Genomic DNA, 144,179 nt, shown 5'->3' with positions numbered 1-144,179 from the left:
TCCTTGTGAGTAACTCCTTATTTTTTCTCACACTTTTGAGCCCGTTTTGTTGTAGATCGACAAGGTTTTTTTTTAGCGTATCTAGACTTTTTCCCCTCAGTTTTGCTTCTATTAACAAGCGCAAAAGTCAAACTGATAGTCAGTTTCCTTTCCCATTCTTTTGTGTATTATTCCCATACCTATCTGTTCTTGCTATTTGCAGAATAGTGTAGATATATTTTTTGCAGCAGTCCGATGATACATCACCATCTCCTCCAGAATGATTTTTTTAGATATTCCAGTACATCTGGGAATATAAGGACAGTTTGTAGAGTTATGTATATTAGAGACACAGGGCTCGATGACGTGTGAGAAGTGATATGTGAAGATACAGAAGACCTAGTAGACGTGGTAGATGAATGAGGACCCGGGAGCTTCCTGAGATATATCGAGATGGATAGAAAAAAGGCGATTTATGTAAGCCTTTTTCCCCTTGCTCAGATATCTGCATGCAATTAGAACTTTCTGCCATAAATTTTTTATTGAGTTGGAAAAACTTGTAACGTTGTATCTCTGGTTCGTGTACTTGTTATCCGTAATTTTGCAGGTATGCATCTGTCTATTAGAAGCAGCCTTTTTATTTTTTTCGCATTATTGTATATTTTTGATGGAATAAATAGAGCTTCATTAATATTATTATTGTTATTATGGTACTGTTGATAAAATAAACAGAAATAAAGCACTGTTGTTACAGGCTATTATTCTTTTTGTTTTCCTGCAAAGAACGGTGTATTTAGTCTGTATCAGATTGTTATGTGCAAAGTAAATGCAGTTAAAATAGAAACGCTTTTTTTGGAGTAATCGTGCAACGCAGATCTATTTCTGTCACGATTATTTAATTATTTATCGTGTCAAAAGTACAGAAATATCAAAAAAATATGTAAATGTTGACGTAATTTTACAGAAAAGAAGTCCAAAAATTGGACACTTCAAGTGCACTTGATGTAGCCCTCATAAGGTCTTGCATGGTGCAGGTAGTTGGTGATGAGGAACACTAAAGGAAATGGCTGTTAGTCTGCTCAACGTCACACTGGCAAAGAGCTGAGTCAACAGAGAAGCTCCAAGTCCGCAGATTGGTCTTGTATCTCGTTGTGTTTGATTGTAATCTATTGAGAGATATTGACCACTTCTCCGTATGTCCAGTTAGAACTTCTTCCTTTGGAGCCATCCCATTCTCCCAAACACCGACATTTCTCCCGCCATTGCGAGATTCTTGCCGCATGTGGATTCCCGATGAGAGCCTCAGTAGTTGTCAAGAAGCTCTTTCTTGATTTCAGCCTAGGATGTGCGGACTGACGACTATATAGGTGGATGGGCTTCCTTCGTTGTGGCCTTACTTTTCTCATATGTCGCAGCTACCTCACCTGTGATTTCAGGGGGAGCTATGCCAGCGAGACAGTGGAGTTTGTCCACAGGAGTAGGTCTCAAGCAACCCGTGATAATCCGGCAAGACTCATTTACAGCCACAACTACGTTCCTGGCATGACTGGAATTGTACCGGCAGTGGAATAACATAGAGCAAGCGCGCTTGAGCGCACAGTGCATGGGTTAGCATCCCATGATGTACCTGTCAGTTTTCGCACTATGTTATTTCTGGCTGCCACTTTCTGTCTGGTGTTTAGGCAATGCTTTTTATATGTTAGCGCGCGATCCAGAGCTACTCCAAGATATTTTGGAGTAGGAATATGTTCGCGTACGATGCCTCCCCAGGATATACTTAAGGATCTATTTGCCGGTTTATTTTTAGGTGGAAAGCGCAGATCTGAGTCTTAGTAGGATTAGGTTTCAAGTAACTCCCATGATAGTAACAGTGAATTTTTCCAAACATTTTGATAGCATATCTTCTACAGTCTCCAAACAGTCAGCCTGAGTAGTCATCAGCATAAATAAAGCTTCGAGTGCCTTCAGGGATAGGTTGATCGTTGGTATAGATGTTGAATAATAGCGGCGCAAGCACGCTGCCTTGTGGTAGCCCATTTTTACGAATTCTCCATCTAATTTTATTACGCTGAAATTCCACAAAAAATATGCGGCTCTGGAGAAGGTTTCTAATATTGCACATGAGTTTGAAGTCTTTAGTTATATCATAAACTTTATTCAGAAGGAGCCAATGGTTGATCGCATCGTAAGCCGCGGATAGATCGTTAAAGAAAGTACCTGCATTGAGCCATTTCTCATATCCATCTTCAATATATAGTGTTATGTTTAATATTTGAGACGTGCCACTTTTCCCTTCTCTGAAACCTGCTTTCTATGGTATTAGAAGAGACTCTAACTTTCTAATCATACTCTGAAGAATGAGCCTCTCCAGTATTTTGTAAAGGTGACAGAGTGAAGAGTTCGGTCTACAATTTTTGGGACCTGTCCTATCCTTTCCTGGTTTAGGTATGGAAATTACACTTGCTTTTCGTCATAATTTAGGGATCTTGTATTCTCGAATACATTTGTTCATAAACTCCAGTACCCAAAACATTGTAGAAGGACCAAAATTCTTGATTTTTTCAGCTGTAATGTCATCCAATCCTGCTGCTTTTCGCAATTTACATTTATTCAGGACTGAATTCAATTCTTCAAGAGAGAAAGAAGGAGATAAGACACTATTCCCTTAATCCGTTTGCCTGAATAATTGTTTCCTCTCTATATCTCTGGGTTTGGTTGATTAATGAGGAGTTGGTGAGCATTTTAGTATGGCTTAATGTGTTATCACGTAATAGCCTCCAGACCTTTAGGCTACTTTTACTCATGTCACAGTCAGCCATATTGTATCCATTATTCTCTCTTAACCTCAGATATTGAAGAGGGGACATTCTGTGCAAGGCTTGATGTGGCTTCACTGAAAGGATCTTCATAAAACTTCCTGTAGTATTCTTCAAGAAGAGCGGCCGTTTCAAGTGTTATACCCTTGATACAGTTCATTCTGCATCCCCTTGGAATCAATGCTCGCGAGGAGGCATTAACGATGTTAACAATATTCTCATATTGATCTATCACAGGATCTAAAGTTAAAATTTTCTCATCTAGTAATTTTGAAAATTTCCGCCAATCAGCCTTTTTGAAGTTGTACCTTTGTCTGAAAGCGATTTCTTGAGGTCTTACTTGTGTTAGAACTTGACACATAATGGATCGATGTTGTGTATTCGGTATGGGCTCACAGACGGATTTAGTGCTGGTATGAAAAATGCTTTCACTTACACAAAGAAGATCCGGATTATAGCCACGTTCCCAGCGTCCACTGTAGAAAGAATAAGGTAGTTTGTGGTCTTGAAGGAGGGAGAGTTTAAGCCCACAGAAGGACAGCCTCACCATTTTGATCCTCTTGAGTGCACACCCAAACATGGCTGTGACTGTTTAAATCACCTATCACAATAGAATCTTTCCTTGTAATGAAATTTTCAGGTGGAGTGAAGGAAAAATCTGTTGCTGGAGGCTTATATACTGATGTGACTGTACAGTAATAATTTCAATATTGTTATCGTCTGGCTGACGAACACTACAGACTTCAAGGTCAGGTCTTATAAAAAAAATGGTTCAAATGGCTCTGAGCACTATGGGACTTAACTGCAGTGGTCATCAGTCTCCTAGAACTTAGAACTACTTAAACCTGACTAACCTAAGGACATCACACACATCCATGCTCGAGGCAGGATTCGAACCTGCGACCGTAGCGGTCACGCGGTTCCAGATTGTAGCCCCTAGAACCGCTCGGCCACTCGGCCGGCTCAGGTCTTATAAAGATGGCGCATCCATACTGTGCATGTGGTCCTTCAGCAACCAGTTTGATTCCAGGAACAGCAGGACGTCTCTGCTGGGTATCCCTATGTACTTCTTGAACACACAAAACATCACAGTGCTTAGTGTGGCACATGTATTGTAAGCGTTGTTGCTTGCAGGGAGGAATTTCTTCAATATTCACGGATATTATAGTCAACACTGGTCCTAAAAAGGATCCTTGATTCGATGTCTTTGATACTTCTGGTGTGAAAGGATCAGCCGCCAGGTCATTCTGAGTTGGACTCTAACGTGGCCCAGGGTACGCCCAGTTGCATTTCATGTCTCTGCACTTAACATCAAACGTTGCAATCTTCGGGGAAGCTCCTTTCGTTCATTTAGCTTGAGCTTTCCTACTCATTTATTTAATAAGGTGATGGACAGTGGTGTATTATACATAACATTTCAGGCTGGAATTCAGAGACAGAGCATGAAGGGAGAATAAAATTGTTTTGATTATGGATTATGCAGTACCTGTGGGTTTGTTAGTTGGATGTTATAACTAAGTAAATGTTGGTTTTTGCACGGATCTACTGAGTCAGACCAGTCAATTGTTTATTTAGAAACAGGCAAATATGTAAAATTAAATCATGGTGAATATGAAGGAGAGCATGGAGGCATTGTGTTTGTAGGGAATCAGTTATAGTGGCTTAAAGCGGGGCAATTTAGTTAATATTACACCTGATACATGTTATGACCAAGCAACTACTGAAGTATTACACTGGTTATGCCTTAAAACATTATCCAGATAGGTAAAATACTTACAGTATAAACCGGTACGTTCATATTCTTAGAGAGACACTGTTCAAACTTCTTAAAAACCGTGTCTTAACGTAATGGAGAAACTAATATATTATGCAAAAAAGATCATTTATATTCCTTATTCTGATGCCATGCACAAACTTGGGGAGTGATATAGCAAGCTTATAAACAAGTTGACAATTTAGTTACGGGTGTAGTTACTTTACCTGTTTTTGTATGTACTGTGACAAAATAAGTCATGAAAAGTAGCTTACGTGATTAGAATACACGCGGTCATCTTGAATGTTTTAGGAGATATATAACGAACATAGGAAATCTGCAGTGAAATTGTATCGAGAATGTAGATATGTCCCCATACACGTCCTGAATCAGTGCCAATGTGTAATTCAACGTATGAAGTGCGAGGCGTTGGGGTTATCAAAAACATTCTGTAACGCTAATTTGAAAATTTTCTAAATTATATATCAAGAAAATTTTTTAAATTTTTTCCTTATATATATATATATATATATATATATATATATATATATATACACTAAGGTTCCTTTTATGGATTCTTTGTCGCTCATTAGCAGTAAGTTCACGGCCGACATAACAGCACTTTTTCGTCACGTCCTTTCCTCAACCTAATTTTTATTTAACAACGAATATTTTGAACACACTGACGGTGTTGCCATGGGAAGTCCTCTCTCGCCTTTCGTAGCAAACTTTTTCATGGAAGACTTTGAGGATAGGGCACTAGATTCGGCAGAACTTAAACTGAGAGTTTTCTGGCGATATGTAGATGACACTTTTGTAGTGTGGCCCCATGGTGAAGAAGAACTGTCAAGGTTCTTGCAACATCTGAATGCAATCCACAAGAGCATCCAGTTTACGATGGAAATAGAGAAGAATGGTTGGCTGCCGTTTTTGGACGTCTTGGTTACTAAGAGAGGGCATTCTGTCTACCTTAAACCAACACATACGGACCTTTATCTGTGAGCGTCGAGTTGTCAACGTCCTGCGCAAACTACCGGCGTCCTTAGAACGTTGGTGCACCGGGCTCATGTTGTTTCTGATGGAGACAGCACTAAAAAGGAGCTGGAGCATTTAGTGTCGGTGTTCAGACGTAATGGTTACTCTCCACATCAGATTAGAACAGCGCTAAGAAGGATGAAACGCGACCACCCACAACATCAGGAAGATAAGGAGCTATTCAAGTCCAGGGCGTTCCTTCCTTACGTCCGCAACCTTTCGTCTAAAATGAGGCAGGATCATAAGGAAACATCAAGTTAAGATAATCTTCCAGCCACCGGCGAAGATTAGTGCCCTTCTGGGTTCAGTAAAGGACGATCTGGGTCTACGGAAAGCCGGGATCTATAAAATTCCTTGCCAGTGTGGCAAAGTTTACATCGGTCACACGACACGCACACTACAAGAAAGGTGCGTTGAACACCAACGCCGCACTCACCTTTCGCAGTCCAGTAAGTCGGCCGTAGCTGAGCACTGTATTACCACATGACACGCTATGGATTTTTCTACCACGAAAATCTTGGTCTCAGCGAAAAATTTATGGGATTCAGTAATTAAATAATCTGTGAAGATAGGCCCAGCGCGAAATCTTATAAATCGTGATGGCGGTTTTCAGCTGGACAAGGCTAGGGACCCGGTGATCTAATTTCCTCTAAGAGATGACAGTTTATTCATAATGACACGTCTGGCGACGTCTGAGGTCTGTTTTTAAGGACGCGGGCGCGCATTCCGACAGAGGGCGGACATGTAGTTTTCACCTTTACGCTTCACATTTAGAACAGTAGCTGCAGAGGGCGTGCATTTCGATAGCGGACGCTCCTGTGACGGAGGCCAATGCGCATGCGTTTTCGCGTCCATTTTTTCCTATAAAGTTGACTCCGAAAACTTACAGTCTCCAGTGACGGACACTCACCTGAAGATGGTTGGACGACTGACAGCCGACATATTGTGGCAAGAAGTCAACGTGATCAGGCTACAATCTTGAAATCTCATCGAACGTATATTTTTGTATTTTGCATACAGAAGTGTGATATGTAAATAAATATTAAGAAAGCGGCCGTTTCCTTAACTTTGCTAGAGAGATTTTTGTTTTAATGGCACACTAGGCTAATGAGGTAATTGTTTCCGATTATTTAGTGAACACTAACAGTAGAGTCGGTAGTCAATAGTACAGTATAGAGGAGAAAGGGTAGTGGGTGTTGCAGGCAGCAAAACCATACCCGAATTTTTGCACCGAGTTGTTGTACTGATATTACACCATATGTCATCACATGATCCAATAGTTTAACTGTCGTGCTGCTGAAAACGCTTTCTACAGAGGTATCAAGACACTCACTGCTGGAGAGAATATTGATGTCGATCGAGTCTGGCTTGAAGTCGTTGGCTCTCAATGTACAGGAAGCTGTCACACAAACAAAACCATCATACTTGTATGAGCTCAATTTTCCTATGATGTAACACGTCCTGTATTTGAACTACCGCCACAAACTCAGCGTCAGATGAGTTACCGAGATTGACGGGCTACAAATCACACTCAGTCAAACAAAACGTTCACGTGAACAAGAGCATTGCACTAATGATGGTGGGTTTATACGAATGAGCGTGGGATCGTTCTCTACTGCAAACGCATTTTTTGTCTAGGACACTAAAAAGAATTTACATGAGACGTAACTAGACATTATTACAGTGTGTGTGTGTGTGTGTTTTGTTGGTGTGTGTGTGTTTTGTTTCTTTGTGTGCGTGCGTGCGTGTGTGTGTGTGTGTGTGTGTGTGTGTGTGTGTGTGTGTGTGTCCACCATATCCACTGCCGCACGTCTTCAGTTGTCTGTGATGCACTGTACAGTGGCCTGAGGGTCTATTTGGTTCTATGTAGGACATTTTTCCACATAACCGTGGTCGTAACATTGTGTGTATTTCTTTGAGCCCTATTAAGGGTAGAATTACTCTGATCTTTTTCCCTGGAATACATATCGGTTCGTCTCCACAATACAGTGAGGTGACAAAAGTCATGCGATAGCAATATGCACATGTATAAATGGCGGTAGTATTCCGTACACAAGGTATAAAATAACAATACATTAGCAAAGCTGTCATTTATACTCGGGTGATTTATGGGAAAAGATTTTCGATGTGATTATGGCCGCACAAAAAGAATTAACAGGCTTCGGACGCGGAATGGTATTTGGAGCTAGACGCATGGGACATTCTATTTCGTAAATCATTAGAAAATTAAATATTTCGAAATTCACAGTGGTAAGAGAGTGCCGAGTATCGAATATCAGGCATCACTGCCAATGCAGTTGCCGTCTGTCTTGACTTAACGACCAAGAGCAGCGTCGGTTGCGTAGAGTTGTCAGTGCTAACAAGAAAAGGAAAACTGTGTGAAATAACCGCAGAAATGAATGTGGGACGTACGATGGACGTATCCGTTAAGACAGTCCGGCGAAATTTGGCGTTAACGGGCTACGGTGGCAGACGACCGACGTGAGGGCCATTGCTAACAGCATGACACTACCTGCAGTGCCTCTCCTGGGGTCATGACGGTATCGGCCTTCCCCTAGACAAATGGAAAACCGTGACCTGGCCAGATGAGCCCAGATTTCAGTTGGTAAGAACTGACGCTAGAGAACGAGTGTTGTGTAGACCCGACGAAGTCATGGACCCAAGCTGTCAACGACTCGCCGTGCAAGCTGGTGGTGGCTGCATAACGATGTCGTCTGTTTTTACGTGGAATATACTCGGTTCTCTGGTCCAACGGAACTGATCGTTGACTGGAAATGGTTATGTTATGCTACTTGGAGACCATTTGCAGCCATTCACAGACTTCATTTCCCCAAACTACGATGAGATTTTACTAGAGGATAGTGCGCCATGTCACCGGACCACAACTGTTCGCGATTTGTTTGAAGAACATTCTGGGCGTTTACAGTAAATGATTTTGCCAGCCAGATCGCCCGAAATGAACCCCATTAAACTTTTATGGGACATAATAGAAAGGTGAGTTCGTTCAGACAATTCTGCATTGGTATCACTCTCGCAATTATGGACAGATTTACCGGTAGCATGGATGACAATTTCTGCAGTAGACTTCCGACGACTTGGTGAGCCCAGCTACATCCAGATGTTAAATTGCGCTCGGGAGAAGGACCTTTGACACTATATTAGAGGCCGGCGTATAGTAGTGTGATTATGAATCTCTAATCGCTAATATAGTGTTAGCAGTATGGTAGTTAACGAATGATCCTTGTAGGCCTGTTACATCTATACCATAAAGCAAGTGATGAATCCTGTGGAGCAGATCTGATGTTGTAAAACAGCGTGCAAGATGAAGAAGCGTCATATTGCTGCAAAAATTTAATCGCTTAATGTGGGACGTACGTTGGCTACCACTTCTGTTGTTCGATACACGAGGAAATGTTTTTCTCGTAGATAGTGAGCTTTGACTAAGTTAACGCTACAAGTATATGATACACTATGTAATCAAAAGTAGCCGGTCACCTGACTGAAAATGACTTAGAAGTTGATGGCGCCCTCCATCAGTAATGATGGAATTGAATATGGTGTTGGCCCACCCTTAGTCTCGATGACAGCTTTCATTCTCGCAGGTGCTGGAAGGTTTCTTGGGGAATGGCAGCCCATCCTTCACGGAGTGCTGCACTGAGGAAAGGTATCGATGTCGGTCGGTGACGCCTAGCACGAAGTCGGCAGATGTTCTATAGGATTCAGGTCAGGACTCTGTGCATGCCAGTCTATTACAGGGATGTTACTGTCGTGTAACCAAGCCACCACAGACTCTTCATTGTGAACAGGTACTCGATCGCATTGAAAGATGCAGTCGCCATCCCCGAATTGCTCTTTATAATGGGAAGCAAGAAGGTGCTTAAGACATCAACATAGGCCTGTGCTGTGATAGTGCCACGCAAAACAACAAGGGGTGCAAGCAAGCCCCCTTCATAAAAACAGGGCAACACCATGACGCCACTGATGTGTTCACAACGAGGTAATAGAACTTATGTCCTCTGGTTCAAAGACTATGTAAGCAAGTCAGTATCAATTTTGTGTCACGCTGGCTGGTTATATAGCGCATGTCCGGGGCAAGCTGGGGGGCCGACGGAACTGAGCGACTAGGAGGCGCAACTGTAGTGCACTGCAGCTGGAGCTCAGTGTACGAGAGAGGCGAGTGACGGCTGGTCTGCCTTGGTGTTAACACCGGACGTTGATCTGCTCTCCGGCCCTAAGACGTTGGTTATGGGGCTCCGTTTCCATCTGCTGGAGTTTCAGTCTTACCGATAATCTTTCTAGCGAGCATCATTCCAACGAAAACTGTGGGTATCGCTAAAAATTAAAGAATTGCGCAGGCTCGTTCGTCGTATAAAAACTTTCTCAGTTCAGAGTCAGATAATGATACTGGTGCTGCTCATTACTTTCTCTACTTCACGCCGACGGATCTGCTTTGCCAAATCAAATTAATCTGAGTAGCGAAAAACTACAGGGTGGTTCGGAGGAATAGTATATATACATGAAAAGGTTTAGCATTTAAATAATGGATAGTTGCTTCTTCATGCTCCACACCCAATATTCAGTATCTCATATCCTAGAAGGTGCACATCAACAAGAGATAAAATGAAACAATTGTACTCATCAAATCATTTTTCCTAATCCACTAGCGTCAACTTTTTCGAAGTGGAATATATGCTCTCGTCTGCTATATACCCAAAACTTGCACACTACCAGTTACTGCAAAACGAGGCAAAAATGAAAAAGGTATGATAAAGAGTAAATACGAATTTTACATGGAGGACTTAACATAATTTTAATTCATGTACACACATCTCCTCGTTCAGCCTATCTGAAAAGAGATATATACAGTTAGACACTTATGACCTTCTCCCATTACATCAGCACCATTAGTTATGTACTCTTTCACTTCATCAAGCATATAAGTACATTGTCATGCAGAAACAGGATACCCTTCAAATGACCTTAGGTGTTATATTGTTTCTGCTGGCAATATCATGTTGAAGGTTACTGGTGACAGTTCACCCTCCAGAGAGGGAGAGAGGCGGAGGAGAGCAGGAGAAGATTTGGGGGGGGGGGGGGGGGGAAGGAGTGCGAAGTCGGCCGATCAGAATCAACATCCAGATTATTTTTTTATCTTTTATAATTCGGTTGTGCAGTAATGATAATTCATTCAATGTTCATATGCGAGCGTAGGTCTCATGTGCTCAATTGATGAGACCCTTGTGTGGATAGGAGAAGACTAGACAAATGTTTTTCCTTTAGGCACTCATCAGAGGAATGTATTCACAGTCGTCTACAGCAGGATTACAAAAATATAATAACGTAAGGGCGCATGGCAGTTTATTTTGATTACTCAGAGATCAAGAGACGTAAAAGCAGGAATATTGTTCAGCAACAAACAGTGATTGCAGGAGAATGGTATGAAGATGCATTAACTGACTGGCTTTCCTGACACAACGAGCATTATTTGCTGGAAATCTGCACCGAGTCCACATTTTCCACAATCCAAGAAACGGCAGAGAGAACACAGAGGATGCATGGAGACGCATGGGCTTTTCTAGACAATGAGTTGCTTCTGCGTTTTGCAGTAAGTGAGTTGTGCAGCCTAGACTGTGGCTGCCAGCCAAATACGAAAAATGTTTGTCTCTATCTATTATTATCAGCGTTACTAACAAATTTGCTTATACTTATCGTTTCTTTTTTCCAGCAACAGATTGAAACAATCGCGATGTGCCAGCAACACAACTGATCCTGCCGTCATCACTCGTCAGTGAAGAAATACTCAGTGAATGTACTTTGAAGATCATAAATTACTGGACCCAATGTATGGTTTTAACGAAGTAAGAACGAAAAGTATTTGCATAAAATTTGTCTTACATCCCTCAGCCCCAGCACATGAAACGTAGTTCTGTGCAGGAAGTGTAATAATAACAAAATAGCTAATTGTTTATTAATGATGACTTGCAAACAGCAGTGAAACAGAGCAGTTGCATGAAACTAGAGAGAGAGAGAGAGAGAAAGAGGATTGGGACAATCAGTAGGAGACCATAATCACATTGGTTACAAAACTGGCGGAATGGACGAAAAGGCAAATACGTGTCAGCCCTCCAATATTAATTAACAACAAGTAACATTTAAACACGAGTGTGATAGATATGGCCCACCCCCTGTGGGCAACGTACACGTTACCCCATCCATACCTCTATGATACCTGCCACCGCTTGCTCCATCAGCAAGTCGTCAGTCTTCCGATTGGTTTCATGCGGTCCGCTACGAATTTCTGTCACCTGTTAAACTCTTCATCTCAGAATAGTACTTGCTACCTACGTCCTCAATTTATTTGCTAGATGTATTCCTTCTTCTGTCTTCCTCTACAGTTTTACCCTCTACAGCTCCTTCTACTACCACGGAAGTTATTTCCTGGTGTTCTAACACGAGTCCCATCATTCAGTTTCTTCTTCTTGTCAGTGTTTCGCATGTATTCCTTTCCTCGCCGATTCTGCGGAGAATCTCCTTATTCCTTGCGTAATCATTCCACCTAAGTTCAACATTTTTCTGTAGCTATTCGTTTCTCTTCTGTCCAGGTTTTTTCACAGTCCGTATTTTTCTACCATACGATACCGTGCTCCAAACGTAAATTCTCAGAAATATCTTCTTGAAATTCAGGCCTATTTTTGATAACACTAGATTTTTACTGACTAGAAATTCCCGTTTCGCCACTGATAGTCTGCATTTTATGTCCTCCTCGCTCTGTCTGCCATTTGTTATTTTTCTGCACCGGTAGCAGAATTCCTACTTCGTGACCACCAATACCGATGTTAAGTCTCTTGCTGTTTTCACTTTTGCTACTTTTCACTAATTTCGTCTTTTTTCGATTTACTCTGTAATTTTCTGTACAAATTAGACAGTTCTCACTATTCAACAGCCGGCCGAAGTGGCCGTGCGGTTAAAGGCGCTGCAGTCTGGAACCGCAAGACCGCTACGGTCGCAGGTTCGAATCCTGCCTCGGGCATGGATGTTTGTGATGTCCTTAGGTTAGTTAGGTTTAACTAGTTCTAAGTGCTAGGGGACTAATGACCTCAGCAGTTGAGTCCCATAGTGCTCAGAGCCATTTGAACTATTCAACAGATCCTGTTGTTCTTCTTCACTTTCAGTCAGGATAGCAATGTCATCAGTGGATATTTTCATTGATACCCCTTCAACATGAATTCCAATCCCACTCTTGAAAATTTCTATTATTTCTGTAGAGATTAAACAAAAGAGGTCAAAGACGACATCCCTGCCTTACACCCTTTTTAATCCAAGCACTTCGTTCTTGGTCTTCCACTCTTATTGTTCCCCCTAAATGATCAATCTCATGAGGATGCAGACGGCAATGGAAAGCACTGCATTAAAAACACACAATGTGTACCCGCAGGACATGTAGCATGTAAAAGAAAAGTGTCTCGATAATCTCTCACGGAAAAAAGATTTCGGCATACTCGAGCATTCGGATACCCGGGTGCGGTCTGCGAAGAGGGAAGTGCCAATGAGAAAGAGACAAGCTATATATGGAAGATAAAATATAATTCTCGATAATTTTATGCAAGCATTTTTGTTCTTCCTTCTGAATTACGACACAAATAAGCAGCGTGATGCCGAAGGAAGGAGGTGGAAGTAATTGCTTCAGTTCTGCGACGTCGAGCGGTGACGTCGATCAGTCAGTGAGTGGGGCGTACGTCATCTCGTTATACGGTCTGAGGGAATCCAATCACTAGCTGCTAATGAAGGGATGTGGTCAAACCGCCTGGGGCGGATCCATTATTAATGAGGGCACCACACGCAGGACGTCCACGCAGGAAGCCCCTTAGCATCTCTCCTACTCGTAAACCAGTATTGCGTCAGCATTATGTAAATATATCTGAAAGAACAGTGATGAACTATTCACTAACGTCGAATGCACCAGACTCATTTCTGTCGGCCTCTTCGAAATTGTACTACTAGTAAAAGGCGTGAAACTGACCTGAATGGGCATGTGACCAGATTAGCAATCGAAATATTGAGCGAGGAAAGTTCAGTTTATCTGAGATATCTCTGTCGGTGACAAATGATGTAACTAACACGCGGGGTCTAAGTACCAAGGAGTGTGCGAATCATGTCCTTTCCTGCGAGCAGAAGGCACCATCTGTAACGCAGCTACTTTTATTGTAGCCTGTGGAATGACTGCATTAGATATCCCTCGGACACTCATTAGTAGAATTGCCGCTAGATCAGCCTTGTCCAAAAGAGAAAACTAATGGCTTCTCTGTTCCGTTAATGAGTGGTCAACTAACGTTAGATGGTTGCGGGCACAATGTTCCTGATAACTCTCTTATAACTGGACCGCTGTAGTCGATTACACTACATACCATATAGCAATTTTCTTTTTTAATACTGCTTTCCTAAAAGATAATACCCAGGTGTTTGAGGAAAACCATATAGTGTGTGACTCACAGGAAAGATGAGAAAATGAGGACAGTAGTACGAGGTGCATTCAAGTTCTAAGGCCTCCGATTTTTTTTCTAATTAACTACTCACCCGAAATCGATGAAACTGGCGTTACGTCTCGACGTAATCGCCCTGCAGACGTACACATTTTTCACAACGCTGACGCCATGATTCCATGGCAGCGGTGAAGGCTTCTTTAGGAGTCTGTTTTGACCACTGGAAAATCACTGAGGCAATAGCAGCACGGCTGGTGAATGTGCAGCGACGGAGAGTGTCTTTCATTGTTGGAAAAAAGCCAAAAGTCACTAGGAGCCAGGTCAGTTGATTAGGGAGCATGAGTAATCAAATGGTTCAAATGGCTCTGAGCACTATGGGACTCAACTTCTGAGGTCATCAGTCACCTAGAACTTAGAACTACTTAAACCTAACCAACCTAAGGACATCACACACAGCCATGCCCAAGGCAGGATTCGAACCAGCGACCGTAGCAGACGCGCGGTTCCGGACTGAAGCGCCTAGAACCGCTCGGCCACAATGGCCGGCCATGAGGAATTACTTCAATGTTGTTATCACGAAGAAACTCTTGTGTAACGTTAGCTCGATGTGTGGGAGCATTGTCTTGGTTAAACAGCACACGCGCAGCCCTTCCCGGACATTTGGGTAGGAGGCACCTCTTACCGTAGTGCCCTTTGGAACGCAATGGGTAAGAATTACGCTCTTGCTGTCCCAGAACATGGACACCATCAATTTTTCAGCACTGGCGGTTACCCGAAATTTTTTTGGTTGCGGTGAATCTGTGTGCTTCCATTGAGCTGACTGGCGCTTTGTTTCTGGACTGAAAAATGGCATCCACGTCTCATCCATTGTCACAACCGATGAAAAGAAAGTCCCATTCATGCTGCCGTTGCGCGTCAACATTGCTTGGCAAAATGCCACACGGGCAGCCATGTGGTCGTCCGTCAGCATTCGTGGCACCCAACTGGATGACACTTCTCGCATTTTCAGGTCGTCATGCAAGATTGTGTGCACAGAACCCACACAAATGTCAATTCTGGAGGCGATCTGTTCAACAGTCATTCGGCGATCCCCCAAAACAATTCTCTCCACTTTCTCGATCATGTCGTCAGACCGGCTTGTGCGAACCTGAGGTTGTTTCGGTTTGTTGTCACACGTTGTTCTGCCTTCATTAAACTGTCGCAGCCAAGAACGCACTTTCGACACATCCATAACTCCATCACCACATGTGTCCTTCAACTGTCGATGAATTTCAATTGGTTTCTCACCACGCAAATTCAGAAAATGCACGCTGTTCGAGTAAGGAAAACGTCGCCATTTTAAGTATTTAAAACAGTTCTCATTCTCGCCGCTGATGGTAACATTCCATCTGCCGTACGGTGCTGCCATCTCTGGGATGTATTGACTGTGGTGTCACCGCCAGACATCACACTTGCTAGGTGGTAGCTTAAATCGGCCGCGGTCCATTTAGTACATGTCGGACCCGCGTGTCGCCACTGTGTGATCGCAGACCGAGCGCCACCACAAGGTAGGTCTCGAGATACGGAATAGCACTCGCCCCAGTTGTACGACTTTGCTAGCGACTACACTGACGAAGATTTTCTCTCATTTGCCGAGAGACAGTTAGAATAGCCTTCAGCTAAGTAAATGGCTACGACCTAGCAAGGCGCCATTAACCATTTTAAGATGGAGTCTCACTTGTATCATCAAGGAACGATGTATACAACAAGGATAAATTAAAAGTTAAGTATTATAGCAGCTACGTACTTTTCTTGCTACCATTCATTACGTATCCTGTTTCAGATCTCTCTCTAGCCTACGTAAGATTACGCGTGCCTTTCGGCTACTTCAGTGTGGCGTAGCTGTCTTGTTACGCCACAACATTGACAATGAACGCGGCCTCATTTTAAAACAATGCACATGTTTCTACCTCATTCCAGTCCGGAGGAAAAAAATCGGAGGCCTTAGAACTTGAATGCACCTCGTTATAAATGTAGATGAACGTAATTCTAAAAATGTAAACTTGGTGTCTGGTCAAGGCTGGTTAACACTTGTACCTCACGTAACCTTTACAATAGCTGCTGCATTCCTTCTGACCTGTTACACTTCTCAAATATAGTTCTGTTAAGCATCATTCCGTCGAATGTCAGAAGCATATAATCTTATCGTTTCACCACTGCTACTATATTTTTGCTGTCCTGACAGCAAGTGTTCTTTATCACATCTTGCTGAAGTGTACACCATATCTCTTTCTCCCCCATTTCACGTTTTACAGACGGTATGGTATAAAGTGGCACGGAAATTTTCTACACGCTCATCCGTGTTCATTTCTATTTGTTTCACTTGGATGTTTCTAGTCCCTTCATACTGTTCACATTTGTTGGAAATTTACTCCGTAAATTGTGTTCCTGTGTCTCTAATCGCGCGTTTATCCTTTGTAACTCCCCTCGGTTTATCTTCCCTGAGTTGTTCATCTTTATGTCTGATCTGTCCGGGGATTTCGTCTCTTTCCGTGGGTTGTTGGCATAAACTATCAACTCTCAGACTCAGATTTGCTAAAAATGCCTCAGCGTCTCCCAGGCTAATATCTGATACGTGATCCAATCGGTTACTTGAAACCTCAGACGTTGTAACTTCAAACATCGTATCTCTTTGACGTCTTACGTTTCTTAAAACGTTTACAGGAACAATTTTGTAAGACAAGACTGTGTGATGGTATCTTCTCGAAGACTATTCCTCAGGGATCGGATTCTAAGTCAGCCCCCACTACTTGTTTCCATCACTCCGTTTTGTATTCCATAACTCTTCCTTAAAACGTTGTTTAACGTGGCTATATCTATGCAGCCTTCGGAATCTTTCTCCTTGGGTCACGCTGCTCTGAAATCACTTCCTGGCCCTTCTCGTTTCACATCTTCGGTTTTGAAGTGCCTCGGTGCTGATGCAAGGTACTTCAGTAGAATTACCCCTCCTGACAGGTATCGACGCCTCCATTGCAGTTTGCCCGGCCGCTGCCAGTTCTTGCGCCTGAACGTCTACATCATCACCCAGCAATGCACTTGCTGGACACTGAAACACTCTTCTGAGTTCTTCCAAGTTAGCCTCCTTGATGCTGCATTTGGGCCATATGCTCACATTTCCTGCAGTATCTTCGATTTCCCTTCCAGTGCGATATTATCAATCCCTCGTTGTCATTCCAGTCTCAATCATCCAGCCTTGCGCAACGCGCTGCAGCCATGTTTGCTAGAGCGACGACTATGTTTGACGTTGCTCCGATCCTCCAGTCATATTTTGGGAGCTGGAGAGCTGTATACAATGCCTGTGGGTTCAGCTCCATCACAGATTCTTCTGGTCGTCTTCCATGGTTGTCAGCCAGGTAGCTATGTAACAATATTGACTTCGACTTTGTGTCAATTATGTACAAAAGAGGCTTACTTCAGCAGATCCTTCCCAATCTCATTAAATACAAAATACAGGGTTTACATAAAGCCTGGGAACACTTTCAGTTATTTATTGCAGAAGAACCAAAAATTTTACAGATATCATACATATGTCATTTTGGAGAGAAACCCTGAAAGGTTTTTCTTTCTTTATGTATACCGCCACAGCGTGATTTCGTAATTTGCCGATAGTCAGCGCTAGTCGCAAACATGGCGGTGCGGAGCGAGCTTTCTTTGTGTTGGAGTTCGACAAAAACAAGTGTGCTACAGCTGCACAGCACATGTTTAGAATCAAGTACGGTAAGAAGCCACCAACAAGGAAGGCCATTTACCACTGGTACAATAAATTCGTTACAACGGGTTGCTTGTGCCCGGCAAAGAGGAGCGGACGTCCCAGTGTGAGAGAAGTGAATGTAGAGCGCGTAAGAGGGCCATAAGGAGTGCAAAGAAATCGGTGCGTCGTGCATCCCCTGAACTCGAAATGGCTCCAATGACAGTATGGAATGTCCTCTAACAGAAGCCGCCCATGAAACCATTCAAATAGGAGCTAGAGCAAAAATTCAATGGCGACGACAAAGACTAGCGTTCAGTGTTTTGTTCGCAGTTGCAACAATTGATTGACGATGAGGATGGCATTGTTGATCGCTTAATTTTCAGCGACGAAGCCACTTTTCACAATAATGGGAAAGCAAACAGGCATAATTGCCTAATCTGGGGTACAAAGCATCCACCGAATGCATTGAATTTTAGCATGATTGCCCAAAGGTAAATGTTTTTCGTGCCTTGTCACGTCGAAAACGGTACAGGCCATTCTTCTTCGCCGAGAGAACTGTCACTGGATATTCTTACTTGGACATGGTGAAGCAATGGCTGATGCCTCAAACGGAATCGGACTTTCCATTCATTTTCCACCTCATTTTTATCATGAAGTTCGAGGATACCTGAATACAGAGCTTCTTCCGCATCGATGGATCGACCATGCTACAAAAGGGTATGGCTGTCTCATGAAATGGCCTCCACGATCACCAGATATCACTCTGTGTGACTTTTTTCTGTGGGGACACATTAAAGACTGGTGTATGTACCGTCTCTACCACGTGATTTAGCAGAGCTCCAGGAGAGAATACGGAAAGCGACTGACACAGTCGACAATGCCATGCTGGGACAAGTATGCAAGAATTCGATTACCGTATTCACGGTACCCCATGAACCATGGACCTTGCCATTGGTAGGGAGCCTTGCGTGCCTCAGCGATACACATGAGCGTACTGCAGGTGCAACCACAACGGAGAGATATCTGTTGAGAGGTCAGACAAATGTGTGGATACTGAAGAGGGGCAGAGCCTTTTCAGTAGTGGCAGGGGCAACAGTCTGGATGATTGACTGATCTGGCCTTGCAACACTAACCAAAACGGCCTTGCTGTGCTGGTACTGCGAACAGCTGAAAGCAAGGGGAAATTACAGCCGTAATTTTTCCCGAGGGCATGCAGCTTTACTGTATGGTTAAATGATGATGGCATCCTCTTGGGTAAAATATTCCGGAGGTAAAATAGTCCCCCATTCGGATCTCCGGGCGGGGACTACTCAAGAGGACGTCGTTATCAAGAGAAAGAAAACTGGCATTCAATCGATCGGAGCGTGGAATGTCAGATCCCTTAATCAGGCAGGTAGGTTAGAAAATTTAAAAAGGGAAATGGATAGGTTAAAGTTAGATATAGTGGGAATTAGTGAAGTTCGATGGCAGGAGGAACCAGACTTTTGGTCAGGTGAATACAGGGTTATAAATACAAAATCAAATAGGGGTAATGCAGGAGTAGGTTTAATAATAAATAAAAAAATAGGAGCGCGGGTAAGCTACTACAAACAGAATAGTGAACGCATTATTGTGGCCAAGATAGATACGAAGCCCATGCCTACTGCAGTCGTACAAGTTTATATGCCAACCAGCTCTGCAGATGACGAAGAAATTGAAGAATTGTGTGATGAGATAAAAGAAATTATTCAGGTAGTGAAGGGAGACGAAAATTTAATAGTCATGGGTGACTGGAATTCGATGGTAGGAAAAGGAAGATAAGGAAACGTAGTAGGTGAACATGGATTGGAGGTAAGAAATGAAAGAGGAAGCCGCCTCGTGTAATTTTGCACACAGGACAACTTAATCATAGCTAACACTTGGTTCAAGAATCATAAAAGAAGGTTGTATACATGGAAGAAGCCTGGAGATACTGACAGGTTTCAGATAGATTATATAATAATAACACAGAGATTTAGGTTCAAATTGCTCTGAGCACTATGGGACTCAACTTCTCAGGTCATCGGTCCCCTAGAACTTAGAACTACTTAAACCTAACTAACCTAAGACACCACACACATCCATGCCAGAGGCAGGATTCGAAGCTCCGACCGTAGCGGTCGTACGGTTCCAGACAGAAGCGCCTAGATTAGAACCGCTCGGCAGAGATTTAGGGACCAGGTTTTAAATTGTAAGACATTTCCAGTGACAGATGTGGACTCTGACCACAATCTATTGGTTATGAACTGTAGATTAAAACTGAGGAAATTGCAAAAAGGTGGCAATTTAAGGAGATGGGTTCTGGGTAAACTGACTAAGCCAGAGGTTTTACAGAGTTTCAGGGAGAGCATAAGGGAACAATTGACAGGAATGGGGGAAATAAATACAGTAGAAGAAGAATGGGTAGCTCTGAGGGATGAAGTAGTGAAGGCAGCAGAGGATCAAGTAGGTAAAAAGACGAGGGCTAATAGAAATCCTTGGGTAACAGAAGAAATATTGAATTTAATTGATGAAAGGAGAAAATATAAAAATGCAGTAAATGAAGCAGGCCAAAAGGAATACAAATGTCTCAAAAATGAGATCGACAGGAAGTGCAAAATGGCTAATCAGGGATGGCTAGAGGACAAATGTAAGGATGTAGAGGCTTATCTCATTAGGGGTGAGATGGATACTGCCTACAGGAAAATTAAAGAGACCTTTGGAGGAAAGAGAGCCACTTGTATGAATATCAAGAGCTCAGATGTAAACTCAGTTCAAAGCAAAGGAGGGAAAGCAGAAAGATGGAAGGAGTATAAAGGGGGTCTATACAAGGGCGATGTTCTTGAGGACAATATTATGGAAATTGAAGAGAATATAGATGAAGATGAAATGAGAGATACGATTCTGCGTGTAGAGTTTGACAGAGCACTGAAAGACCTGAGTCTGAAAAAGGCCCCGGGAGTAGACAACATTCCATTAGAACTACTAACGGCCTTGGGAAAGCCAGTCCTGACAAAACTCTACCATCTGGCGAGCAATATGTACGAGACAGGCGAAATACCCACAGACTTCAAGAAAAATATAATAATTCCAATCCCAAAGAAAGAATGTGTTGACAGATGTGAAAATTACTGAGCAATCAGTTTAATAAGTCACGGATGCGAAATAAAAAAATGGTTCAAATGGCTCTGAGCACTATGGGACTCAACTGCTGAGGTCATTAGTCCCCTAGAACTTAGAACTAGTTAAACCTAACTAACCTAAGGACATCACAAACATCCATGCCCGAGGCAGGATTCGAACCTGCGACCGTAGCGGTCTTGCGGTTCCAGACTGCAGCGCCTTTAACCCCACGGCGATGCGAAATACTAACGCGAATTCTTTACAGATGAATGGAAAAACTGGTAGAAGCTGACCTCGGGGAAGATCATTTTGAATTCCGTAGAAATGTTGGACCACGTGAGGCAATACTGACCTTACGACTTAACTTAGAAGAAAGATTAAGAAAAGGTAAACCTATGTTTCTAGCATTTGTAGACTTAGAGAAAGCTTTTGACAATGTTGACTGGAATATACTGTTTCAAATTCTGAAGGTGGCAGGGGTAAAATACAGGGAGCGAAAGGCTATTTACAATTTGTACAGAAACCAGATCGCAGTTATAGGAGTCGAGGTATATGAAAGGGAAGCAGCGGTTGGGAAGGGAGTGAGACAGGGTTGTAGCCTATACGCGATGTTATTGAATCTGTATATTGAGTAAGCAATAAAGGAAACGAAAGAAAAATTCGGAGTAGGTATTAAAGTCCATGGAGAAGAAATAAAAACGTTGAGGTTCGCCGTTGACATTGTAATTCTGTCAGAGACAGCAAGGACTTGGAAGAGCAGCTGAACGGAACGGACAGTGTCTTGAAAGGAGGATATAAGATGAACCTCAACAAAAGCAAAACAAAGATAATGGAATGTAGTCGAATTAAATCTGGTGACGCTTAGGCTATTAGATTAGGAAATGAGACGCTTAAAGTAGTAAAGGAGTTTGCTATTTGGGGAGCAAAATAACTGATGATGGTCGAAGTAGAGAGGATATAAAATGTAGACTGGCAATCGGAAGGAAATCGTTTCTGAAGAAGAGAAATTTGGTAACATCGAGTATAGATTTAAGTGTCAGGAAGTCGTTTCTAGAAGTATTTGTATGGAGTGTAGCCATGTACGAAGTGAAACATGGGCGATAAATAGTTTGGACAAGAAGAGAATAGAAGCTATCGATGTGTGATGCTACAGAAGAAGGCTGAAGATTAGATGGGTAGTACACGTAACTTAAGTCTCAGGACTGAAGACAACAACAACAACAACATTCACGTCTGCCGGGTCACTCAACGTTCACATATCGAATGCGTTTTTTTTTTAAAGCAAACTTTTAGGGTATCTCTTCGAAATGAAATATGTATGACATCTGTACACTGTTTAGTTCTTGCGCTAAATACAATTGAAAGTCTTCCAGGATTCCGCGGCTCGTGGTCTTGCGGTAGCGTTCTCGCTTCCCGATCACGGTGTCCCGGGTTCGATTCCCGGCGGGGTCAGGGATTTTCTCTGCTTCGAGATGACTGGGTGTTGTGTGCCTTTCATCATCATTTCATCCTCATTCACTCGCAAGTCGCCGTAGTGGCGTTAAAGAACTTGTGAAGTGGCGCCCGAACCGCTCCGCGACGGGTCTCCCGGGCACCAATGCCATAGGATCATTACTATTATTAGTGTTATCGGACTTTATGTATACACTGGTCATACAGACCAGGATGTAACTCTCCTTTGGACACTGTGGGCTGGAGCGCATTCGAATCATTCCAAAAGTCTTCCATCTAAGTGACGTCAGGAATCTGAGCAGGCTGTTTCGACTTCAGAATTGCTATTTTCCACAAACTATTGTTTTCTTGACAGATGCTGCATTATTACAGGGCGCATTGTCATATTGATACAATCAATCATTGTCAGGGAACCGTTCCGCTACTGTGCACACTACGCCATGCTATACAATGTGTTCGTAAGCTTCTGAACTTAGCGTTTTCTTAAGCATACTCTAATTGCGAAATACAGTCTCATACTGTTGTGAATTGGCAGGAGCCAATTCACGGAGTTTGGAGGAAGCCGAAATGCACGCGTTTAAGCTCACGCAGACTGGCGTGAGGTCTGGAACAGTTAAAGGAGTTATTCTATCAAGAAAAGAACGTAAATGCTGGAATACTTAACTTTAATCCACAATTGGAGAACATAGCTCTTGTTTATACATGAAGTACAATCTCAATATACACTGGTAATGGCGCCTTGCTAGGTCGTAGCAAATGACGTAGCTGAAGGCTATGCTAACTATCGTCTCGGCAAATGAGAGCGCAGTTTGTCAGTGTAGCATCGCTAGCAAAGTCGTCTGTACAACTGGGGTCGAGTGCTAGGAACTCTCTCTAGACCTGCCGTGTGGTGGCGCTCGGTCTGCAATCACTGACAGTGGCGACACGCGGGTCCGGCGTATACTAATGGACCGCGGCCGATTTAAAGGCTACCACCTAGCAAGTGTGGTGTCTGGCGGTGACACCACACGTACTGTAACACCTCCCGTAAATATTACAACCGGTTGTAGGTTACGTTCTATATGCATTCGTGAAACTCAAACCCTTGCATCGTGCTGACAGTGGGTACAGCGTGACTCTTTCAACCCACATCACTCCTTTGCAGCCATCAACTATTTAATGACGTCGCTCTTCCCACTACCTGAAGCGTCGCTTAGCACTGACTGCGGAAATGTGTGGCTTATAAGAAGTAGCTCGACTAGTGTGCCAAACTATTCTTAATTCCCCATTCACATTGGGCTAGCAGGGCCGCTAGTATCACGCAGGAAGACGCGAGTGAATCGTTCCGATGACGTCATTCGTTTTTACAACTACCCTCCACCACGCTCGGCGTTCCCTGTCCGTTGGGATATGACGTCTTCTTTGTTCTCGTTTAGCTGTGGCTGATTTTTCCGTCTTCAGAACACTGTCACGTCATCAAACGGCGACGACTAGCTTCGGAAAAGAGAAATGTCGGTAACGGATTTCCTTTTCAGATGACATAGAGTGACTAGTTCACATCCCAAGTCACTAAGCTCTCCTGACTGCTGTTCCTGCTTCTCTAATGACACCGCAAGACGCCCCCTTCCTTTTCCAACGATTGCCCCCCTCTTTTGACTTCTAGTGGTCAATCTCGCATTAATTAAAGGCGCCCTGAAAGTTTTGGTTCAAATGGTTCAAATGGCTCTGAGCACTTTGGGACTTAACAGCTACGGTCATCAATCCCCTAGAACTTAGAACTAGTTAAACCTAACTAACCTAAGGACAGCACACAACACCCAGTCATCACGAGGCAGAGAAAATCCCTGACCCCGCCGGGAATCGAACCCGGGCGCGGGAAGCGAGAACGCTACCGCACGACCACGAGCTGCGGACTGAAAGTTTTGTTCGGGTAGTATAAGAAGAAACAAAAATCAGTGAAAAAGAGAATAGCCCTATATTTGAAATATGTCCCCAAAATGTGTGCCATAAATAAGCTATTTCTCGTCACTCTTGCATTTGCATCTCATCCACAAAGTTGCTGCGAGTGCGGTGCTGTAGCTTCACCACAGGGCAGAAGCACAGGTGCACAAGCATATGGGCTTTCCGCTGGATTGTCAGGAGATGAGGAGTGCAGGTGAGGTGGCGGTCGAGTGTGAGGCCAAGGTATCTCAGGGTAGGCGTGAGCTGGATGGGACGACCATGAATGGTCAGGCAGAAACTGTCTTCCCTAAATTCTATGTTATTGTATCTGGAGTTAAGTCTTTTGTAAAATTGAGCATGAACTCCTACTTCGTTTTTTTGCTTACACATGTTCGCGGGTAATCTAAATTACATATTATTCATGAAGTTATTTTACATTTGATTAAGACTTGTGATGACCTCAACCCACAGGAAAAATAATTATCAAAATCGGAACTGTGAAGTCATCCAAAATTCTAGATGGAAAAACCACACTCTTTGTTATACTTCTCAATTGGTCACGATCCCACTTTGGTTATGAACTGAAAACTCTAATATTCACGAGAAACTGCTCTGAAATTGACCTGAAGCGACAAAATTGTGTATATATTCTCTGAAACTTCAAAGGAATTAGAAAAAGTGACAAAATGTCGTGAGTCACACACAATACCGTTAACAATCGCATGAACACTGGGGGGTTTCACCATACATCTACCCACTTTTGAGTATAACCAGTGTCTCTTAATACTACGACTCGTAGGAATACAATATCAAAAAACTTTTGTTACTGGGTAAAGAGTCACTACGTGATTTGACAGCTGACATTTATAATTCCCGCTCACGTCAGGAAAAGCACCAATACGGGAATAGCAGCTTTTACATTATTGGTCAGAACGCAAGCAACTATGGCAGTCACCGTAAGTTTCGCGCGAAGCCTTATTTCGCGACAAAATACTCTTATTAGTTACTGTCATACATATAGTCTCATAACAATACATAAAACTACATGAAATAACTACAATAATTTGGCATGCAAGGAGAATTAGTCCTAATGAGAGGAAGAAGTTTATATTTACTGGTGTTTCAACAATGACTACCAGGCAACTTTTAATTCACTGATTGTAATTTTATTTTCGTTAGCAGAAAGCAAACAAACTAAACAAAGAATTTAATTAAACAGAGTCTGTAATTCTTATACTTTTAATAGAGAAAGAAAGTTTCTAGGTCAGGGGATAGCGTTCAGCGAAATCCCTTAACTTTTTGTAGCATACGAAGCGTTGCGTTAGGTAGCACGATGTCGGCGGGTTATGATGATGAGAGCAGGATACAGACAGTTCCGCTGGTTAATCTTCTCCGGTGAAACGCAAATAAAGTTCCGGCATAGCTGTATCATTAACCCCGTGGTGATAACAAACCGCTAGACGCCAGTATACGAACGTTGTTGATATGTCCTCTCTGTCAAAGTACATGACATAGACATCGCTCGTTTTTACACTTTATACACTGTGCGTGACGCTATCGTCCATAATTACACGGTTCGTCGCATTCATATAGTCTTAGCCACAGATACACAGTTCATAGAACTGTTGTTGTGGGTGGAGCACACCGTAAACAATGTCCACTCTGTTCTCGCATTTCAAACTTCGACAACGTCACTGAAAGCCAATTATGTTGCACAGTTAATTAGTCTTCACTTTCACGGCTTGATAGAATGTGATATACAACTGTTCTACCACCCAAGACCAATACCAGCAAAGTTCATTCGCATAAAAGCACAGTTCGTGTCGGCCACAACAAAGTAATGTTAGCGGCACTTTCACGGTCCGGTTTATTTGCTTTTAAAGTTCTCTGGCGATGGCATTACATACCACAGTGGTAAAGAGAATTAACAATCTGATAGTTCGGTATCACTGTCCATACAATTACGTATGCTTTTCATGAAACACAGTACTATTTTTCCCACGCACGCTTTCCCTCTATTACGCAACAACCTTTCAACTCTCGATAACACTATCGCTGTCCCCTGTCTATAGACGTTATATCGTTATCGTAAATTACATAAACCTTTATAAACGTTATTGACTGCATTTTTCACAATTAATAATATTCCAAAAGGGAACTTTAGAAACTTTACCACAAATACAAAGCAAAAAACACATTTATCCATTGGTAAACGAAATAATCACAATTACATCTCTACATTTAAAAACCACAGTAGAATGTTACATAATCACAATTAGAAATGCCCACATGAACAAAAGAAAAAGAACACCAATCCAAAGAAAATCATGAAAAAAAATTTTATATGCGTAATTAGCAATGCCTTCACAGACTCCATACTTGCACAACCTCCAGTCAAACTGCACTTTAGCCGAAAACTTACGCCACACGTTGTTTGTACAGTGGTGAACATTTTCTCATTCACTACGCCCCCTTACTTACTGCTTCCCGTCACGAACCAAATAAATTAAGAAAATGCGATTGACGATTCCCACATTAACTGTCTTGACCTGCCAGAACGCTATGAGTAGTCCGCGACAGTCTTTTTCACCTGATACAGCACGTCATGACTTCATGTTTACTTTTTCATCAGTCCCATGTCCTTTTATCATGGAATTACTCATTCATTTACCTAGTGGTGAATCCTCATTTCATCTACATCAATACTCTGCCAACGTCCCGGCGGTGTGTATAGATGAGGGGGACCTGTGATACCACTAACATATTCCCCTTTCCTTGTTCCACTCGCGAATGGTACGTGGCATGGATGATTGCCAGTAAGCCTCTGTATTAGCTCTAGTTTCAAAAATTCTCTCGCGGTGATAGCCAGAAATTCGTCGTCACTATAGTTCAATTCTTTTATCTTGGCGGCTCGCGCATGCCCGCCCCGACGCGGTAGATTGCTGCGTTGCCAGTTGCACACGACTCACGCGCCAAGAGAAGCAGCACCACAGTATAGCATAGTTCTCAAGCTTACGTTTAGGGGGTAGCAAGCAGTTCATGAAGTAAAGTCACCACTGCCGCATGAACCCTTTCGCTGCTACAGAGACGTGCTCCCCGCATTCCGCGCTTTGCGGGATTTTGTCACTGCACTGCCTGCCTGTGCTGACACATGGTGTTCCGACTGCTTTGACACTCTTGTCATTCGATTCCACAAAAACTATTTGGCCCAAAAATTAGATTTTTACACATCTTCTTGACTGATACCTTCCCCCCATAAATGACTTAATTTTGTTTCGATGTTCAACGCAGTTATTATTCAGCATTAAATATAGTAAACCATTGCACGAAATTTTGAAGAGTTTGCAGAGGTAAAAGTCCATAGAGTATACTTTCCGTATGGTCGATTTTAGTTGCCACAATGATGAGAATGAAATGTGGACAAGACACCTAAATTTCATATAAAGTTTACTGTATAATAATATCTCATTTAAGTACCACATAGGGGTCTTATGTAATATTGAGAAATATTCCGTCTTTCGCGACTGTAACAAAAGTTTTTTTTACACCAGGCACGTTTGGATTTATTTTAAAGCACTTCAATCAACCAAAAGGAAGTAGACAAAATACATTAAACAAAGCTGTGGACTTACAAAAACATTAGGACTTGAATATATCGTCCATCAGTGAAGTGCTCTGAGCTATGTCAAATATAATTTTTGTGTGTGGCACACACAAACAGCATTTATTTGCTAGAATACTGATCAGCCGACACAAACGTTGAATATTGTGTTATCGCAGCACAAAACTACGAAAGGTGACTTGGCAATGGAGGAGACAAAATACTGTCCACTCAAGATGCTTCAAAAGAGAGAAATGTGTCTGGTCTAAATACGTCGCTTATTACAGTTGCAGAAGAGGAATATATTTCAATACCATTGGTAAAACTGCGACTGTGGAACAAAAACAAGAAAGAGAACATGAGTACCATTGTGTGTGTGCCATACCTTTCATTGATTGAAGTGCTTTAAAATAAAGCCAAACGCGCCCGGTGTAAATAAAACTTTTATTACAGTCGCGAAAGACGGAATATTTCTCAATATTACATACGACACCTATGTGGTACTTAAATTAAATGAGATATTGCTATACAGTAAATTTTATGGGAAACTTAGGTACCTTGTCCACATTTCATTCTCAACATTGTGGCAACTAAAATCGACCATACGGAAAATATACGCTATGGACTTTTACCTCTGCAATCTCTTCAAAATTTCGTGCAATGGTTTACTATATTTAATCCTGCACAATAACTGGACTGAAAATCGAAACAAAATTAAGTCATTTATGGGGGGAAGGTATCCGTCAAGAAGATGTGTGAAAATCTAATTTTTGGGCCAAATAGTTTTTGTGAAATCGAATGATAAGTGTGTCAAAGCAGTGGGAAGCAGTGATGACAAAATCGCGCACAGCGCGGAATGCGGGGAGCACGTGTCTGCAGCAGCGAAAGGGTTAATGAAGAGACAAAGCACTAGAAATTTCAAAAAATTGTATTCAAACGAATAAAATTCGTGAAGTAAGACACTTCGATATTGTTTTTAAATGAAGAAAATAATAAGCACCGCACAAGGTTTGAACCCAACACCTTAACCGTTACACTACCACAACTCGTCCTACAGTGTAACACCACGAGGCGTCTACAATTACTCACACTTCATCGAAGTAGGATAGGTAATAAACAATTACCGCTGTTCTTTATTGCGAAAAAGCGGTTCGTGAGATTGATACAAACACTTTTACTTGCTATCGCCTGAATTAGGAGTCTTATTGCTTATTTGGTTTAATTAATTAATAGAATATGAAGCAATTGGTATAAAGAATGCTTTTTCCAATGTTTCTATAAAATAATATCTGCTATCAAGACACTACTTTTGTTCTATTACTTTATTTATGACTGAATGTTTCTAAAACTGAAGACTCTCGTCCGTGCTCTGCTCTGCAGTCGAGATCTGGCAACGTCGTTCTCTGTTCATTGGCTGACTGTGTTTTGTGACGTCAGATGCGCAGAACGAACCTAAACTCGGCCGTCAACATATATGACGCGCACCTTAGTGTAGGAGTCAAGTATTGGTTTCCTTGTCTACGTATGCGCAATACAGGGCTATTACAAATGATTGAAGCGATTTCATAAATTCACTGTAGCTCCATTCATTGACATATGGTCACGACACACTACAGATACGTAGAAAAACTCATAAAGGTTTGTTCGGCTGAAGCCACACTTCAGGTTTTGCCGCCAGAGCGCTCGAGAACGCAGTGAGACAAAATGGCGACAGGAGCCGAGAAAGTGTATGTCGTGCTTGAAATGCACTCACATCAGTCAGTCATAACAGTGCAACGACACTTCAGGACGAAGTTCAACAAAGATCCACCAACTGCTAACTCCATTCGGCGATGGTATGCGCAGTTTAAAGCTTCTGGATGCCTCTGTAAGGGGAAATCAACCGGTCGGCCTGCAGTGAGCGAAGAAACGGTTGAACGCGTGCGGGCAAGTTTCACGCGTAGCCCGCGGAAGTCGACGAATAAAGCAAGCAGGGAGCTAAACGTACCACAGCCGACGGTTTGGAAAATCTTACGGAAAAGGCTAAAGCAGAAGCCTTACCGTTTACAATTGCTACAAGCCCTGACACCCGATGACAAAGTCAAACGCTTTGAATTTTCGGCGCGGTTGCAACAGCTCATGGAAGAGGATGCGTTCAGTGCGGAACTTGTTTTCAGTGATGAAGCAACATTTTTTCTTAATGGTGAAGTGAACAGACACAATGTGCGAATCTGGGCGGTAGAGAATCCTCACGCATTCGTGCAGCAAATTCGCAATTCACCAAAAGTTAACGTGTTTTGTGCAATCTCACGGTTTAAAGTTTACGGCCCCTTTTTCTTCTGCGAAAAAAACGTTACAGGACACGTGTATCTGGACATCCTGTAAAATTGGCTCATGCCACAACTGGAGACCGACAGCGCCGACTTCATCTTTCAACAGGATGGTGCTCCACCGCACTTCCATCATGATGTTCGGCATTTCTTAAACAGGAGATTGGAAAACCGATGGATCGGTCGTGGTGGAGATCATGATCAGCAATTCATGTCATGGCCTCCACGCTCTCCCGACTTAATCCCATGCGATTTCTTTCTGTGGGGTTATGTGAAAGATTCAGTGTTTAAACCTCCTCTACCAAGAAACGTGCCAGAACTGCGAGCTCGCATCAATGATGCTTTGGAACTCATTGATGGGGACATGCTGCGCCGAGTGTGGGAGGAACTTGATTATCGGCTTGATGTCTGCTGAATCACTAAAGGGGCACATATCGAACATTTGTGAATGCCTAAAAAAACTTTTTGAGTTTTTGTATGTGTGTGCAAAGCTTTGTGAAAATATCTCAAATAATAAAGTTATTGTAGAGCTGTGAAATCGCTTCAATCATTTGTAATAACCCTGAATGTAAAATTTACTGACGTACAGCGTCAACTGCCGTAGCGCACACCATTCAATAGTCGTCTTCTGGTCATTCTGCAGTACGATAATGTCTTCTGGCTTCGCTGTTTTCTTATGAACAACTGCATCATCTGCGAACCGTCTTAAAGAGCTTCTGCTGTCATCTATATACACTGTAAACAGTAACAATCCCATCTTTTAGGTACTCCGGAAATTACCTTTACATCTGCCCGTTTTGCTCCGTTTACAACAACTTGTCGAGTTCTACAGGCAAAGAAGTCTTGAATCCAGTCGCAGTATTCGGTGAGCAATGGAGGATGGTGTCAAATGCCTCCCTGAAATCAAGGAACACGGCATCAACTTAAGTGCCTTATACACCACTATGGACCTCATGGAGGAATCTGTCTTCCGCAAGATCTCTGTTTGCAGAATCTATCTTGATTTTCATAGAAGAGATTTCCGTTCTCCAAAAACATCATAACTCTTGAGCAAAAAACACGTTCCGCAACTCTGCAACAGATTGACGTTAACGATATGGACCTATAATTATATGCATCGGTCCAACGACTCTTCTTGTAAACGGAAGCGACCTGAGTTTTTTTCCAGTCGCTAGGTACACTTTCGATTCTACAGCGAACTACGATAAACTGCAGCTAGAAAAGGAGAAAGTTCTTTCGCACAATCTTACTGGTATCTCACTTGGTCCTGATGCCTATCCACAAATATGCCATTGTATTTGCTCTTCTATAACGTGATGGACTTTCTCAATATCTGCCAATTCCCTGTTCTTACGATGATCGAATGGTAAGACCGTATTACGATCTTCCATGGTGAAACAATTTCGGAAGATCGAATTCAGTATTTGGCTCTTCACTGCCCTCTTTTTCGGTGCGAATATTGTCGCTGAGTGACTGAAGAGCTGCTTTCAAACCGCTTACTGATTTTACTTAAGGCAAAAAGTCTTCGGGTTTTTATTCAGATCGGTTCATAAAATTTTCCTTTCAAAGCGACTGAACGCTTCTCCCATTGCTCTCCTTACGTTCATTTTCGTACAGCTTTTGTTCGTCAACTGGATATTGACTTATCTTGAACGTGTGATGGAGCTTTCTTTGTTTACGTAGAAATTCTCTTTCGGGCCTATTAAACCACGGAGGGTACTTTCCATCCATCCAGACCTTGTTCGGAACATATGTCTAATTCATTATATATTCCCATTCAGGAGACAAATTTTAATTGAAAGTCGCTTACCCAGTTTCAGCGGATAAATACGATACTGTAGTATCTGTACTGTTCAGAAATATGATTCTAAATTCCTCATCCTTATCCTCATCCCTGAATATTTGATGATGACTACTCATATACTCCGCATGTTCCATCTTTTCACTCTTGCTCAACCAAAATGTTTACCTTTCTTAACCCTTCTTGTAATACCTGTATTCATGTTTGTTACATCAGTTAACATCAGTGATACGTTCCTCTATGTTAACTTCGACAACTTTGAATCTGTTTGTTGCTAGGGGGTATAAGGACTTTTTCTTCAAGCGTTTGTTCTCTAATTATCTACCCTAAGTACTTTTCGGACAAGTCATTCACAACAATGTCACTCAAATACCTGGCACCAGTTTTGATATCGTGAGTCCCCCATTCCATACTTGGAAAGTTGAAGCCACTCCCTATTATAATAGCATGATCAGGGAACCTATAAATGAAATTCCGCAAGTTCTCGCTGACATGCTATCGCACTAGGGTTACTGATCCAGGCGATCTATAAACGCATCTGAAATCTCGTTTCGCAGGAAAGAGCGGAAGAAGTTATGGTTGTGGAGGGGGCCGTAACCAGTCACCGTTAGTTGCAAAAAACACACAAACTTTTATTTGGCTAAGAACCACTTAATTACGCATTGCCTTGAAAGGATATAATTAAAACTAAACGGTTGAAGGCCTAGTTAAGAAAACTTGCAATACCTCATGAGCTGAAGGCCCAAAACCACACCAAAAACAAGAACAGCTGAAGGCCTGAACACAAGTTATAAAAATTACTTTAACGAATGCAGGCGGCTGAAGGCATTACTTGAAAAAGTTATTTCACATGAATACTCAGCTGAAGGCCACACACACAAGACATTGATCAACTCAGGGCTTAGGGCCTGCATAACCAGAATTTAAGATAGAGCAAATTTTAAAAAAAATTGTTTTAAACAAATTAACTTTCAAAATTTTTATTTAAGGCGGCTGAAGGCTCTAACTTAAAAACATTTCACATAAAAGCTCGGCAGAAGGCCACACGCTGGACATTGAACAACTCAGTACTTAAGGCCTGGATAACAAGAATTTCAGATAGAACGAACTTCCAAATTTTAGTTATTAAACTAGTCAATTTTCAAATTCTTAATTTAAGTTATCTGAAGGCCTTATTTAAAATTAAACAAACGAAATTAATAGAAAGCTGAAGGCCTCGCACAGTACATCAGACTAAAGTGAAAATCACAACCTAAAATCAACAGAACAGTGATGCTCAGAAGTGTTCTGAGGGTCGGTCTAAGAAGGTAGCTCTAACATAAGGTGGGGTGAAACAGGCAGCCAAGAGTAAGGTTAAATAATAGTATGGCAACCTGACCCAGAGACGGCTGAAGGACCGACCAACAACCTAATCAATTTCCTCCCGCCCGACCAGTGGTACGACAACAGAAAATATGAGCCGAGGACGAAGATACCAGCAGCACTATATCTTCCAAATTGGCGTCTAAGAACAGCCAAAGCGCAATAACCACTCTTAAGAAATAAATATGAGCAAACAACTAAATGCTGTCAAACTGCACTCCATGGCGGACAACATCAACACGGCGAGGAAAAACACTCTGCCGGAAAACCACGTTAACGACCATGGCAGGTAACTGGGGGGTTACGGCCACAAGGCACAAAATACCACTGGGGCACTTCACTGATAAGTAACAACCAATTTAATAGTTCAAGACCATACAGGAAGATGGCTGCCAAATTTTGCGGACTCCAACACACCATACATTGCTGCTAGCCGGAACGGCCCCGGAAGCAACAACCAGCAACTAACGAAGAGAGGTCACAGCAGTTGAGGTTTCATAACAGGTTAACTGATCACTCAACTTCAGAGTCCAGGTTCAGTGGGCAACCAACTTTGTAGCTCTTGCAGCTAGCGCCTCACAATCCAACCGCACATGCATGTCGCCAGCAATCCCAGCCTGACCTCGCACCACAGAGGCTTCCTCGCTGCTGTGTCCCAACCGACCGACTATATGGAGCATGCAGAGAGCATCAGAGTAGCTGCACAGTCAAATCCACGCAAGCTACACACTGTTCCACGAAGACACTTCCGCAAACAACTCCAACTATACTAAAACCACTGACTATGGAACAACAAGAACGAATCACATGTCGACACACACGGAAAACCCAGAAGTGGTCGGTGACCAAATACATGTTGTCCTATGAGACGACCAACGGAACGACCAACCAATGTGGTCCCAAGTCGAGTCATGTGTGTCGGCAACGATCAGGCGAGTCATAGCTGTCGGAACGTCACTGCTGTTCCATCCCTAATGAACTCCCAGATACACAACAACCCAGAAATAATAGCGGACGCTCCAAAGATAGCACGACAGTGCTCTTATTGATGACAGCTGCTGCTGCCACTCATGGTCAGTCAAGCCAGCAAATTAGTGACGCCAGTAAATCGAATAAGAAACGAGACGGCAGTACCGCTAAGACAAGATGTGAAGCAATAATGGCACGAACACGGCCCGCGCATGGCTCAGCATTCAATTATCATTTTGGCTGACCACCAAGATTAATTTACATTCAGAATCCGTTATATTACCGATTACTTTGCTGCAATCAAAAAAAGTATTGCATCACCCCAGTTCCCAGAAATCCTGAAGATAGACGTTGACTACGAACATTGTATTACAGACACAGTCCCTTTGACTGTTCAGAGATGTCACTAAACACGCCCAAAGATGTAAACAACCATGCATGAACAGCGCCTATTAAATGGAGGGGATCCGGCAGCCAGTCAGTTCCTGTCATTCCAGCAGGAAGGAGGTACACGGCTCGTGTTGTCGGTAGTTTAGCCACGTCTAGACAGTCAATACTTGGTTTGATCGCATCTTAATTGTTACTTTGTGTCAGAAAGGGCTCTCAGCAAGGGAAGTATCCAGGCATCTCAGAGTGAACCAAAGTGATATTATACGGACATGGTGAAGATACAGAGAGACAGGAACTGTCGATGACATACCTTGCTAGGGCTGCCCAAGGGCTACTACTGCAGTGGATGACCACTACCTACGGATTATGGCTCGGAAGGAACCTGACAGCAACGCCAACATGTTGAATAATGCTTTTTGTGCAGCTACAGGACGCCGTGTTATGACTCAAACTGTGCGCATTAGATTGCATGATGCGCAGCTTCACTCCCTACGTCCATGGCGAGGACCATCATTGCATCCACGACACCATGGAGAGCGATACAGATGGGCTCAACAACATGCCGAAGGACCACTCAGAATTCTCATCACTTTCTCTTCACCAACGTGTGTCACATATGCCTTCAAGCAGACGATCGTCTGAACCGTGTTGGGAAGCAACAGACTGAACGCCTTAGACACACTGTCCAGCGAGTGCAGCAAGGTGGAGGAGCCCTGCTGTTTTGGGGTGGCAGTATGTGGGTCCAACGTACGCCACTGGTGGTCATGGAAGGCTCCGTAACAGCTGTCCGATACGCGAATGCCATTCTCCAACCGATATTGCAACCATATGGGCAGCATATTGGTGAGGCATTCGTCTCCATGGACAACACTTCGCGCACCCATCATGCACATCTTCTGAATGAATTCCTTCAGGATAGCGACATCGCTCGACTACAGTGGCCATCATGTTCTCCAAACATAAACCCTATCGAACATGCCTGGGATAGATTGAAAATGGCTGTTTACGGACGACGTGACCCATCAACCACTCTGAGGAATCTACGCCGAATCGCCGTTGAGGAATGGGATAATCTGGACCAACAGTGCCTTGATGAACTTGTGGATAGCATGTAGAGAGGAATGCATGCATCAGTGAATGAGGACGTGCTACTGAGTATTAGAGGTACCAGTGTGTACAGCACTCAAAACCACCACCTCTTAAGGTCTCGCTGTATGGTGGTACAACATGCAATGTGTGGTTTTCATGAACAATAAAAATGGCGAAAAATTATGTTTATTTTGACCTCTATTCCTGTATTCTGTAGAGGTTCCGGAACTATCGGAACCGAGGTGACGCAAACCTTTTTTATGTGTGTATATGCCGTTACCATTGGCGGGTAACCTGTCCTTACGATAAGTATTCCACTCTAATCTAGGATTTCGTTTGAATTCACTACCGATTTTAGCAACATTCTGTTCGTAATAGTATGTGGGGGACCTTCAGTGAGCAATATTATACTGGGGCCTTCCCTTAGATGTACCTGTGGTGTACTAATATCATAATAACCTTTTCTACATCCGATCTGCGAGGATGAGCACTCCCTGAAGAAGTTTATAGCTGATGTAGCTTCCATTTTCTCAAATAATTCCTCTCCGTTCCCAAGGGAGACTGGAGGGTTCCCCTTACCTAGAGTCCCATGTGCATCCCTCATGTGCTCCATTACCCTAGTAGCCACTTCCTGCTTGTAGTGCGCACATGAACTTTCAAGGGAAACCTTACAATTCTCCAACCGAAAGCGAAGGTTGAAAAATTCGCGCCTGATAGCGTCGCTGAATCGTCTGTGGCTCTGATTTAGAGCTTCCACACTACTTCAAACCAGAGAACCACAATCGAGTCCAGGTATGAAACTACGCATGACAAGCTTATCCTGCACGTCACGTACTATGGTAGTTGTCCTCAGAAAATCATCAGTCCATCGACAGGCACCGAGGATGGCCTCGGAACCAAGCGGCAGGCATCATTCGTGCCGACATGAGCCACGATTTGCAACCATTGTAAACAGTCGGTCGACAGCTGCCAGAAGATGGACAGACGTTACCCATGTTTCGGACGAGACACTCCGGCAAACATAACAAGTGTACACTGGCATTCTTTCCTATACTATATCTCATTTCCCTGAGGGACACCGTTACCATGTTGGAGGTCCCATTGACTAGCATTCCAGCTCCTGAGTGCTATATATGTTGTGCTTGGGATTAATGGGGGATATTGAGCCGTGCTGCCACATAACCGTCCACAACTGCAAAAATGTCACCGGTGCAAGATTTTGTGCACGAAATTTGGAAATTTGTGGTAAGTTTCTATGAGACCAAACTGGTGAGGTAATCTGACCCTAGGCTTACACACTACTTAATCAACCTAACTTGCGCCAAGGGCAACAAACACACCCATGTCCCACGTAGGACTCGAACCTCCGACTGTGGGAACCATGAAAACCGTGACAAGGCGCTTCGACTACGCGGCTACTCCGCGCGGCTCTCTCTCGACTAAGTCGCATGAGTGTTCGATGGGATTCATATCGGGCGATCTGGTTTGCCAAATCATTCTCTCAAATTGTCTACAACGTTCTTTAAACCAACCGCGAACAAGAGTGGCCCTTAAAAAATCCATTGCTGTGTTGGAACCTGAAGTCTATGAATGAATGGAAATGTATCTGAGAATCAGAACATAAACATTTCCAGACACTGATCGGTCAAGAAGCCTGTTAACACGGCCTACACCACTACGGAGCTTTCCAGAGTGCCTTACAGGTAACTTGCGTCCATGGCCTCGTGGGGTCTGCGCCGCATTGAAGCACATCCATGAGGTCTTACCAACTCACATCGGGACTCATCTGAACAGGCCACGGTTTTCCAGTCGTCTACAGTCAAATCGATATGGTCACGAGAGCAGGAGTGGCGCTGCTGGTGGTGTCGCGCTGTTGGCAAAGACACTGGTGTCGGCCCTCTGCTACCATAGCACTTCAACACCAAATTTCACCGCACTGTCCTAACGGAGCCGTTCGTCGTGCTTCCCACATATTAAGTTATTTGTGGCTTGTCTGTTTGCACTGACAACTCTACGCAATCGCATCTGCTATCCTTCGTTAAGTTAAGGTCGTCGGCCACTGAGTTGTCAGTGGTGAGAGATAATTTGGTCTTCTCGGCCCACTGTGGATACTGGAATATTGGATTCCTTAAGAATTTAAGAAATGGAATGTCCCATGGGTGAATATCTAACTACATTCCGCGTTTAAAGTCTGTTAATTCCCGTTGTCCGACAACAATCACGTCGGAAACCTTTTCACGTGAATCACCTAGTTATAAGAACAAATCGACCAATCCACTGCCCTTTTATACCTCGATACTACCGCCATCTGTATACGTACATGTCGGTATCCAATGATTTCTGTCATATCAGAGTAGATCGTTCGATTTGGCAGTAGTGAGAAGAGACGGAATGTATAACGATTTCTACTAACATTTCCCGTGTGCAAATTGGGTGCTTTAGCTCAATATGAAGTTCGGAATACTCATTATATCGACATAATTATGGAAGATCCTTTATCTCGTGTTTTTCTATGTTATGACAATAAGCACCTACACTGTCAGATGTCATACGCTGACACTGCTGTTGTTGTGGTCTTCAGTCCAGCGACTGGTTTGATGCAGTCCTCCAAGCTACTATATGCTGTGCAAGCTTCTTCATCTCCAGTACCCACTGCAACCTAAATCCTTCTGAATCTGCTTGGTGTATTCATCTCTTGGTCTCCCTCTACGATTTTTACCCTCCACGCTGCCCTACAGTACTAAATTGATGATCCCTTGATGCCTCAGAACATGTCCTACCAACGGATCCCTTCTTATAGTCAAGGTGTGCCACAAATTTCTCTTCTCCCTAACCCTATTCAGTACCGTCTCATTAGTTATGTGATCTACCCATCTAATCTTCAGCATTCTTCTGTAGCACCACATTTCGAAAGCTTCTATTCTCTTCTTGTCCAAACTATTTATCGTCCACGTTTCACTTCCATACATGTCCATACTGCATAGAAATACTTTCAGAAACGACTTCGTGACACTTAAATCTATACTCGATGTTAACAAATTTCTCTTCTTCAGAAACGCTTTCATTGCCATTGCCAGTCTACGTTTTATATCCTCTCTACTTCGACCTTCATCAGTTATTTTGCTCCCCAAATAGAGAAACTCATTTACTACTTTAAGCGTCTCATTTCCTAATGTAATAGCCTCAGCGTCACCCGATTTAATTCGACTACATTCCATTGTCCTCGTTTTGCTTTTGTTGATGTTCATCTTATATCCTCCTTTCAAGACACTGTCCATTCCGTTCACCTGCTCTTCCTGGTCGTTTGCTGTCTCTGACAGAATTACAATGTCATCGGCGAACCTCAACGTTTTTATTTCTTCTCCATGGACTTTAATACCTACTCCGAATTTTTCTTTCGTTTTCTTTACTGCTTGCTCCATATACAGATTGAATAACATCGGGGATAGGCTAAAAACCTGTCTCACTCCCTTCCCAACCACTGCTTACCTTTCAAGCCTCTCGACTCTTATGACTGCCATCTGGTTTCTGTACAAATTGTAAGTAGCCTTTCGCTCAATGTATTTGACCACTGCCACCTTCATAATTTGATAGACAGTATTCCTGTCAACGTTGTCAAGAGCTTTCTCTAAGTCTACAAAAGCTAGAAATGTAGGTTTACCTTTCCTTAATCTATTTTCTAAGATAATCGTAGGGTCAGTATTGCCTCACGTGTTCCCACATTTCTACGGACTCAAAACTGATCTTCCCCGAGGTCGGCTTCCACCAGTTTTTCCATTCGATGCTGATCTGTCTTTTGCTCTCTTTGTCTCATTACACTTTACCAAAATCACTAAATGAAAAAAAATGGAAAAAAACTAAACTCCATCCGAACATGCCTCGGAATGCCCAGCGGTACTAGCCGACTACCGTGTAATTCTCCGCCGAAGGTGTTTCAGGATGTGGATCTGTAGAGGCACGTGGTCAGAGCATCGCACTCCCGGGCGTTGTCAGTTTTCGTGACCAGAGAGGGCCCGATAACGCTTAACTTCGGTGTTCTGGCTGGAACCGCTGATACTATCGCGGCAATGTTGTTGCCATCAATATCACTGAATTGCAGCTAGTTTTACTACTCGTATACTTCCGCACAATAACTTCAGCACTACGCAATTCGACAAGAGAATTAAGTTAGTCAAATAGTGTAAAGGGCGTAGCTGTGTCGTTATCAAACGACGCACTAAACACAATGCAGAAATGGAACAAGAGCGTACCGTAAAACGTCGTCCAACTACAGGTCAGAATCAAGCAACCAGTAATACGTCGTTCACAGCGCACTGAGTATGAAATTCCCTCACGGCCCACAAGCAGTTTTTCTGAGAAGAGGTTGTACTGAGTCAGTTTCTTCTTCGTGCTTTTTAAATTTTCCACGGGAAACGTAATAAGATTTCAAGGAAGCTAATCCAATCAACAAAATTATACACTACTGGCCATTAAAATTGCTACACAACGAAGATGTCGTGCTACAGACGCGAAATTTAACAGACAGGAAGAAGATGCTGTGATACGCAAATGATTAGCTTTTCAGAGCATTCACACAAGGTTGGCGCCGGTGACGACACCTACAACGTGCTGACATGAATCAAGTTTCCAACCGATTTCTCATACACAATCAGCAGTTGACGCTGCATCACAGACAGAAGCGTCTGCGAAGGTGTACTCAACGACTAACCTGGGTGCACGAATGGCATAACGTAATTTTTTCGGATGAATCCAGGTTCTGTTTACAGCATCATGATGCTCACATCCGTGTTTGGCGACATCGCGGTGAACGCACAGTGGAAGCGCGTATTCGTCATCGCCATACTGGGGTATCACGATGCGTGATGGTAAGGGGGGCCATTGGTTACACGTCTCGGTCACCTCTCGTTCGCATTGACGGCACTTTCAACAATGCACGTTACATTTCAGATGTGTTACGACCCGTGGCTCTACCCTTCATTCGATCCCTGCGAAAACCTACATTTCAGCAGGATAATGCACGACCGCATGCTGCAGGTCCTGTACGGGCCTTTCTGGATACAGAAAATGTTTGACTGCCGCCCTGGCCAGCACATTCTCCAAATCTCTCAGCAATTGAAAACGTCTGGTCAATGGTGGCCGAGCAACTGGCTCGTCGCAATATGCCAGTAACTTCTCTTGATGAACTGTGGTATCGTGTTGAAGCTGCATGGGCAGCTGTACCTGTTCACGCCATCCCAGCTCTGTCTGACTCAATGCCCAGGCGTATGAAGGCCGTTATTACAGCCAGAGGTGGCTGTTCTGGGTACTGATTTCTCAGGATCTATGCACCCAAATTGCGTGAAAATGTAATCATATGTCAGTTGTGGTATAATATATTTGTCTAATGAATACCCGTTTATCATCGGCATTTCTTCTTGGTGTAGCAATTTTAATGGCCAGTAGTGTACATAATTGTCTTTCTAGTAACAATGTCTATCATGAAAAACCTTTATATCTGATGTGCTGATAAATGTCGTCAAAGCAGTTGTAAAGTATATGGTGACTTCGAGTAACGGTCGAAGGAAGTTTGATTCTTCCTCGAAAAAAAATTATTCAATGAGCTTGACTGATCGTGCGTCAGGAAAGTTCTCCATCAGTTAATAATAGTGTTTGATTATTTGTATATTCGACTAGCTTTTACTCGCGGTTTTGTCTGCGTGTCAGTAGTATTGTAAACATTGGAGAAGCAAAACTCGTTATGTGACCGTCCCCTGCGCTGGCACGAAGTCAGGATTTACATGTGTAGCATCTTTCTATTTGTATGGCATCATAGCCTACAAAGAATGCATCGATTTGAATGCAGTTGTTTTGTTTATTTATAGGCTAGTTTAATCAGAATTGCCGAGACGTATGTTTGATGAAAGTTTGTTCAAGCTTTTTCCCCAGCAACACGCTGCCTAGCAATAAGTGGTTCATAATTGCATGTCATACTAAAACATAGATCTCAGAAATATCTATAAAAAAGTCCGCGAGTAGATTATGTTTATCTTTCATTGTTTACCAACTATCACAATTTTTGTTTTTCTAATTTGTTGCACCAGGAGGAAATAATGATTATGGGTGAACAGTAAAAGATAAGGATTTGCTCCCGGAGACTTTTCTGTAGATCTTTTTGAGGTCTACAATCTAGTACTTCCCAATTTGACTTAGTTCTTATTGCAGAATAATGCATTGCCAACAAACATTTTGATGTCTCCGTGCACTATTGAAGACTATTATCAACTGTGCGTACTGATTTAATTTTTTTAAGTACTCTGTAATCCTCCTCAAGGTTCAAGTTATCTCCATAAGGAACTCCATCAAGTTCGATTCAGTAGTTCATCCGTGAAAAGGTTACAGACAGAACCACTATCACATTTACAGTATTGCTACCTTATGGACCACTCACTGTGTCTTTCTTCAACAACTGAAGTGCTAGATCACGACTGAAATACGCTGCCTCCTGACAAAAAGACCAAATAAGACACAAGGTACTACTTGCCAACAAGAAGACTTTGGTGAAATGTCAAGGCGCATAGAAGAACGGATGTACTAACAGTAATAAGCCTGACGATGATGGAAAATCGAAACGTGTGGTTTCAGATAAAGCGTTTTTAGTAACTTGTGGGAGCACTGTTTCTTACTGTTCAGCAAAAGAATCCAGAGAGGTCAAATATTCACTGAAAATATATGACTGTTGAGCCTGAACGTCGCCATAAAAATTTACAAATTTTTCACAGAAAAAAGGATTTAATTTCACTTGCATAGTGAGTAAAATAGACACAATAGCTCATTTGTCTAATAAGCTGTCACGAAATGATAAGAATGTCTTGTTTTATTGTACTTTCATTGTAAATTCTGTGAAACATAGAAACAAGAAGTCATGAAATGAAGGCATAACACAACAAGTCACACTGAGTTACGTTAATTCCAGGCTATTTTACATTTTTTAAACACACAATTACCTTCTGTCCGTAAGTAAAACCAAGCGATGTGGGGCATTCGGGAGGACGACGGTTCAAATGCGAGTCCGGCCATCCTGATTTAGGTTCCCCGTGATTGCCCTAAATCGCTTCAAGAAAATGCCGGGATGGTTCCTTTGAAACGGCATGGCCGTCTTCCCTCGCTATTCTTCCGTAATCCGATGGGACCGATAACCTTGCTGTTTGGTCCCCTCACCCAAATCAGCCAACCAACCGTAAATCAAATTTCTGATTCTCTCTCTCTCTCTCTCTCTCTCTCTCTCTCTCTCTCTCTCTCTCTCACACACACACACACACACACACACACACACACACACACACACATCCTGTTGTTTTTGGGGCAGATACATTCCCCTGTGCCCGTGCCCCCCTCCACCCTCCCACTGAATGCTCCCTTGCTCACATCCCTTAACTGCACTTCTCATGTGCTCATTGCTGCTCAGTCTTTGTTTCGCATTGACAGATATAAAACTAATTACATGAAAAAAACTTAACGCTATTCTATCACTTTATTCTGCTCAGCCCGTTAGTTACTGAAACATGACATACTTAAGTGTTCTACATAACATCAGTGTGACGCTGTATGCTGCGGAGTCTTCTTTTATCTGGGCTTAATACAGAATATTTACAACAGCATCACTCGTCTGTAGTGCCAGCACTCGTCATCTTGACATACTGTTCTCATTCTCATTCATATTGGAAAATTCTGACTGTTACTGTTACTTCAGTTAGAAACTACTTTTCTTTCTGACTCTTTACCGTTGATCTCTTTGAATTAACCACCAAAACTACTGTTCACACGTAAATATTTCGGAGCATTTTGCTCAGCTGCCTGAGACTGCAGTTAAGTGTGTGTGGGTTGCTTTTGCATGGGTGTAAGAGTGTGTGTGTGCCGGCCGAAGTGGCCGTGCGGTTCTAGCCGCTGCAGTCTGGAACCACGAGACCGCTCTGGTCGCAGGTTCCAATCCTGCCTCGGGCGTGGATGTGTGTGATGTCCTTAGGTTAGTTAGGCTTAACTAGTTCTAAGTTCTAGGGGACTAATCACCTCAGAAGTTGAGTCCCATAGTGCTCAGAGCCATTTGTTTGACATAGGTCATATTGGCCCACATCTTTATTTGCGACTGTCTCTTTGTTGTGCCTATCTGCGAGTCAAGTTCTCTGCTATATGGTGAGTGGCAACTTTCCTTCTCATAATATTGTTATTCAAATCTCGTTGCTGTCCTTATATTTCAGAACTTTATTTTCTTGGCTCTACCTCTTCTACTCTATGTTTCTCCAGCGACAAAACCTTTTGTAATCTCCTCACCTTTGTTTGCATTATTTCTTGCCACTTCTACCATTTCTCTGACCATGGCTTCTAGAAAATTATGTGCTATGAAGACTCTCCCTAAAATTACAGATAAAGTAGGAGAGGAAGAGAACAGAACAGGGAAACGAGGAACTATTCTACATAGCTCACACGCGCACAGTTTTATAAAGCATGGGAAAGCCCTTACCATTTTGCTTGAGATCGTCTTCCTAAATATACCTTTACAAGTCCAGAATATTTCTTAATCCTAAAACTTTTTTTCATTTCGGATAGAGCAAGTGTTATCCATTTCAATTTGGTGAAGCTAAAACCAAGAAAGGTCCATGATGCACCAATGGAGTCTTCCTAATATCTTACGACTCTTCCTTCGGCCTCTCTTTAGATTTTAACAAGACTAAGCACCCAGACTGAGAACCTGTCGGCTTGGCGCACTCCAGATTCCAGCTACATTCATTTGAACCATGGCGCGTCCTTCCACTGCTGCCAAAAGTGGGGAATCATGACGTCAGACCATTATCTTTAAGAACTGTTAATGTCTCTGGTACCAATCGCCTGTCGGCAGCCTCAAGTCATATCCTTTGAGAATGATATCTGCCAGAATTTTGCATCCCTCCTAATATCAACGGTAAATTTATCATGCCCTAGAATGAAATTTTCACTCTACAGCCGAGTGGGCGTTGATATGAAACTTCCTGGAAGATTAAAACTGTGTGCCATACCGAAACTCGAACTCGAGACCTTTGCCTTTCGCGGGCAAGTGCTTTACCAACTGAGCTATCCAAGCACGACTCACGCCTCGTCCTCACAGCTTCATTTCCGCCAGTACCTCGTCTCCTACCTTCCAAACTTTACAGAAGCTCTCCTGCGGACCTTGCAGAACTAGCACTCCTGGAAGAAAGGATATTGCGGAGACATGGCTTAGCCACAGCCTGGGGGTTATTTTTAGAATGAAATTTTCACTCTACAGCCGAGTGTGCGCTCACATGAGCTTCTGTGAAGTTTGGAAGGTAGGAGACGAGGTACTGGCGGAAGTCAAGCTGTGAGGACGTGGCGTGAATCGTGCTTCGGCAGCTCAGTTGGTAGAGCACTTGCCCGCGAAAGGCAAAGGTCCCGAGTTCGAGTCTCGGTCCGGCACACAGTTTTAATCTGCCAGGAAGTTTCTTATCATGCCCTACTTGTCCTCTGACTTTTTACATCACCTTGGACTCTCCAATCCATTCAGTAAGAAGGAGTGTGCGCTTCTGTTAACTACTAGTACACGGTATTTTCGCTTAGGGCGCAATTTGTACCCGACTGTCAGCCTTCGAACTCTCCGGACTTCATCCATGTCCCAGTGACTTGCATTATATTAGCCAACACCTCACCACTTAACCCACTCGTGACTTTCACTCGTGAATTTAGTTCAATCATTTGAATCAACAATTGAATATCTAGTGATTCGCTACTTGTATCGTATTGCGAGTTTAACCACAATTACTCTCCTATTGTCTATACGGCACGATGTGCGTGTACTTGCTCAGTTTTAACTAATCCAAATATGAACGAGGAGTACAATGAGCATGGCCAGTTGACCGCCATACCACCTCAGATCACCTATAGTCACTCTTCCAGACTAGGCCTATGCGTGAGCCAGTATCATGCGAAACGTGTGCACCTAGGACCCTATTCTTCCTATATCTGTTAGTGATAAACAACAGTAGCGTAGTCATGTAGTCATGGGTCAAGATGCTCCTAAACGTTTTCGGTGTCTCGCGGTGCCAATGACCTGACATTTTGAAAAATTGCTAAGGGAAAAAGAGTACACATTTAGTTAAAGAAACCATTGCTGCCTGGTATCTCATGAGTAAACTGGCTCGGTACAACATATTTACATGTATGTTTTTATAGAAGCTAACTCTTAGAGTCAGCATGCTTGATGCATCGGCGTAAATACATCTGCTTTTTCTGAACTCTAGCTCGTCCTTCGACCGTACTCCGCCGCCATTGCTGTCAGCAAGTAAACTACCAGTTTAGAGATAAGTTCACTGCACAAAAACATAGTTGGACCGAGGGAACATGATGCTCACACTGTATAACACGTCGTCTAACCTTGATAATGGTCCGGTTTCATGTGGAAGAGAGCCCACTAGATTCTTGAAGTAGAGTGGAGCGTGGTACATAGATGATAGTGTACTTGGGAGAACATGAAGTTATTTGGTCGATATTTCAGACTAGTGACTGATTTCAGAATAACATGCGCGAATGAGCACTAGAGACAGCCATAAGCAGTTTCCTTCATTTTCTACAGTTTTTGTTGTTAGACCCAAGGTTGTGTTTTGAACAGCAGATGTAAACATGTGAGTTCTACACATTAAAGTGCTCTGAAATACACTGGTGTCCAGAACTTCAGACGTAAGTACCTTTCGTATGATAGATCACTGTCAAATAATATACCTAAATAAAATTAGGACCATACATAGAAACAACTGCTACAGTATACTAAAGAAGATAACTGAAAGAAACACGCAGTGAGACGGACAGATATGAACTTCCATTCAACGACAATAATTCTATTGATATCACAGCGATTTATGCTGGTCCAGTAGACATTTTACAAGAGGATGGACTAGGTTCCTGATTGTATGTGTGATCACAATGTTCTGATAGGCCATGCACTGCAACGTGCCCCCCTGCTGGCCTTCAAGGTTGGTACGGAGATCTTGTGATCGGACGGTCCTCCAAGAGCACGGTCTATTACTTCTGGATGGTCGTTGGTGCAAATGAACGTCCTACAATACGTCTCCCACACTTGCTCGATGGTATTTATGTGGAGGGGGGGGGGGGGGGGGGGACCAAGCAGGCCAGTCCATTCGCCGAATATCCCCTCCATCTAAGAGCTCCTCCAAATGCGCTGTTCGAAGCGGTCGCGCATTGATATCTACAGAAATGAAGTCAGGGCTGAAAAGACGCACAAAAGGAAGGTGTGCAGTGTCACGATAACGCTGAGTGGCAATTGTAGAGCATTCTGCAGGGAAGCAGCCTACTCACGCCACACAGAATTAATATGCTGTTGGGTTGGGTTGTTTGGGGAAGGAGACCAGACAGCGAGGTCATCGGTCTCATCAGATTAGGGAAGGATGGGGAAGGAAGTCGGCCGTGCCCTTTCAGAGGAACCATTCCGGCATTTGCCTGGAGTGATTGAGGGAAATCACGGAAAACCTAAATCAAGATGGCCGGACGCGGGATTGAACCGTCGTCCTCCTGAATGCGAGTCCAGTGTCTAACCACTGCGCCACCTCGCTCGGTATTAATATGCTGTCCATTGTGTGCCAGCCTAGTCCGCTGTAACTATCTATGACGTCACGAATATTGCGTAATACCTTAAAAGTAAAGTAAATAATCTGAAAATTTAATAGCATGTCAGGAGTGATGCTAAAATAATAATGTGTTAAGTTTGAGTTTAGTAACTTAAACAGTAACCAGCTACTGTTCAGTTGCTGCGTGGTTGGGTCACGGAGGAGTGTGACTTCATGTGTTGCTGTGGGGTGTGGGGCAGAGGGTAAAACGTTATAATATGGTGCTTCGCTGTCTTTTACAAGAGCCTGGAAACTATTTTTGTGGTCAGCCATACAGTGATGGAGAACATACTGACCATGGTTTCCAATGTGTGTGCCCACTTCCTTCTTGTGCTCCCTGAAAGAAATGTTTCTACACTCTGTTTAATCAGCGGCATCACGAACTATGATTATAAATAAAAGTTTTGATTGTAACGGATTCATACATTCAATAAAAGTTCACAAGCACAATCATAGTTATATTCCTGATAATAATAATAGTAATTATTATTATTATTATTATTATTATGTCCCTATTGTAAACAGCCCTATGAGCAATTCAGAGGCGACCTCTACGTTAAGTTGCAATTAAATGGTCCTTCGCCCTGATTACTAATCATCAAAGTTAACTGCTCACCACTAAAGTGGAAAATAATCTCAAGAGCTCTTTCTTACGTGAAAGCTAAGCGATTCAGGACGATGTACAGTCCTCGAGAGTTCACTTCCTATTTTTACCGAAAAGATGCGCTTAGACGCAGACTGGCTGTGACTTCATCCAAGGCAGCGCGTAAGCCGGCGTTTGACTGACGCGGACAGAGTGATAGCTGTGTGCGAAGTGTGTCTCTCAGGTCGTTTATGTACGTGGGCGCAGCGGAAGGCCGAACGGGACATCTGCCGTTATCTACTCTATGCCCAGGTAGCAGTATCTAAATCTCCCTTTCTTAGACACGTGTTATTTAATAACTCAGTCACAAAATCTTCGTGATTCTCATATGAATGAAGTTAAGCTAGCTTTCATTACAGAAACAGTTGTAGCTTGATTGGATTTAAACTTTTCTGGCTAGAATTATTAGAATGGAACCGACAGTAGTCCTGGTATTGATTGTTATTTACATAACAGTACTAAAATTTATCCTTGGTTATGGTGCAAAACTTGCATGTTATGCAGAGGCGCGTTATGGTGACGTGGCGATAGCAGCATTGAACTGAGGTACGTCCCGGCACACTCGCTCGCTTCTGTCTCTCAAATGATACAGCGCTTGTTTGGCCACAGGGCAAGTGTTCCTTTGAAAAGTATTCGACTTCAAATTTCAGTTGCATGCAATTTCGTTCGCAATGCTCACTTGGAAGCTGGCTGAAATAGACGTACATTCGCCCACAACAGCAATTTCTGCCAGGTTTAGTAACGACTCTTATAAACAAGGAGTGACACTTGTCACCCAGTATTTTAAGTAAGAGGAAAGACTCAGCAATGCTGCTTAGTTGTCTGAAAAGTCCAAAAACCAAAACGACACCCACTGCATAAACACCAGCCAAATTAGAGACGAATGGTCAAGCTATCAATCTCTGTCAGCGGATTATTGATCATTAAATACAAGATACAGTGCCTTAGTCTTGTCTATACCCGAGTAATGCAACCCTTGACGTAAGGATTTATTTACTGGTCTTATGTGACATGACTGATGGCAGTAATAAACTTTCATTAAAAATCCATTAAAAGGTGAAAGGCCAAAACGTTGACAGAACTATTAATCATGCCGAGTAATCTCTGGTGAGTGAAAACGCCGTCTCGGTCGAGAGACGGGCGCAATATTTCTTATCGCAGACACCGAATACCTCCATTTAGAAAACCAGTATCACAGTGTGCACTTATTTTATGCTCTTCTCCCTGCTCCTTGCATTCCATAAAATTCATCTGCTCTGTCAAGCAGGTCTTACTTGTATTTTCCTTCTTCACAGAGTCAATGTCTTCCCGACTGTCAGATTTTTAACGTTCTAGCCGCAACAGAGGCCACAATCAGTACAAATTTTACTGAATAATTATATTCTGGCACGATATTGTCATTAGGTGGGTTAATGTAACCTTCTATTTTATGTTCATTACTGCCAAGTTTCTGGTTTGCATATATTTTCAAATGCTCGTCTGAAATACATCCAAGGATTATCCTAGATAAGACACGAAATATAATGCAACGGCGCAAGGTCTGTAAACATATACTTCCAAAAATTTTATCTGTTGCTCCCGCCCATTCCCTGATGTCATCAAGCAAACTGGCGCAGTGGTTAGCACATTGGACTCGCATTCGTGAAGACGACAATTCAAATCGCCAGATTTAGGTTTCCCGTGGTGTCGCTAATTGGCTCCAGGAAAATGCTGGGATGGTCCTTTGAAAGGGTATGGCCGATTTCCGTCTCTATCTTTTGCTAGTCCGAGCTTGACTCTGCCTCTAACGACATCAATTGTCGTCGGAGAGTTACCAAAGTCAACAGGGTACACGCGTGATAACCAACAGTGTCGGTTCCTACACATTTGGTCACTGTTTCTGATAACATACAACATCTGCACCTGCTTTCTGACCATACTAGAACCACACGTACACCCGAGTCCGACTTTCATCATACCAGCAGTATTAACAACGGGGAACATTATCACCGGGAACAGTGCACTTGACCGCTGTTTCATCCATGTGTACCATACCCCAGTTCACAACGTTAACGAATTCTCTTTCGAAACACATCCTAATGAAAAGTTGACAACCTAAAACGCCTGAATGGACTGGACACTTCTCGCCTCCTGGACCGAGAATTAGCTGCCAAGAATATGAGTAATTCAGTGGAGTAGCTCTTTTGATCTATAAGGCGTTATCACGCAGAGCATCAGCATTAGTAACATTAATATCTCGTACAACAGCAGTATTCCAAGTCTTTATCATCTATCGCTACCTCATGTGTACAGGCACCCACACACTGCCTTTACCGTCCTTCCAATGCTAGCAGCGACGGCACACACAGTGAGGTAGCATAGCCGCTGGAAAATTAGTATAGTGCTGCTATAATGCAAACCAAAGACTTACTGAAAATGTGTCTCAAACGAACTTTTTAACGACGAAATTACTTGCAGGTTCAGCCACAGAGAGTAATTTGGAATGCCTAATTCTCCAAAGTGCGGAAGAGAGTGGCAGTGGGGACCTGTCCAAGCACTCGTGGCAGCAATCGCGCTGCTTGCTGTTATCATCCGGCACAGTTTTCCGGTGCCACGTCCATCTATGAACACCATCATTACCGAACAATTAATTAAAAAGAGTAATAACGAAACCTGAGAAAATTCAGAAGCGTTGTGGCGAATGTAGTACGAGGTGCATTCAAGTTCTAAGGCCTCCGATTTTTTTTCTCCGGACTGGAAAGAGATAGAAACATGCGCATAGTTTTAAAATGAGGCCGCGTTCATTGTCAATACGCCCCAGAGATGGCAGCACCGTACGGCAGATGGAATTTTACCGCCAGCAGCGGGAATGAGAACTGTTTTAAATACTTAAAATGGCGACGTTTTCCTTGCTTGAACAGCGTGCAATCATTCGTTTTCTGAATTTTCGTGGTGTGAAACCAATTGAAATTCATCGACAGTTGAAGGAGACATGTGGTGATGGAGTTATGGATGTGTCGAAAGTGCGTTCGTGGGTGCGACAGTTTAATGAAGGCAGAACAACGTGTGACAACAAACCGAAACAACCTCGGGCTCGCACAAGCCGGTCTGACGACATGATCGAGAAAGTGGAGAGAATTGTTTTAGGGGATCGCCGAATGACTGTTGAACAGATCGCCTCCAGAGTTGGCATTTGTGTGGGTTCTGTGCACACAATCTTGCATGACGACCTGAAAATGCGAGAAGTGTCATCCAGGTGGGTGCCACGAATGCTGACGGACGACCACATGGCTGCCCGTGTGGCATGTTGCCAAGCAATGTTGACGCGCAACGACAGCATGAATGGGACATTCTTTTCGTCGGTTGTGACAATGGATGAGACGTGGATGCCATTTTTCAATCCAGAAACAAGGCCCCAGTCAGCTCAATGGAAGCACACAGATTCACCGCCACCAAAAAAATTTTGGGTAACCGCTAGTGCTGAAAAAATGATGGTGTCCATGTTCTGGGACAGTGAGGGCGTAATCCCAACCAATTGCGTTCCAAAGGACACTACGGTAAAAGGTGCATCCTACGAAAATATTTTGAAGAACAAATTCCTTCCTGCACTGCAACAAGAACGTCCGGGACGGGCTGCGCGTGTGCTGTTTCACCAAGGCAACGCACCCGCACATCGAGCTAACGTTACGCAAGAGTTTTTTCGTGATAACAACTTAGAAGCGATTCCTCATGCTCCCTACTCACCTGACCTGGCTCCTAGTGACTTTTCGCTTTTTCCAACAATGAAAGACACTCTCCGTGGCCGCACATACACCAGCCGTGCTGCTATTGCCTCATCGATTTTCCAGTGGTCAAAACAGACTTCTAAAGAGGCCCTCGCCGCTGCCATGGAATCATGGCGTCAGCGTTGTGAAAAATGTGTACGTCTGTAGGGCGATTACGTCGAGAAGTAACGCAAGTTTCATCTATTTCGGGTGAGTAGTTAATTAAAAAAAAAAATCGGAGGCCTTAGAACTTGAATGCACCTTGTATATGACACCTGGGAGCGTCTGCCCACCAACCGGCCGGCCCTGCCTTTTATAAGTACTGGCTATCCGTCTAGCAAGCACCATCGAAGCAGCAACCACTGCAGACTAAACTACCTTCTGCACCATCCGAAATTTTGTGCCGATTAATATCCGCTGATATATTGTAATATATTGCTAATTGTTAATCTGTAAGCTTTATTACAGAAAGTACTAGGGCTACAACTTTGCTTCCGCCGTTTTGCAATAGACGGCAGTAGCGGCAAGTGGGCGAAAATGGCTCTGAGCACTATGGGACTTAACATCTGTGGTCATCAGTCCCCTAGAACTTAGAACTACTTAAACCTAACTAACCTAAGGACATCACACACATCCATGCCCGAGGCAGGATTCGAACCTGCGACCGTAGCAGTCGCGCGGTTCCGGACTGAGCGCCTAGAACCGCTAGACCACTGCGGCCGGCAGCGGCAAGTGGGGTTCAGGCGGTTCGTTATGTGTAATGCAATAAGCTTAAGCTTCTGTAAACATAAAGCCATAAAAATATTTGTCGATTTTTGATTGCATCATAAGTTTATTCTCGATTAAGTACAACTTACGTACTCATTTCTCTCCATTTGGGGGAAGATTTAATTTTCAGCTTTAACATGAAGAAATCCGCGGCTGTGACTCTTAAAATGCTGCGTAAGACCAATAGTGAGCGAACTGTTAGTGGAAGAACGTACATAGGATGTTTTCAAAGAGTTAAGAACGGTGATTTTGATGTCGAAGACTGGCATGGCGGTGGAAGACAGAACGGATTCGTAAAAACTGAAACAGACGAAGACAGTCACAGGACATCATTATCGAAAGCAACTGATGCGTTCGAGCCCAGCACTGAAACACAAACGGGCATAATACAGCGATAGACACGTAAAGGTAATTTTGCAGCAAGTCAGTGTTCGACCCCATGTCACAAAACCCGTCAAAATATACATGGAAACCTTGAAATGAAAAGTCCTGTTCCTCCCGCCGTATTCTCCATACGTTGCTCTCTCTGAGTACCATTTATTTCGAGAAGTGGCATACAGTCTGTCTTACCAGCACTTCCGATCATATGAACAAGTGCAAAACTAAATTGATTCATGGATTCCCACAAAAGTCGCCCAGTTCTTCCGCCACGGGATTCGTATGCTACCGGAAATGTGGGAGATTGTAGTGGCCAGCGATGGGCAGTACTATGAATCATAATTTTTTTGGAAGTTTTTCATAATAAAGCCCCCAACTTCAAGAATAAACGGCGGATGCAAAATTGCAGGCCTAGTATATTTAATACATAATCGATATAGTAGTTTATTTGTTTCTGAACAAATACAATTGATTGTACACTACTGGCTATTAAAATTGCTACACCACGAAGATGACGCGCTACATATACGAAATTAAACCGACAGGAGGAAGATGCTGTAATATGCCATTGATTAGTTTTTCAGAGCACTCACACAAGGTTGGCGCCGGAAGCGACACCTACAACGTGCTGACATGACAAAAGTTTCCAACCGATTTCTCGTACACAAACAGCATTTGACCGGCGTTGCCTGGTGAAACGTTGTTGAGATGCCTCGTGTAAGGAGGAAAACTGCATACAGTCACGTTTCCGACTTTGATAAAGCTCGGATTGTAGGCTATCGCGCTTGCGGTTTATTGTAACGCGACATTGTTCAAAATGGCTCAGTGGCTCTGAGCACTATGGGACTTAACATCAGTGGTCATCAGTCCCCTACAACTTCGAACTACTTAAAGCTAACCAACCTAAGGACATCACACACATCCATGCCCGAGGAAAAATTCGAACCTGCGACCGTAGCGGTCGCGCGATTCCAGACTGAAGCGCCTAGAACCTCTCGGCCACATACGCCGGCGCGACATTGCTGCTCGCGTTTTCTCGAGATCCAATGACTGTTAGCATAATATGAAATCGGTGGGTTCAGAAGGGTAATACGAAACGCAGTGCTGGATGCCAACGGCCTCGTATCATTAGCAGTCGAGATGACAGGCATCTTATCCGCATAGCTGTAACGGATCGTGCAGTCACGTCTCGTTCTCTGAGTCAACAGATGGGGACGTTTGCAAGACAACAACCATCTACACGTATAGTTCGACGACGTTTGCAGCAGCATGGACTATCAGCTCGGAGACCATGGCTGCGGTTACCCTTGACGCTGCATCAAGGACAGGAGCGCCTGCGTTGGTGTACTCAACGACGAACTTGAGTGCACGAATGGCACAACGTAATTTTTTCTGATGAATCCAGGTTCTGTTTACAGCATCATGATGGTCGCATCCGTGTTTGGCGACATCGCGGTGAATGCACATTGGAAGCGCGTATTCGTCATCGCCATACTGGGGTATCACGCGGCTTGATGGTAAGGGGGGCCATTGGTTACACATCTCGGTCACCTCTTGTTCGCATTGACGGCACTTTGAACAATGCACGTTACATTTCAGATGTGTTACGACCCGTGGCTCTACCCTTCATTCGATCCCTTTGAAACCCTACATTTCAGCTGGATAATGCACGACCACATGTTGCAGGTCCTGTACGTGTCTTTCTGGATACAGAAAATGTTCCACTGCTGCCCTGGCCAGCACATTCTCCAGTTCTCTCACCAATTGAAAACCTCTGGTCAATGGTGGCTGAGCAACTGGCTCGTCACAATACGCCAGTCACTACTTTTGATGAACTGTGATATCGTGTTGAAGTTGCATGGGCAGCTGTACCTGTACACGCCATCCAAGCTCTGTTTGACTCAATGCCCAGGCGTATCATGGCCGTTATTACGGTCAGAGGTGGTTGTCCTTTGTACTGATTTCTCAGGATCTATGCACCCAAATTGCATGAAAATGTAATCACATGTCAGGTCTAGTACAATATATTTGTCCAATGAATACCCATTTATCATCTGCATTTCTTCATAGTGTAGCAATTTTAATGGCCAGTACTTAATTGTAATGCAAATATTGTAAACTGCTGGGAAGTCGACAAGGGAACGGTGTTGAAATGTATCGATAATAACGGCGAAATAGCAGTAGCTGTGTCGTTGTTTATCTATGAGTATGGAGCCCCTCTTGCCCGTCGCGAGCAGAGTGGAAGCGGAGCGGTCTTGAACGAGTGTTGGCCGCTCCCGCAGACGCTTTGTGCAGTAACGATCGCGCCAATGTGGGCACAACTACTTTATTAACCAGCAAGTATTGTGAACACTGTCGGAGTGGACAGGAGGAGGAAAGCTGCAATTCGAACTGTTGCCTGGCCCATGATTATCCCTGGCTCTGCAGACGACTCGTGTCTCTCAGCCAGCAGCAGCAGTTCAGCATTGTTGTCGGCTACGTTCTTCTCCGTCCGCACAGCTACAACACAGTAACACTGTTAACTGACAGAGTATAACTAATATAGTGCACACATTACCCATTGGTATTTCTTTCCGAATCCTTAATCACTAATTTTCTTGAACAATAGTCTGCAATAGTTAACACTTGTGGCCACCTGTGTCGTCTTTGCCCTCTCACATTATTACCAAGCAGGGCCCCTTTCCGTTCCGTGCGATGGTAAAAATACGAAATTTCAATAACTATTTACTGTCAGTTTTGTTCGTTTGTTAATGACCAGATCGAGTCTAAATTTTGCTGCCCCAGTAAGTCTTCACTCTTGCCTCACGTAATAGGGGCCTAACTAAATGGCAATTTTGAGTATTAACTTTACTCATTTAAAGTAACGTAAAATTTCACTGGTAAAGCTAATAACTAAAGATAGAGCACAATTATTCTGTATTTATATTAGCGGGTGACTTCTGATACCTTGGTAAGTATTTTATCGGGCTTATGTTAAAAGTAAACCACTTGCTCGTTTGCTTAAAGTAAATTCAATTCAATCTTTCCAAATTTTGCATTACGTTACGTTGAGGGGTCTGAAAAAGAATTTTTTTACTTAACAGAAATTCAGTTACAGTCGGACATTTATTTAAGCAGCAACATCATTTAACATCGTTTTCAAAATTTAGTATTTCTGATTCATTTACTTTCTCCTGAACTCTTGTGTTGTGGAAAAGCGCGACAACCTTCTGCTGACACACCAGTGATTATTTGGTTAATTTTCTTTGCCATTATCCTCCTTAGGGTTCTGGATATTCATTGTCGTGATGGGCTGGCGACCATTTAATCATCCCTTTTTTGCTAATCCGTATTTTCTAGTATTAAATATTACGTGGTACCCTTTTCCCCCCTGTGTGGTTCGTGTGCGATGGTACTATATTCCACCCATTTAAAATTGTCAGAGTTTACCTTATGTTTAGAACAGATTCTTCCTTCAGGCTTTTCTGAAGAAGAGAAATTTGTTAACATCCAGTATAGATTTAAGTGTCAGGAAATCTTTTCTGAAAGTATATGTGTGGAGTGTAGTCATGTATGGAAGTGAAACATGGACGATAAAGAGTGTAGACAGGAAGAGAATAGAAGCTATCGAAATGTGGTGCTAAAGAAGAATGCTGAAGATTAGATGGGTAGATCATGTAACTAATGAGGAGGTGGTGAATAGAATTGGGAACAAGAGAAATCTGTGGTACAACCTGGCTAAAAGAATGATTTGGTTTGTAGCACACGTTCTGAGACATCAAGGGATCATCAATTTAGTATTGGAGAGAAGTGTGGAGGGTACAAATCTTAGAGGGAGACCAAGAGATGAATACATTAAGCATATTGAGAATGATGTAAGTTGCATTAGTTACACGGAGATGAAGAGGCTTGCACCGGGCAGGGTGGCATGTAGATCTGCATCAAACAAGTCTCTGGACTGAGGACCACAACACATGAATGTTTTGACGCACGAAGCTACAGGATTCACTCTGAAGGATATACTATTAGACAAAAGTTGGTGGAAGAGTTGACTGATTTCCCTCCGCGGGTTAGTATTGCAGTTGAGGTGAACAGGAAACGTTTCTGAGAGGTACTGAAAAAGATAACCGAGGCGTGAATACGGCGTCAAGACGCGAAAGACCAGGTTTTGTTGGCTGACGTCTCTACCACTAACATGTGCAACTGAAGATGCCAGCACACCTTTCTAACAACTCAAGAAAACGGGTAAAATGTCTCTGAGCACTATGGGACTTAACATCTGAAGTCATCAGTCCCCTAGAACTTAGGACTACTTAAACCTAACTAACCTAAGGACATCACATACATCCATGCCCAAGGCAGGATTCGAACCTGCGACCGTTACGGTCGCGTGGTTCCAGACTGAAGCACCTAGGACCGCTCGGTCACATCGGCCGGCGTCGAACAACTCAACTACACCAGATCGACGCTCCAGCAGACGACAGAAACCTGCACCGACCACCAGGAATGACTGCTTCCAAAGTTTACAATTACAGAGCCGCAGACGGCGTAGTGCTAAAGTCCTCACGAATAAGCATCGCATACCGAGGACTGTGTTTGATGGCCCTATTTCGCCCGTGGACTGCCCATGTGTCTACTGTAGTAAACTGTCTGAAATAAACAACAAATGAATGAGCTTCCTCCTACCTGACGATGACTGCAACTGCCTCATCTACCCCATAGAGCAGCCATCATCAAATTTGCGGATTCACACCCTGGGGAGCGCAGAGAGTAGTTCAGGGGGTCCCTGGTTTTCAATGAAATATTTGTATTTGATATTGTGTAAGAAAAAAATGCCGGTGAACAAATATTACTAGCGTCAGACTTCTCATTTCCAAGAATCGAGCTAGGAAGCTGGCATGTCGTTAATTTGATGCCTTACTTCACAAGACCGGATCAGTTGATCCACAACAGGGATGATGAGAAAAGCCGCGAGTGATATTTCATCACACAGACCATGTCACCGATGACCCGCAGGGTTTGCTACTTAACAAGCATTTAACAATCACAAATGATCATAAGCTGCTTGACAATGTGACCGTCACTTCCTTGCAACACTGACTACGAGACTAGGTTGTTATTGACAGCCATTTTGATTGTCCATTGGATTTCGGCCTAATGTAGTGAGACAGCTAGAAGTTAGTGAGACAGCTAAAAGTTAGCGAGACAGACAGAAGTTGATTCTACTGCACATTTGGTGTAAACAGTTAACCGGGTTTAGAATAAAATGATACAAGTTCTGCCCTTTGCATGGATAAGTGGGTGATACGAATCACCCACTTATCCATGCAAAGGGCAGAACTTGTGTCATATCGTAACGAGAGATCACAAGTAAGTGATTCATTAAGTCTCTTCTCCTTCGAAAGTATGTAGTTGTAATACGGCAAGAGACTCGAATTCAATCAAAGTACCTTCCTCTTTCGCATCTTCCTAACGCTAAAGTTGGCTCTAAGCGCAAAACCAAACTGCGTAGTTATGAAGTTGATTATCTGACCTTAGACTTTACCTGCATTCTTTTCCAATAATGCAAAACGATCTCAATGTGTTCGTTTTTTGGAGAGAGTAGATAGCGATAACTCGCAGTTTATAAAAATAAAGAGACAACTGCAGGCAGAACGTAGGTAAACCCACTGAAGTTTTTAGTGTCATGAGTGACAGCTGAAAGGAAATGTCAGATTCCTCAAACAACAGATATCAGTTCAAGTCGACATCACTCTCACACGATACCCTGGGTCGTTGTATTGATGCAGCAGTCAGTGACATGAAAAATAAAAATTGCTACCACTTCTTCAAGCTCCAATTCGTTTTGCAACTTGATGACTGTATTGATATCGGATATTCTCTTTCCCGCTTCTTGTTTTTGTACACTAGTGTTACAAAAACGAAATGCAAGACATTCTATTTCCTAAATCCTTCGAAAGGAGGATGACAGGCGAAGATGTTTTATTTTCTTATGAACTCCTCTTTCATTGTATGTATGTCTGTAGAGCTGTCAGCGGCGGACGGTTGTGGTTCCAATGCATAACTTGCTAACTGTTCTTCTATAAATTACATTTCCAGAGGTGCGCACTGTGTAGGTATGGAGAAGGGAAGCTCTCACGATATAGGATGCTAAGTGCCGTCCTCACACTGTCAGTTAACGAATAAAAAAATGGTTGAAATGGCTCTGAGCACTAGGGGACTTAACAGCTGTGGTCGTCAGTCCCCTAGAACTTAGAACTACTTAAACCTAACTAACCTAAGGACATCACACACATCCATGCCCGAGGCAGGATTCGAAACTGCGACCGTAGCAGTCGCGCGATTCCGGACTGAGCGCCTAGAACCGCTCGGCCACCGCTTTTGGCAGTTAACGAATAGCTTATTAATAGGATAAAATACACACCCGAAATATAGAGTTTGTACGTGTCCTGACATGGTTGTCAGGACATATAAGAGTTGGAAGGTGAAACAAAAATTGCGAAGCTCATCAGTTAATCAATTAGAGAATATACTTATGCGTAGAAATATCTGAACGGCAGCAGAGATCAACTCTGTACACACGTCGACTTTCTGTTGCAGACCCCTACATGGTAGACTGAAAGTCAGTTTAATGCGTAGAATTGTGCTAGACTTTGTTTCCATCAAGTGCACCGCTTCTTGAGTCTGGAGGCAAGCTCACTGATGTTCCTCAGCAGTACACGGATTTGTTTCCAGCCTACGAGTTTCCAGTCTGCACCACTCCTTGAGCCTCATCTAGGTACGAGGCGAATGGTGCAATGCTTTTCATGATCTTCCTATCCAAAACGCGTACATGCAGATTATCAGGAAGAGGGGAGTTCTTAGAATTTTTTTTTTGTAGGGTGTTGTTGAGAACACAGAAATATCACCGTATAAAATAAAACAGAGCATTAGCATACCAGCAATATGACCATATACGTACGGAAAATTATCGAAGAAATATGAAAGAATTACATAAAATCGGTAAAAATCGAGGGAAACCTGGTATAATTAGGCCAGATTGATAAATACGTAAAACTGAGAGAAATACGACGAAATGTGTAAAATAGCGAGAAAAACTTGCAAAATTACGTAAATTGACTGAGATTACATAAAATTATAGAACACGTCCCATGAAATTATGGGAATTAATGTGGTTTGGGAGTTCACGGACACTCAAGACGGAGAAAAGGTTAAAAATTATGCTCTTGTAGCATTCGGTTTTAACCCTCCCCCCCTGTAGACTCCGAGGGTTTTCGTAACACATACTTCACCAAAGGCAATGTAAGTATTACACAGAGGCTCTCTATTAAAGCAGGCGAAACGTATGTATCTGAATCCATAACTGTGTTCTCACACTTGCAGTCGAATATAGATATTACCGAATTACTGTTGGTTCTCACAAGCAATGTTATTTCTGGAGTATTAAGGAGAAGAATCAATGCGTTTATCAGATTTAAGTAATTCCCTAGCGCGTTCTCTAGGAGACTTGGACAACTGCCATATACATCTCGTTTTAGTGTGAGCAGGATGTATTCCAGAGACGTGGTGTTAGGAAGAAACTGATACATTACATACTACACATGAGCAAAACTAACATCAGACCAGGTCTTCTTTGTGCAAGAGCAATGCTACCAGAGCTCTGGTGATGCTACTGTAAACAGCAATAAGACTGTTACATCTCCTTTGCCCACTGATCGTGGTGCTTCTTCATGTGCGTTATCGCATTGAAATTATTCATGTCGTTTTTTCCTCGCTCTGTTTCCTAGTGGCACCACACCCGCCAAATCTGCTACTACTACTAATAACAAGCACAGATGGCGTGGGAAGTGTGACTATAGGTACGTACGTTTCCGACTTAAAAAGACGTGTAAATCCAAACTTCTTAAGCGACAGAAAAGCAGTCTCCTGACTTCGTTGTAGTTCAGTTATAAGTAGATCGAGCGGTTCATATACACTGTCGACATCTTCCTAGGACAGCAGAACAGCGTAGAAGGAAGTGTTTTCATCATTTTAAAACTTGTCACCGTAGTGATTAGGGTAGGAAACTTGCAGGATGGCTGCATGTCAGGTATTGGACAAATATATCATGCATTTGAAAACTGAGAGCGTTGCATTCCGCACTACTAGTAATTCGGAAACCATATGGCTCTAGCACTCAAGTGGTCCAGGCGGCCCGCGCGTTTGCAGAACAACCTCCCCCCCCCCCCCCCCCCCGCCCACACACACACACACTCCTATCCCTCTACCTAGTCGCGGGTCGAGTGCCAGTCGTGCGGTGACCTTGTCCTCTTCAGTCTGATGGGTGTGGGGCCATTTTGTATCGCAGAGATACCACGCGACTATAATATCACGAATAATCTGAGTAATGTTGAGTAGGAGATTCATCTACATAAATAAAAGGCTTAATGTTCGTTTGTTCTACCAGTAATCTTTACTGTCTCCCATGAATGCGGGGCTCCGTAGCCTCGGTAGATTTCAATAATACTTCTGACATCAAAAACATGCACGAACTCCTATTTCGCGGATTTGAAATGAATCCTAATGACATTTCGTGTTCCTCGGGTTAGGCATCAGGTCCTTCAGGCCTGATACCAAGCCAACGGCACACAGTGAGCGAGGTACTGGAAGAAGACTGACACGGATGCGGAGGAAACAATCGACGAACTTCAGGACAATTCCGAGACGGAGCAAAGCGACACCAATGTTTCATCTGAGGGCGAATACGACGATAAATTTTATGTTTGCCATAAATATAAGGGAAAGAAAGTTATCGACTCCATTCCCTGGGAAAAAAAATACTTATCGTTCGTCGAAACGGGGGAAACATAACCTGCTCAGGAAATTCCCGGGCTCGATCGGTAGAGCTCGGGACATACACACAATTTTAGTCACATGGGCATGTTTATTTCATGGCAACATGTTGGACATCATTGTTCGTTCCAGAAACCAATATATCGATTTTGTGGAAGATCATTATCCACGGGAAAGAGACGTCAGACCCTCTGATCAGCGCTTAAAGTATTTATTGGGCTTTTATACGTTGCTGGACTCTACAAGGCTGGGATACTAATCCTCGAAGATTTATGGGCTAACGACGGATGTGGGATTGAGATTTTCCGACTCACCATGACTCTCGTGCGGTTCCGTTTCTTACTTCGGGTTCTGAGGTTTGACAACAGACAAACAAGAGGACAGCGAAAAGCTCTAGATCGTCTTGCCCCTATTCGGGACATTTTGCATAAGTTTGTACTCAACTTCCAACGATGTTACTGTGTAGGAGAAGACGTCACAATAGACGAAGAGTTAGAGGCCCTCAGAGGTAAGTGTAATTTCATCCAGCATCTACCGTCCAAGCCCGCAAAATACAGGTTGAAGATACTAGCTGCAGTAGGCTCAAGTGTATACTATAGATGGAATATGGAAATTGATGCAGGAAGGCAACCCGACGGTCCTTTCCAGGTTAGCAACAGACCCGTAGACGTAGTTGAACGTCTGGTTACTCTTCTAGCAAACTCTGCCCGAAATATCACTGCTGGCAACTGGTTTAGCGACACCACTCTTTTTCAGGACCTGTCCACGAAATACAGCCTGCCCGACGAGGAAATACTCAAAAAGAACAAACGGCAAATCCCCAGTGGATTGAAAGAGATAAAAAGGAGAGAACTGTTCTCTAGTATGTTTGCATTCCGCAAAGAGGGCACTGTGGTGCAGTATGTGCTCCAAAATAAAAATAACAAGAAAAACGTCACAGCGATTTCCAGCGTGCATATGCATGGAGCGATTGACGAAGAAACCGGGGACAAAAAGAAACCGCAAGTGATTACCTATTATAATCGTCGTAAAATAGGTGTGAACGTGGTCGATAAAACGTGTTCTGTGTATAATGTTCAAAGAGGCACAAGACGTTGGCCAAATGTTATTTTTTACGTGATGTTGAATGTTGCTAACGTCAACAGCCAGATCATAGGTCTAGGAAACGGAATAGAAGTGCCGTAATCTGGTAAAAGAACTAATAAGAGGCTAGATGCTAAAGCGTTTGCTGCTGTTCCGCTTGGCTCGGACCATTTCATTCCGGCTTCGGGAACTTAATCGGATGAAATCCTGCCAATGGTTCAGTCATTTAACGTTTTCAGACAGCTAAACATGCCTGACAACTGCTAGTTCCTCATGTGCATGTTTTTTTTCTGAAAAGTTAGTTCTTTGCTTTTGGTATGGTGAATAACATGGTTCTGAATAATACACATCTTGTATACATTCAAGTATCGCGTTTACAACTTGATCGAGTATGGGCTTCTTACCTTTTACCTTCTCCCTCACTCAAATTTTGTAGTGTACATATGCAAACTGAAGCGACAAATGGAAATACGTACCAATCAAGGTCTCCTGCACACTAGGCAGACGCGCTAACCAGTACGCCACCCTGGCACAGTGGGTTAGCACACCACCACAGACTACCCCAGCACGCCTCCCTCCTCAATCCAGATTCCCATTCACAGTTCACTTGGTATTCCCCGAAAATTCCAATAGCATTTCAGAGGCTCTCAACCAATGTTGGAATAGCACCACTGCATCGATCGAAACGGCGGGATCTTGCCTGAAACCCAGGCATATATGCTTTAATCAAATGAAACTACTTCGTTCCGTAGACCTTTTAAAGTCTCTAATATGAGCAATGACTCAAAATTTGTACCAAGGCCAGAATGAACCAATGACTCAAAATTTGTACCAAGGCCAGGTTCCATTGTGGAGGAAGGCATGCTGCGGTAGTCCACACATTTGTGCAAAGCCACTATGCCAAAGTGGTGTTGTGGTTAGCGCATTTTCCTAGTGAGCAGGAAACCTGGTTTGAAATCCTAGCTGTGTTTCCAATTTTCAGTCGTCGTTTCAGTCTGGACATAAACGTGACAGATTTTTGGAACTTCAGAATGTCTCTGCAAACAATATAATTTAATGTGATTAAAGCACCTATCCTGTGCTAGATCGAGGGGGGAGACGTACTAGGATAGTCCGTACTGTGGTGCAAAGCCACTGTGTCAAGAAGGCATAGTGGTTTTCACATCCACCTAGTGAGCATGTGAGACTAGTTTGAATCGCGGCCTTAGTACTAATCTTTATTCGTCGCTATATAACACTAGCTTCGTTGTACTCCACTCTTACGTAACAATCTAACCTTAAGTTCTGTCACGGGAAAAGCCAATAGCCTGCACATGACACAAGCTAATGTTACCCTCTGAGAGGATTTGGGAAATTTTGACCGCGTGTTTGCCTAATGAATGAAAGCATCGGACTGTAATTTTGAATATAGTGCAATTAATAGAAAAATTAAACAGGCTTTAACTTTGGGAATAATGAAATTAGTAAAATTCATATAGGATTGAAAAATCGAACGGTCACAATCCCAATTAGGCACATTATATGAAAATATATGTTTAAGAAAATTTAATATTAGTTGTTGAAGTGACTTTCATTGAGATTCCCTTTAAATAGTATGCAGGATACAAACGGACTCAGGGCAATCTAAGCTGTTGGTAGCAGTAGCTACCAATAGTGCCCAAACCACAAATCAATGAAGCGATACTGTACCCAACACATAATAATAACAGCTACAATCACGGTCTTTACGTGACGAAGTACTGAGATGTTACTGCAGGAAGCACCGAACTTAAGTAGGACATGGGGGAGCCTCTAACTTAACTGATATGTAACAACCACCAATAAAATTAAATAATACCACAATCACACTGTTTTTGCTCCCATTTATAGATATTTTGTAATAATATTCAAATATTATTTAGCAATAATATTCCAACTACCTTTCTAATGTAAGAAGAATGTGGTGGGGATCCATAACTGGTATTTTATCACTTGTCAAACTCTATGATTATTGCAGTATCAAAATTCAATTCAACTGAATTTAATTCTTAGCTTCACTTGGAATTGTTTATGTTTTTGCTTTTCAAGGCGAATTATTCAGCACTGAGCTCAATTAACTTGAAAAAATCGAGCATGATATTTTTTCAACTCTTGCTAATCCATGCACATTTGACATACATAAATAAATCACTAGTTCATTAGAAACAGGATACTCGGTTTTCTCGACACTTCGGAGGGGATCCTGCATAGGTTCATGATTAGGATAAATGATATGGTTGTAAACACAGGTTTATAGCACTTGGATTATTATTAAAATCACTCACACAAATTAACTGGTCCATGCTCTGATAGATTTCTGTATGTATCATGTTGGTGGAGCAGTGGCCAAGTAGTGGAGGCAAGCGACGTGGCGGCTTACTGTACTCACGGCTCTTGATGTTTGAATGATCTATACAATTTCTTCTTAGCGACGGATTTTAATGTGTTAGAGCCATTCCTTATTGCCGAGAGTATCATGCAACAGCCACATCTACATCCCAGGCAAAATTCCTTGCAAAGCGGTTTCCTATTGCCTCCCTTGGCACCGTCGATGTGTACCGTGCAACAGCTGGCCACTGACTGCGTATCGTTCCCACCAAGTAACCGACCAGTTCGACCGCCAAAACCACCTTTCACATCACGCCGAGCCACCGCCGTTGCGGAGGGACTTCCCTACATTTTTTACATTTTATAATACAAGAGCCTTAAGCATAAACCAGCTTCCAATATACAAAGTTTTTCTTCTAAATATACACATATTTTAAAATTTCAGTATTTTAAACACATTTAGCTTTTTCCATATATACATCACAATATTTTAAATATCTTGTCACAGATCAATGACCTTAACTAACAATGAACACACACTCCATAATCGTAGATACACAGTACCTAATGTAAACCTGCCACTAATCAATATAAGTGTTACAGCTTCCGTTTACATAGATACATAACAGATGTTTCAGATTTGAAAAGATCTTTGGAAGCGTATAGTATAATTTCAACTAATTTCATACATTAAGTACTTCAGTGTTCTTGTATTCTGTGATTACTCTAAGACTGTAATAATATTTGAACGTATTATGCACATACCTGATATCAACAAAAAAATTGAGGAAACCACTGATATCTGGAGATTACGTATATATCACTTTATTCCTTGGTCTCTGCAATAGTGTATGCTAAATCCTAACACGAATTGTGGACACAATGATGAAGAGCTTAGTTTATAGTGTAATAATAAACCAACAATTCTCAAACTTTTGTTTACAGTGGCAGACTGGTCTAGCGTATATCACAGATCGTGTTTTGGTGGCAGTTCCTTTGTGAGCAGTTTAGATAAGGAGTGTCAATGCGAAACAAAAATTTCGTTAACGGATTTATCTGTCGTATTTTACGAGACCTACACTCATCAGTGGCATCATTCACTCCATGTTGTAACGTTAAACTCAGCTTTGTGATCACTTCAGCTATATCCAGTTTCACAAAAAACCCATCCTTGCCAACATTTTCTCCACATTTAATACAGTTTTCGTTTTAACCATTATTGCATGATGTATTCAGAATCACTTTGTTGCATGACAGAGAATTCCCCATTGCATGTTTTGATGCATGTTATCTACATTCTCTGTATAAAAATCGTGAAGAAACACAACCCGGAGGCATAATGTCACTCTTATTGTACCAGATTTAAGGGAGAAGTTTGTCACTAGTGCTGACTACAATACTTTCAAACGAAAATATACTTCAGGGGAGATGCACTTTTTTTCTGATGAGAAACTAAACGTCAAGCAACACTGAGGAAAGAAACTTTCTAGTATTTTCTGTTTTGTGACTTTACGTACAACAAACTGTTGTTGTTGTTAAAAAGCACTGTTCTTCGGTGCGAAACTCCCACCTACATACTGGAAAAAAATGCCTTTTTCTGCGACTCACCTAAAAAATTTCAAATCTTGAATACTGGAAAACGCCTAAATGTAATAGTTTAGGACAAAGACGGTAGCTGAATTAAAAGGGGAGCTAGAAATCACTCTAAAAGAGAGTCTTCTCAGCTCTCCACAAGTGAAGCTACGCTACATAGTCTTGTTGCCTCTTTGAACTTAAAAATGAATGGTCATTTAGCAGGATTATCGCCAAAGAACATATTTGGGAACACCCTAAACAAATGGAAAGTGTATTTTCCCGAAATAGTTATCTGAATTATGGCTCCAGTTTCCTCATAGTAACCATTTTCTTTTTCATTTCTAACACTCTTGACTCGGGTCATACAGTAACAGTAACTATGGAGTGAGCATTCCGATGCGTGGATGAGCACGCAGTGACCCGAAGGTCATATAACTGCGGTTTGGCGATGGGTTGCATGCAAAGCCCATTGTAGATTGCTACATCAATTTTATTGCAGGCAAATAGTCATTCCTTTGAATGTATACACGTTTAGAGTATGATAATTTTTATTAAGACAGCCTGAATGATATTTTTTACCGTATTATGCACTTATGCAGAGCACATTTTCAAAGTTTTGTGCCTGTTTTAAATCAATGAAAATTGAAACAGACACTATTACCAGTGTGTGTGTGTGTGTGTGTGTGTGTGTGTGTTACTTACGTACATTTATTCAACTCTTTAACTTTCTCCACGTCTTATATATACTTTAACATCGTGTACATTTGTACATAAAATTTAATTAATATTTTAAAATCTGAATGCCAATAAGGAAGAGTAAAATGAATGAACAGTCACTCAGAAAAAAATTGTAGATAAGGAAATGATATAAACAGCTAATTTGTTGCATGCCTCAGCTGCATATACGTTTCCTTTTTGGTCATACTTTCAAGGACATACTACTAAATTACTTCATAGTGACACTACAGCATAGTTTATTTGGACACAGTTCGCATTACAATAAAATGAAGAACAAAATCTAAAAATATAGTAGTATTTGTGCTTACATCCCTGCTCTCACCCTCCTCAAAGAAAAAGAAAAAAACCATAAAAGACGGGGTCTGTGAGCAGTAAGCCTTGTTGCATCAGGTACTGATAAGAACCCTAAAAATTCCGTGTGCAAAAACCAATGATACTTCTGAATAGAATCGCCATTTAGTAGCGATGTAGCGATGCAATGACATCAATGAAGCCAGGGGAGCGTGGAGGTCAGAAAAGGTCACAATGACCAGAAATCACGCATGTGGGCAAAAACCGATGGCACCAAGTCCAGTGAAATATTTTTCAAAATTTTGAACATAGCTGCCATTCAGCAAACGTGAATTTAAATTAATTATTTGAGAGAATCAGCCAACTGGTGGCATGTATAAAGGGTTATTGATAACACTTGACCATGGTTTCAACAGTTGTAAAATCGTGGTCTTCAGATACACGTGGCTCTGCTTTTACTATATTTCACTTACAATATCTGATCAAGAGTATCCGACATCTGGCTGAAAATGACGTACAAGTTCGTGGCGTCCTCCACCAATAATGCTGGAATTCTATGTGGCGTTGCCCACCCTTACCCTTGATGACAGCTTCCACTCTCACAGGCATAAACTGAATCAGGTGCTGGAACGTTTCCTGCGGAAAGGCAACCCATTCTGCACTGAGCTCTGCCCTGAGGAGAGGTACTGATGCCGGCCGGTGAGGCCTGGCTCGAAGTCGGCGTTCCAAAACATCCCAAAAGTATTCTATAGGACTCAGGTCAGGACTCTGAGCAAGTCAGTCCGTTACAGGGATGTTATTGTCGGATAACCACTCTGCTACAGGCCGTGATTTATGTACAGGTGCTCGATCGTGTTGAAAGATGCAAGCCTGCCGCCGTGACCGAGCGGTTGTAGGCGCTTCAGTCCGGAGCCACGCTGGTGCTGTAGTCGCAGATTCGAATCCTGCCTCTGGCATGGATGTGTGTCATGTCCTTAGGTTAGTTAGGTTTAAGTAGTTCAAAGTTCTAGGGGCTGATGACCACAGCAGTTAAGTCCCATAGTGCTTAGAGCCATTTGAACCATTTGAAAGATAGAATCGTCATCCCTGAGTTGTTCTTCAACAGTGGCAAATAAGAAGGTGCTTAAAAGGTCAATGTAGGCCTGTGCTATGATGGTGCCACGCAAAACAAAAAGCGGTGCAAGCCCCCTCTATGAAAAACACGACGACACCATAACACCACTGCTTCCGAATTTTACTGACGCTTCTGTGCTTTACGTGTCCCTTCACGTTTCCACTTCACTATCACATCGGAAGCAGTAGAGCTAGGGACGTTTAGGGATGTGGAAAATTCGCATACACACGTATGACATAGATGACTCCCAATCACCTGACCACGTTCAAAGTCCGTGAGTTCCGCGGGGCGTTCCATTCTGCTCTCTGATGATGTCTAATGACTACTGAGGTCGCTGATATGGAGCACCTGGCAGTACGTGGCAGCAGAATGCACCTAATATGAAAAACGTATGTTTTTGGGGGTGTCCGGATACTTTTAATCGCATAGTGTACTTGCTGAACAGCAGCTACGTTCAAAATTACCTGCCAAGGTAGCCAACGCTACATCTAAATCTATGAACACTAACTTAGGAATCGTAGAAACAGGTTCATATACTTCTGAAGCAGAGAATGGTACAATTGTTGAAATCATGGTCACGGGTGTTAATAAACCATTACACCTGCAATTTTTTGGCTAATTTTCTCAATAATTCATATCATTTTCACCTTCAAGTTTTGAATTGCCTGGTTCTTCCGACGATCAGAATGTGTGCACCGCAACCAGGTAACCTTGTAGGCGACCCTGTCACAGTAGCCTTTGCTCCCCGGACGAATTAGTATGCGCTTGCTTGCTATAAAGCCAGACATAGCTATTATCAAGTATTTGCGGTGAGGGTAGGAAATAAATTTTCGCACCCAAGTACAAAATTCACCAAACTGTTTAAGAGTCATCTCGGAGGGGTCTTCAAACATGTAGGCGAATTGTGCCAAAGATGTGATATAGAATCTCCTATAAAAATTACATACATAAGGTAAGATTGGCAACAGCTTTGACTATACAGGACCCAGATTTAGAATGAGTGCAGATGAAAAGAGACAACCATTATTACTTTTATTCTTTTGATGATGCTAGTGGAAATGTTCTACTGATTTGGCTTCATTTATCTGATTTGTCTCATGCAGCTTAGCAACCTGATGGAACTTTCTGCCTAAACTGTCTTACTTGGTAACTGGTAGTAGTTTCGATTCTGCGGAGAATGAGCACATGAAGCCGTTGACTGTCATGTCTTGCACATGTCCATCCCAGGCCATCACCTCCAGGTCTTCCTGGAAATCCAATCGGAGCGGCTGTCAGCGCTGACAATGTGTATTCCGTCTCTCCAATAGGACAGGGCTTGCCGATGCTGGTCATTAGCCGCCTAAGCCACACACGTGATACGTAGAAGGTCTGGTTCAGCAGATGCCATCATCAGCGGTCTTCACAGTCAGCACATACCCAGCGCTCCTCTGGGACTGTTGCTATCTAACCTGAACGTCCCGCCATCAAATATGGGCTGCTGTACATCCTTTTTCGTTCAGCCTTCCACTGTACAGTCTGCTTAAAACATTCTGACCAGACCCTATACTATGACATTGCAGTGCTTGTATTTTTCTGATTACAATGCGAAGTAGGTTTGGACATGCTTGCTTGTCCAAAGGATCATGCACTGTGGTGACCACAGCTGTTAAAAAGACACATTATTTGAATTTGCGATTGCTATTAAGGACTACCAATAGCTGTAGAATGGAATGACGACAGTAAAAATTTCTGGCAGACCGGGACTCGAACCCGGATTTCCCTCTTATAGAGAACGGTCGACTTACCATTCCTTTTTTTTCTTCTTTGTTTCATCTCATTTTTTTTCGACACTGTTCGTTGCATTTGTTCGAGCCGGACGTCCAAGACACCCGTTCAAGTTCATCGATTATCCATTTACTCTGTTTTCTTTATTGCAGAAGGCAGCTAACCCTCTCACCGAAGACGTTTTCTCTTTATATAAAAAAATTTATTAAAGAAACATGTTACACATTCCAAATACATACTAAGTACATATAGTAACCATGTACACATGTTATACATGAAATGTTTAAGATTGTGTTACTGACTAAGTTACCAGAAACAATTAAGTTAAACATGAAGAAAAGTTTTTTCTTTTTTTTTTCTTTTTTTTTTTTAAGACATTCAAACTTCAAACACGAAGAAATAAAATCTGTACTTTGAATTACATGCGCCCCAATCTTTACAGAAGCATAAATAGCTATTTATGAAGGATATCACCGTAAACAAAGTCTTCTTTTTTATATTAACCAATGCCCATTCTTTCAAATATAATTTTTAACATATTATCGAACTATTTCTTGTGATTTGAATACCTTCTAATTTTGTGGGATTCACCTAGCATGTGTACCTCGAATGAACTATATGGTGCTGTCGGATACCAATTTGTTAAGGACGTCATTAACAAATTTTCCCAGCAACCAGCACACAGCGTTATTATTTGCCTCTGGGAAATAGCGCGCTTCAAGCCTGTGTATCAATGACAGCGCTATGTACTCAGGGGATGTCCTCGTAATCAGAGCTATTTGCTCGCGGATCCATTTCCAACTATTCACGTGACCACTGCAAGTATATCCATGAATTATTGTGTGAAATAGATGGCATTGTTGACATAAATTTGTTTCACAGAGTCAGATTGCGTACAGTCTTTCATTGGTGCTAACTATGTTGTTAACTGCCTTGTACCACGACGTTTTTATATTAGACGTGAGCACATAAGAGCTAATGTTTTTCCAAATCGCAGTCCACTCAATGTTTGGGAACTGTCGTTCTATTTTGTTCCTTCCTCCGCTTTTCTTTCGTTCCCGCATTATGACTTTTGGTGTGAAGTGTCGTAACTGCCTGAATTGGAGACTTACATAACTAAACTCAACATAGAAAATTCTCACATGCTGTAAACGATTGTTGATATCCTGCACGTCAATCGGAGGAATCAGGCTTCGAGGTTTAATGATCTCGGAAAGTTGGCTGGTTATGCTTTCTCGCGAGTCTCTTATTAAACTAACTTGCCTTTTGATAAAAAGTGTAGAGGCCTTATCCGTTATATCAGTTAATCCTAGTCCACCCTTTTTAGGATCTAAAGTTGTTACTTGCCCCCAAGCTATGCATTCCTCAATACTAAAACCTCTTCCTCTTTCTGAGTTCAACATCTCACTCATTATAGAGAGATCCTGACTCAGTTTTTCAGGATAGCGAATGGGAAGATGTGGTACAGAAAACTGCCCAGAGATCACCAGTGTGTCTCTGTGTGTAGTGAGTGTAGTGTTATGAAACAGTGTGTGTATAGTGTTCAATGACTCATAGTGAGGCATGAGTGAACGGTGTGGCATTACATTATTTTAGTTATTTGAAATAAAAAGTAATCGTATAACACGAGTAAATGTAATGATTGTCTCTAACTAGAAATCTGTAATTGTATGTGTATACTTATTACCTTATTTTACAGTGGCCTAAACTTCTAAATACTTTGACATGTCCTATATCCTTGTAAATAGAGATCTACGGATGAATAAAGCTACTTCTACTACTAGGTAACCAAATGGTCTGCCGGCTCGGTACCTCGGCGTGTTCGGTCGGAGGGTTAGCTGTCCTCTGGGATAAAAAAAAGAAAAAAAAACTGAGTGAACAGATCAGCTATGAAATTCAACGACTGTGATGAGACGTCCGCAACGAACAACAACGAACAAAACGAGTTTTATTAAGAAAAGTAATTAGGCGACCGCTTGAGATAAGCAGGAAATCAGGGTTCAAGTCCAGGTCCGACACAAATTTTCACTGTCGACATTCAGTTCTACAGCTGATGGTAGTACTTAATCGCAATTGCGAATTTAATTGATGTGAGACCCTACAATGTACATTTATAACGCTGATTTGCTTCTCACCTAAAACTGCAGTTTTGTTTACAGGCATGACATAAATATGTATAGTACACTGTACTCGTTGTGTTATCCATTATTCACAAACACATCTGCCACGGACATAATGCGGTGATCCGGTGCCCATCACAGAGCACTTAGTGAGATAGGGATACGGCGACTGTGTAGCAGCGTAACAATTCAGTCGAGAATTGAGTTTGCATAACAATTCATTGCCAATTAAGCACATGCCACCTCGCCCACCTCACCCCACCCCCTTACCACATCTTTCACTACGGGTTATTCCATTAATTTGGCTCCCGGTTTAGGAACGATCTATCCTTGCTGCTTCTTTATTAGTGTAAAACCCACTCCTACTCATTCACACGAAAATCACTCTACTGTCCACAGCAAAACAAAAATCAGTTGTCGTACATAGAAAAAGAAATACTCGGTGCATACGTTCGTATCCATCCACACATGACGCAAACCACCGTGTAGAACGAATTGGTTTATACTACAATAACACATCCTGAAAAGTATTCGCAGCAACTCAGTACACACTTAAAAACCAACAGAGCTATTCCGTGAAACGCAATGGCAACGAAGTCATGTCATACGAGAATTTCAAAAGGACGTAGAAAAAGTGTTGCAATATGGTGTTTATGGTTTCTGAGGCTAGGAAGGATACAATGTCCCAATCTTGTTAGAGTCGAACGTTTGTGAATGTGTGTTTCTACATTTTTCTTTTTTATCTCCATTTACTAACATAATTTATCATAGTTTTTAACCACCAATGACAATGAATGTACTTTGAAAAGTGGCAAATTGCATTGCCTGACAAGATAAAGTGACACACATGGAAGAAGGGATAACTGGAAAAGAAAGTTCACGGTCTGATTGGGTGTGATTACAAAAATTGTGCCAAATGTACTAAGAATGCGGAAGTACGGGACCGCTTATCAGTATGGCGTACCACATTCACTGAATAGTTTGAAACGCGTGTCGCAAAGCCGTTTTACCCTCTCCTGAGGCAAACTGGGTCCATGATATCCGGGAAACTGCCACCAGTACGAAGTTGATGTCCGACTTGGTCCTTTCTATCGGTTACAGATCTTGGGCTCTTGCAGACCACGTGAATACCTCAACATCATGTGGACAGTACGTGGAAGCAAGTGCTATGTATGGATGCGTATCGGTACGTGTATTTATGCACGCTCTTGATATAGTTCTGGTCAATGAAATATTGAATGAGATAACTTTGTACATAGGTGACATACTCATTATTTCTAAGGTTTTGGTAGAGGGTTTATGCTAGACAGTGTTCAACAAACTTAGACAAAAAGTCATCACAGGTAAATTTTCTAAGTCCTCATCTGCCAAGAAAGAATTAAAGTTTTTGGGGCATATTATTGATGCTAATTGTCTACAGCCAGGCCCCAGTGAGTGGAGGCTATCGCTAAATGTCATTCACACAGTCAGAAACAACCAAAATCCTTTCGCATAATGATGAGATCTTTTAGGAATTTTCTAAATGGTGGCAATATTAACAATCCTGATGTTACGTCTTTAATAAAAGAGTCGTCTTGAAAGTGGAAACAAAAATAATGTGTGCCTTTGATAAACATAGAAGTGATTTAGAGCAACCTAAGCTGTTACAAGAACCAAAATTTAAAGAAGACTTTAAGTTATCTATATATGCCTCAGACTGTGGGTTAGCATGCCAAGTTTGCCAATAGTACTTAACTTACGAAAATTACAACAATCGAATATTGGCATTAGCTGGAAGAAAGTTACATAAATACGAAGAAAATTATTCAACAATGGAAAATGTGTCACTGGCAGTTTCGTGGGGTTTTAAACGATTTGGATACTTATTAGCTGGTTACAAAACAATAATCTACGCCGATAATTTAGGCATTAACGTTCCTTATGCACAGTAAACTAATGCATCATAGGCCTATGAGATGTCAGCCATGTTTACAAAAATTTTATTTAGAATGAAGAAGCTAAGAAGGAGTTAAAAAGGTAGTGCCTGTTGAAATACCTAATTACCACTAGGCTATGATAGCAAATACACTTCCCTAGAAAGTAGTACTTAAGTTCAGGATATATTTCCTGAAGATTGGTGAACATGGTAAAGGTATTTGGAAGTTAGCCCAGAAGATTATGAAGGAAGAGAGACTAGATTCTGTTTTTGATAAGATTACCGATTACTTTAAATTACTGAGATCTGCAAAAGGTGAAAAAAGTAATTGGTTGTGGCACAGCAACATACGGTATTAGAGGTGCAATGAAAATAGTATGAACTGTGGAACGAGTTTACACAACCATTCAATGGTATAGCTAATTGATTATATTCACAAAGCTTGTGTTAATTACAATATACTGAAGTGGTTCCAACATATGATCAAATATTATAATGTCAAGCATGTGAGTAAATTGAGGAGAAAATTATTAAGTAATACCCAGTTGCCAGCGAGTGAACGAAACTATGCGGCCAATAAAGTATAAATTGTATCCTATCATACCCAAGTATCTATGGGACAGAATTCCTATGAATTTCTTTGGATCATTACCAAAGGGCAAACGATAGTTACAAAACATATTTATCATGAGTGAATGTTGGTCCAAATGCGTACGGTTATATACGTTAAAAGCAGTTACTGTTACACGCATTGTAAGACATATAGGAAAGGTTTATTCTCTGAAGGTACGAGTTGCCAAACAGCTTTTGTCTGATGAGGGTTGCCAGTTTGTTAGTAAGGACTTTACGACATGATGAAGAAATACAGCACATGCAATGGCTTCGAAGTATTACCTGCGAGGCAGCCCCCGTGAATGTATTATGAGAAAGCTGGGGCAGCTTTGTCGGATGTATTGTTATGAATGATATACACGATAAGTGGAGTTAGTAACTGCGTTCGAGGTTTCATTAAATGAAATATCAAATTAAAGTAATACTTTTAAAATATGTGAAAATTGTCTTATTTTAAAACAAACAGGCATCTTAGTGGCACATCCTTGAAACAACGTAAAAGACATGTTGTTGTTGTTCTTGTGGTCTTCAGTCCTGAGACTGGTTTGATGCAGCTCTCCATGCCACTCTATCCTGTGCAAGCTCCTTCATCTCCCAGTACTTACTGCAACCTACATCCTTCTGAATCTGCTTAGTGTAGTCATCTCTTGGTCTCCCTCTGCGATTTTTACCCTCCACGCTGCCCTCCAATGTTAAATTTGAGATCCGTTGATGCCTCAGAACATGCCCTACCAACCGATCCCTTCTTCTAGTCAAGTTGTGCCACAAACGTCTCTTCTACCCAGTCCTATTCAATACCTCCTCATTAGTTATGTGATTTACCCACCTAATGTTCAACATTCTTCTGTAGCACCACCTTTCGAAAGCTTCTATTCTCTTCTTGTCCAAACCATTTATTGTCCACGTTTCACTTCCACACATGGCCACACTCCATACAAATACTTTCAGAAACGACTTCCTGACACTTAAATCTATACTCGATGTTAACAAATTTTTCTTCTTCAGACACGCTTTCCTTGCCATTGCCAGTCAACATTTTATATCCTCTCTACTTCGACCATCATCAGTTATTTTGCTCCCCAAATAGCAAAACTCCTTTACTACTTTAAGTGTCTCATTTCCTAATCTAATTTCCCTCAGTATCATCCGACTTAATTCGACTACATTCCATTATCCTTGTTTTGCTTTTGTTGATGTTCATCTTATATCCTCCTTTCAAGACACTGTCCATTCCGTTCAACTGCTCTTCCAAGTCCTTTGCTGTCTCTGACTGAATTACAATGTCATCGGCGAACCTCAAAGTTTTTATTTCTTCTCCCTGGATTTTAATACCTAGTCCCAATTTTTCTTTTGTTTCGTTTACTGCCTGCTCAATATACAGATTGAATAACATCGGGGAGAGGCTACAACCCTGTCTCACTCCATTTCCAACCTTTCATGTCCCTCGACTCTTATAACTGACATCTGGTTTCTGTACAAATTGTAAATACCCTTTCGCTCCCTATATTTTACCCCTGCGACCTTTAGAATTTGAAAGAGAGTATGCCAGTCAACACTGTCAAAAGCTTTCTCTAAGTCTACAAATGCTAGAAACGTAGGTTTGCTTTTCCTTAATCTTTCCTCTAAGTTAAGTCGTAAGGTCAGTATTGCCTCACGTGGTCCAACATGTCTACGGAATCCAAACTGATCTTCCCCGAGGTCAGCTTCTACCAGTTTTTCCATTCGTCTGTAAAGAATTCGCGTTAGTATTTTGCATCCGTGACTTATTAAACTGATTGTTCGGTACTTTTCACATCTGTCAATACATTCTTTCTTGAGATTGAAATTATTATATTTTACTTGAAGTCTGAGGGTATTTCGCCTGTCTCGTACATCTTGCTCACCAGATTGTAGAGTTTTGTCAGGACTGGCTCTCCGAAGGCCGTCAGTAGTTCTAATGGAATGTTGTCTACTCCCGGGGCCTTTTTTACTCAGGTCTTTCAGTGCTCTGTCAAACTCTACACGCAGAATCGTATCTCCCATTTCATCTTCATCTACATCCTCTTCAAATTCCATAATATTGTCCTCAAGTCCATTGTCCATCTTTCTGCTTTCCGTTTTTTGCTTTGAACTGAGTTTCCATCTGAGCTCTTGATATTCATACAAGTGGCTGTCTTGCCTCCAAAGGTCTCATTAATTTTCCTGTAGGCAGTATCCATCTCACCCTTAATGAGATAAGCCTCTACATCCTTACATTTGTCCTCTAGCTATCCCTGCTTAGCCATTTTGCACTTCTTGTCGATCTCATTTTTGAGACGTTTGTATTCCTTTTGGCCTGCTTCATTTACTGCATTTTTATATTTTCTCCTTTCATCAATTAAATTCAATATTTCTTCTGTTTCCCAAGGATTTCTACTAGCCCTCGTCTTTTTACTTACTTGATCCTCTGCAGCCTTCACTACTTCATCCCTCAGAGCTACCCATTCTTCTTCTACTGTATTTCCTTCCCCCATTCCTGTCAATTGTTCCCTTATGCTCTCCCTGAAACTCTGTAAAACCTCTGGCTTAGTCAGTTTATCCAAGTCCCATCTCCTTAAATTGCCACCTTTTTGCAATTTCTTCAGTTTTAATCTACAGTTCATAGCCAATTGATTGTGGTCAAACTCCATATCTGCCCCGGGAAATGTCTTACAATTTTAAACCTGATTCCTAAATCTCTGCCGAGCGGTTCTAATCTAGGCGCTTCAGCCTGGGACCGCACTACCGCTACGGTCGCAGGTTCGAATCCTGCCTCTGGCATGGATGTGTGTGATGTCCTTAGGTTAGTTGGATTTAAGTAGTTCTAAGTTCTAGGGGACTGATGACCTGAGAAGTTGAGTGCCGTAGTTCTCAGAGCCATTTGAACCTAAATCTCTGTGTTATTATTATATTATCTATCTGAAACCTGTCAGTATCTCCAGGCTTCTTCCATGTATACAACCTTCTTTTATGATTCTTGAACCAAGTGTTAGCTATGATTAAGTTGTCCTCTGTGCAAATTTACACGAGGCGGCTTCCTCTTTCATCTCTTACCTCCAGTCCATATTCACCTACTGAGTTTCCTTATCTTCCTTTTCCTACCATCGAATTCCAGTCACCCATGACTATTAAATTTTCGTCTCCCTTCACTACCTGAATAATTTCTTTTATCTCATCACACATTTCTTCAATTTCTTCGTCATCTGCAGAGCTAGTTGGCATATAAACTTGTACGACTGCTGTAGGCATGGGCTTCGTGTCTATCTTGGCCACTATAATACGTTCACTATGCTGTTTGTAGTAGCTTACCCGCACTCCTATTTTTTTATTTATTATTAAACCTACTCCTGCATTACCCCTATTTGATTTTGTGTTTATAACCCTGTATTCACCTGACCAAAAGTCTTGTTCCTCTTACCACCGAACTTCACTAATTCCCACTATATCTAACTTTAACCCATCCATCTCCATTTTTAAATTTTCTAACCTACCTGCCCGATTAAGGGATCTGACATTCCACGCTCCGATCCATAGAACGCCAGTTTTGTTTCTCCTGATAACATCGTCCTCCTGGGTAGTTCCCGCCCGGCAATCCGAATGGGGGACTATTTTACCTCCGGAATATTTTACCCAATAGGACGCCATCATCATTTAACCATACAGTAAAGCTGCATGCCCTCGGGAAAAATTATGGCTGTAGTTTCCCCTTGCTTTCAGCCGTTCGCAGTACCAGCACAGCAAGGCCGTTTTGGTTAGTGTTACAAGGCCAGATCAGTTAATCATCCAGACTGTTGAGGCACGCAAGCCTCCCCACCAACGGCAAGGTCCATGGTTCATGGAGGGGGGGACATGTTTTTGCAAACATTTTTTTATTTGATCGCATTAGCGTTTTATGTCTGTGGCAATCGTAAGAGGAAGCAAATGTAATATTGTGGGAAAAAATTAAATAAGAACCACACTTCTACTATCTGAATCACTCCCTCGCTTGTCTGATGCTCTGTAGGAAAAATGTAAGTTTGAAGTGTATGTTAAATTAATTACATAATTATTGCAATATATGAGACACAGCCGCGTCGGTCATTTCAATTTCATTACCTATTCGATGCCTGGTCGTGCAAATGATTTTCGCTGCGTTTTAAGTTTTAAATAATAACGATCGGTGACGAATTGCTCGACGGCGATCGCCCGAACGGTAATGGTAGTCTCTCGTTACTTGCTTCTTTAAATGAATTTAAAGCATTCCCTAAGTATTTTGTACCGATCACTCTACAGTAGCTTATGCGACATTTTTCGTAGGAATTATATTACGCTGACTGGTCGCCTACTGTTTAACAACTATGATAACGAATTTGCTCACTGGTCTGATGTAATAAATAAGAAGTGCGAGCGTTTGAGGTAAAACTTCTATATGCAGCGCTCTAAGAGATAAGATGCAGTAACCTGCATTTCTGGACTCCATTTTCAGTGAGGTTTTCTTCAGCATAGGTCAGTAACTACATTCCATGTACACTTCAGTTAAGTTTCATAGATAGTGTCGCCTCATCTGGAGCAGAACGTGGAGCCTCGAAACATAATTTCATCATTACTTGTGTCGAATCCCTGTATTTTCTGTTTCACCTTCAAACGTACAACATTTATAAGTAATCTGAAGAAAGGAAGCTGTATCTATTGAATACAAAGGAAGCAGGTGAATGTCATTCGAAGCTGCGAAAGTCATATCAGGCGAGAGATATGGTTACCATTCTAATAATTTCCGGGTATGCAGCCGGATCCCGTCGACATTCTGCCACGATATTTCGGCCCAGAGACGTCCGGCCATCATCAGGTGAGTACACAACTAATGAAGAGCCCAGGTGCAGTCGCGGTATTTATGCCGAATCTCGCGCATGTGAAATGTACTGGCATCCTACAGCGCATGCGTCAGGTGTTGACATGCGCAGCATAGCCGAGTTGTACGTGCTGCCCTCGGTGGTGGAAATAAGGGTTCATCTAGTCATTGAGTATCGAATGACACTGTCGATTCCGCTGTGATTGTATAATTTTAATAACAGGATTCCAATTTTTATCCAGCTGAAAGCCGTTGTCACGATTTATAAGATTATTGGCAAGACGTATTTCCACTGATTCCTTGATTACGGAATCCCAAATACCGGAAACCGGGGATAAAATTTTTGTTACACTGTATTCCATTGAATGTCCCAAAGAAATACAGTGCTCTGCTACTGCCGATTTTGACGGTTGCCGCAGACGGGTGTATCTCTCATGTTCTATACATCGTTCATGGACAGTTCTTGTCGTCTGGCTAATATATGCAGAGCCACATTCACAGGGAATTTTGTAGACGCCTGCCTTCTTCAGTTGTAAATCGTCTATATTGGCCAGACGACAAGAACTGTCCATGAACGATGTATAGAACATGAGAGATACACCCGTCTGCGGCAACCGTCAAAATCGGCAGTAGCAGAGCACTGTATTTCTTTGGGACATTCAATGGAATACAATGTAACAAAAATTTTATCCCCGGTTTCCGGTTTTTGGGATTCCGTAATCAAGGAATCAGTGGAAATACGTCTTGCCAATAATCTTATAAATCGTGACAACGGCTTTCAGCTGGATAATAATTGGAATCCTGTTACTAAAATTATACAATCACAGCGGAATCGACAGTGTCATTCGATACTCAATGACTAGATGAACCCTTATTTCCACCACCGAGGGCAGCACGTACAACTCGGCTATGCTGCGCATGTCAACACCAGACGCATGCGCTGTAGGATGCCAGTACATTTCATATGCGCGAGATTCGGCATAAATACCGCGACTGCACCTGGGCTCTTCAGTAGTTGTGTACTCACCTGATGATGGCCCGACGTCTCTGGGCCGAAATATCGTGGCAGAATGTCGACGGGATCCGGCTGCATACCCGGAAATTATTAGAAGAAGAAATACGCCGGGAAAATTTCAGAAGTCACATGGTTACCATTGTCTCACTGCTTGCATATCGCACATCACGATTTCTCAGGACGTTTGTTGAATGATTTATGGTTCAGATACAGTTATTACAAGATTTTTAATTACAAGCCGTAAGATCTTTAAACTGTCTCACTGTGGGAAGCCGTGATTAAAATGGCTGCTTATGTGCAGTGCGAACACTAGATGAAACATGTTGTCCCCGTTTCAAATATAGAGCATCCGGCTTACCTAGTTGCTAGTTAATTATACTTCTAGCGAATAAATTAGGCAAACAATTTTCTGTGTATAGTAAAAATAATTATATTATTGATCATTGTGTGGAATCCCTAAAATTGGAATAATGGTGGAAATGGATTCGGTAAGTTATGAAAATGTTAAATTTGATGTTAACGGCAGCAGTAACAATAAGCGGACAATGCCAGAAATAAACCCACCCATTTCACATTTAGAACCATATACACAGCCTCAGTGTAGTCAGGAGGTTTCACGGATCCGTCAAAATGTTGATCCATTTACCGCAGTACTGAATAATATTTCTGCCGTGATGAGTGCACGTGAAAAGAAACTAGCGTTGTGACTTGCAGTGCGAGACCGAGAACTTGCCGTGCGAATATCGACACAAGTAAAAAATATATTTCAGTCGGAGGATAAGGAATAATCCACGATAATAAATGTTATCCTCACTCAGAGAGAGAAAGATCTGACCGTGCAAATGTCGACACAGCGAAATAGCACCCTCGAAACGTCAGATAAAGAACTCACCACGCAAATTTGGACACAAGTTAATACAACACTTGAAGTGCGGGACATGGTCACGGATAAATAATTGTTTGAAGTGTAAAAAGACAATATCAGACTTAAGGGAGGGTTACAGAATCACGCCTGCGGCAACAGAAAAATTATCTAATGAAGTTCAGACACGGCTGACAACTAAAACTGCAACTGAAGCCCGCGCGGAAAAACGGACAGACCCTCAAATGCAAAAGCTTAGAGATAAGTATTGCCATTTGTTGCTGGGTACGAGACTTACCAAACTTGACATTAGGGGTGAGACCAATGTCAATTTTGGTAATTGTGGTACCCAACAACAGATGGAAATACTTGTCTCTAAGCATTTGCATTTGCGGGTTAGCCCGTTTTTATGGGCATGTCTTCAAAAGAGAGTATCACACAGCTGTTGTCTGAGAGGGTAGAGAACTTGATCCTTTAACCCGGAATAGTGTTGTTAGAATGCTTCGATGCTCAAGAGAAGAGAATTGCAAATGACTTTACTAAATGCCTAAATGAAAAGGATAAACAAATTAATACAACACCACTGGACAATGAAATTGCTCCACCACGAAGATGACGTGCTACAGACGCGAAATTTAACCGACAGGAAGAAGATGCTGTGACAGGCAGATGATTAGCTTTTCAGAGCATTCACACAAAGATGGCGCCGGTGGCGACACCCACAGCCTGCTGACATGAGAAACGTTTCCAACCGATTTCTCATACACAAACTGCAGTTGACCGGCGTAGCCTGGTGAAACGTTGTTGTGATGCCTCGTGTAAGGAGGAGAAATGCGTACCATCACGTTTCCGACTCTGATAAAGGTCAGATTGTAGCCTATCGCAAATGCGGTTTATCGCATCGCCACATTGCTGCTCGCGTTGGTCGTTATCCAATGACTGTTAGCAGAATATGGAATCGGTGGGTTCAAGAGGGTAATACGGAACGCCTTGCTGGATGCCAACGGCCTCGTATCACTAGGAGTCGTGACGACAGGCTTCTTATCCGTATGGATGTAACGGATCTTGCACCCTCGTCTCGATCCCTGAGTGAACAGATGGGGACGTTTGCAACACTACAACCAACTGCACGTATAGTTCGACGACGTTTGCAGCAGCATGGACTATCAGCTCGGAGACCATGGCTGCGGTTACCCTTGACGCTGCACCATAGACAGAAGCGCCTGGGATGGTGTACTCAACGACGAACCTGTGTGCACGAATGGCAAAATGTAATTTTTTCTGATGAATCCAGGATCTGTTTACACCATCATGATGGTCGCATCCGTGTTTGGCGACATCGCGGTGAACGCAAATTGGAAGCGTGAATTCGTTATCGCCATACTGGCGTATCACCCGGCGTAATGGTATGGGGTGCCATTGGTTACACGTCTCGGTCACCTCTTGTTCGCATTGACGGCACTTTGAACAGTGGACGTTACATTTCAGATGTGTTACGACCCGTGGCTCTACCCTTCATTCGATCCCTGCGAAACCCAACATTCCAGCAGAATGATGGACGGCTGCATGTTGCAGGTCCTGTACGGCCCTTTCTGGATACAGAAAATGCTCGACTGCTGCCCTGGCCAGCACATTCTCCAGGTCTCTCACCAATTGAAAACGTCAGGTCGCCGAGCAACTGGCTCGTCACAATACGCCAGTCACTACTCTTGATGAACCGTGGTATCGTGTTGAAGCTGCATGGGCAGCTGTACCTGTACACGCCATCCAAGCTCTGTTTGAATTAATGCCCAGGCGTCAAGGCCTTTATCATGGCCAGAGGTGGTTGTTCTGGGTACTGATTTCTCAGTATCTACGCATCGAAATTGCGTGAAAATGTAATCACATGTCAGTTCTAGTATAATATATTTGTCCAATGAATAGCCATCTATCGTCTGCATTTCTTCTTGGTGTGGCAATTTTAATGGCCGGTAGTCTAAAATAAATGCGGAGTTGAAGTAGGCCATGCGACATGCAGGTGCCGAAGCACAGAATGCTTAAGGTGATGCTATTTGAAAAGAGTTAGAAAATACTAAACGTGTGTTAAAGGACGATATTCCACAATGACGGAACGATCTTGGCTCTCAGGTCACGGACTAGACTCACGCTATCGCGTCTTTACTGAGCCGGCAGCATGACGCGTCGTGCTCACAAGGTCTACGAAACGTACGGTCTGCGTTACTGTTTGGCTCATAAGGAATGTGGCCAAATCAATAACACTCAATATTCTAATGTATCGGTCTGGGTGGCAACAACTTTGAGGGAAATACTGCTGGCAAAAAATCCTCTAGAAACATCATCAGTTCGAGATGATTGCACCAGAAAGAAGTTCCCTGATCGAAAGCTTTCAGAAATGTGCCGCTACAATCACAGAACAAAGGACAAAAGATCCAGCTCGTTGTAGCACACACTGTGGGTGACGGAGCCTTATGGGCAACGGAAGTTACTGAAAATTTTATTATGTACGAACACTCTCAAAAGGAATTTCTGGCCAAATATTGTTCAGGATGTCATCAGGAACGATTATGTAAACAGGTTTTCAGTCCTCAAACTTACAACTCCCAGCAGAGTATTTTACGGAAATGTTGTTGTTGTTGTGGTCTTAAGTCCTGAGACTGGTTTGATGCAGCTCTCCATGCTACTCTATCCTGTGCAAGCTTCTTCATCTCCCAGTACCTACTGCAACCTACATCCTTCTTAATCTGTTTAGTGTATTCATCTCTTGGTCTCCCTCTACGATTTTTACCCTCCACGCTGCCCTCCAATACTAAATTGATGATCCCTTGATGTCCTACCAACCGATCCCTTCTTCAAGATACGTTCTGCCACAAACTCCTCTTCTCCCCAATTCAATTCAGCACCTCCTCATTAGTTATACGATCTACCCATCTAATCTTCAGCATTCTTCTGTGGCACCACATTTCGAAAGCTTCTATTCTCTTCCTGTCCAAACTAGTTATCGTCCATGTTTCACTTCCATACATGGCTACACTCCATACAAATACTTTCAGAAACAACTTCCTAACACTTAAATCTATACTCGATGTTAACAAATTTCTCTTCTTCAGAAACGCTTTCCTTGCCATTGCCAGTCTACATTTTATATCCTCTCTACTTCGACCATCATCAGTTATTTGGCTCCTCAAATAGCAAAACTCCTTTACTACTTTCAGTGTCTCATTTCGTAATCTAATTTCCCTCAGCATCACCCAACTTAATTCGACTACATTCCATTATCCTCGTTTTGCATTTGTCGATGTTCATCTTATACCCTCCTTTCATGACACTGTCCATTCCGTTCAACTGCTCTTCCAAGTCTGTCTCTGACAGAATTACAATGTCATCGGCGAACCTCAAAGTTTTAATTTCTTCTCCATGGATTTTAATACCTACTCCGAATTTTATTTCCTTCACTGCTTGCTCAATATACAGATTGAATAACATCGGGGATAGGCTACAAGCCTGTCTCACTCCCTTCACGACCACTGCTCCCCTTTCATGCCCCTCGACTCTTATAACTGCCATCTGGTTTCTGTACAAATTGTAAATAGCCTTTCGCTCCCTGTGTTCTACCCCTGCCGCCTTCAGAATTTGAAAGAGAGTATTCCAGTCAACATTGTCAAAAGCTTTCTCTGAGTCTACAAATGCTAGAAACGTAGGTTTGCCTTTCCTTAATCTAGCTTCTAAGATAATACGGAAATACTTCGACAGATTTCTTAACAAAACACACTATTGGGATGATCCGACAGCTCACAAAGATGTGTTGCGAATTCTGAAGGCAAAGTTACCCTTTCTGTATTCGAGAGGAATTAACCACAATGTATAGTATTTATAGTATTTTTTATCAATCCTCAATAGATTTACGATTAGCTTTTGGTACAGTGCGCCACCATCGGCGAATTTAAGCGGCCACGGCATCAGTAATGAACATTATGGCGGGCATTATGCTAACAGCGCGACGCCACACATTGAGCCTGTAAATCAAAACGCTAATGTAAATGGGCAGGGAGCACCGCAGTCTTATCGGGTGTCGTACCGTAACAACAACATACATCATCTGCAGGACCACCCAGATCATAACGGGAACTGTAACAAATACTGCCAACCAAATTATGGGAAGCAGTGGCACGAAACTTAAGATCGTGAATGTCCACCTAATACAAGAAACATACAAACGTCCTTGGACCAGAACCATGAGAATCGACCTAGCTCTAAAGACGGACATCCAAAAAACTGAACCTCACAAAGTAGTCATGACTTTTACATAACCGCAGTAGTTGAAACATGCCGCCCGCTCCCCTACCTCGACTTCAAGTGAATAGACTAAAAACAGCTTTATCAAGCTCCTTCTTGACTTGCAAAAAGGAACTATTTCCGATTGGCAACTTGAAACCTTGCGTTATAACGGCAGCATTGACTCCGCCAAGAACTATTCAGTGATCACGGAACCTCTACAGAAATAGTACAGGGCACTGTTAACATTATTGTGGGTGAAATATCCACTGCTATTATCCTTGACACAGCTGCAAACTCAATGTATTTGTCAGTAATTCTTTTAAGAAAATTTCTGAAGTGACTAAAATCCCCACAGTGCTAATTCAAAACAGTGTTGTAACGGTCGCTAATAGTGTCAGAGGCCAAACTGTAAACATGCAGGCACGGATTAGCATAAAGTTTTGCAATGGAGCTGACAACTACATGTTTTTCGTAGCAAGAAATTTAACCCTCAACCTTTTGTTAGGTATGGAATTCATGTGTGGGAGGAAAGGGAGGACCGACATTCCAGGTAGACATTGCCACTTGAAAGTGAATGAGAGAGATGTTTTAAATTTGATAAAAATTCAGCCAAGGGGCAAGAGTTAAAATAACAAGGGCTTGTGTGTTGTGTACGCACAGGCACAACACTAGTGAAATCGTTGTACTTGTTCCTACAGACAGTAATGATGCAATTGTCAATTCCAGCCCGATACGAAATAAAATCATGAAAGCTAAAACCTTAACTGAACAAGGACAAAAGAGTAAGATACCTTGTAGTTTCGCTATACCAATGTTTTTCCCAAGTAACCACGTGTAATATAGTGTAATGGAACTGGTTCCGCATTATACCTATTGTCACTCCACGTATTTCGTTCTGTGGACAGGAAGGGACTTTATTAAAAGAGAAATACAGAAGGCCGGCCTGGGTGGCCGAGCGGTTCTAGGCACTACAGTCTGGAGCTGCGCGATCGCTACGGTCGCAGGTTCGAATCCTGCCTCGGGCATGAATGTGTGTGATGTCCTTAGGTTAGTTAGGTTTAAGTAGTTCTAAGTTCTAGGGGGCTGATGACCTCAGCAGTTAAGTCCTATAGTGCTCAGAGCCAAATACAGAAGCCTGCTATTTCTTTGCGTAAAATCAGTCTTTGAAAATCAAAGGAATGTGTCGTCAAAAAGATTTAAAGAAGGCTAAACAGCAGAAATCTTCATACATCCTAAGATATTGGGTGAGTATTTACGTTCCAAACGTTTTGCTTTCAAAAATACTTGAATTTATGACATTAAAGGATATGCGTCCACTGACTGCAATGGAAAGACTGCTTATTATTGCTCAGATTACGTAATGTGCTAATAAAACTCTACTTTAACTTGTACATACAGATACGTATTGCTCTGTTTGAAAATAAGACAAGTAATACGCCCCGATATTTTATGCTCTTCCGTTCTTTTATGCATGACTAAAATGTGTGCCGGCCGCAGTGGTCTCGCGGTTCTAGGCGCTCAGTCCGGAACCGTGCGACTGCTACGGTCGCAGGTTCGAATCCTGCCTCGGGCATGGATGTGTGTGATGTCCTTAGGTTTAAGTAGTTCTAAGTTCTAGGGGACTGATGACCACAGATGTTAAGTCCCATAGTGCTCAGAGCCATTTCAACCATTTTGACTAAAATGTGGATATTGAAAGGAGAGGTAATTATAAGTTTTCTGCGAAGAAGGCGCTTTGGGAATAAGTCATAAAATCTCATTTGTAAATAACTATCTTAATATTTCAGAAGGTTAAGTATCTGATTTAATTGTACCGAGCAATATCATGGGCATCTAATGGACATGAGGAAAGTGTAGTAATTATCAATTAATCAACGATAAGTAATTCAGAGAAAATACATGATAACAAGGGATGTTATTGACGTGGAAAATGCAAGTAAAGTGGGGAATAACAGATAATACAGTAACACTCTAGGCATAGGTCAAATGTTCCATGTCTGTTTACTATAAATATGTAAATAACACGACTTTTTTCAGTAGTAAGTGCCATTAAGCACAAATCGAAGTTATCTATAACTTACTGTACTATATCAATTTTGTTTCCATAATTGTTTCCTAACAAGGGAACCTCCCCATCGGACCCCCCTCAGATTTAGTTATAAGTTGGCACAACTAAACACAGATCAATCGAGAAAACGGGAAGAAGTTGTGCGGAATTACGAAAAAAATAAGCAATATATACAAATTGAGTAGTCCATGCGCAAGATAGGCAACATCAAGGATTCTATTAACTCAGGAGCGCCGTGGTCCCTTGGTTAGCGTTAGCACCTGCGGAAAGAGAGATCCTTGGTTCCAGTCTCAGCCGGCACGGTAGCTCAACGTGTTCGGTCAGAAGGTTAGCAGCCCTCTGTAATAAAAAAACTGAGCTAATCGATCAACAACGAACTTAAACGGATGTCTTACGACATCCGCCCCGAGCAGATACAACGAACAAATGCGAACAAAATGAAAGTAAAAAAAAAAAAAAAAGTCTTCCCTCCAATAAACAGTTCACTGTTTTTATTTTCGCAAAGTTTGAAAGGTGGCTACACTGAGCCACAGCGCCAGAGATTGCACCAAAGAGTTTTATTCCGCCGCCTCCACTGGCAGTGCTTGTCGAGAACTCGTAATAGTCAGTGCTTGCTGAGATGTCGTAGTGAAGGGTTCTTATCGAGAAGTCGTGGTGGAGAGTGCTTATCGAGATGGGGTAGTAGTGAGTCGGTGTTGAGATGTTGTAGTAAGGAGTGCTTGTTCCATGTTTTATGCAGTTGTTTGATGGGCTAGACAGCAGATGTTGTTCGAATTGAGATATTGTAATGATCCGAGTGCTTTTCGTCAATATATATGAAGGTAAAAAAAAATTCCCTATTCTTTTTATTATTTCAATGTCTTAAATAATGTGCCATTACAGGTTCAGTCAACAAAGCATCTGGCTTGTGTTCTTGTATTAGAGTGTAATTCTGGTTTTCTAGCGCAATTATAGTATTTCTATTTTTTTTAATTACTTCAGTATAAATGGTATTTAAAATTTCTTGTCTTATTGAAGAAGAACCGTGCCAGATGTGTACGTTGAATCACACTTCCACACACAGAACAATTACACTTGTGTTTTGTTGTTTCGTTGGTTTTATAGCTGCTGGGGACTTAATTAATTAATTGTGTTAACGGAAATTTCCTTTCATTCCTTGTTGTTGTTCTGTGCAGTCAGATTGCGTAATAATACTAGTCAGGGCCAACCGTTTACGAGACTTCGTAATCGGACATACAGCGACCAAAATTAAAAATTATTTGCATTATATTTGATTAAGCCCCCATGCACGCTACGGCACATATTCACTTAGTGTAGTGAATCCCCTGAGGACATTAATAGCTGCACAAAATTTCCAGTTTGTGACTTAGTGGCCAATTTGGTGGAAGCGCGTACGTAAATTGATCTAACCATGCACATGGATGTATGTCATTCCTAGAATTACGAAAGATCTTAAATTTCCGAACAGTTAAGAAGTGTTTATAGTCAAAGTTTTCTCCTCGTGGCGACAAAGACCTACCGCGTCTGTCCCAATCCCAATGACGATTATTGTCAAGTTCGCGCGCCTGGGGCTCTCTTGTTGCTTCTCGTAAATGAAATAAATTACTTTCTTCAAACCCCTCTGCTATCTGTGATTCTAAATTTCTTCTGCTGTCTTTTTCAACGATTTCATCTTCAATTTGTTTGACTTGCTTTCGTAATGCCTCAAATTCCCTTTTGACGCGTTCATTAAATTTTCCTTGATTTTCAACATGCTTATTTATGTTCTGGTACTCTTCGGTTTCTGCAAATGGCAATGGAGCTGTATCATCTGAATCTCTGTCCCCATTTAAACTAAGACTTGTCAATTTATCTGAAATCTCCTCAACTCTTTCCGATAAATCACATATTTGTTCATTCTGTTTATTTACGCCTTCCGTAAGTGTCGCGACTCGGGTTTCAGTATTAACACATTTGGTAGTCAACTGTTCATATTGTAGTGTTAGATTATTTATTCTGTCATTTGGTACGGATTCCTCGATTCTCTCAAATATTTCCTCCTTATCGTGTGCACGTTGTAAATTTAACTCTGAAAATTTTTGTACCATCATGCGATCTCTTTCTTCCTGTTTTCTATCCTGTTCCTTTTGTCTAATCTCTACTGCAATTAATCTATTATTGTGAGAATTCAAAATTGGTTGTACTTCTTCTCTGATTTCTTTCTTTAATTCATCTTTCATATTTTTGAAACATGTCCCTATTCTTGAATCTAACCGTGTTTCCATTGTTTCCATCTCAGTTTCTAGCCGTGTTGCCACTGTTTTCAATTCAGATCCTAATTTGATCCCAATGGGTCTAACCGTATTTCCATTGTCCCCATCTGTGTTTTTAATTCAGATCTAAACTGTGTTTCCATTGTTCCCATATCAGTTTTAATTGTTCCTATTTGTGAGTCTAACCGTGATCCCAAATTTAATATTGCACTCATGAACTGCTCCATTTCTTCTGTCGTTAATCTCGTATTCTGAAAATTTTTTGATTGTGAAAAATTTTGAACTGTTTCCGGACTACTTTCCCGACTTATTAAATTGTTTTCAACTTCATTATTCATCATACTGTTCTACTGTGTTGGCGAGTTCGCCATGTCAACAATTTCGTCATTCTGACTATCCATCATTCTTGCCTTTTTCATCGATCGCGTAATCATTTACAAAACACAAAATTCGTCACTATACGAAAATTACACACAATGAAACTTTATCTCCAACAATACCATTCACACGAAATGCTTCTCGACAAACACGATTAACGACCAATTGAAATCTTCATAATTGCACAAAACTGTCAAACGCGTATACAAGATATCAAAAATTAAATTCTGCAAAAAAAAGTACCATTAGAAGAATAACAATTACCAAATTTACACATGCAATATAGACTACAAATACTAAACTACAAATTACTACAACAATACTACTGTCTGCTATTTTTACAATCAGAAGAATTCCAAGGGACGATCCGAAGCAGCGGTCGCCACGTGCATGGGGGCTTAATCAAATATAATGCAAATAATTTTTACTTTTAGTCGCTGTATGTCCGATTACGAAGTCTCGTAAACGGTTGGCCCTGACTAGTATTATTACGCAATCTGATTGCGTAGAACAACAACAAGGAATGAAAGGAAATTTCCGTTAACACAATTAATTAATTAAGTCCCCAGCAGCTATAAAACCAACGAAACAACAAAACACAAGTGTAATTGTTCTGTGTGTGGAAGTGTGATTCAACGTACACATCTGGCACGGTTCTTCTTCAATAAGACAAGAAATTAAAAAAAAATAGAAATACTATAATTGCGCAAGAAAACCAGAATTACACTCTAATACAAGAACACAAGCCAGATGCTTTGTTGACTGAACCTGTAATAGCACATTATTTAAGACATTGAAATGATAAAAAGAATAGGGAATTTTTTTTTTACCTTCATATATATTGACGAAAAGCACTTGGATCATTACAATATCTCAATTCGAACAACATCTGCTGTCTAGCCCATCAAACAACTGCATAAAACATGGAACAAGAACTCCTTACTACAACATCTCAACACCGACTCACTACTACCCCATCTCGATAAGCACTCTCCACCACGACTTCTCGATAAGAACCCTTCACTATGACATCTCAGCAAGCACTGACTATTACGAGTTCTCGACAAGCACTGCCAGTGGAGGCGGCGGAATAAAACTCTTTGGCGCAATCTCTGGCGCTGTGGCTTTTTTTTTTTTGAATCGTTCAAAGCATTTTATGTGAACATTTGTATAAACTGATTTTCTGTGTATTGTGTAAACTATTATGTAAAGTTACATGTATGAAAGAATTTGTATCGTTTACTGTATTTTATATATTAGGTTATTGAAAGGTCAGTGCAAAGCCAAAATTTTATCTAATTATGCGATATTTACGTATTAATATTATCTTTTATTTTGTCTGTATTTTTGTGGACGAATTTGGTGGTATTTTCACCACCAATGCTGGCAAAAATACCATCAAATGCTGGCCCGTGGAGGAAGGGCATATGAAAGGTGGCTACACTGAGCCACAGCGCCAGAGATCGCGCCAAATAATAAGGAGAAACTGCCTAGTTTTAGAGGAAACGGGCATCTTAGTCATACACTATTGGAACTTACATCTCAATGCATCACATAAACACAATTTCGTGTCCAGAATGAGATTTTCACTCTGCAGCGGAGTGTGCGCTGATATGACACTTCCTGGCAGATTAAAACTGTGTGCCCGACCGAGACTCGAACTAGGGACCCCCGCCTTTCGCGGGCAAGTGCTCTACCAACTGAGCTACCGAAGCACGACTCACGCCCGGTACTCACAGCTTTACTTCTGCCAGTATCTCGTCTTCCTACCTTCCAAACTTTACAGAAGCTCTCCCGCGAACCTTGCAGATCTAGCACTCCTGAAGGAAAGGATATAGCGGAAACATGGCTTAGCCACAGCCTGGGGGATGTTTCCAGAATGAGATTTTCACTCTGCAGCGGAGTGTGCGCTGATATGAAACTTCCTGGCAGATTAAAACTGTGTGCCCGACCGAGACTCGAACTCGGGACCCCCGCCTTTCGCGGGCAAGTGCTCTACCAACTGAGCTACCGAAGCACGACTCACGCCCGGTACTCACAGCTTTACTTACTTGGGTAGAGCACTTGCCCGCGAAAGGCAAAGGTCCCGAGTTCGAGACTCTGTCGGGCACACAGTTTTAATCTGCCAGGAAGTTTCTCTGATCTTCACACATCCCCAAAGTTATTTAAATCCCCCCCCCCCACCCCACCTTCGAGAGCAGCACCGCCTGCCTTAATTTCTCCAAGGCAAATTGGTCACAGATGCTAGCTTTAGCATAGCTTATTGAAATGAAATGTCGTGTGGCTAGGGCCTCCCGTCGGGTAGACCGTTCGCCTGGTGCAGGTCTTTCGATTTGACGCCACTTTGGCGACCTGCGCGTCGATGGGGATGAAATGATGATGATTAGGACAGCACAAAACCCAGTCCCTGAGCGGAGAAAATCTCCGACCCAGCCGGGAATCGAGCCCGGGCCCCTAGGATTCACAGGTTGTCACGCTGACCACTCGACTACCGTGGGCGGACTTATTGAAGGTAGCACATGGAGGTTGGTTGGTTGTTTTGGGGAAGGAGACCAGACAGCGAGGTCATGGGTCTCATCGGATTAGGGAAGGACGGGGAAGGAAGTCGGCCGTGGAACCATCCCGGTAGTACATGGAGGACTCACGTATTAAAAACTCAATAATATAAAGGTACAAAATTCCCTACTTTACGTATCATGCTTACGTGTTACATATATTTCTATAGTAAGATGATATCTGTTCTTTCGGAGATGTCCGAAAGAACAGATATCATCGGTGACCATGCAGCTCGTTAGAACGAAATTACAATGAAATGAACACCCTTAGCTGTTTACAGGCGTTGACATATGTCAACGGGGACAGATGAAAATGTCTGCCCCGAACGGGACTCGAACCCGAGATCTCCTGCTTACATGGCAGACGCTCTATCCATCTGAGCCACCGAGGACACAGAGGATAGCGCAACTGCAGGGATTTGTATCTGGCACGCCTCCCGCGAAACCCACATTCTCAACGTATTGTCCCGCACTACATTCATAGTGCCCCTGCCCATTAAACTCATTACTCGCGGCGCGTTGCCGATTCCCGTAAGAGTTTGGGCTCTGTTTGTGCATTCGCACAGAAGAAGAAGATGGTCAAGTGGCCGGTGAGCCATTTTCATCTGTCCCCGTTGACCTATGTCAACTCCTGTAAGCAGCTAAGGGTGTTCATTTCATTGTAACATATATTTCTGACTTGGGAACATTTGATAACGTAGATTTCAGAAAGCTGTAAAAGTCTACTTAGTGTAGTATCATCTCTTGGTAATCCATCTGTCATGGATCCAACAATACCTGATTTAAAAGATTCCGGAAATTTGTATATCTCATTGTCATTTCGACTATATGTGATCGTTTCCTTGGGTTTAACGTTGATCAATATGTCTTATGTTATATGAATTGCTCTCTTACTAATACCTTCACTACCAACTTACAGTTGCACTTTTGTTTCTGATCTTTTTCACATAATCCTTGAGGGTGTATTCAGTCACTTGGAATTGCATAATTTTTCGACATTTAATTACAATGTGTATCGGTTGGCAATTACATTCTCCTTATTCTACCGCGAGACGTCTGCGGTGTTCTGATTGTATTTCCTTTTCCTACTGGTACTTGGCTCTTCTATAGGCGCTGGATTCAGTTCTGCTTGAGTGTATTTCATTAAGTCACTCAAACATTTAATTTTGAAATGGCCTTGGGCATACTTCATACCTCAGTGGGCTCCTGTCATGTTGGCAGTGCAGATGAAAAACGAGGCTACAAGGAGGGCGAACGGCGTTGGTTCTTGATTAAGAATGAATAATTCGGCGCACACTCTCTTTTCGTTTGTTCCTTATGGCCAGGGGTAGCCGAAATTAATGATTGCTACAGCATGACCAATATAACCTAGTATAACAATAAACCAGTTTGTAATAGGTTTCTCTGTTTGCTAAGGTTACTTCATGGTTTCGATTGTCAAAAAGATATACTTTTAATAGCTTGTAGAGCTGGCAAAAATAAAACGTTTGAGTGCCGGCAACCCACTGATTCAAAAATGGTTCAAATGGCTCTGAGCACTATGGGACTCAACTGCTGTGGTCATCAGTCCCCTAGAACTTAGAACTACTTAAACCTAACTAACCTAAGGACATCACACACGTCCATGCCCGAGGCAGGATTCGAACCTGCGACCGGAGCAGCAGCGCGGCTCCGGACTGGAGAGCCTAGAACCGCACGGCCACCTCGGCCGGCCCCACTGATTCACTAATTAATAATTACGCTCTCTTACTTTTACAGTTGTGTATGATGATGTTAACGTATGTATTTACTTATGATGTTTATAGCACATTATTTATTGCAAAACAGGTACGTCGAGCTTTAAGAAGTGCTTCATTATTTTATCCGTGATTGGGCATACTGCGACTGTTTTCGTAATTATCACTTGAGGTTGGGGGGGGGGGGGGGGGGGAAGGGGGAAGATACAGCCAACCACGCTGTTCTAGCGAATGTTTTATATCATAGATACTAATTTCGGTCCTGAGCACATCGGCAGACGGCAAAATGCATTTATTGCACAAATTTTACATATTTTTCCTAGGGTATAGAAAAAAAACATTTATGATTATTTTAGTTTACAAATGCTTTTAAGTTACGCACAAGGTCTTCACACTTTACTTACTTGAGGCAAAGCTTTCTGTATACTTTACACCTTAGTAGTCTGCAACATTGATGTGTTTACCTCTGACACCACGTCAGGTAATGATTTAATTGTTTGTACCAAAGAATTAACCCACTGTACGTGCATAATTCAACAAGAAGATCGAGAAGTTTACGAAGAGCTTTTCACAGTCAACTTCTACACAGGTAGATGAGTTAAATAATCCATAGAAGAACTCTGCACGGAGTAACTAAGTCATCTCCAAGCAGGAGCAAAGCCAGCTGAAATCTTAGCAACTGGTTACATCTTCGACAAGACGACATGGACACCACTGGACAGTTTATGAAAGGGTTTTGGCGTATCTAATGGCAACCTACTGAAATGAGAGTAATTACAAGTGGTCAATGGTTAAAATGGCTCTGAGCACTATGATACTTAACTTCTTAGGTCATCAGTTCCCTAGAACTTAGAACTACTTAAACCTCACTAACCTAAGGACATCACACACATCCAGGCCCGAGGCAGGATTCGAACATGCGACAGTAGCGGTTTCGCGGTTCCAGACTGTAGCGCCTAGAACCGCTCGACCAACCCGGCCGGCACTTACAATAGGGAACACGGTGCGAATGTGGAGAGGTGTAGACAACGAAATATCTGTGTCAGTGTTAATGTTGCCACGACTCGTGCTCAAGGCACAAGAAAATGCTTTAGTAGTTTCTCGTTTCTGGGCAAAGACTACTTGAATTGTGTGAAGAAACTCGTTCAATTTCCTTTCCTGTTTATATAATCCTACTTTTGTAGAGTCACATCTACATAAATATGCTGCAAAGTCGAATAAATAAATACCAAAGAATCATATGCTGCAGTATGGCATTCTCCTGTATCTATTGAAAAGATTAGTTTTCGTAGCCTGGATGAGGATGGAAGCTTTTGAAAACAAGGAAATCATAAATATGGTGTTATATTAAGAAACGAAAATGTGCAATAATGCTGCTTTTACTTTTCTTCGTTGAAGTAAGAAAATTTTTTGTGATTGAGTGCGTAACATGACTGCTCTCTGCCTCACATCTAAAGCATGCACATAGGAGATGTTAGTGGCAAACTTTCAGCTGTGGGAAAATCTCAGATGTAACATATCGACGAGTACAACAGCTATAACAGGAAAACGTAAGTATCTAAATAAATTATTACTGTAATATGAAGAATTCAGGCATGAATTGAAAATGTGATCTGAAACCCACACAGTAAGTAACGTATCAAAATATCATCTACTTGAACAGGAGATGTAAATGAGGAAATTAATTTAAAAATTAAATTTTATAGATGTAGTATGTATTTATATTAATACATTTCTGAGAGACATATTCGCTATTACGTTTCCTTTCGTCAGTTACGTAACTGTTTGCAGTCCTGTTCTACTTATAGTTGTTATTTACGAGGTTATGACCGCTAATAACATGAAAGTGATTTTGGACTATCATTTATTTAATTGCTTCTTTTGGACCTGCTCTCTCTATTTTTACAAAAGATTGTATTTGTAACATAGTTGATATTTGTAACATAGTTGATATATATATATATATATATATATATATATATATATATATATATATATAATATTCGCTTTTAAAACTCCTATACATGTAGTTTTAAAAGCGATGGTCAATATTCATGGATATGACAGGATTGATCATATGAAACAAAGAAAGCCAAGTGAAGATGGGCTCTAAAACGCATACCTTGAGAGCTATTATTAATTCTGGATCTTCAATGCTGTCAAAGATCTCTTCTACTGCAGGCTCTTTGATTTCCATATTTTGGGAAGTTGTAGTATGGACCAAAACAAGTAAAAACGTGCAGTAAACATGGGCTCTAAAATGCGTACCTAAAGAATTATGAGCATTTGTTAGTTTCTGCTGGTTTGAAACAGATCTTTTCTAATGAAAAAGTGATCATAACTTTTAAGGTATGTATTTTAGAGCTCATGTTTACTGGACATTTTTTCTTTGTTCGGTGGAAAGGAAAGAACTTGCAGAAGAAGAGATTTGTTTTGCAGTATCGAAGATCTATATAGAGTAAATAAATGTGTGAGGTTAAGTGGTTATGGTAGTTACGCCGAAAATTCCGCTCGATTTTGTTGCGAAGTTGCTGGATTGTATTTTTCGAATGTTGCAAAATATATCCAGCACTTACGTAATTTGTACACCACCATATTGTGCAAAGCACCACACACACACACACGCACACACACACACACACACACACACACACACACACACACACACACACACACCACATGCGAAGTTATCACAAAGATTGCAGATTTACAAATGCAACAGTGTCAGAGACGTTCACTCTCAGAGACATCACAATATACAGATTGCTTTGATTTCACAGTATGACTGTATTTAAAGAATAACATAACATAATGAAAAATAAAACACGAAGATAAACCTTAAATTATAAGCATATAATATTACAGAATAAGTTGACAGATGTAGTAACCAGCTTGTGTGAATGCTCCTTGTATGGTATTATGTAAATTTTTCCTATCAAAAACAGTCTTGATCACAGTTTATTTATTATGGTGACCGTTTTAGACCACTACTGTCATCATCTTCAGACCAATGAGTAAGAACCTCCTTCTGGTGGTAAATGACAAAGATAAACATTTCTTTGAGCTTTTCGACGATCTGTTTTAGAAAGTTCACTCTTCTGCTCTTGGTTTTTAAAATTAGTATGACCTTTAGGAAATATTTTATCTTTACTTTGTAATTTTATTTCGCCAAACATTTTTATGACTGACTATCTGTTTTTAGAATGTTTGCTCAAATGCTTTAAGACTGCCTATTGCTAATGTAGTAGAAATGAGAACAGCGAGAAACTTAATATCAGGATTGATGGTCACGAAGTCAATGAAGTTAAGGAATTCTGCTACCTATGCAGTAAAATAACCAATGACGGACGGAGCAAGGAGGACATCAAAAGCATACTCGCTATGGCAAAAAAGGCATTTCTGGCCAAGAGAAGTCTACTAATATCAAATACCGGACTTAATTTGAGGAAGAAATTTCTGAGGATGTACGTCTGGAGTACAGCTTTGTATGGTAGTGAAACATGGACTGTGGGAAAACCGGAACTGAAGAGAATCGAAACATTTGAGATGTGGTGCTATAGACGAATGTTGAAAATTAGGTGGACTGATAAGGTAAGGAATGGGGAGGTTCTACGCAGAATCGGAGTGGAAAGGAATATGTGGAAAACACTGATAAGGAGAAGGGACAGGATGATAGGACAGCTGCTAAGACACGAGGGAATGACTTCCATGGTACTAGAGGGAGCTGTAGAGGGCAAAAACTGTAGAGAAAGACAGAGATTGGAATACGTCAAACAAATAATTGAGGACGTAGGTTGCAAGTGCTACTCTGAGATGAAAAGGTTAGCACAGGAAAGGAATTTGTGGCGGGCCGCATCAATCCAGTCATTAGACTGATGACCAAAAAAAAAAATTGCTAATTCATATCTCTTAGTAGTGATTTACCACGAGAAGGAGGTTCTTACACATTGGTCTGAAGATGACCGTAGTAGTGGTCGAAGCCAGTCACCGTAATAAATAAATTGTGATCAAGACCGTTTTTGATAGTAAATATTTGTAACACATTGATCACTTTTCACTCCCACAATGTATTCAAAAGTAATTGTTTTGTTCAAATACTGTGCTGTCTGCAAGGAGCTAGATAGAGGTGACATAAAATGAATACTATGGCAGTAACAATGATATTAACATCTATGGTGCACTGAAATTTTGAATCAAGTGTATTAGCAGTAAAGGTTTTTTTTCCAAGGAATCAAGTAGCATTACAAGTATTTATATTACAAAGAATACCATATTCAGTGAGCATTAACTACAAATAAATTGAGAAAATGTGATAGCCAGTTGTATGAATGTTACTTCCTGGCAGATTAAAACTGTGTGCCCGACCGAGACTCGAACTCGGGACCTTTGCCTTTCGCGGGAAAGTGCTCTACCATCTGAGCTACCGAAGCACGACTCAAGCCCGGTCCTCACAGCTTTACTTCTGCCAGTATCTCGTCTCCTACCTTCCAAACTTTACAGAAGCTCTCCTGCGAACCTTGCAGAACTAGCACTCCTGAAAGAAATGATATTGCGGAGACATGGCTTAGCCACAGCCTGGGGCATGTTTCCAGAATAAGATTTTCACTCTGCAGCGGAGTGTGCGCTGATATGAAACTTCCTGGCTGATTAAAACTGTGTGCCCGACCAAGACTCGAAGTCGGGAACTTTGCCTTTCGTGGGCAAGCGCTCTACCATCTGAGCTACCGAAGCACGACTCACGCCCGGTCCTGACAGCTTTACTGGAAACATCCCCCAGGCTGTGGGTAAGCCAGGTGTCCGCAATATCCTTTCTTTCAGGAGTGCTAGTTTTGCAAGGTTCGCAGGAGAGCTCCTGTAAAGTTTGGAAGGTAGGAGACGAGATACTGGCAGAAGTAAAGCTGTGACGACCGGGCGTGTGTCGTGCTTCGGTAGCTCAGATGGTAGAGCACATGCCCGCGAATGGCAAAGGTCCCGAATACGAGTCTCGGTCGGGCACACAGTTTTAAACTGCCAGGAAGTTTCATATCAGCGCACACTCCGCTGCAGAGTGAAAATCTCATTCTGTATGAATGTTACTTATATGGTATTGTGTAAATACAATGCAATAAACAGGTGACAACATATACATGAATAATGTGACTGAACTAATGTAGTATGGCACACCACTTCTTTTTCAAATCAATTTTTACAGTTGCAGTAATGTGTGACTGAGCAGGCAGCCATATTATAGTGTAATATTTTATTTAGATTATTAATTGCATGTTGTTGCTAATTTGAGTAGTGTTTATTTATGTTTTAAACTGTATAATAGGTGAGTGAAGTTTTGTAGAAAGGTAGCATTGGCTAGCTCTGTCTGTTCACTGAGAATACGATGTGGTGATTTGCTTTTACGTGTGTATATTTCTATCTCTTCAAGCAGATTCATGAGGCTACCTTTCTCAACATGATGCGATATTTTGATGTGGTCTTCAATGTTTCTTACTCCATGTTTACTAAAGACTTGTGTGCATTGCAAATGCCGAATTTGTAGGATTGTTTAGATGTATGGCATCTAAATGTTCTTTGAATCGAATCTCAAAGATTCTCCCAGTCTGTCCAATATAGATGGAAGGGCAATTTTGTCATTTGTGTTTATATGTACCTGTTCTTTTGTGTGGGGGTTGTTATTATTTATGTTCTGAATGGTTAGCTATTGAAGTTTATGGTTTGTGTGGAAGCTTAGATTCATGTTTGTGATTTTGAAGAGATTACTTATTTTGTGGGATATGCTCCCTAGAAAGGTAAGTGAGACACATTTTCTCATGTTTTCTGCTGACTTTTGTGTTGACTGTATAGGTGACTGATGTGGGGCTTTGTTGTTTGCATTTCTTTGGATTTTTTGTGATAATTTATCAATCATGTGTGGGTTATATCCACTGCTGTGATAAATTATCACAAAAATCCAAAACTGGACCACTGTCTGCTATTCTATTATTCCAACAGGAAATGAACCGTCGAATTATATGAGACCTTACCAAGTTCTGCACCATTTATTGCATTTAATGGAAGAGTTTATAAGTAATCAGTTTTTTGACGATATCGTTTGAGATCGTTGAAGAGAGCACTAGGCATTGGGGAACACCTATCGTAATTGTACTGATGAAGCCATTAGATAGCAGTAAAGTGCAGAGGTTTTGCTGTGACTACCAGTATCAAAGGCAATGGATGGTCACAGACACCTATCCCATGTCTAATACATCAGAGACCTTAGTCTAGGCCAATGTTGTATTTTAGTACAGACCTACGAAGTGGTTATCATAAGACACAATTAGCACCATAATATCGAGCAAAAAACGAATCACAGTTCCGCCTGGCCAGTGTTAGTAATGCCGTATGCCATTTGGATTCATACCCGTGCCAGGAGCTTTACTGCCAGTATTGCCGTACGCAAGAGCGTGCCAGAAACTTTGCAGTGCTTGTTAAAACCGGCTGTTACGGATTAACAGGAGATGTAGAGGCAGTTAAGAGGCAGGCTGCTACAATTCTCACATGTAGGTTCGCTTAGCATCTGAGCATTACGGAGGCCCTTCGTGAAGTCAAATGGAAGAAAACAGTATTTCCCTCGCTCTGTTTGCCAGTAGAGCAGGAATGGAAATGAGCAGTATCGATTCAGCGTTATGTATGCGCCGTCACACACTGTGTGGTGGCTTGCGGAGTATGAATTGAGATGTAGATATTATCAGAGTTAAAATCAAGATATGTTATATTTGGAAAAGGTCATTGTGTTATCTACGGATAACAAAGAGCACGTAACATATTTACATGCGGCACGACTAACACATAGCTCGAAAAAGTGCTATTTTGTGTGACAGGAAGCCCATTACTTGGGCCATATTATTGACCAGGGTGGCATACGCACCAGTCTGTGACTGCCTGAAGAATCTGCACCCGCCATAGAGAGAGATTTTCACTCATTTTCTAGCTTAGCTAATTTATACAAAAAAAATTCCTTTGAAAATTATTAAGGAATGGAGACAAACTTCAATGGTGTCCAAATTTCAAAACAGCATATGTAACATTAAGAGATTTATTGATCACTAATCCAGTTTTCCCTTTACCATGCCGCAAACTGCAGTTTATGCTACCATGCAGTGCCAGTAACGATGCCTTGGGCCATGTTGTAACCCATGAAATCGAAAAAACATACAGTGCTGTCGAGACAACCCAAAAAGGCAGAGAAAAATTTATTGATTTCTGGCAAAGAATGCCTACAACTTAGTATATATTGAAGTGTTAGTTGTAGAGACGACACTTTAATGTAATGAACTGATCATGTGGCATTAAGAGTGTGAGCCGGCCGCTGTGACCGAGCGGTCCTAGGGTCTTCAGTGCGGAATCGCGCTGCTGCTACGGTCGCAGGTTCGATTCCTGCCTCGGGTATGGGTGTGTTTGATGTCCTTAGGTTAGACAGGTTTAAGTAGTTCTAAGTCTAGGGGACTCATGACCTCAGATGTTAAGTTTCATAGTGCTCAGAGCCATTTGGACCATTAAGAGTATGACTTAAAGCTTGTAATATTATTGGAAATAGACAAAAACGAATGATGATGGATATTGTTGTCTCCATGTGCAAGATATTTCCCGTTCGCTTCCCTTTAGTGCACTTTCGAAACAATGTAGATAACCGTGATAACCTCTGTTATAATTAATCAGTCATCAAAAGCATACATGGCTGTACACAGGTGTATGTACAATAATGAGATGCAACTGCAATGCGTAAACGATAACTAATAAAAGTTCATTGCTCTTAAATGCTTAAACATAAATTCGCAGGTTGTTGAAAGCAACTACACTCTTAAGTTAATGCGTGGTGAATTAATTAAGTGAATTAATTCAGCGAACTGAAGAAACATCTTGAACAACACGTAAAGTGTTTAGTGAACTCACAACAATTCTGTCGCGAGTGACAGTGCAAAATATTCACTCGAAAACGTGCGCAGCAGGAAAATCTCTCAGACCAGCACAGATGTGGCCTCAACCAAAACGCGCTGAACACTGTCCTTTCGCAAGATGGTCACCGCCCGTTTACGGACTCAGTGCACCTTTCCACGGAAAATCCTGCATCTGCATCACTTCATGAGTTTGTAGTTACACTAGCCTCATTCACAGTTTTGGTACATAAACAGTGTTCAAAATCCGATTGACCCACCAGCTGCATACATTCACAGTTACGATATTTTAAAGTTACGGGTGAAACTATGGAAATTTATAAACATTAGATTGAAAAATACTAGAGAAATATAAATTTTATGATCTAAATGTCGGATACGGTGTTTAACAACATCCGTCACTGACAGCTGCAGTTTGAGTGCTCGATCTCGTTTATGCAGATAATAGTATGAAAGGTATTAAAGATTTCTTGAATTACACCTATAAAAAACCTTGCCGGTGCAGCATCTTTTCATGTGCAGGGTGTTCATAATTAAAGCTCGACTTGCAAAATGCTGTAGGAAGAGAACCACTGCTCAGAATGACGTCAAATTCGAACAACATATTATTGACTAAAGGGGAAACGCCACGGAACGAAAAATGGAAAATTTAACGACTGGTTCAAAAAATGTGTGTGAAGTCTTATGGGACTTAACTGCTAAGGTCATCAGTCCCTAAGCTTACACACTACTTAACCTACATTATCCTAAGGACAAACACCCACACCCATGCCCGAGGGAAGCCTCGAACCTCCGCCGGGACCAGCCGCATAGTCCATGACTGAGCGCCTTACACCTTTTTTTTTGTTTTTTTGATTCTTTGTTGATCTCATTTTGTTCTATTTTGTTCGCTGTATATGTTCGGTGCGGACGTCTCATGACACCCATTCAGATTGTTCGTTGATCCGTTCACTCATTTTTTTTTATTACAGAGAGTAGCTAACCAGCTGACCGAACACGCTGAGATACCGTGCCGACACCGCTCGGCTAATCCCGCACGGCTAACCACTAGTACGCAGTGCGTCATGCACCCATGGTCTAATCATTCCTGCTTCGCGCGTCCGGCGACTAGGTTGTGGTATTAGTTCCGCCTTTACCGTGGCACTGCGTGTTTCCCTCGTATCCGTTTAGTGTCGTGTTGGTTTCCGTGCGCGTCGCATCGCTGGTTTTCGGCTAGTGTCTGGTGTTCGTGCGGCCCTTCCTGTCGCGGCGTCGGCTTGCGCCGTGATGTCCTCGGTGGTTCCCACGAAAATTCCACGTGCAGGTACTGACAGCTTCACCTTCGACAAATGCACGCGTCACGCCCAGTCCAGTTCTTTGGAGATGCATGACTGGTTAGTCGATACAATTAAAGTCACTACTGATAAGTTGCGTACTGAATATTTTGACAGCGAATTGTATGCGTTTTTTGTTAAATTTCTCGATCCGCTCCATGTTGATAGTATACTTTCTCGTCAGGGTTGTCAGGTGTCCTTTACGCACCGTGATGGTTCCACTGGTATTGTTCTCTTAGCAAATGCAGAAGTGATATATACACTCCTGGAAATTGAAATAAGAACACCGTGAATTCATTGTCCCAGGAAGGGGAAACTTTATTGACACATTCCTGGGGTCAGATACATCACATGATCACACTGACAGAACCACAGGCACATAGACACAGGCAACAGAGCATGCACAATGTCGGCACTAGTACAGTGTATATCCACCTTTCGCAGCAATGCAGGCTGCTATTCTCCCATGGAGACGATCGTAGAGATGCTGGATGTAGTCCTGTGGAACGGCTTGCCACGCCATTTCCACCTGGCGCCTCAGTTGGACCAGCGTTCGTGCTGGATGTGCAGACCGCGTGAGACGACGCTTCATCCAGTCCCAAACATGCTCAATGGGGGACAGATCCGGAGATCTTGCTGGCCAGGGTAGTTGACTTACACCTTCTAGAGCACGTTGGGTGGCACGGGATACATGCGGACGTGCATTGTCCTGTTGGAACAGCAAGTTCCCTTGCCGGTCTAGGAATGGTAGAACGATGGGTTCGATGACGGTTTGGATGTACCGTGCACTATTCAGTGTCCCCTCGACGATCACCAGTGGTGTACGGCCAGTGTAGGAGATCGCTCCCCACACCGTGATGCCGGGTGTTGGCCCTGTGTGCCTCGGTCGTATGCAGTCCTGATTGTGGCGCTCACCTGCACGGCGCCAAACACGCATACGACCATCATTGGCACCAAGGCAGAAGCGACTCTCATCGCTGAAGACGACACGTCTCCATTCGTCCCTCCATTCACGCCTGTCGCGACACCACTGGAGGCGGGCTGCACGATGTTGGGGCGTGAGCGGAAGACGGCCTAACGGTGTGCGGGACCGTAGCTCAGCTCCATGGAGACGGTTGCGAATGGTCCTCGCCGATACCCCAGGAGCAACAGTGTCCCTAATTTGCTGGGAAGTGGCGGTGCGGTCCCCTACGGCACTGCGTAGGATCCTACGGTCTTGGCGTGCATCCGTGCGTCGCTGCGGTCCGGTCCCAGGTCGACGGGCACGTGCACCTTCCGCCGACTACTGGCGACAACATCGATGTACTGTGGAGACCTCACGCCCCACGTGTTGAGCAATTCGGCGGTACGTCCACCCGGCCTCCCGCATGCCCACTGTACGCCCTCGCTCAAAGTCCGTCAACTGCACATACGGTTCACGTCCACGCTGTCGCGGCATGCTACCAGTGTTAAAGACTGCGATGGAGCTCCGTATGCCACGGCAAACTGGCTGACACTGACGGCGGCGGTGCACAAATGCTGCGCAGCTAGCGCCATTCAACGGCCAACACCGTGGTTCCTGGTGTGTCCGCTGTGCCGTGCGTGTGATCATTGCTTGTACAGCCCTCTCGCAGTGTCCGGAGCAAGTATGGTGGGTCTGACACACCGGTGTCAATGTGTTCTTTTTTCCATTTCCAGGAGTGTACGAATGTCCGGGTGCAGACGACTAGTTTCTGAGGCACGTTTTGCTTCCTTATGGACGTCATATTAGAAAGCAACAATGGTCTGCTCATCACCGCTTACAGGTCTATAGTGGTATTCGGTTCGTGGAAATGGTGGTCAAAAAACATATTCCTTCTCATGTACAGGTATGTGGTTGTGGAGTCCATATTACGTACAGTGGCCAAGAAGGAACATGTTATTATTATAATGAAACCGGTCATTTTCGTACTAATTGTCCACGGTATTTGCTGGTATTAAACACTACAAACGAACGGCGTAGAAATTGACTTTTGCTGATCTTCTCCCGCAGAGATCTCATACGGAATCGGTCCCTGTTACTGAGGGACGTAGTGATCCGTTGACCGACAACGCCCGTGATTTTCCCCCGCTGTCCTTGCCTCGGGATGTTGATGCCGTTACTTCCGATCTTCCCGCCATGACTTCCGACAACAAGCGTCGCCGAGCACAGGATGATGCGGCAGATCAACCTTCCCTATTGGCTCGCCCTTCCGATGGGCCTCCAGTATATGAACCCCTTTCCCAGTCTGATATAGTGGATGAGGACGTCAAAGGTGCTTTCACGCCTGTGCAGAAGATCCCTGACACCTTATCTCGACTTGTTCCTGTTGTCGAGGACGCCTCTTCGGAAACGCCCGTGAAGGAACCTGCTTCCGGTTCCAACGTGTCTTCTCCGGTTCTCGCCCGCATCTCGTGGTCGTGCGGTAGCGTTCTCGCTTCCCACGCCCGGGTTCCCGGGTTCGATTCCCGGCGGGGTCAGGGATTTTCTCTGCCTCGTGATGGCTGGGTGTTGTGTGCTGTCCTTAGGTTAGTTAGGTTTAAGTAGTTCTAAGTTCTAGGGGACTGATGACCATAGATGTTAAGTCCCATAGTGCTCAGAGCCATTTCTGCGGTTCTCACTTACGTCACAAAAATCTTCGTTACTCGAACTACTGTAATACAGCGAGTGCCGATGCTCTCAGCTAAATAAAAGATTCTAACTACTGAAGGCACTAACTACTGATAGGCATAGTTAGCAAATGAAAGATTTTGATATAGAACAAATAATGTATTTACCTTAATAATGTTCAACAGTTATATATAAGTTCATGTCATCCAGTCTTACAAATTTCCTTTTTCTGAAGGACACACGACCAGAACGTCCGCGCTCAAAACTCTGGCACCTCTCTCCCCACATCCACCACTGCTGACGAGTCACCTCCAACTGTCCAACGCCAGGCGCTGTTCACATCCAACTTCTCAACACTACAATAGCGAATATTCCAACAATGCCAACAAGCCACAGACTTCACAAAGCACGGTCATAGATTTTCATACAGAGCGCTACGTGGCGTTACCAACATAAAAACCTAAACAGCCTACTTTCACAGCCCCAATAACTAAGAGATTTACCAGCACAGTCATTGGTTTTGATACAGAGTGCTACGTGGCGTTACCAATATAAAAGCCTAAACATCCTGGTTACAATTTCACTTATTTTCAAAACGATACGCGTAAATGGAGAAACATTAACAGTCTTATTATTTAACTACAATATTACAAATATCTGCTTTATGTAGATGAAGAGCGAGACATAATTCCGAAACACCATCTTCTAGACGATTACTTCATAATCTGTTTTTTTATTTACTTTTTAACTTCGCGACTGAAAAGACGTTTTTTATTAGTCACCATTACAAATGTATGATATTTCTGAGTAGTTGCGTCAGGTGACGACAGGTGTTTATTACCATTATCCCCAGTACCAACCCACAAAGTGGTTTTCCGTGTTTCCTATGCTTAAAAATTCACCTTATCAAAGTTGTAGCAGTGGTCATTTTTCTTGTAAAAAGTGCGCTTAATTTAAAGTACTGAAAAGCGAAATAGGGTTATTCAGATCAGTAGGAAATAGTAACTTATCATTAACTTGATTTAACAGCCATTGCATTGTATCTTTTGACAAACGAAATCTCTATTCAAACGTCCTGTCATCATAATCTTCAAATTGGTTTCACCTTTTCGTAATCACCGCAGTACGGTTTCGATCACGATGCAAACAGTCAAAGTATATTAATTTTTCGTCAGTGACATCCATAACATTGAAACCCACCACCGTCTTAATACTGCACCCTTACAAAATCCAGGTCAGGTCGAGAAAACGGGGCATCCGCCGTGATCAGATATAACCGCTGTCATCTGCCACGTGTAACACTGATAGAGGTCGACACACCAGAATTTTGCGTTGAACAGTGTTAAATGCTGACATAACCGCGGTCACCTTTCAAACGAACATTCTGCACTCGGCGTGCATGTAATAGCCTCATAGGGTGGTCGGTGCACTCTGGACGCTTTGCAACATGTGAAAAGGGCACACTCACTGAGTAATGGACCAAACCATTCCCCTTCAGTCGGTTGTTGTTCTGTATTGTTTAGCTCATTGAAGACATGGAGATTTGTATGGTGCAAAGAGTAATGGCTTTTAGCGACGTATCTGGCCGCGAATATACGTTACTTACAGTTCTATTCGTGGTGTTAGCGCCAGAACTGGTTAACGGAGATCTGCATTTACTGACAGCAGCAACTTCGTTGGGTTGAAAATTGATTATCATTGTCAAGACGTGACACTCCTCTCGGGTCTCTGTCGTTTAGGTTATGTTAACAACCATTGTTCTTACACTTTGTCACAAGTCAACGAGTAGTACGAATCGCCCTTTGGAAACGAAAGTGTCCACGTCGATGTGGTATCAGATCACACGGTTTCATTCTCGGTGCGTTAACGGTCATGTCCAAATACGACAGCAAGTTGTTGTCTCTATGTAACGTTGTAAGTAGGCTGTTTAGGTTTTTATATTGGTAACGCCACGTAGCGCTCTGTATGAAAATCACTGGCTCTGCTGTGTGCAGTCTGTGGCTAGTTTGCATTGTTGTCTGCCATTTTAGTGTTGGGCAGCTGGATGTTAACAGCGCGTAGCGTTGCGCAGTTGGAGGCGAGCCGCCAGCAGTGGTGGATGTGGGGAAGTGAGATGGCGGATTTTTGAGAATGGATAATCTGGAGGTGTGTTCCATCAGAAGCAGTACATTTGTACGAATGGATGTCATGAACTGCTATATATATTATGACTATTAAAGTAAATACATTGTTTGTTCTCTTTTAAAATCTTTCATTTGCTAACTATGCTTATCAGTAGTTAGTGCCTTCCGTAGTTTGAATCTTTTATTTAGCTGGCAGTAGTGGCGCTCGCTGTATTGCAGTAGTTCCAGTAACGAAGATTTTTGTGAGGTAAGTGATTTGTGAAAGGTATAGGTTAATGTTAGACAGGGCCATTCTTTTGTAGGATTATTGAAAGTCAGAGTGCGTTGCGCTAAAAATATTGTGTCAGTTTAAGCACAGTCATACATAATTTTTCTAAGGGGATGTTTCATATGTCAACCCTTAGCCGAGGATACCTCACTGGAATCTTCTGATTTTTTTCTTGTAGTTTGTGTAATTACTGTAGCTTTTGTTTATTGCTAGCGCGTAATTGTAGAGAGAATCTCCTTTGTAGTTGCGGTCTTTCATTGTTGTACAGTAAAACAGTTGTGGCATGCATGTAGATTTGCACCAAGTATTTCGCAGCTGCGCTTGCAATTAAGTAGATACTATTTTCAGTGCTATGTTAATGTGTTTTCTTATTTTGATCTGAAAATTGTGTTTTTCTGTGTTATCGTGTGAAATACGTGATAATTATGGCGTGTGAAAAACCTAACACTAGGCTCCAAAGTAAACTGAGAAATAATAGTGACGACGAGCGTAGCTTATCAGCACCACTGTGTAATGAATTAACAGACATTCAAAGTGGTAATTTGGTAATTGTGCACAGGGAAATGGAGCGGGCTGCAAATAATGGCGTAGACAGTGAAACAAATAGTGAACAGGGAAGCATTATCGATCGATCGGTCGGCAACGGCTCGCCTCAGGAATCCGAAATGACAGGGCACAATCTTGCAAATACTGTAGATTCAGGCTTTGCGTCCTCACCGTTTTCTCAAATAAGTCAAGACACATTTTCTGCTTTTCAAAATGCGAATATTACCGGTTCAAATGCACTGCCGAATAGCACTGAGGAACATGTTTCAGACACCAGTACATTGTTATAACAAATAAGGCAACAAATGGGACAAAAGCTTCAAAAGTTAGACATAATGGAACAGAATCTTCAAAAGTAAGACACCTTGGAACAAAGTCAGAGACAAACACAGCAAAAGCTTCAAAAGTTAGACACAATAGAACAAAATCTTCGTAAGTTAGACACCACGCTTGAACAAACACGTGAAGATTTAACTACTGAGTTACATAACATTGAATCGAAATGTCAAAAAGTCTGTAATGACGTAAAAACACAAATTTGTGAGCATTTTCAACCTATTTTTTTGCGGCATGAAAATGCATTACAGAATCACGAAGCAGCCATAAAAGAACTGCAAACTATTGTTCATGAAAATCATGAGACCTTGCAAGCTAAAATTGACTAAGTTGCATCTACCGATTCGGTTACGCAACTTGCAAACACTCAGGAAAACTTAAAGGTCACAGTAGATACGATTTCAACACAAATGGACACTCTGAAACTTGGTTCAGAAAAACACACAGAGGAAATAATTTCACTATCAGATAAAGTAGCCGAACTTTCAGATCAGTTCACTAACTTATCTACAAAGGTAGATGATGATCTGAATGACACAAGACCTGTAGTCTTCACTGACACTGAATGTATGAACAAATTAGAAAATTCAAACAAAATCAAAATCAAATCAATACACAGTACGAAAGAGAAATCCGGGAAGTAAAATATCAGTTGGTACAAATAATACAAGAATTACATATTTCAGAGGACACTCGCGCTCCAGTATGGGAAGAGGGACATGGAAATACGGAACAACCACAAAATAATAACACAGGACACTTCGGAAATTATGAAAGAAATTGGCAAAACGCATTGAATTTTGAGATGGAACCGCCGAAACGAAGCAACAATGAGCGATGTGCGACTCGACGACACGATGATTTTGACTATAAGCTGTTTATTACTACACATAAATTCAAAACATTTAGGAATTCTGGCAACGACATTCATCCACAAGCGTGGCTTCATCAATTCTCTCATTGTTTTGCTCCCATCTGGTCATTGCAGCACAGATTAGAATTTATGTGTGGCTACTTAGAGAATGAACTAGCTGTAAGAATGCGATCGGTTATTCACGATTGTCACAGTGAAGGAGAATTTTATCATGCCTTCCTCTCAACATATTGGTCTCAAGCTACACAAGACCGAGTAAAACATAGCAGCATAATGATGAAACATTTCGAACAATCTGAATTCTCCAGTCTTGCGAAATATTTTGGAGACATGTTGCACAAGAATCAGTACCTGTCAAACCCATACAGCCCCACAGAACTCATCCACATTTGCTTAATCAAATTACCTGAACATTTACGACATATTGTTTTGGCAGGACGTTGCAAAGACGACATTGAAGTTTTTCAGGGACTCTTACAAGAATTAGAAATTGACACTGACAATCGCGGAACGCGAAAACAGGAACACAACAATTACAGGTCACATCCGTCGCAATTCCGCGATGAAAGAAATAATAACTGGACATGACAAGGCTATTCTCACAACACAAATCGTGACCAAAACAGACACCACCCTTATGACAACCGTTGGCAGATTAATAGGTACAGAGAAAGATCGCACTTCCGTAGTAATGAATATGACAGAGATAACCATAGAAACAGACAATATGGGAACCAAAACCATTACTGTCAAGGGAGACAGAATAACTTCAGGCGCAATGGTCCACCGTGCAGTTACGATTCCGGGAGAAATTCTCCACCATGTGACCGACAAGAAAGAAATTATGGAATCTACCGATATGACGACAGACGATATAATCGTAACGACAGACCTGAATTGCATCAGAATTGGCGGGATTAAAACATGGCAGGGCCCTCTCGACAAGGTGAATTTGTAGAAGTTAGGTCTCCTAATCCCAATAACGACGCACGCCAACAAAGAGACAGACAGTGACTTGCACCGCAGGCAGCCACGTACGCCGGCTGGCTCAGAGAAAAATAACATAGAGGCTAATCTTGAGAAAAATTCCAATATTCTTTACCGACGTATACCGCATGATAATAGCATTGAAGTTGAAACTCTGCGTACTAGGAAGAGTAAAGGATTGCACCACATTTCACATGTAAAACCGTTTATTGAAAGATAATCTGCTTTGTAACTTAGTCCTTGCCATAAAATTTTTCACTTCACGTTACTAGTATGCTTTGTCAGACTTAGATACTGTTAACATGCAACAATGTTTTTAAGTTCACAATCCAGTCTAGAACCTAGGGAACATATTTAGACAGTATTTACGAGTGCATTGTTATAGTGAACAGACGACACAGTGTTATTGTGTGTGTACATTCTTGCTTGTTACTTGCACGATTACGTAACGACTATAAGGCTGACATACTTAGAACATGTACCAGTATTGCTAATGAAATTTTAATGCAACATTTTGGTTTACTTGAAAATACATTCAGGATTTCAAGTACTTCCTGAGATATACCAGATGACACAGTGGTTAGTTTATTTAACAGCTACACAATTATATCACGACGCTACTAATTGTTGTTGTTGATGTGGTCTTCAGACCTGAGAGTGGTTTGATGCAGCTCTCCATGCTACTCTTTCCTGTGCAAGCTTTTTCATCTCCCAGTACCTACTGCAACCTACATCCTTCTGAATCTGCTTAGTGTATTCATCTCTTGGTCTCCCTCTACGATTTTTACCCTCCACGCTGCCCTCCAATACTAAATTGGTGATCCCTTGATGCCTCAGAACATGTCCTACCAACCGATCCCTTCTTCTGGTCAAGTTGTGCCACAAACTTCACTTCTCCCCAATCCTATTCAATACTTCCTCATTAGTTAAGTGATCTACCCATCTAATCTTCAGCATTCTTCTGTAGCACCACATTTCGAAAGCTTCTATTCTCTTCTTGTCCAAACTATTTATCGTCCATGTTTCACTTCCATACATAGCTACACTCCATACGAATACTTTCAGAAATGACTTCCTGACACTTAAATCAATACTGGATGTTAACAAATTTCTTTTCTTCAGAAACGCTTTCCTTGCCATTGCCAGCCTACATTTTATATCCTCTCTACTTCGACCATCATCAGTTATTTTGCTCCCCAAATAGCAAAACTCCTTTACTACTTTAAGTGCCTCATTTCCTAATCTAATTCCCTCAGCATCACCTGACTTAGATAGACTGCATTCCATCATCCTTGTTTTGCTTTTGTTGATGTTCATCTTATATCCTCCTTTCAAGACACTGTCCATTCCATTCAACTGCTCTTCCAAGTCCTTTGCTGTCTCTGACAGAATTACAATGTCATCGGCGAACCTCAAAGTTTTTATTTCTTCTCCATGAATTTTAATACCTACTCCGAATTTTTCTTTTGTTTCCTTTACTGCTTGCTCAATATACAGATTGAACAACATCGGGGAGAGGCTACAACCCTGTCTTACTCCTTTCCCAACCACTGCTCCCCTTTCATGTCTCTCGACTCTTATAACTGCCATCTGGTTTCTGTACAAATTGTAAATAGCCTTTCGCTCCCTGTATTTTACCCCTGCCACCTTTTGAATTTGAAAGAGAGTATTCCAGTCAACATTGTCAAATGCTAGAAACGTAGGTTTTCCTTTCCTTAATCTTTCGTCTAAGATAGGTCGTAAGGTGTTTCTACGGAATCCAAACTGATCTTCCCCGAGGTTGGCTTCTACTAGTTTTTCCATTCGTCTGTAAAGAATTCGTGTTAGTATTTTGCAGCTGTGACTTATTAAACTGATAGTTCGGTAATTTTCACATCTGTCAACACCTGCTTTCTTTGGGATTGGAATTATTATATTTTCTTGAAGTCTGAGGGTATTTCGCCTGTTTCATACATCTTGCTCACTAGATGGTAGAGTTTTGTCAGGACTGGCTCTCCCAAGGCCGTCAGTAGTTCCAATGGAATATTGTCTACTCCGGGGGCCTTGTTTCGACTCAGGTCTTTCAGTGCTCTGTCAAACTCTTCACGCAGTATCATATCTCCCATTTCATCTTCATCTACATCCTCTTCCATTTCCATAATATTGTCTTCAAGTACATCGCCCTTGTATAGACCCTCTATATACTCCTTCCACCCTTCTGCTTTCCCTTCTTTGCTTAGAACTGGGTTTCCATCTAAGCTCTGATATTCATAGAAGTCGTTCTCTTATCTCCAAAGGTCTCTTTAATTTTCTTGTAGGCAGTATCTATCTTACCCCTAGTGAGATAGGCCTCTACATCCTTACATTTGTCCTCTAGCCATCCCTGCTTAGCCATTTTGCACTTCCTGTCGATCTCATTTTTGACACGTTTGTATTCCTTTTTGCCTGCTTCATTTACTGCATTTTTATATTTTCTCCTTTCATCAATTAAATTCAATATTTCTTCTGTTACCCAAGGTTTTCTACTAGCCCTCGTCTTTTTACCTACTTGATCCTCTGCTGCCTTCACTACTTCATCCCTCAAAGCTACCCATTCTTCTTCTACTGTATTTCCTTCTCCCATTCCTGTCAATTGCTCCCTTATGCTCTCCCTGAATCTCTGTACAACCTCTGGTTCTTTTAGTTTATCCAGGTCCCATCTCCTTAAATTCCCACCTTTTTGCAGTTTCTTCAGTTTTAATCTTCAGGTCATAAGCAATTGATTGTGGTCAGAGTCCACATCTGCCCCTGGAAATGTCTTACAATTTAAAACCTGGTTCCTAAATCTCTGTCTTACCATTATATAATCTATCTGATACCTTTTAGTATCTCCTGGGTTCTTCCATGTATACAACCTTCTTTCATGATTCTTAAACTAAGTGTTAGTTATGATTATGTTGTGCTCTGTGCAAAATTCTACCAGGCGGCTTCCTCTTTCATTTCTTAGCCCCAATCCATATTCACCTACTATGTTTCCTTCTCTCCCTTTTCCTACACTCGAATTCCAGCCACCCATGACTATTAAATTTTCGTCTCCCTTCACAATCTGAATAATTTCTTTTATTTCATCATGCATTTCTTCAATTTCTTCGTCAACTGCAGAGCTAGTTGGCATATAAACTTGTACTACTGTAGTAGGTGTGGGCTTCGTATCTATCTTGGCCACAATAATGCGTTCACTATGCTGTTTGTAGTAGCTTACCCGCATTCCTATTTTCCTATTCATTATTAAACCTACTCCAGCATTACCCCTATTTGATTTTGTGTTTATAACCCTCTAGTCACTTGACCAGAAGTCTTGTTCCTCCTGCCACCGAACTTCACTAATTCCCTCTATATCTAACTTCAACCTACCCATTTCCCTTTTTAAATTTTGTAACCGACCTACCCGATTAAGGGATCTGACATTCCACGCTCCGATCCGTAGAACGCCAGTTTTCTTTCTCCTGATAACGACATCCTCTTGAGTAGTCCCCGCCCGGAGATCCGAATGGGGGACTATTTTACCTCCGGAATATTTTACCCAAGAGGACGCCATCATCATGTAATCATACAGTAAAGCTGCATGCCCTCGGGAAAAATTACGGCTGTAGTTTCCCCTCGCTTTCAGCCGTTCGCAGTACCAGCACAGCAAGGCCGTTTTGGTTATTGTTACAAGGCCAGATCAGTCAATCATCCAGACTGTTGCCCTTGCAACTACTGAAAAGGCTGCTGCCCCTCTTCAGGAACCACACGTTTGTCTGGCCTCTCAACAGATACCCCTCCGTTGTGGTTGCACCTACGGTACGGCTATCTGTATCGCTGAGGCACGCAAGCCTCCCCACCAACGGCAAGGTCCATGGTTCATGGGGGTGGACGCTACTAATATGTGACACAATTTACATTGTTGCTATTGCGGTGTACCTGTTTTATATCTGCACAGTTTTTCTGTATTATTCTGGAAAGTAAAACATGTTTTAGTAGTAACTTTTATGGTATAGCTACAATGAGATAGCCTTTTCCGCAGCACAACAATACGTTACATTATAGTACTTTCTTGACCACGGTAAGGTATGTAATAACTACGATTTCTATACGCAAAGCATTTCACTTTCGTTTATGATGAGGTAAGTACATTGAATTCAGCAGATCTTTGCTTACAGAGGACGATAACTACGGCACTTCCGCAGAATTATCTTACAGCAAGATGCACATTTAGCGCTACAGGGCACGTATTTGAGTGATTAATTTTGAACTTAAACCGTTTATTTTTCAAGATTTTTCAATTACAAAGAAAGTTTTCCGTGATACATTTCATTCCATTGCTGTAATCTGTAACACCTGAGGGTATAATTACATTAATCCTCAGGGGGGTACACACTTACTTCGTGTACCATGTGTGTGGCAAACACAAGGAGCTCTAGCTAATACGGTATTTGCTTATACAACTTTACACATCGGTACCATATTTCTCTAACAAAGAATTACACAGCTATCTGATCATTTAACTGAGAGAGACAAATATTTATTTTACTACATCACTGACAGTTGTTTACGTAATTACACAGTTGGATAACTGCACACTTATGAAATTGTATTTTGTCTGTACTTTGTGAAATGTTGATATTTTTTCGGAACCATTATGATATTATGAGAGCTTTGAATGATGTATTTGGTATGGGATCATGATTTTTAAAGTATATTTGAGGTAAAGAGAACTTTTGACATGATAAGAAAATTTTTTTTAGGTTTTGAAATTATTGGAAGTAGCTACAACGATTTTGAGATTTGGCTGAGGTTTTATAATGTTATGATGACGATGTGTATTACGCTGTTGCGGTATCTTTATGATCAATAAACTGATGCTATATGAGGATTTGATTATGCTACGTATTTATTATGATGAAATATTGAAGAAGTGTCTACAAATATGTATATGTGTAATAAAGCAAGGAATAATGAGTAGTGGTTAGGGACTCTGGTTTATGAAGAAGGATGTTGGAAACCGAGAATCGTACTTTAAGAGTTATGAAATGTGTGTATACGCGTGAATGTATCACTATGCTGGCGAAAATTTTTTGGACACTGTTATATTTACAGGATTTTGTTTCTACAGAATTGAAACGCAATCTCGACCTGTGAAATTTTTATATGAGACTGTCACTGTAGTGCAAACTGGTGTCGTAAATATTTCGGTAAGAAAGTTAAGTGACCACCTGCACATAATCCGTCGTGGGCATCCAGCTGCGCGACAGTTGCCTGGAAAAAAGCATTAGTGTGTGCCTTTCAGAGGCACAGGTGTAAAACAAAAAAACAGGCCATTATCCTCGCTATTGACATTCCTTTGTAGAAAGCATCGCAAATACGACACGCTCAAACTTGAAAACATATGATTATACTGAGGAGCTCTTAATTTATGATATTTACTAAAATGCCTAATGAAATGATGAGAAACATTTTACGTCTATTGTCTTTCTAGTTGAGAGATTGCTCATTTTGTTTAATATCTAGTTTCTAGCTCCACTGCAGCATTGGTTAAACTAAAATTTAATAGATGTACTAATATAGATATTTTATACCTACAGATCCAGTAAACAGTAATTTTATGATCTACTTCCAAAAAAACGAGGGAGCACAAAAAGACATTTCCGTTCACAGGAACTGCATACATAATTTTTGTCAATGACTGGTAACTTTTTAGTAGTGTAAGTTAAGGTGTTGCATCACTCTAGTATTAAGTTGTGACATAGGTATTAAACATGGCAATTTTTACTATAATATTTTTTCTGCTTGAGCTTTGTCATGTTTAGGTATACGTTATTGCATTTGTTGCTGCTGTATGCCAGGCATAGTGCTACTGAATTTCACTTTGTATTATTCTGTTAAGCCAGCTTTGCTACTGCTTTATTTTTCTTTTTGCCGCACATTGGCTCATATTAGTGATAATGTTGCATTTGCTTTGCTAACTTATATATAACTTATATATATTGCTGCTTGCTTTGCCAATTTGCATTTTTTTGTCATTGCTTTTTGTGTTAATTGTTTTGTGGTGCTGCATTGCGTCGTCCCTCAGTTTAGCATCTGAGCTCAGTAGATATAAGTTAGCTTATGAGGGGGTAGACTATATAAGAAACTAACTATGATGAATTGGAAGAAATGTATTGAGAAGCTATAAGAAAATGGTCTGGCCAAAAAAAGTAATGTACAGTGGAGAAAAACTATTTTTGAAAAAGGATGTGAACAGAATACAGACAGCATGCTCGGATACGATTTTTTTTTGCTGGAGCAAATGTTGAAATAAGAGGGACGATCTATGGAATGAAGTTTTGGTTTGGGCTGCAGTACCATATGTTACACTGAAAACAAACCCTGTCATTTCCTTTTGTGTTATCCCACAATGTGTTTGTGTACCCTTGTGTATTTGTTTTCTGCCTGTCTCTGTGTACTGTTTCATAGCATTTTTTCTCTTTTAATACTAAGCTACATTCATTATTATGAGGGATACTGTTATCCTCAAATATAACTTGCATTAATGATATGTTATTTACTTCGTAAAAATGTTTAGACATTATTTATTCTGTTTTGTTTTAATGCTCATGTGTGAAGTTGATGTTTCAAAAGTTATTCTGATCTTTTATGTATGTACTTATGTCATAATTCCTGTAACACTGATGTATATGTTATTTCGATTCTTTTGTAAAGCCCGTATTACTACAAATGTTATCAGTATTGTTATGTTTTTAATGATGTATTTTGTACCTTTGTTATTGTATTCTCATGTTATAATATTGTAATTGACACCAGTTCAGCAAATTAAGTAACTTGTAAGTTACATTTCACTGGTCATAGTATATGGACAATATGTGAGAAGTAGGGACTGATAGTGTTTACACGTGTGTTGATAATTCAGCAAGGGACTGATTAACAGCATTGCTGGTTCTAAGGACAATTCCAAAAACTTTGTGAGTGCACAAGTGGTGGTTTCTGGACTTGCTATATTGTCCGCAAGACTCTTCGATGGCGATTGTGCACCTGCACAGTTGCAACAGATGGCTGCTGGCCGTCTCTACAAGTACTACAGTGGGTCTGCATCTTTGATGGCCCACCAATACCATTATTTCTACAAGGACTGCAGTGGGTCTGCACCTCTGGTGGCCCACCAATACCGTAATCTCTAACAAGACTACAGTGGTCTGCTCTTTGATGACCGACCTACCAATATTTTTCAAAACTTCGACTGACTCTGCTGTGGGTTTGCTCTGTTGTGGTCTATTACCCGTCTGCATGTCAAGAGTCAGCACTATCTTTCTGTTGGAAGGACAACACTACTTCTTCAAGACCGCATGGAAATCCACTACTACTGTGTGCATTTTCATTTACTGCTCAGACTTTAAGAAAAAAAAAAGAACCACTGCAATTTTACTGTGATGAATGATCAGGACTGTCTTTATGGACTGTGAGAAAATTTTAGCGTTTGACCAACATTGTATCAATAAGTGCGTGCATTTGAGTTCTTTGTTATTGTAATTATGAAAAAATTTTTCAAATCTGTATTGGCCACTGCCCAAAACTATTTGTAAAATTTTTTGTGGGGAGTATGGAAGCTATGTAAGTAGGCTGTTTATGTTTTTATATTGGTAACGCCACGTAGCGCTCTGTATGGAAATCACTGGCTGTGCTGTGTGCAGTCTGTGGCTAGTTTGCATTGTTGTCTGCCATTTTCGTGTTGGGCAGCTGGATGTTAACAGCGCGTAGCGTTGCGCAGTTGGAGGCGAGCCGCCAGCAGTGGTGGATGTGGGGAAGTGAGATGGCGGATTTTTGAGAACGGATAATCTGGAGGTGTGTCCATCAGAAACAGTACATTTGTACGAATGGAAGTCATGAACTGCTATATATATTATCACTATAAAGGTAAATACATTGTTTGTTCTCCATTTGAATCTTTCATTTGCTATCAGTAGTTAGTGCCTTCCGTAGTTTGAATCTTTTATTTAGCTGGCAGTAGTGGCGCTCGCTGTATTGCAGTAGTTCGAGTAACGAAGATTTTTGGAGGTAAGTGATTTGTGAAAAGTATAGGTTAATGTTAGACAGGGCCATTCTTTGTAGGGATTATTGAAAGTCAGATTGCGTTGCGCTAAAAATATTGTGTCAGTTTAAGCACAGTCATGTATAATTTTTCTAAGGGGACGTTTCAACGTCACCACGCCAACGAATGGTGCTGCGCCACACCTCTTTTCTGCGATGGCTTTCGTCAACGCTGAAACACAACACGGTAGCCAGATACCAGATCTACAGTGCTCGAAAGCACCAGTGCACTCTTTTATGGAGGAACATAATATCCCGATAGAAAAAACCACCTGAAACCATCAAAGCCTTGTGCTGTAGCCCTTGAGTTTATAACATGATATGACCCAGATTTTTAATTCACAGAAATATTACTGCTCCTCTAAAAACTGTGATCCATATACGAATAAATTCAATATGACTAAGTATGCTTTTAACTTTCGTATTGACAAGAACTTTCGTAATAAATAAAATGGGGGAGCTGGGGGAAGGTTAACAAAAGTCAAACCTAATGAGGTCTCAGCGTGGTCATGTCGCCATCTCCTTAAAGAGATTGTATGGAAGAGTGGCTCCCGTAATCTTGTGCGGAGCGTATCTTACGTAGTTCGTTTGGCAATACTAAGTTTCTTTCCAGGGATCGTGCCTAACACCACCTATATACTATATACATCCCTATATACGATATACATCCGCCAGACGGTGTGCCGTGCGGTTCTAGGCTCTTCAGTCTGGAACCGGGTGACCGCTACGGTCGCAGGTTCGAATCCTGCCTCGGGCATGGATGTGTGTGATGTCCTTATGTTAGTTAGGTTTAAGTAGTTCTAAGTTCTAGGGGACTGATGACCATAGATGTTAAGTCCCATAGTGGTCAGAGCCATTTTGATATACATATGAAGGTTAGTAATATTACTGTTTATACAAGTTTATCCCGCTTTAGCGGTGAAGTTGTCGTCACTGGACAGTATTAATATTTTAAAAAAATTATGTTCCGTTTATTCCAGTTACTATGCCGACGAAGGACTACTGTTAACACGAAAATCAGCGAATGAAATTTTCTCCGCCTGCTGTATTAAAAATTTCCTAGTAAACAAAAATTATTGTTTACGGAATTCGTGATCACTTTAGGCAGTTCCTGAATAATAGAACTAGTTGCTTTTCACTGATAACCGTATAAGGTCCGTGTACTTTAAAAATCATTCCAATATTCACAGTTTAAATGAATGTTCGTAATCCCGCTTAGTCAGAGAATAAACAATACTTTCTTTCGCAACGGATTAAAATTTTCATCCAGTAAAAAGTCACTCAAACACAACCGAGTGTAAATAAATCCGATTCAGTGTTTTCCAAAGTAATTCACACCACATACACTTTTGTCTGCTTTTCCAAAGATATCAAACGTTTTATTTCGGAACATTTACATACATACTAATGCCATGTAAGCGATCTGAAATATACTTGTTAACAAGAGCGTATATCAGAGAACTGAACTTGGGTCTTTTCATTTTTCGTTTCGAAATACATTCATATTGCTCAAATAACTGAGGCCACAGCATCTAAGGGCAACTTGCGGCACCCTCTACTTCCGCACGGCTTCGGCTCTCTGAAGTTTGCGTCCGGCGACTTCAACACTCCAGTCAAGGCTGAAGACCCCTTCGGCGGCCATTTAGTGCTGCGCCCCTCTTGAGACATAAGGAAAAAACCAATGCACACATCTGTAATTCCATAAAAGATTAACATTGTTCATATAAACACTGTCTTTTTGACATAGTACCCTAAATTAACCAACTCAGGTGAAAACTTACCATATATCTTTGCTGCGATACTGCTACTGCTACTGACTTTAAATGTGTATGAATTACGCCTTATAGATGTAATTCGTGGGATGGAACTGTATTTGCATTCAGTGGATCTGGATTCAAAGGATCTGCGCTGTGATGACAGCAGAACTTTAGCTCGAAGCATTCTCTTCAGCAAGCAGGTGTCTTGAAGTTAACCAGCAACGCGTTCATAACTGTACAGCTGAAAAATTCACCAAAAATAAAAATTTTGTAATAGCTGCAGTCAGCTTAGTCTCGGTCGACATTAAGTGCCTCTAAATAGAATATAGTACATTAGAAAACGTAATTGTGAAGTGAACACATGTGGAGATATGGAACACGTGGAAGTAAACCATGTTACATGGTCAATTATTTTTATATGATATCAAAGGCGTCTCCAACAACATACTCCCAAAGACATTCGCTGTAGAGGGTGGAATATAATCGAAGGATTAAGGCTCGAACGAAGAGATGTCAGCCAGTATTGGTGGCATCTGGTCAGAGACGGGGAATACCGCTTCGCCCACAAAGTAATAGTGGGGACTGGGTCTCAGGGCGAGGAGGGCAGATGTTTGGAGTCCGTGCGGATGCCAACAGCGTGGTGTGCCGTGGTGTGTCAAGCAGGGCACACGGATCGAGGGTCGTCGTCGCCGATGGAGACGACGGGATGAGATTGTCGACTACGTTGAGAAGATATATGGTATGTCCACCTGGGTACTTTTCAGACATTCTGACGATTCGAACGGGGGGGTTCCGTAATTACGCTTCGCTACTAAAGGAAATGATGTTACTGGAAAACACGTTAGAACCCTATTGCGCAAGTGTTTCTGTTAGAAGTTTGACGGGATACTGAGAAGCCCCTTTATCTAAGGACTCTTGGAAAAAGTGTTTCAAAGGACACGTGCGTTAATTACAGAGCCGAATCCGATAACACTTTGTGGAACGGCAAACTGACGTGTTTCTTGCAGTGTGTTGCTAGAGGTTCCTTGTTGACGTTGAAACCAGACAGAGGGTCTGACTAGTCAAAGGGGTAGGTAACTGTAAATATTTATTTGTTCACCCTAGTAGAAAATAATATTTGTAACAAGATATATGTGTAGATGGATCACTGTGTAACAACTGTCAGGCAGTAACTAGTTTGACTAATTTTACTAAAAAATGGCGGAGACGTTGGAAACTTTTTTTTTTTAATTTTAAAGGGTCAAAATTTTCTTTCGTAGTTTTCAGATATTATAAATTATGAGCACAATGTGGTAACAGACATAAGGACTAAATATTAATGACTGCACATAGATAGGTAAAGGCTTCATATTTGTAATTGTTGAAGAATTTTTAAGGAACCTTGAATTTAATTTACATTTTGGTGACCAAACAAGCCCAACATTCCGTAACGTCATTTAATTGTTTTTGAGAAACTTGTTAATAGTATATCAATGTATTAATTTAATGTACGATTATTCATGACTTTCTTAAAGTACTATGTTGCTTTTCAACTAATGTTTTTGTCTCACCAACTGCGACATAATCGCGTACACGAACAGTGATCCAACACTGTCAAATGTTTTTTATTCCAGTCTCTGATCACAATATCAATTCTTAGGCGATGACCGGTTTCAGTCCGTAATGACCATCCTCAGATCTACGCCATGTCCTAAAGTGATAAGGCCATAATGTAATCGTCAAAACATATAATCACCACATCAACGTCACATGGAACTGCGCCAGTTGCAATAATCACTATGTGGACGATGTGGCCTATTCTACACCTCATTTTAGATCCATGTGACGATGCTGTGCTGATTATACACTCATGGAAATAGAAAAAAGAACACATTGACACCGGTATGTCAGACCCACCATACTTGCTCCGGACACTGCGAGAGGGCTGTACAAGCAATGATCACACGCACGGCACAGCGGACACACCAGGAACCGCGGTGTTGGCCGTCGAATGGCGCTAGCTGCGCAGCATTTGTGCACCGCCGCCGTCAGTGTCAGCCAGTTTGCCGTGGCATACGGAGCTCCATCGCAGTCTTTAACACTGGTAGCATGCCGCGACAGCGTGGACGTGAACAGTATGTGCAGTTGACGGACTTTGAGCGAGGGCGTATAGTGGGCATGCGGGAGGCCGGGTGGACGTACCGCCGAATTGCTCAACACGTGGGGCGTGAGGTCTCCACAGTACATCGATGTTGTCGCCAGTGGTCGGCGGAAGGTGCACGTGCCCGTCGACATGGGACCGGACCGCAGCGACGCACGGATGCACGCCAAGACCGTAGGATCCTACGCAGTGCCGTAGGGGACCGCACCGCCACTTCCCAGCAAATTAGGGACACTGTTGCTCCTGGGGTATCGGCGAGGACCATTCGCAACCGTCTCCATAAAGCTGGGCTACGGTCCCGCACACCGTTAGGCCGTCTTCCGCTCACGCCCCAACATCGTGCAGCCCGCCTCCAGTGGTGTCGCGACAGGCGTGAATGGAGGGACGAATGGAGACGTGTCGTCTTCAGCGATGAGAGTCACTTCTGCCTTGGTGCCAATGATGGTCGTATGCGTGTTTGGCGCCGTGCAGGTGAGCGCCACAATCAGGACTGCATACGACCGAGGCACACAGGGCCAACACCCGGCATCATGGTGTGGGGAGCGATCTCCTGTACTGGCCGTACACCACTGGTGATCGTCGAGGGGACACTGAATAGTGCACGGTACATCCAAACCGTCATCGAACCCATCGTTCTACCATTCCTAGACCGGCAAGGGAACTTGCTGTTCCAACAGGACACTGCACGTCCGCATGTATCCCGTGCCACCCAACGTGCTCTAGAAGGTGTAAGTCAACTACCCTGGCCAGCAAGATCTCCGGATCTGTCCCCCATTGAGCATGTTTGGGACTGGATGAAGCGTCGTTTCACGCGGTCTGCACGTCCAGCACGAACGCTGGTCCAACTGAGGCGCCAGGTGGAAATGGCATGGCAAGCCGTTCCACAGGACTACATCCAGCATCTCTACGATCGTCTCCATGGGAGAATAGCAGCCTGCATTGCTGCGAAAGGTGGATATACACTGTACTAGTGCCGACATTGTGCATGCTCTGTTGCCTGTGTCTATGTGCCTGTGGTTCTGTCAGTGTGATCATGTGGTGTATCTGACCCCAGGAATGTGTCAATAAAGTTTCCCCTTCCTGGGACCATGAATTCACGGTGTTCTTATTTCAATTTCCAGGAGTGTATTTATATGTTTTGACGATGCCATTATGGCCTTGTCACTTTAGGACATGGTGTAAAAAATTTAGATTTGAGTATGGTCATTACGGACTGAATCCGTTCATCGTCTAAAGAATTGATGTTGCGATCAGAGACTGGAATAAATAAGATTTAACGTTTTTCTGCTGGACTACTGACTGTCAATAAAACGTTCCAGCTACTGTTGGCTTTCAGAACACCAGTGGTTCAGTCCTCACATTAAAATAACCAAGTGCGTGAAAAATAAGTTCGTGAGATTCTGAAATTATATTGACTCCCATTAACTGCTCAGTAATTGAAAACATAATCTCATGTGTCTTTTACAAGATCTCTTGTTTGTTTACGAGACTGTCCATATTCAATAGTCGAAACAACATCATCAACAAAACAACATTAACGCCCGAAACGTTATTTCGTGAGCAGAAAAGGAATGAGATAAGCAGTTTGCGAGCTCGGATGAATAATATTTTACTATTATTTGCCAAGTAAGTTATGAACTCTAACCAATACCTAACGATACCAACATCAAAGAATACTGCAAACAGTCTAGCGTAACGAAACCTAAAGTTCCTTGATTTCAAGAACCACATCACGTACAGTTACATGAATGCTTCGTAAGCATGCGAGCAGGCAGCCATCTTACAATAACGAAGCCGTTTCATCGTGTCCATTTCCTTAACAGAAGAGGCAGTGTCTATGCCAAACAGACTGGCATGTCCTCACAGCAGCATTCGAAAGTGAGAGAGGGTCGATGAGAAAGTGACACTTCGTCCGCCAACCACGTGACCTCACGAACTGATTCTACTGCCAAGCTTTCCTATTGGGTGACCATATCACGGGTCAGACGAGGTACTGAAATTTAACTTGCAGTTTCAAGCCAGCGATAGAAATTTAGGTGAGAAAAACCACAGGATAGCGATACGCACGTATACATACAGCGGCAGTATCGCGTATGCCAGGTAGAAAAGTTCGGTGCATTGGTGGAATTGTGATTTGTACTCAGATCATTTATGTGAAAAGGTTTTCTTTGTGGTTGTGGTCGCACGACGGAAATTAACAGAGTGAACGCAGAATGGTAGTTGGAACCATGGGATACTTCATGGTTTGGAAATCCAGTATTCCGAGATCCGCAGTGTCAAAAGTGTTCCCAGAACGCCAAATTTCAGGCATTACTTCTACCACGGACAAAGCAGTGGCCGACGGCTTTCACTTAACGACCGAGGGCAGCGACTTTTGTGTAGAGCTGTCAGTGTTAACAGACTACAAACACAGCCTGAAATAACCTCAGAAATCAATGTGGGACTTAGCTAACAGCACGATATCGCCTGCAGCATCTCTGCTTGGCTGCTGACCATGCCAGTTGGACTGTAGATGACTGGAAAACCGTCCGCAGTTCGTGATCTAGTGCCTAACGTTGCTGCCTCTGGATCATGGGGTTCCGGGTTCGATTCCCGGGCGGGTTGGAGATTTTTCTCTGCCCGGGACTGGTTGTTTATGTTGTCCTGATCATGTCATCATCATCATCATCATTATTTGTGACAGTGGCTCGACTGGACTGTGGAAGAGAAATTGACTGTGGAGTGTTTGGGACTTCGTATGGGCGCTGCTGACCGCGCAGTTGAGCGCCCCACAACTGGAAAACCGTGGCCTGGTCAGACGAGGCCCGATTTCATCTGTTAAGGTGTGACGGTAATGTTCGAGTGTGGCGCAGACCCAGCAAAGCCACGGACCCAAGCTGTCAACAAGGCAGTGTACAGGCTGTTTGTGGCTCCATAACGATGTGCGATAGGGAACAGTCCCCATTCGGATCTTCCGGAAGGGACTGCCAAGAGGGAGGTGACCATGAAAAAAAGATTAAGTAATAGATGAAAGGATATCGTCTTACGAGTCGGGGCGTGGAATGTCAGAATCTTGAACGTTTGCGGGAAACTAGAAAATCTGAGAAGGGGACATGCAAAGGCTCACTCTAGATATAGTATGGGTCAGTGAAGTACAATAGAATGAAGACAAGGATTTCTGCCCAGGTGAGTATAGGGTAATACCAACAGCAGCAGATAATGTTTTAATGGTATAACGGGAGTAGGATTCGTTTTGAATAGGAAGGTAGGGCAAATAGCGTCTTAATGTGAAGACTTCTGTGATAGGGTTGTTGTTCTGACAATCGACAGCAAACGAACACCGACAACGCAGTTTCAGGTATACATGCCGACCTCGCAAGCTGAAGATGAAGAGGCAGAGAAGGAATACGAGATATGGAAAGGGTATTACAGTACGTAAAGGTAGATGAAAAGTTAACAGCAATGGGGAAATGGAATGCACTTGTAGGGGAAGGAGTAAAAGAAAAGGTTACTGGAGAATATGGGCTTGGGACAAGGAATGAAAGAGGAGCAAGACTAATTGAGTTCTGTAATAAATTTCAACTAGTAGTATTGAATACTCCGTTCGAGAACCACACGAGGAAGAGGTATACCTGGAAAATGCAGGTTGTTAGGGAAGATTTCAGTTAGATTATATCATGGTGAGACACAGGTTCAGAAATCAGATGTCGGATTGCAAGGCGTACGCAGGAGCAGTTATAGACTCACATAACAGTGTAGTAATGATGAAGAGTAGGATGCAGCTTAAGACATTAGAGAGGAAGAATCAATACGAAAAGAATTGGGATACGTAAGTCCTTAGGAATGATAAGATACGCTTGAAGGTTTCTAAGATTATAGATACAGAACTAAGGAGTAGCTCAGTAGGCAGTTCAGTTGGAGAGGAATGGACATCTCTAAAAAGAGCCGTCTAAAACGCTGGAAACAAAAACGTTGGTACAATGAAGGTAAATGCGAAGAAAGATAGACTGCAATTGATCGTTGAAAAGAGGAGGTATAAAAATAGTCCGGGAAACTAAGGAATACAGAAATACAATTCGAAATGAATGAATGGGCAGTGCAAGGAAGCAAAGACGAAATGACTGCACGAAAAATGTGAAGAAACCGAAAAAGAAATGATCGTAGTAAGGACAGACACAGCATAAAGAAAAGTCAAAACAACCTTTGGTGAAATTAGAAGCAAAGGTGGTAACATTAAGAGTGTAACGGGAATTCCATTCTTAAATGCAGAAGAGAGAGAGCCGAGAAGTGTAAAGAATACACTGAAAGCCTCCATGACGGGGAAGATTTGTTCGTTGTGACAGAAGAAGAAACAAGAGTCGATTTAGAAGAGGTTGGGATCCAGCATTGGAATCAGAATTTCAAAGAGCTTTGAATATAAAAGAGCTTTGGAGGACTTAAGATCAAATAAGGCAGTAGGGACGGATAACATTCCATCTGAATTTCTAAAAAAAAAAAAAAGAAAAAAAAACAGAAAACAAAACGACTATTCACGGTGGTGTGTAGGAAGTACGAATCTGGTGACATACCATCTCACTTTCGGAAAAATCTCTTGCACACAACTCCGAAGACTGCAAGAGCTGACAAGTGCGAGAATAATCGCACAATCCGCTGAACAGCTCATGCATCCAAGTTACTGACAAGAATAATGTACAGAAAAACGGAAAAGAAAGTTGAAGATGTGCTAGAAGACGATCAGTTTGGCTTTAGAAAGGGTAAAGGTAGCAGAGATTCAATTCTGACGTTACGGTTGATAATGGAAGCTAGAATAAAGAAAAATCTTGACACGTTCATAGAATTTGTCGACCTAGAAAAAACATTCGACAATGTAAAATGCTGCAAAATGTTCGAAAATATGAGAAAAACAGGGGTAAAATATAGGGAGAGGCTAGTAGTATAGAATATGTAAAGCAGCCAAGAAGGAACAATAAGAGTGGCCGACCGAGATCGAAGTGTAAGACAGGGATGTAATCTTTCGCCCCTACTGTTTAATCTGTACATCGAAGAAGCAATGACGGAAGTAAACGAAAGGTTCAGGAGTGGAATTAAAATTCAATGTTGGAAGATATCAATTATACGATTCGCTGATGACATTGCTATCCTGAGTGAAAGTGAAAGAGAATCACATAATCTGCTGAATGGCATGAACCATCTAATGAGTACAGAATACGGAGGGAGATTAAGCAACAAGAAGAAGAAAGTCATGAGAAGTAGCAGAAATGAGAATAGCGGGAAACTTGACATCAGCATTGATGGTCACGAAGTAGATGAAGTTAAGGAATTCTGCTACCTACGCAACAAAATAACCAATGACGGATGGAGCAAGGAGAACAACAAAACTAGGACTGGCAAAAAAGGGTATTCCTGGGTGTGGTCAAGAGAATAATTACTAGTATCAAACATAGGCCATCATTTGAGGAAGAAATTTCTGAGAGCACAGCATTGTACAATAGTGAAACATGGGCTCCCGGAAAACCAGAACAAAAGAGAATGTAAGCAACTGAGATGTGGTGCTACATACTAACACTGAAAATTACGTGAACTGATAAGATAAAGACTGAGGAGGTCCTGTGCAGAATCAGAGAGGAAAGGAATATGTGGAAAACACTGAAGAAGAGAAGGAACAGGATGATAGACGTGTGTTATGAAATCAGGGAGTGACGTCCATGCTGCTAGAGGGAGCTGTAGAGGGCAAAAGCTGTAGAGGAAGGCACAGATTGGAATACATCCAACAAGTAATTGAGGATGTAGCTTGCAAGAGCTACTCTGAGATGAAGACGTTAACACAGGAGAGGATTTTATGGCGGGCTGCATCAAAGCAGTCAGAAGACTAACGACCAATTCAGAAGAATATGGTGTGGGCTATGTTTAGATGGAATGTACTGGGTCCTCTGGTCCAACTGAACCGAACATTGACTGGAGAGGGTCCATAATGATGTGGGCTGTGTTTACATGTAACGACCTGGGTCCTCTGGACCAACCGAACAGATCATTGACTGTAAATGTTTGTATTCGAGTACCTGGAGACCGTATGCAACCCTTAGGGAATTAATGTCCCTAAAAAGAGATAGAATTTTGGTGGATGACAATAAACTATGTCAGGCGGCCATGATGTTTCGCGGCTGGTTGAAGAACAGACCGACCGACATGAATCCGCTCTAATATTTGTGGGACATCATCGAGAGGTTAGTTAGTACACAAAATCTTGCACCAGCTATACTTTCACAGTTATAGGCGGCTATAGAGGCAGAATGACTCTGTATTTCTGCAGAGAACTTCGTACGATTTTTTGAGTTACTGTCACGTCGAGTTACTGCACTACACCGGGCAAAAGGAGGTCAGACACGATATTAGCGGGCACCCCTGTCTTTTCTTACGTCAGTGTACTAGTCCAGCAGACAGCTGAATAACTACAGGTTCCGTGAGATGGACATGCGCCAGTTGATGGGCGCGTGAAATGGGGCATGAAGTGTGTGTAACAGAAGACGAGTTTCAACCTTCATTGAACAAACTATTATCCCAATACTCAGACTACATTAAATAACCATAGGAGTATTAACTAGTAAAACAACAATTGACTTTACTATCAATATCTGTGTGGAACATCTATATCCCAAACCATTATGCACATTAAGGAGAATGTGAACATTACAGTGACGTCTATATTCATGATCATTTAACAAGAGCCAGACTCTCAGTTACCCGTACTGATAAAAATGAAACAAGAGGCCCAACACAGATTTTCAACCAGTGCATGTAGTTATGCGGTAAGTTAAACGAGGAAATGAAAGTGAGAACTGAAACCGAAGTATTTAAAAAGGGAGTTGAAGCATACCTTTTTAATAATACATACTATATGACAGAAGAAATATTGAATTTAATTGATGAAAGGAGAAAATATAAAAATGCAGTAAATGAAGCAGGCAAAAAGGAATACAAACGTCTCAAAAATGAGATCGACAGGAAGAGCAAAATGGCTAAGGGGACTTGGCTAGAGGACATATGTAAGGGTGTAGAGGCTGATCTCACTGGGGATAAGATAGATACTGCTTACAGGAAAATTAAAGAGACCTTTGGAGAAAAGAGAACCACTTGTACGAACATCAGGAGCTCAGATGGAAACCCAGTTCTAAGCAAAGGGAAAGTAGAAAGGTGGAAGTAGTATATAGAGGGTGTATACAAGGGTGATGTAGTTGAGGGCAATATTATGGAAGAGGGTGAAAATGAAATGGCAGATACAATTCTGCGTGAAGAGTTTGACAGAGCACTAAAAGGCCTGAGTCGAAACAAGGCCCCCGGAGTAGACAACATTCCCTTAGAACTACTGACAGCCTTGGGGGAGCCAGTCCAGATAAAACTCTACCATTTGGTGAGCAAGATGTATGAGACAGGTGAAATACTCTCAGACTTCAAGAAGAATATAATAATTCCAATCCCAAAGAACGCGGGTGTTGACAGAAGTGAAAATTACCGAACTATCAGTTTAATAAGTCATGGATGCAAAATTTTAACGCGAATTCTTTACAGACGAATGGAAAAACTATCAGAAGCCGACCTCGGGGACGATCAGTTTGGATTCCGTAAGAATATTGGAACACGTGAGGCAATAATGACCCTAGGACTTATCTTAGAAGCTAGATTAAGGAAAGGCAAACCTACGTTTCTAGCATTTGTAGACTTAGGGAAAATTTTGAAAATGTTGACTGGAATACGCTCTTTCAAATTCTGAAGGTGACAGGGGTAGAATACAGGGAGCGAAAGGCTATTTACAATTTGTACAGAAACCAGATGGCAGTTATTAGAGTCGAGGGACATCAAAGGGAAGCCATGGTTGGGAAGGAAGTGAGACAGGGTTGCAGCCTCTCGGCGATGTTATTCAATCTGTATATTGAGCAAGCAGTGAAGGAAACAAAAGAAAAAATCGGAGTAGGAATTTAAATCCATGGAGAAGAAATAAAAACTTCGAGGATCGCCGATGACATTGTAATTCTGTCAGAGACAGCGAAGGACTTGGACGAGCAGTTGAACGGAATGGATAGTGTCTTTAAGGGAGGATATAAGACGAACATCAACAAAAGCAAACCGAGGATAATTGAATGTATTCGAATTAAGTCGGGTGATGCAGAGGGAATTGGATTAGGAAATGAGACATTTAAAGTAGTAAAGGAGTTTTGCTATTTGGGGAGCAAAATAACTGATGATGCTGGCAGTAGAGAGGATATAAAATGTAGACTGTCAATGTCAAGGAAAGCGTTGCTGAAGAAGAGAAATTTGTTAACATCGAGTATAGATTTAAGTGTCAGGAAGTCGTTTCTGAAAGTATTTGTATGGAGTGTAGCCATGTATGGAAGTGAAACATGGACGATAAATAGTTTGGACAAGAAGAGAATAGAAGCTTTCGAAATGTGGTGCTACAGAAGAATGTTGAAGATTAGATCACATAACTAATGAGGAGGTATTGAATAGAATTGGGGAGAAGAGGAGGTTGTTGCACAACTTGACCGAAAGAAGGGATCGGTTGGTAAGACATGTTCTGAGACATTTAGGGATCACCAATTTAGTATTGGAGGGCAGCGTGGAGGGTAAAAATCGTAGAGGGAGACCAAGAGATGAATACACCAAGCAGATTCAGAAGGATGTAGGTTGCAGTAGGTACTGCAAGATGAAGAAGCTTGCACAGGATAGAGTAGCATGGAGAGCTGCATCAAACAAGTCTCAGGACTGAAGACCACAACAACAACATGACACATGATTACTTACGAGTTAATAACACTATGTGTAGGTTGATAATAAAATAGCATGGTTGGAAACTGTTGTGCCAAGACGTGTGGAGGAGAACGGGAGCCACCCATCATTCTTCTGAGGTCAACAACTTATTCGTTATAAAAGGATGTTAATTGAGTTTTTGATACAAACAAGTGGAAACGAACAAATAATATAATGAGCGACGGAAATATCATCACTGAGATACTGTCAGTGAAAAGGAAGTTGTAATGTGTGCAGTGAGTTGTGAGGAAAAATGAATAAACTTTTCACAGAGCTAAGGGTAATGCAGCCAGTTTTCATTGATATCGGCCAATATTACGGCACAATAGCGTAAGCGTCACACACGCTTGCAACAACCGAGCAAATCTACTAATGGGAGAGACTGCCTTGGTACCTTTCGTCCTATGGAATATACAACACAGAAATTCAGACGTGCACTTCCAGCTACTGGTGTAGTGTCATTAAAGGAGCAGGTGTTTAAATTGGCAAGTGCCCTTATAGACTGTGGCCGAGGTTTTTGATTAAATTCAGCTAGGAATATTCCTTGATCAAACAACAGAGGACCGAGTTCATCCTCCTTGCTCAAACGTTGGTGATGATGATGATGATGATGATGATGATGATGAGGTACCGTACTTCGAGGAGCGTAGGGGACGATGCGGGAGACTTGCACCACCGACTAAGCAAGGTCCTAACGGAGGTGATTTGCCATTGCCTTCCTCCGAGCGTAATGGGAATGAATGATGATGACGAAGACGACGCAACAACAGCCAGTTATTTCGAGGCAGGGAAAATCCCTGACCCCACCTGGAATCGAACCCGGGACCCTGTGCGCGGGACGCGCGAACGCTACCGCAAGACGACGAGCTGCGGACTCACACGTTGGTAATTCACATTAACTATAGATAATTTCTCACGTTGGTCGTCTTTGACTTTTTGATGGCGCCAGCTGTTTACAGTGTTTGTGTTTTACGTATTTTCTATCGCACGCCGTCATATGGTCCTTGATTGGCATTGTCCCACCAACCATGGCTTTAAAATTTTTTGCTTAGCTCAGTGCCTTAAAAATAGCGTGATGTTCACCTGTTGAACTATAAATACAAAAGTAAATATAAGAACAAATGAAAATATAAAAACAAATTTTTAAAAAAATCGTTTGCGCCATGAAACCAGTCAGGTATTCACCTGTCGGAACACCGGTTACACTGCCGTAAGTTGTTTGAACATTTTGTACGCTGGTAGAAAGTAACGTATGAATAAACTGTGTAACATAAGTTCCAGTATTAACTGTACATGTAAGTAACATTATCATGCTTCGGTATTTTCAGTTGTGTTTCATTGTTGCTTATAGCTGACAAGTTTGTACACCGTCTAACAAACAAAAAAAGAAAAAAGAAAAGAAGAAAAGGGAGCGTCCGAAGGAGAGGAAGAAACGTGATAAAACTTTACAAGTTCAGAGCACTGAGTCAAATTTATAAAAATATCATCAGAGCGAACGCACTTATCAGTACGCTGTTGTACCTTCTCTGGCCTGAATACACGCGTTGATTCAGTTAGGAAGGGTATCAAAAAGGCATTGTATTCTGGAAGCAAGATGGCTGGAAGTTATTGTAGCCGGTCGTTGATATCCAGGGTACTGGCGTTGGGCGCAAGACTGTTAATCCATTAATCGTCAATTAATGAAGTTTACTTTTGGAGTAACGCATTGCCTTTTGAGTTAATTTAAAAAATCGTTGACTTACTGTTTAACTTCCATTAACTTTCTTTGAATCCGTTAAGCGTCAGTTAGACACCTGCTGCGCAGAGGAAGTTTTTTATTTTTATTTATTTATTTTTTTTATGTCTGTCACTCAGTCTAAAGTGAAACCTGGTAGTAACACATCTGTGAAAAGAATAAAGCCCAGAGACTAATCAAAATGTCGCTGAACATCAAATCAGAAGACTCATTCAGCGATGCGGTATTTGTCGGGGAAAAGGTTTTTAGTAACTTTATCTATTAAATATAATACCCCTACACCCTCAAGTGCTGCAGTCGTTCGGGCTCTTTTCCGTGGCCACAGACATTTTCTCTCCTACACGAGCGTCGCTCTCGGATGGAAAATGTAATATGTTTATGTTCATGAAGAGAAATATGCACCTTATGTCAGATACTATCTCATTCTAAAGTATGTAGCTTCTCCCGTCATTTAATTACAAAATGATACCATAAAACTGTTTTTTTTTATCTTAGATGTCCTGTCTAAACTTCTCCAACCAAATCATTTTTATTTAAGCAACGGTAATATGTTTGATTCACTTGCTCATTTCACTATACCCACAACATAAAGTTTACTATTACGAGTTAACGATTACCGATTAATTTCAACTTCCGATTAATATCCTATAAACTAACGCTTTAATGTTCAACGAAGTTAAATTTCTTAGTTACGGATTAACGATTAGCGAAATTAACTTCATGATTAACGTCACCCAGCTACGCCAGGATGCTGGCACGGGAACGAAGTTGGTGTCGGAGCTGATCCCAACGTACCTCGTAAAAAATAAAGAGATTATGAGATCAGATGAGAATTACTAGATAATAATAATAATAACATTATTAGGTTTATCACTTATTAATAATAATGTACAATTTGGTATCCCTCTACCCGTGTGTTTTGTAGGCTCCTTGCCTATACCAGTGCAAGTTACTCTGAGGATGGAACGTTTGCGCACTACTTATTTACCCTCGCTCTTTATCTGAGTTCTTTGCTTTATAAGATATTGTGTGAACACCACATCAAATCTTTATCTTTCTTCTGTTAAATCCGAGCTCAGACATACTGCACATTAGTAAGGATGTGCCACGGTAAGGTGAACTACAATAATTAGTGCAGCAGGAAAAAAAATTTTTAATCAACTTTCTGATGAAACGTCAATATTACATGAACTACGTGTTCCTGAGTCAGTTCCTTAAAAGTCGTCTATTTCTTTACTTAGGCTTACATATAAGAATAATAGAAGCAGCAGTCGAAATTTCCGTCTACTGGTGGCTCTGAGCTCTCTGGGACTTAATATCTGAGGTCATCAGTCCCCTAGAACTTAGAACTACTTAATAATAACTAACCTAAAGACATCACACACACCCATGCCCGAGGCAGGATTCGAACCTACGACCGTAGCGTTTGCACGGTTCCAGACGAGTGGCCTAGAACCAATCGGCCACAACGGCCGGCCCGTCTACTGGTGTTCCAGTATTAACTATACATGTATCTGACGGGAATACTGAATGCAGATAGACGAAACGAAATTCGTATCGTATAACAAGCACTATGCGATGTACTCGCATCAGCAATGTAACCCATTTATACAATGGAAACTCGTCTGTCATGTATTCATTCGTTTAAGGTAAAAGAAAAATAATCACGCAAAGTTAAATACCGTACAAGATTCATGGATTACTACACTTCACTTAATCATGGGAAATAAGTCAGTAAATAGTTCGTAAAGATTTCTATCACAAAATAGTTTGTCACTTCCCACACCCTCTCATTATCAAGGGTGGGGGTAATACATTACGCCCCCTCTGAAAATATTGTAGACTAGTTATCGTCCTTATATTTTAAGATTTTTTAACAAACATTTACTGTTTCTTAACTATTTCTAATATCAGATTCCTTAATTATTTTTATTTTCAGTGAAACATGAGCTAAAATTTAACTCTTAGTGGTACAGGAAACTTTTCGCTACAAATTTCATATATTTTCGAGTTCAGGACCCTTCTTACGCATCTATATATCTCTCAGAGATATGTTCTGAATAAAAGTCAAGGATGATTAACGAAATCTATTCTCAGTGCCTACTTCAAGAAAAATGCAATGGTACTAATAATTTTGTCCTGAAAGATATTGCCAGATTCTGGACCCTACTTACATGTCAGTACCTACTTAAAAACGATTTTGTTAATAAAAGCTAACAACACAACTAATTTATTTATTTGTTTATTTGTGGTGGGCACCAACCCCCCCCCCCCCCCCTCCTCCTCCTTGGTAGTACGCCTTACGGAAAATAAGTTGGCCCTAGGGCTAATAACAAGTTTGACGCGTATCACAAACAAATGGTAGAAGTTACAGTCTTGCTATTATCTAAGTACTGAAGAAAGAGATAAAAAATATAATAAACTAAACATTAATCATATTCACACTTACTGATTGTTTTCCATATAACTATCTGTTCTACAGCCACGTCTATGGCTTAATTCAAATAAACAGACAATGATGTGACAAGTATATGTAGCTATAGTACACCTAACTGAATAGACAATTGAAAAAAATGTTCATTTACACTTATACATTCACTACATATTTGTAACATACATATGCAGTACATATAATAATGTTTGATTAGCATATTTCTTTGTAGAATAATCTTAATCTTACAGTAACCTTTACATGTGCGTTGAGGAATCGTTACTCGAACAAGAGGACATTGTCAGATTTTATTAAATGTTTTGATTTCTTTCTTACTTAGGAATTACATTCAGATACTTTCCGGTCAGACATCTCAGAATGTTTCCCTAATTCACATTCGTGCTGGGTTGTCTCACTTCCTTATATTTGACCATGGTGCACAAGACTCCACCTAAAGTCTGTGGACAGGACGCCTGAATCCGGTCCATAGCCATGTTTTCATTAATTTTGCATATGTTTGCAGTAGTAGGAAGCTGACCAACTCTTGGATCTGCAACGTGAGCGTCACACTCAAACTGCTAATTGGGGGGTAATGAGATTGTGGCGTAACGTCCAGGCAGTAGATTGGCAACATATTTGGTTGGAAACGGACGGAATCGTACAACCAGGATTGTGCTTACGTCTTTTTTCCCGAAAGATAGTTGACCATTAGTACCTAATTCCTTGAAGCAGGGGTGCGTAAAAGATAAAAAAAGCATTATACTTTATATATGTATTCAGTTTGTATTCAGTTCGCATTCGTCACTCAAGAGGTAGGCCATCTTCTTGTAAACACTTAAACTTGCCTATGGCTATATGAGTGTACGACATTTAAAAATTAGAGGTACGTTACGTCCTTCACAACAACACAACCCGGTAACTGTTATCTACATCCAACCCAACAGTAAGAGTACACATAACGTCCACTTGTCGACATTGCTCTTGCAGCGAGGTCTCATACTACGTGACACATCCACTTGTTATTTGCAGTAGACGAAACTCATAGGCAAATTAAAGGGATACATGGAATTAGAATTCTAAACGAAGGTCTCAGAAAAGATTTCAACGATCAGAACGCAAAAGCCAACAATATTTGTGAAGGACTTAGCTCACAATTCAGCAATATGTAGAAGAAACTAGCGGGCCGAATTACTGCGGTGGAGCAGGATTTTTGGACAGAAGATAGATACTGTGCGGACAGTGTGTGATAACAGAGGAATAAGAATGGAATTCTGCACTGAACTCAGCGACCGACAGTATGAAATGCGTAGTGCAGTGCCAGACTGAGGGTAGAGCAGGGTGAAGTCAGAGACGAGCAGTATGTACTGAGCCATAGCTAAAGAGGCAGAGATTAAAGAAAGGGACTTGCGTCCATCAAGGTCACGCTAAGTAATGTTGCTATGAGTCAAAGAGGAGCAGTGGCTACGCACTTCATAGGCAGCTGCAAGCTGAAATACCCTCAAAGACAAGAGACCGAATCACCATGAGGGAATTATCCGAAAGGGACGGAAATCAGTAGATGTGATGTACGTACAGAGACAAATAAATGGTTGCGATTTCTGGAATGAAAGACGATTTATTCAACAGGATGAGTTTCACACATTGAGAAATTCAGTGACGCGTTGGTTGACCTCTGTCCCTTATGCAAGCAGTTATAGTACGTCGCAATGACTGCAGAGCACTTGGATGTTCTCCTGAGGGACACCGAGCGTTAGATCGTCAAAATCCCGAGCTGGTAGAAGGGCCCTGCACATAATGGTCCAAAGTTCTCAATTGGGGGAGACATCTGGCGACCTTGTTTGCCAAGACAGTGTTAAGTAAGTAAGAAGACAGGCCGTAGTGACAATTGCCATGTGCGAGCTGAAATGTAACTCCAGGTTGGCTTGCCATGAAAGGGAACAAAGCGGGGCATACGATATCGTCGACGTATTGCTGTACTGTAAGTGTGCCAAGACAATTCTACTACAGTCAGTGAGATTCCAGGCAAAAGGCGAGTCTGGAGATGCCCCAGATAACTGTGGGATACCCACCTGGCTTTGGCCACCATCCTATACAACCCAGCAACCAGGATTAATGTTTTGGAGCGCTATTTCATTTCGTAACAGGACCACTTTGGCTGTCATCCTTGGCTTATTTACAGCACAGTCGCACTTCGACGATACTCTACGCCATGTTTTGTTGCCCTTCATGGTGAGCCATCCTGCGCTTACATTTCGGCAAGATTATGCCCGTTAGCACACGGTGAAAGTCTCTACCGCTGGTTTTCGTGCTTGTTAAATCCTACCTTGGCCAGAAAGGTCGCCATATCTCTACCAAATGGAGAACGTTTGGAGCATTATGGCTGGGTCCTCCTATCAGATCGGTATTTTGAGTATATAAAGCACGACATCTCCCAGAAGGACATCCGACAACTCTGTCAGTCAATGCCCAGTCGAATAATTACTTGCGTCTGGGCCAGAAGTGGACGAACACGTTACTGACTTAATTTGTGAAGCTCTTTCTCTTGAATAAATCATCCAACCCTCCAACATTTCTGAAATCGTAATCTTTTGTTTGGCTGTACACATACACAACGTCCACCGATTTTCATCTCGTTCACATGTTTCCCTCGTAGAGGGTGTCCTTTTTTATGTTAGAGTGTCTTTTAGAGTGGAAAACATAACGTGGTGGATTTTTTTTAGCGTCATCCAAGGACTGTTTTGTTGAAGGCGTATCCGATGAGTCAAGATTTAAATATTTAAAGAGACAGTTTGCCGGAGGCGCAAAGACGTGGGCAAATCGAAATGGGGTAGCATTTACTGAATAAGCAGTGCTCGAGGCGCTTTCGCTCAGTAAATACTGGAGTGTAGGGATGCAGATGCAACTGCAGAACGCTTTTGTTTCAACAGTAATCGATGGCGTACGTTTTTGTGAGTCTGCAGAGATTAGTGCATTAGACAAACCGTTGAGCACGCTCACAGAAATTTTCACTCTAAAGCGGCGCCTCCCGGATTATTTGCAGTGGGATTTGTTTCACAGCTTTACAGAAACGGTAGTTTCCCTGACTTTTTGGAGTGAATGGACGATGCTACGTGTTACCGGAATGCAGAAACCGGTAGTATAAGAAGTAATGGAAACAATAGCGGAGACAGATACTGGCTCGAAGTACGGAAGGCAGATTGCAAGTGCTGCCAACTGTTAATAACTATGAGCACAATTCCCACAACGATGATAATGACCTGAGCAGACAGGTCCGGAAAACAATAGGCAAGGAAGCATTGGGCAGGAGAAAGGAAATACTTGGAACGCAGCAGCCTGGAAACAAGGTTTTCTCCCGATTGTCGTGCGCGAAGGGAGTATATACAGAATATAGGAGAAAAGATGGGTTTATGACAATGGAAAGTTTTATTGAACCTGGAATCATGTTTTTGAAGGTAATCACATCGTTTTGGCAGCATTAGTACTGAACAGTTAGAGTAAAGAATCATTTAATTTCAACAAATGGCGAAGGAAATATAAAATTTTTGTTTAGGATGGGCTGAAGTAGTTATGGCGTTAGATATTTTCGCTGCTAGAGTACAAGAGGAGGACCCTGTCTTAGCAGAACTGATGGTCAGCTACACAAAGAGCCTTGTGCGTGCTGACGAACTATTTGCTTGACAGCAAGGTGGTGTAGTAGATACTGTTACAGACACAGTGAGTGAAACACAGGGGTCTGGCGAGTGTAATTTAATAATAATTGAAATATTGGTGATTGCCAATGTAAAATTAAGACTTTCATAATTGTTGATATGAAAGAGCAGTTGGTTGCTGACGATTTGTATTCTGCTTGGTTAAGTAAAGAGGAGTGCGTATCCCAGCGTAGAGATTAAGTCGTACAGGAGAGATTACTGATGTAGCATCCGAAAAACAGGGAGGGCTGGTTGTGAGCCAAAGAGGCGAGATGGGAGCCTCGAAGGCAGCTGGAAATGTTACAGTATCTTTGTTGAACCATCTGCGTTGCATAGAGCTCAGTATCAATAGCGACCACAGCTCGTGGTGCAGTGGCTAGCGTTGCTGCCTCTGGATCATGGGGTCCCGGGTTCAATTCCCGGCTGGATTGGGGATTTTCACTTCCCGGGGACTGGGTGTTTGTGTTGTCCTCATCATTTAATCATCATCGTCATTTGAGACAGTGGCTAGATTTCACTGCGAAAAAAGTTGGCCTGTCTACAAATTGGGACTTTGTACAGGCGCTGATACTGCAGTTGAGCGCCCCACAACCCAAACATCATCATTATTATCAGGATCAGTGGCTGGCTGCCCGCTGGATTCTTCTCAGCTGTCTGCTTACATACCCTGCAATGCAGATGTGGATACGCCACTGAGCGCCGGTTGCTAAGTTAACTTAGCAGACCACGCGGTTCGCTTGCAAACAGTGCAACTGTATCTGCCATGGCTGTGGGCACTACCCCATTACATCACATCAGAGGTGCCAACCTCCATGAGACCCCCCTCATGGGACGGAGTAGTTGGCTAGTGTTCATGGGAAGAGCTCCATTATCCCATTAGAATGAGTCAGCGGTTCTACTAGAGTTGACCTAAACTGGCTGTGAATGTGTGCCGCTACCAGTCACATAGTGCAGCATGGGTGAACAACGGCAGTGGCCAGTCGAACGAAGTCCACCTGTCAGATTCAACTAACGAATGTGCCATCACTTCATGCACAGTGGCGTATTTTATACTGTTCCGGCTTGTGTACCTACGGCGCAAACCGCGATAGATACAGAGAAGGACGATACATCAAATTAAAAAGGACATAAGTGCGATTTTGCCAACATGCAGTTGTGATTTGTATTTAATATATGTGAGATGATATAGCACCGACACAATTGTTACAAATGGATTAACAAATCATTAGGTCAAGCACTCAGACTGTAGATCTTAGTGATGTGCATCGACTGAACTACTCACATGTATCAAGTCATAATTAATTAAACTGCAGAACACTTTTTAATTGAATTTAAAGTAAATATCAGTATCTAATCTGATGCATGATACCTGTACAAAGCAGTATGCATTGTCCAACATCCAGCATATCTGTATATAACACTGAACATTTACTCCATCAGATATATATGATATACACTCCTGGAAATTGAAATAAGAACACCGTGAATTCATTGTCCCAGGAAGGGGAAACTTTATTGACATATTCCTGGGGTCAGATACATCACATGATCACACTGACAGAACCACAGGCACATAGACACAGGCAACAGAGCATGCACAATGTCGGCACTAGTACAGTGTATATCCACCTTTCGCAGCAATGCAGGCTGCTATTTTCCCATGGAGACGATCGTAGAGATGCTGGATGTAGTCCTGTGGAACGGCTTGCCATGCCATTTCCACCTGGCGCCTCAGTTGGACCAGCGTTCGTGCTGGACGTGCAGACCGCGTGAGACGACGCTTCATCCAGTCCCAAACATGCTCAATGGGGGACAGATCCGGAGATCTTGCTGGCCAGGGTAGTTGACTTACACCTTCTAGAGCACGTTGGGTGGCACGGGATACATGCGGACGTGCATTGTCCTGTTGGAACAGCAAGTTCCCTTGCCGGTCTAGGAATGGTAGAACGATGGGTTCGATGACGGTTTGGATGTACCGTGCACTATTCAGTGTCCCCTCGACGATCACCAGTGGTGTACGGCCAGTGTAGGAGATCGCTCCCCACACCATGATGCCGGGTGTTGGCCCTGTGTGCCTCGGTAGTATGCAGTCCTGATTGTGGCGCTCACCTGCACGGCGCCAAACACGCACACGACCATCATTGGCACCAAGGCAGAAGCGACTCTCATCGCTGAAGACGACACGTCTCCATTTGTCCCTCCATTCACGCTGTACGATGTTGGGGCGTGAGCGGAAGACGGCCTAACGGTGTGCGGGACCGTAGCCCAGCTTCATGGAGACGGTTGCGAATGGTCCTCGCCGATACCCCAGGAGCAACAGTGTCCCTAATTTGCTGGGAAGTGGCGGTGCGGTCCCCTACGGCACTGCGTAGGATCCTACGGTCTTGGCGTGCATCCGTGCGTCGCTGCGGTCCGGTCCCAGGTCGATGGGCACGTGCACCTTCCGCCGACCACTGGCGACAACATCGATGTACTGTGGAGACCTCACGCCCCCCGTGTTGAGCAATTCGGCGGTACGTCCACCCGGCCTCCCGCATGCCCACTATACGCCCTCGCTCAAAGTCCGTCAACTGCACATACGGTTCACGTCCACGCTGTCGCGGCATGCTACCAGTGTTAAAGACTGCGATGGAGCTCCGTATGCCACGGCAAACTGGCTGACACTGACGGCGGCGGTGCACAAATGCTGCGCAGCTAGCGCCATTCGACGGCCAACACCGCGGTTCCTGGTGTGTCCGCTGTGCCGTGCGTGTGATCATTGCTTGTACAGCCCTCTCGCAGTGTCCGGAGCAAGTATGGTGGGTCTGACACACCGGTGTCAATGTGTTCTTTTTTCCATTTCCAGGAGTGTATTTGTTGGTTCCTACTGGCATCAGCTATCCTGGGTTTTATATATATACATATAAACCGTGATAAGACGCCCAAGATCGTGTGGCTACCCCGGCGACCATTTGAGGGATGACGGCCAGCATCCATTTAGTTTCCATCCCGTCCAAGATCTAAATCCTGTGGCGGACTATGAACACAGGCTAGGGTTTGCCGGTGGTTTCTGCTACGTGTTGCACGAGAACACGACTGACTGTGTTGTTTCCTGATGAGTGCACCTTCCATCGGTATCTACATCTACATCTACATTGATACTCCGCAAGCCACCCAACGGTGTGTGGCGGAGGGCACTTTACGTGCCACTGTCATTACCTCCCTTTCCTGTTCCAGCCGCGTATGGTTCGCGGGAAGAACGACTGTCTGAAAGCCTCCGTGCG

The sequence above is a fragment of the Schistocerca serialis genome, chromosome 7 (genome assembly GCF_023864345.2).
Source record: "Schistocerca serialis cubense isolate TAMUIC-IGC-003099 chromosome 7, iqSchSeri2.2, whole genome shotgun sequence".
NCBI lineage: Eukaryota > Metazoa > Arthropoda > Insecta > Orthoptera > Acrididae > Schistocerca > Schistocerca serialis.
Note: the sequence above shows the minus strand (reverse complement) of the source record.